The sequence below is a fragment of the Ambystoma mexicanum genome, chromosome 1p (assembly GCF_040938575.1).
Source record: "Ambystoma mexicanum isolate Mex_15411 chromosome 1p, UKY_AmexF1_1, whole genome shotgun sequence".
Taxonomy (NCBI): Eukaryota; Metazoa; Chordata; class Amphibia; order Caudata; family Ambystomatidae; genus Ambystoma; species Ambystoma mexicanum.
Genome location: NC_090921.1, coordinates 317,226,303 through 317,370,481, shown reverse-complemented (window position 1 = coordinate 317,370,481; position 144,179 = coordinate 317,226,303). Strand labels below are relative to the sequence as shown.

General features: G+C 45.3%; 1 protein-coding gene across 2 annotated transcripts; it reads right to left on the bottom strand.

Moving 5' to 3' along the window:
- Positions 1–29,568: 29,568 nt before the first annotated feature.
- On the bottom strand, positions 29,569–141,345 carry LOC138569651 (serine protease 57-like). 2 transcript variants are annotated; one of them, XM_069647812.1, is made up of 5 exons: positions 141,265–141,345; positions 136,690–136,846; positions 57,302–57,446; positions 55,774–56,034; positions 29,569–31,671 (listed from the first exon to the last, which is right to left on the bottom strand). In XM_069647812.1, exons 1-5 carry the CDS (start codon positions 141,332–141,334, stop codon positions 31,519–31,521), a joined length of 786 nt encoding a protein of 261 aa, XP_069503913.1. In that variant the 5' UTR covers positions 141,335–141,345; the 3' UTR covers positions 29,569–31,518. The 2 variants fall into 2 exon arrangements, with proteins under 2 accessions (XP_069503913.1, XP_069503923.1); XM_069647822.1 differs by lacking the exon at positions 141,265–141,345 and adding an exon at positions 140,232–140,625.
- Between the last annotated feature and the right edge of the window lie 2,834 nt (positions 141,346–144,179).

Below are 144,179 nucleotides of genomic sequence, written 5' to 3'. Positions count from 1 at the left end.
TCGGGATCACCGCCCCTTCCTCTTCCTGCTTTCAAGGTTTTTGTCCGATCCGCTGCCCGTGGGAATGAGAAGGGTTATGCTTGGAAAGGCGGGTTCCTTCAGACCCACTGCAGATTTTTTTGAAATTTATACTCTATCATTGTCCACGGGAAGCTTCTCAGTCTACTCAACCGGAATGGCGAAAGGACTCGTGATCTTACCGAAGGCCCAGAGTTACTTCATGCCTTGGTCTAAGGGTGTCTTATGACTATATCAATCAATAATTTAAAATCGATGGCCGTAACCATCCTCACGCTACCAAGTGTTCAGGAGGAGAGGAATTCGCTGACGGGCCCATTAGTCAGAACTCACCCTCTAGAACTTGTAAGACAAGATAGCTGCACCATGTGAGGACAGGGGGTGCAGGATTCACTTACTCTGACACGACTCAATAACGAGGACTCAGTAGTTTGGCAAAGGGAAGTCCGTTTAATGATACATACATCAAACAGGGAAACAAATGGGAATAAGCTGTAGTGCGATCACCGGTCGGGAAACAAATGGGAATCAGCTGTAGTGCGATCACCGGTCTCGCTCCGACTTCCATGAACTTCAGTTGAACAACAATTTTTATAGGCACAAATCGTCATCATTGACGTCTAATTTCTATAAAAAATCATCATGCAATATACTTGGTTAGGAAAGGTAACTTAAATATAGGTGTTATATCTGTATATTATAATGGAGCATGTGGATTGGATAACTCTTGTAGGGGGGGCGTCTACGCCCATCCCTCTATATCACACGTGATTGACGTCACTACAAGTACGACGTCTCATTGTTGACAGTGTCTATAGGACCCTAGATTACATGGTCCATTGTGATTGGGCAAGATACACCCCTAAACATAAATCTACACTTTAATTAGCAGCATGCAGAATAGACACCCCTGAGCCTGATGTCCCATTTTTCACCCTGCCTCCCTTCCATCAATCAGTGTTTTAGGGTGACGTGTCAATTAGTTGGCTAGGGATGGCCTTGAAACTGTAGTCTCTTATTGGGAAAAGTTATGGCATCCTCGGGTCCTGGATGACATCAGGCGATGGTACTTCTTCGCGCCTGGCTGGTCACGTGTTAGTTCACCATGAATCTGCTTCAGTTTTCAGCTTTTAGTGCATTTAATTCTGTGTCGTCCTAGCCACCTGCATGGGCCCCCCTTATCTTGACCTTCATGAGGCAGGCTGGTATGCTCTGAAGTTGGAATCTTGTGAGCTGACGCTCTCCTCCCCTTCTCCAGTTGACCTCGATTTCCTAGGCATGAGCCGCTCTTTGTTGAGTTTCGATTCCGCTCCTTCTCTTGCCTTTGGCTAGGTTTTGAAACTTGGCCTGGCAGGCCTCTGGCCGCCTGGGTACCTTTTCTGCTTTTACAAAATGGAGTCACACTTGTATAATGTGCCTTATTGAGGTAGACATACGGTTGGCGCTAGCCGCTCTATCTTCTACTAAGCATTGCAAGCAATATCGATTTCTTAGCATCTTGCCTTTCAAGCCTATTTACACACGTTTAACAGGACGGTTGCTTCCCTCTGGTCTCGTAACACTGTTTCCTGGCATTGTAACATTGTCTCCTCTCTGTGCCTATTCCATTCAATTTCGTAGTTACTCGCACTGGCGTGTTATCTTCGATAGCTGCTCTTGTTCATTCTCGAATCTGTTCAGGCCCTTGTGTCATTTCCACTGGCCTTCCGTTAAGGCTTTTGGGGTCTCTTTGTGGACTGTGTGTAGGTACTTCTAATTTCATATCAGCGGCTGGTATGGCTGTCTGGTAGGGTACCGTGCTTCCCAGGGTTGTCTGGTTATGGGTGCTTCAGCCAGTATGGATCTTCTGAGGTATACTGGGCAGAGTCCCACTGCAGCTCTTTGTAGGTTCATTTGCTCTTCATACGTCACATACCTTGGCGAGTGCGTTCCTGGTACCTTGAAATGAGGGGAAGGGGTGCAGGCCATGTCTGGGACCTCCTTTACATGTATATCACATTACAGCAATATAGTAACCATATTTATCATAGTGTACTTAGGAACAATTATATGTGAAGCCACTTGCTGTTTTGTCAAGGGGTGAAAGGTTGTGTTCCATTACTTCCTTTGATGTCACTTCGGGGTGAGGTCAAATGACATCACTTTCTGTGATGGTATCAGAGGTCAAGGGTCATGTGATGTCACTTCCGCTACCCCAGGCATTTTGGTAAAATGACGTCCCTTGAATTATCCCATTGATGTGAAAGGACCTAAACAGATGTGCAGGGTCTTTCACGTCAACCGGCTAAAACCCCATCATAGCCGGGATGACTTGGTCATGGCATTAGTGACAGACGGACAGACAGAGGAGGAGACCGATCGCCTCCCAGACCTCTCGCACACTGAAGCCACAGATGGGTCAGTTGAAGATGTCAGCCTCGCAACAGACCTGTCAGAAGAGCAACTGACAGACTGTTGCTGTTTACTGGGAAAGTTTGATGGTCTGTTTTCTCTGACTCCAGGTTGTGCAGACTGGTGCACACATGAAATGGACACTAGAGATAGTAAGCCAGTAAAGATTAGTATTCCCCGGATGCCCGATAAGTTCAGGGAAACCATCAAGGAGGAAGTTTCCAAAATGCTGTCCCTTGGAATGATAGAGCCATGCCACAGCACCTGGGATCGCCCAGTGGTGCTGGTCACTAAAAATACCAGTGGTAGGAAGACTGTAGTTTGCTTTTGTGTGGACTACAGGAGGCTCAATTCTGTGATGAAGACAGATGCTCACCCCATTCCTCGGGCAGAGGAGCTCATTGACAAGCTCGGCGCTGCCAAGTACATGAGTGCCTTCGACCTCATGGCAGGGTATTGGCAGGTCGGTTTGACAAATGGGGTGAGGGAGAGGTCAGCATTCTCAACCCCAGAAAGACATTATCGGTTCACTGTGGTGCCCTTCGGTTTGAAGAATGCCCCTGACACTTTTCAGCAGATGGTTAACCAAGTTTTATCTGGTCTGGAAAACGTCTGTGTCGCCTATTTAGACGACATTGCTGTGTTCAGCCACACCTGGAGGATCATTTATCCCACCTGAAACGAGTGCTTCAGGTGCTGTGGAATGCAGGTCTGACTATCAAGGCCATGAAGTGCCAGATAGTGCAGGGTTCCGTGACTTACCTATGCCACCTGCTCGGTGAAGGTAAGAAACCTCTTGAAGCAAAGGTATAGGCTGTGAAGGAATGGGACATCCCCACCACACAGAGGCAGATGAGAGCCTTTTTCAGTCTCACTGGGTACTACTGGTCATTCATCAGGGGGTATGGGACCATTGATATGCTGCTGAATGTTGAAACTTCCAAGAATATGCTGAAGAAGGTAACTTGGACCCTCGTTTGTCAAACCTCCTTGCAGGCTTTAAAGGATGGATTGTGCAGAACCACCATTCTGAAAGTGCCAGACTATGGTCAGGAGTTCACTATTCAGACAGACGCCTGTGATTATGGGATTGGAGCAGTGTGAACGCAGCTGAACTCTGAAGGGATAGAGAAACCTGTCACCTACATTAGCAAGCAGTTGACAAAAAGGGAAAGCAACTGGGCTGTCATAGAAAAAGAGGCATATGCAGTAGTGTGGGCCATAAAGAAGCTGACACCCGACATCTTTGGGTCTCACTTTACGAAATAGACAGACCACCGGCCTCTGCAATGGTTATTGGCCAAGCAAGGGGAGAACCCCAAGCTTCTGTGTTGGGCCATATCCCTACAGGGATTAGATATGGACATCCAGCACAAGCCAGGCTCCCAGCATGGAAATGCAGATGGCCTCAGCCGGTACTTTCACTTGATGATAAACCAGACCCTCAATAGGGTGGTGATTCACAATGTTGAGGCTGGGGGCATGTGTGGAATTCGACCATCTGCACGGCGGGTGTGCACTCGCCTGGGCTTTTGATATTTTTTAAAGAAATTGAATGGTTGGAGATCAACCTCTGAAAATGTGTGGGGCTAAACCGTTCACATTTTCCTATGCTCTCTGCACAACAAAAACATAGATCTGTGTACTCTGTGGGGACACAGCCAACATGCTCAGTCCCCCCTGTAACATTTCATTGGAATTTGACAGCCTGGTGTACATGAAAGCATCAAGAGGAGGAGGGCAACAACTTCCTCCTGCCATGACCAGCCTAAGTAAATATCAAAGGCAGCATGGATCCACCCAGCCCATTGTCAGTCTTCTGGTGGTGGCGCATACTGATGAGAGTTAATTGAAGCAGGCCTGCGGGAGGCCTGATCGCAGAACTGACAAAAGGGGACAGGAAACCATCACCTCTATGATATGCAATGTGTCAACTTGAAGCTGGCTCCCACGCCTCTGTTTGTAGGGCAGTAAATGGCATATCTGGGACAACTGTTTACAGTAGTCAATCCCTGCATGTGTTTTGCTATAGACAGAAAGTCTGTTCTGGCCACAAATTTCAAGGGAGACCTGCGCTGTGATCAGGAGCCACAGAGAGCTCAATTAACCAGAGAGACACTTTGATCCACAACAGACAGAAAGATGGGTGGGAGTTAGTAGTACATGTTGTCAACCCTTACCTTTCCTGTTGCAAAGCACTCTGGTTGTGACCTCACACATAACAGAAGATTGTTGGTGGGGACCCAGGATTGGTTTATTAAGGTAGGCTTAGCCTGCACCAATCACTGGGGCCCATTTGGCTTTAAAAGAATGTTGAGCTCTTCTTTTGGTAGATCATCCGATGACTTTGAAAGGTGTAAAAAGAAGGACTCATTTGGACCCTGACTGAAGGTACAGTCTGCCTTACAAATTTTGCCAGTGAAGGAAGGCCAGGATTTCCAAGTGGGAAGCACGATCCCTCCCCTAAACATTTCCTAGGGAAAGAGGTAGATACTGAACTCGTAGGAATTGTCCAGCAGCTCCAGAACCGGTACCCAGCCAGCACACAGTGTGCCCTGCTAGGTTCTGCCAGCAAGCTTACTAGGTGGGAAGTGCCAGAGAGTCTCTGAACAAAGGACAAGGCTGTCGCCTGCAAAAACTCTCCTCAGCTCTGGGTCATCCGCCGTAAAGGACGACACGTGCCCAGTGAAAAAGCTAGGAGGAGGGCCACAACAAGCATCAACCAGCATCCATCTTTTAAGGACATTTTTGTGGCAGTCAAGCCCTCGAACCGTGACCGGCTGCACAACTGACTGTTGTCATGCTACAGTCACTAAAGCCATCTGAGCTGCGTCTACCAGTGTTCCAGATCCTCTAAACCAGCACAGAAACAATGATTATTGACCCTGAACTGCTGTGTAGGCCAGCCTGCAGCCGTCCGTCCAGCCTCAGTTGCCGAACTGCCTGCCACCTGATACCCGCAGCTGTCTCCCGTTTTGAACTCTGTCGCAGGAGCTTCAAGGCATCCTGGAACTGACTTGACATTGTCGAGGCATCAAGATCATCTCAAGCACCAGGTACATTGTGGTTCTGTCCCCATGGTCCTTCTCCGAAGGCCCCTAGTGACATTTATGACCCCTTGCTGCTGAAACTAAATAACCTTGAACAGTTAAGACTGGTTGCTTTACCAGCTACCCTCCAGTCAGTATCCAGAGTGCATCCCTTTCCTTTGTGAAACTGTCTGTCTTCTGTGTCCCTTTACAGGGAGGGTTGTATTTTGTAGTGTGCTAGAACTGTCTGTTGTCCTAATAATAAAGTAAATATGTGTATGCAACCTTGTCTGGACAGTCCATTTTATCATTGGGTAATAATTGTATTTTCACAGTGTTGCGCTTAACCAATGATCCAGGACCTTGCCGAGATAAGCCTGCAGTTCCGTCCATGTTATCAATATTTGACAAGGAGGTTTATAATTTGCTTGTGTTTCCACTCTGTTCAGATCCCTTCTGGTCTACCAGAGGTGTGGGACTGATTGATGGTTTAGAAACCGATATTCATCCCGGGACCCCTGATGCCCCGAAAGTTGATTCGTCACATTGGTGGTAAGCAGTCGTATCAGTTGGAGCCTTGTGCACAGCTTAATCACCCAAGGATAAAAGTACTGTTGCAGGCAGCATTTGGGCACTGCTAGGTATTAGTAATAGTCATGGATCTTGACATGGAGACTGCAAAAGGCAAGACCAAGGATGTCCTCATCGCCCACCGTAGCCATATAAACTTCAGCAGCCTAACTCGCCTGCCTCCAGAGTCTTCCTCCCCTGTCTCTTTAAATCCTGCTCCCTTGTTGTACTGTCTCGTGGCTTCTGGCATGTCTGATCCCTCTGTAGCCAAATCTCCTCCCTCACCATCCTGACTCTCATCACCACAAACCCATTGTGAAACCCATTGTGAAACCCGTTACTGAAACATCCTCATGCAAATGCTACTCCCGCCGCCCTCCCTTTGCAACGTTCTCACACTCCCATCATCGGAACGAAAATGTGGTCTTTGTCTGTAAATCAGTAAAGACACTATGCCATCCCCTCTTTTATCCTCCGACATCACACCTCCCTCCTTTGAACAGATCTCGGATCAACTTCTTGCTCTCAACCTCTTACTACCGTGTGCATCGTCCGCTCGCCTGGCAACCTGAAACTCTTCTTTTGTGATCTTCACGTATGACTTGCAACAGTCCCCGCTGGCATCTCTGCTGTCATCATGAGGGAATTCATCCTGGCAACCTTGCCCGAGGCCCCTCACCTGCAGCTTGACTCAGCTCCCTCTATGCACTCTCTGCTCAACCTTCGCAACATCCCTACTCGCACTCCTGGAAAGCCAATTGAGCGCCTCTTCCTTTCCTCCTCTCTCAGTGGCGCTGCTCCCACTGTTTATCCTTCAGCATCTGATTCCTAATGCCTCCACTTCACCATCTCTATGCCCCCTCTGTTCCCCCTCTCCCTCCACTATCAGCAAACACACTTGGAAGCCTGACCTTGGGTTCCCCTATCTCAACCAAATCAGGACCTCGCTCCACGTTCCCATCCCCCCACCTGCTCAATGCATCACCCGCATGACCCGCCTTCAACACAGATCGTGACTCTGATCAATCATGCTATTACATCAAGTAGCAAGCTGCCAGTGCCCCCCGCCCCCCTCCAACTCTGCTCCATATCCTCCTCCCTCAGGCTCTCAGCCAATGACCTTGTCTCCTACATCTCCTCAAAGATCACCAAAACACATGATGCACTGTACCCCTCCTATGCATGCCTTCCTCCTAATCTACAGCACTCTTCACCCCCGCACTCTCCTCTCTATTCTCACGTTACCCCCACCTCCCTGCAAGACATGACCCCTATCCCCTGCTCTGCCAGCTCATCGTGCCCGCTCATTGATCCACTGCACCCCAAACGATTTAAGGCCCTGCCCCGGTGACTTATACTCACTCCCTCACTACAACCCCCCCTTTCTACTGACATCTTCCCCTCATGCTACAGTGGGACCCAGATCCTTCCCATGTTAAGCCCAAAAACTGTGGAGCCTGGTTATTGACCTATTCCACTATTTGCACCCTACCCCCAAATCATTGAGAGGGTAGCATTTAACCGCATTGTGCACTACATCAAGTAAAACCACTAGCTATTCCCTTCAATCTTGATTTCAACAAGCATTCCATTGAAACTGCTCTCCCCATGTCTACAACATTCATACATCTGCCCACTCCTCACATCTCTCCTCCGCCCTCATGCGTCACATTCTCTCTACAGTCAATGATACTGTGGCTATACCCTCCCTCCTCCAGACTATCTCCTCCCTGCCCTACGAGGACAACACACTCACTTGGTGGCCTCTCAGCTCTCGCTCTCCTGTCACTCCTTCACTGTGTCTTGGACCTCTAACATTCCATCTCCGACTCCTCCCAAGGGGACATCCCTCAAGGACCAGTCATGCCACCCTGCCCTCCATCACTGGATGGCTTTAACTTGCCTGATGCTTCACTCCTTCAAGATTGAAGCCAGCCCCACACTCCCTTTCCCTGTCTCCCTTCTCCCTGAGCTCCTCACTCCATCGCCCAAAGACTGCCACCTTGGGGTCTTCTTGGACAGGGAACTCAGACCCAATCACTTTATCACTGCTACTGAAAATGGGATCAATCTTCTAAATATCAGGAAAATTCACCCGCACCTCACCCGCCACATGACCGAAATTGTAATCGCCACTCTTGCTCTCAGAAGACTCAACTACTCATCTAGCCAACCGCTTGACCTTCCCTGCTACTGCTTTGCTCCACTCAACAAAGTACTCAATGCTGCCATTTGAATTAATTCACACACTTCCTGGAATGCCGCTCAACACATGCCCTTCATGCCCTGCCCAGATGCCAATCAATGCCAGATGCAGGGGCGTTGCTAGGGGGGGAGCTAAGAGGGCTATAGCCCCTGATCTTTTGGTTGTAGCCCCGGATACAATCTCAGGAGCTACAGCCAAAAGGTTAGCTAGCCCCCAGTCCCAACAGTTCCGATATCAGCTTAGCCCCGGGTCTTTTCCAGACCTAGCAACTCCCCTGGCCAGATGTAAACTACACATGTGTGGATACTGGCACAATGCCAATCATGTATCATATTCTAGTTAATAAAATCCACACTACACCACTGACCAATTAGGTTGACTCATCACTTGCTCGTGCTAGACACACTACCCTAACGGGTGACAGTTCCTGAAATCCAGCGCCAGTACAGATAGGGTTCCCAAACCCCCCTTTTGTTTGCAAGTCATCACTCGGGACTTTTTGAGCATTGTCCCTCGGGACCCCTGGACCAGGCAGCAGCACGAACCATTGAAGACGGAACATGATCAGCGCAGGGATCCATCGTTCCACTAATGCTCCTGCCACCATCTATCCTACACTTGTATCATATGCATGTATGTTTCCCTTTCTATGTATCCTTGCACTGCCACTGCACCAAACGTTTGCCCCCACCTCTGCATATCTGTACTGGAAAAGTGTCTGCCAAACCATCAAGTAATTGTGCGGAAAGATAGCCACGCAGCCCCTCGATACCTTGTGGATAGCTCGGTTTAGAGGTATCATTCTGCCTGCGGTCACACAAGTTCATGCCCCGGCAGGACAGATCCAATGGCTATCCTTCCCAGTGCAATACATTTACCATCATTGAGTCGGGTGATAAGAACATCCATGTTAACAGTGCTTAGAAGCTGGAGGAAGCAAGTATTAAACCCTACACATGTCATATTATCATGGGTGGAGATCTAGGGATGTGCAGATTTCTGTAAGCTACTCAAGGGAACATTTTTTGAATTCAGGCAGGGACAAGTCAACCTTTCATCCTTCGAGGTCAATATAACGATGACCAGCATGTCAGGTAATTGGAAGAGATGTCCTTTACAGTGCTGTGAAATGGCCAAACTGTAAGTTATTATTCTAGTTAAAGAGACTTGAGGGACGGAAACAGGCAAAGAGCAGATGGCAGAAGAATTGGGAGAGTTGGAGGCATGAATGGGGAAGCAGTAACAGGGGTGATGAGAGAGAGAGGCCGAGAGAGTGAAAGACAGCAAGGACGAGAAAGGAGAGAGCTCGATGGCGAGAGAATGGAGATAGAGAAAGAGAGAGAGGGAAAGAGGGAGAGAGAGAAAGATAGCAACACTGAGAAATGAGAGAGACAGATGGGGAGAGAATGGAGACGCAGAGAGAGACAGAGAGAGAGGAGAGAGAGAGCAATGCACTGAAAGGAGAGAGATGGATAGGCAGAGAGAATAGAGCGAGAGAGAGAGCAGGGCTTTAAGTGGGCCAGGGCTAGTTGGGGCCAAGCCACAGCAATCTCTGACATGGGCGTCCAAGCGAGGCCTCGCCACGGCACACTCCGACTAGCCACAGGCACTCTGGCCTCTCAGGCAGCCATTTAGCCAAGTGTTGCGCGGTTACACGGCTGCCTGCAGGTGGCAGTATTTCGGATGAGAGAAAAGAAAAGGCATTGCTTTTTCTTTTTTCTAATCCGAAATGCTGAAACCTGAAGTCTGCCGTGTAACCGAGCAGCGCTTCAGCTAAGCCTGCTCCGTGATATATCTTTATTCAGAAATGGGAGGAGGGCTAGGTTGGCCAGCCTCTCCTTTCGTTTCTGAGCAAAACACTAACATGCAGCAGAGAGCCCATTCTCTTTGCTTGGTTAAAGGGCTCCCACTGTGTGTTAGCTCAGGCAGCCCATTGCTTTCAAGGAGCCAAATGGTTAAAGGTCTGCATGGGAGGCATTTCTTTAACCACGGCTCCTTGAATGCAAGGGGAACGGAAGGGGGCTCTTGTTGGGGGGCTTTTGATGGCGGCATGACCTAAGCACTCATACTTAAACGATGCCCCATATGAGAACCCTCCCCTCAATTTACCCCCCATCCCTCACTTAAAGCACTGAGAGAGAGAGAGAGAGACAGAAAGAAAGAGAGACAGAGAAAAACAAAGCGAGAGAGGCAGAGAGAGTAATAGGCAGGGAGAGGAAGAAAGAGAGAGGCGGAGAATGGAGAGAGAGATAGCGAGAGAGACGAGGGCAGAGAGAAGGAGGGAGTGTGGGAGAGATCAAGATAGAGAGAGAGAATAGAGCAAGAGATAGGCACACAGAGAGTGAGAGACAGGAAGAGAGGGGAAGAGGGGGAGGCAGAAAGTGGGAATAAGAGAGGAAAGGTTGGAAAGGGGCCGATAGAGCATCTGCCCGGATATCTCAAATGCACATTAAATCACTGGGTAGCCGCCTTCTATGACGAGTTGGGCAGAGTCACCAGAACACAGCTGTTCCCGCCGGTCTTTCTAATTACTAATTCATGGTAGCATTTGCTTAAACCCAGTTTCTGCAATTGAGGACATCCCCGACAATATAAAAGTTGAGCAAATGAAATTCTCTGGCTCGAAAATGCCATGAAATCACCTAGTCCCCCAATTCTTGGCGCAGGCAGGCAGAGGCACCACCTCACACTAAGTGGTGATCAGCGGGAAAGGTGTTCTATCTGTGCACTATGGTACAGTTTTCTGTCAGGAGGAGAAGGAAGGCAGAAGAGGAGAGCCCAAGAGGAAGGAAGGCCAAGGAAGAGGAGGTCCACAAGGGAGTTTCCGTGATCCTTGGTGATGACGACCCTGTGTGTCACCTGCCTGTGTATTTCTTTGGTGACACATCTCATGCCAGCTGGCTGTGGGCATTAGGAGCTGAATGCTGCCCCACACTGTCTGCAGGCATCCCACACTCTGAGCCTTAATTGGGCACAGTGCAACCTTACCCCCCAAAGTGTCTGTTGGCTTCTGAGTTCTCATTGGCTACCTTGTTTTTCTTCTCCCCCTCGCTCCCGAAATTGTCTAGGTCAGAAGAAGGATCTCGTGCTGGGCTGCCAGCGGAAGCATCTAGAAAATGGCGGCCATGTTACAGAGGCCCTGCTGGCTGTTGCACACGGCTGTGAGTACTGCTGGGGCACAGATAAAGCTGTGTTCTGGTCAGATTGAAGGATTTTTGGCACTTTTTAATTTTGAAAGAAGACAAAACAATAGTTCAGTCAAGCCGATATATCCCAGCTGAATGTGGCAAGCAGGCCTTCAGGTTTTCGGAGTGCACTTTTGCGCATTTGGGTCAGTCTCGTATTGTCGTGCTGCTCGACATCCCTACTGCCCATCGTGTTCTATCTCGTGCTGTATGACACTCTACGCGCATGGCTAGCTCGACCGCCTGCTGCATGACACTCCTGGTGAAGGTATGTGTCCGTCTAATATTCCATCTCGCGCGGTCTGTCTTTCATATGCCGTCTTGTGGTGCTGTGTAGATGTCCCAATGAAAATTTTGATCAGTCTCGTATTTTATTCCGTGCTGTTTGAATGCCCTGGAGCACTTTTTTTGTCAGTCTCATATTTTATCTGATGTTTTATAGCTGTCCGCATGCTGTATGACTGTCCTTCCTGGTGCCCATCTGTGTTACTCTCATATGTTGTTGCATGCTGTAAGACTGTCTTGGCGCACATCTGGCTCAGTCTCTTATTCTCTCTCGTGCTATATGACTGTCCTGGTGCACATCTGGAATACTCTCATATTCGATCGTGTGCTGCATGACTTTCCTGATATACATGCGGGTTACTCCCATATTCCGTCTCCTCTGAATGACTTTCATGGTGCACATCTGGGCTACTCTCCTATTTCTTCTCGTGGTGTATGAATTTCCCAGTGTACATCTGGGTTACTCTCATATTTTGAACATGCTGAATGATTGTCCTAATGCACATCTGGGTTATTCATATATTTTGTCACATGCTGAATGATTGTCCTAATGCACATCTGTGTTATTCATATATTTTGTCACATGCTGAATGATTGTCCTAATGCACATCTGTGTTATTCATATATTTTGTCACGGGGGAAGGCAATTATGCAGGCAGAAGAGGACGAGCCCTCAATTATAATATAGGTAGAAGAGGCCCCAGAAGAGGAGGTGGCACAAGAAGGAACAGTAACAGAGGTAACATAAGCGGACAGCAACATTTTTTAGAACAGGACCAACAGGAATGGGACCCAGACCAACGAGTAATGACTCGCAGCATGAAAACACTGTGGTAAAATTATCCAACTATGTGCTGACTGTGGAAGAGACCAAGGCCCTGAATAAAGGCCTTGGGTTTGTAACCACTAATACACATAACTGCTTTAAGTTTCGAGAAGAATTCTCCGAATTTATGAGGAAGATCCACCTGAAGCAATTTTTTGATGATAAAATGGACAATAGTGAACCAGACAGAGGGCTTCATAAGAAATCAGAATTTTGCCCTCCAACACAAACCCAAACGGCGGAGGCCAGAGTGTTCGAAAGTAGGGTGCAACAAGAGGTTACAACATTGGAAGAGAAAACCAAAACATAGAAAACTTATCACAACCTGAACCAGACAGAAAAAGCTATCCTCAAGACATTGGGCCTCATTACACGGACGGCGGGGACCAAGGTGTTTTCAGCACCTTGGTCCGTGCCGGTAAAATACCGGCACCGCCTTGGTGGAAAGGGGAATTACCGCCCTATTCCAAGGTTGGTGGGGCGGTAATTCCCCCTTCCCCCATTGCCCTTCCCCATTCCCATTTTTGCCCCAAAGGGCATAATGGGAATGGGGAAGGTGCTAATTAAGGCACCGCAAGTTGTGGTGCCGTAATTAGCTCCCTGGTCCCTTTGCGGGTTGGTTTTTAACGCCCGCAAAAAGCAGGCGTTAAATTCTCCAACCCGCAAAGGGACCTCGTAGTAAGGCGGTAAGGGTTTACTGGTACCGGTAAAATACTGGTACCGCCTTGGTGGAAAGGGGAATTACCGCACTATTCCAAGGTTGGTGGGGCGGTAATTCCCCCTTCCCCGATTGCCCTTCCTCATTCCCATTTTTGCCCCAAAGGGCATAATGGGAATGGGGAAGGTGCTAATTAAGGCACCGCAAGTTGTGGTGCCGTAATTAGCTCCCTGGTCCCTTTGCGGGTTGGTTTTTAACGCCTGCAAAAAGCAGGCGTTAAATTCTCCAACCCGCAAAGGGACCTCGTAGTAAGGCGGTAAGGGTTTACCGGTACCGGTAAAATACTGGTACCGGTAAACCCTTACCGCCGTCCGTGTAATGAGGCCCATTGTTTGAGAATGATTTGATAATCATTCGAAAAGCAGACAAAGGTGGGGCTACGGTGGTACTTAACAGAACAAATTTCATAGGGGGATGTATGAACCAACTAGGAGATAAGAACAACTATCAACTTTTGGAGAATAATCCAACAGAGAAATTGGAAAGAAGAATCCATCTTAAAGTAACAAAAGCAGAGGAAAGAAAATGGATCACAAAGAAAGAAGCGGCTTTCCTAATGGTAGACAAACCAAGGATCCCACAATTCTATATACTCCCTAAAATACATAAATCCTTGACTAGACCACCAGGAAGACCTATAGTGTCAGGGTGTGATTCCATCTTAGAACCTCTATCTAAATTTGCAGACCACTTTATGTAACCTCTGGTCAGGGAAATGGCTTCCTATGCAAAAGACACCACACAGATCATAAGAGAAATTGAGGGTAGACCATTTGATAACACCACGGATATACTGATCAGCTTAGATGTTAAAGCCCTGTATTCGGATATACCTCAGAAAGAATCTCTGGAAGTGCCGGAAGAAAGATTACTCACTGAGACAATAAATACCAACACTCCAGTGTCCTTCATTATGTGGTGTGCTGATATGTCACTGATGGAAAGTTAATTCCATTTCAATGGCACTTTTTTTATAAACAAATAAAAGGCACAGCTATGGGGGCTACTTTGGCCCCAAGTATAGCTAATCTGTACATGGAGGCGTTTGAGAAACATTGCATCTACAATGACACTAATCCATTCAAAGATAATATACTACTATGGAGGAGGTATATAGATGATGTGCTCATCATCTGGAGAGGAGATGAAAGCACTGCCAGTAGGTTTTTTGAGTGGATTAACGGACAAAACCAGCATTTACAATTTACGGAAAATCTAAGCCAAGTGGAAATTAACTATCTGGATGTGACCATCAAAGTGGATACAGAGAAGAGAGAACTGTATGTGAAACCATATAAGAAGCCTACGGATCGCAATGCTCTATTACATTATACAAGTTTTCATCCGGCACATACTCGGGACAATCTGCCCTTTGGCCAGTTTCTACGGCTCAAGAAGAACAGCACAAAAAATGCAGACTACAAAGAAGGTGCCCGTAAACTGAGAAGTGATCTACACAAGAGAGGCTATCCCACTAGGCTGACAAAAAGAGCCATGAGGAGAGCTGAGAATAACAATAGAGAGGCATTACTAGAACAACATCCTAGAAGAGATAACAAAGAGAATATAGTATTTGTGAATACCTACAGTACCCTCTCTAACAGAATACAGAAGATCATCCACCGGAATTGGAAAATCTTGAAAAAAGGAAAAGTGCTGCTACAGAGACCGTTGATGGCATTCCAAAGAAGCAGATCGATAAAAGACCAGATCATGAGAAATGATATTACCAAGCAGACCAAAACACAACCGACCTTAACAGAAACATGGGGATTGCGAGCCCAAGAATGACATTACCCATGTGGGTCCTGCTTGAGCTGTGGACAAACCAAGAAAACAACAGAAATTGACCTAGGACTAAAAAATCCTTGGAAACAAAGAGTGCTGACGAATTGCAACTCTTGCTTTGTAGTATATGTGATCTGGTGTCCCTGTAAAAAGATCTAAATAGGGAAGACAGAAAGAAAAATCTAAATACGCATCACGGAACACAAAAGCTGCATAAGAAATAGAGTGCATTCTGCCCCCTTAGTAGATCATTTCATTGAGATGATACACAAAGTGGAAGACTTGAGATAGTCAGTAGTGTACTCAGTGAGACAAACAAATGACTCTAATCTTGATAGAAGAAAACTGGCCAGAAAAGAGAAAGAACTGATTTTCCTCATAAAAAGCATCGACGTAGGCTTAAATGAGAAAACAGAGTGACTGCTCATTAACCTCTTAAAGATAGGGCTATGACAGCCATCTGACCCGGTGTCCCTAATAGAGAAGATGGAGACAGTAGAATAAGTGATGACGATACAAAATAACATAACTAAAGTTAAGTTACAGATCTTGAACAAAGTATTACATGGGTAACAATTTGTCTCCATAGTTTCTCGGTTATGTCCAATCTGAAGAGATGCTGAGAACAGGGACTCTGAGAGAATTTGAATTGTTCAAAATAAAAGAATAGCGCATAACGAATAGCAAGCCCACAATGAGGGAAAAAATATACTGGTTGCCCCATAGTAGGATAACCGTGCCCAACAAATATAGAGCCGTACACAGACCTAATGGCAGCTACTTTTACATACTCTCGCCTCCTGGATGTGAACATGGGATGTTGTGGACCGCAGCGGGCAGAGCCGTGAAGCACAGAGATCGGTGCAGCGCGGAAGCCCATGTGGGGTCGGTGGACTTTGAGAGCGCCGCTGGTTAGCGGTTTGAGCGCGGTGTCGGGTCCGTGGCGTGTCGGTATGCCTTGCGGAGCCCCCGGAGTCGGAAGACTAGGGGGCCGAAGGCTACTGCAGAATGACATGCACATTTTAAAGAGGGCAAGTGGCGTACACAGCGTACACAGATCATGTGATGTACCAATCACATGATTAGTGCAAGAATTTAAAAGAGAGTGAAAACACAGAAATGCACGCAACCACAAACGGCGGGAGGTGGTGCGAGACGCGCCATGGCATTAAATGAGATACAGCCCGAGACAGATTGGGAAAGCGAAATCGAGGCACCTGGAAGGACTGGAGGCCAAAAAGAAAAGACAAAGGTAAGAATAGTCCATCCATATTTAAACAGCGAGCTAGTTTGGATAGAGACTGATATGAGATGCACATGTGCAATATAGTAAAATCCAGTGCTCTCTGTGTCCCCCCAACTGTAGGTAAATAGAAACTGAACAGAGGACCGAAATAGAAGTATCGGATGATACAGTACCGGCAGAGTACCAGACGACTCGAGATTAGAAGCTGCTATTAGATTACTTCGTTGTGAAGCAAACAAAGACCTTCTACACAATTTGGTCAGTATGAGCAGACCTAAGTAGACATGGTTTAGGAAGGGAATAGAATAAAAAATTACAAAAAATAAAATAAAACAGATGGGCGAACAATAAGAAATCTGCAAAATAATTTGTCATTGGTTTCCTTCTAATAGTGGAAGAGCACGGAGGTGCGCTCTAGACGGTACCCGGCAGTCAGCTATCAAGATAGACACAGCAGCACTACCAGATGTATCGACAATAAGAGATAAACCTAGAAGATAGAAAGACAATAAAACAAACAAAGGTAATCTTAGGTGTATGAATCCTAGATAATGAACAGTCTCGAATAATTCTATTATTGGGAGTGACCAAACTGAGACTGAGTAGAGTCAAATATTAGAAGTGTTCTTGCCAAGCAAAATGTGACTGATACCCTTGATAATGGATGTGAAGTAGGAGCTAATGAAATAATTTACTCCGAAATGCTGCTAGTAAAGACAGCTGGTATTATATAACAGAAATGAATACCCGGAGGTGATTCGAATACTAAAATTTGAATATCCCTTCTCTTGCTTCCTTTAGTTATCCGTTTGAAGGTTGGACCTCAGTAAAATACTAATGGAACCTCATCAATAGTGGATCCTTAGAATGAAAACAAGACAAACAGATTTGTACATCTTATTGGATTGTGGTGTAATGAAGTTTTAACCCCTGAAGAATTTCCTTGTTAATGGTATGAAAGTGTGTAAGGAATGAAACATGTTGGGTATGGTTTGAATGCAGTATGAGAGTAGGCATGGGTGATATGAACATAGAGTGAAATATTTTATGAACTGGGATGCACTTCTCTATGAGAGAGGAGAGCAAACTACAGATCTTGATGACATTTTTATCTTGAAGAAAATTGTGAAAGATTGTATGACTACAGACTATTTGATGCGCATAGCGAAATTGAAAATTATTGTTATGTTTGTTTTGTCAATGAATTGTATGGAGCTATCTGACAATTGCATATAAAAAAAGAAAAAAAGAAAAATTGTTAAAAAGTGTTTTTTACATAATGTGTTCAAAGAAGGAATAATAAATGACTATTTTTTATACAAACTGGTGTGATATATGATAATATAATGTTTAGAAAGCATATATAAGAGGTACAACCAAGAAGGGATAGTGGGGAAGCAAGTGACCCTTTAAACATAATGTTTTTTGCTTAAACTAAAGTCTAATGGAGGGGTGTTTATAAGTGGTCGGTAAATAAGTACCTCCAGTCTCTCTAAGTTGTAGTGGCTGTGGAGATGTCCCAATGAACATTTTGATCAGTCTCGTATTTTATTCCGTGCTGTTTGAATGCCCTGGATCACTTTTTTTGTCAGTATCATATTTTGTCTGATGTTTTATAGCTGTCCGCATGCTGTATGACTGTCCTTCCTGGTACCCATCTGTGTTACTCTCATATGTTGTTGCATGCTGTAAGACTGTCTTGGCGCACATCTGGCTCAGTCTCCTATTCTCTCTCGTGCTATATGACTGTCCTGGTGCACATCTGGTATACTATTATATTCGATCGCGTGCTGCATGACTTTCCTGATATACATGCGGGTTACTCCCATATTCCGTCTCCTCTGTATGACTTTCATGGTGCACATCTGGGCTACTCTCCTATTCCTTCTCGTGGTGTATGAATTTCCCAGTGTACATCTGGGTTACTCTCATATTTTGAACATGATGAATGATTGTCCTAATGCACATCTGGGTTATTCATATATTTTGTCACATGCTGAATGATTGTCCGGGTGCACATCTGGGTTACAAACATGGTTTGTTGCATGTTTTATGATTGTCCAGTTGCACATCTGCGTTACTCTCATATTTTGTTGCATGCTATATGGTTGTGCGGGTTCACATCGTGGTAACATTTACATTTTGTCCATGCTGTAGGATTGTCCAGATGCACATCTGCGGTACTCTCATATTTTGTCACATGCTGTATGATTGTCTGGCTGCACATCTGCATTACTCTCATATTTTGTTGCATGCTATGTGGTTGTGCGGGTTCACATTGGGTTACTCTCACATTTGTCCATGCTGCAGGATTGTCTGGGTGCACATCTGGACTACTCTCATATTGTGTCACATCCTGAATTATTGTCCTGGTGAGCATCTAGGTTACTCATATATTTTGTTGCATGTTGCATGATTGACTGGGTTGACATCTGGGTTACTTTCATATTTCATGGCATGCTGTATGATTGTCCAGGTGCACCTATGGATTACTCACATATTTTGTCGCATGTTGTATGATTGTCTGGGTGGACATTTGGGTTACTTTCAGAATTCGTGACATGCTGAATGATTGTCCGGGTGCACATCTGGGTGACTCTGATATTTTGTTGCATGCTGTACGATTGTCTGGGTGCACACTTGCGTTACTCTCATATTTTGTTGCATGGTGTATGATTGTCCGGGTGATCATCTGGATTACTCTAATATGTTTTTGCATGCTGTATGATTGTCTCGGTGCACACATGGGTTAATCTCGTATTTGGCTGCATGCTCGATGATTGTCCAGTTGCACATTTGGGTCGCTCTGATATTTTGTTGCATGCAACCCAAATGTGCTCTCACAGAGCACATTTGGGTTATTTTCATATTTTATTGCATGCCGTATGATTATCCAGGTGCACATCTGGGTTACTCTGATATTTTGCTGCATTCTGCATGATTGTCCGAGTGCACACATGGGTTACTCTCATATTTTGTTGCATGCTATATGATGGTTGTCTGGGTTCACATTGGGTTACTCTCACATTTTGTCCATGCTGTAGGATTGTCTGGGTGCACATCTGGACTACTCTCATATTTTGTCACATGCTCAATGATTGTCCTGGGGAGCATCTAGGTTACTCATATATTTTTTCGCATGTTGTATGATTGTCCTGGTGAGCATCTGGGTTACTCTTATATTTTGTTGCATGCTGCATGATTGTCCGGGTGCACCTATGGGTTACTCATATATTTTGAAGCATGTTGTGTGATTGCATGGTGGACATCTGGGTTACTTTCATATTTCACGACATTCTGTATGATTGTCCAGGTTCACATCTGTGTTACTCTCATATTTTGTTGCATGCTGTATAGCCCCCCAGAGCACATTTGGGTTATTTTCATATTTTGTTGCATGCCGTATGATTACCAAGTTGCACATCTGAGTTATTCTCATATTTTGAACATGCTGTATGATTGTCCGGATGGACATCTGTGTTACTCTCATATTTTGTTGCATGCTGCATAGTTATCTGGGTTCACATCTGGGTTACTTTCCTATTCCGTCTCGTGCTGTGTGACTTTCCTGGTGAACATCTGGGTTACTCTCATATTTTGCTGCATTCTGTATAATTGTCCGGGTGCACATCTGGGTTACGAACATAGTCTGTTGTATGATTGTCCGGGTGCACATCTGCGTTACTCTCATATTTTGTTGCATGCTATATGGTTGTGCGGGTTCACATCGGGGTTAATTTCACATTTTGTCCATGCTGTAGCATTGTCCAGGTGCACATCTGGGTTACTCTCTCATTATGTCCATGCTGTAGGATTGTCTGGGTGCACATCTGTGTTACTCTCATATTGTGTTGCATGCTGTATGATTGTCCGGGTGCAAATCTAGGCTACTCTCATATTTTGTTGCATGCTATATGGTTGTGCGGGTTCACATCTGGGTTACTCTCACATTTTGTCCATGCTGTAGGATTGTCCGGGTTCACATCTGGACTACTCTCATATTTTGTCACATGATCAATGATTGTCCTGGTGAGCATCTAGGTTACTCATATATTTTGCTGCATGATGTATGATTGTCCGAGTGGACATCTGGGCTACTTTCATATTTTGTTGCATGCTGTATGATTGTCTGGGTGATCATCTGGATTACTCTAATATGCTTTTGCATGCTGTATGATTGTTTGGGTGCACATATGGGTTAATCTCATATTTGGCTGCATGCTCAATGATTGTCCGGGAGCACATTTGGGTCGGTCTGATATTTTGTTGCATGCTGTATAGCTCCCCCAGAGCACATTTGGGTTATTTTCATATTTTGTTGCATGCTGTATGATTATCCCAGCACACATCTGGGTCACTATCATATTTTGTTGCATGATGTATGATTGTCTGGGTGCACATCTGGCTTATTCTCATATGTTGTCACATACTGTATGATTGCCCTGGTGCAGGTCTGGATTACCCATATTTTGTCGCATGCTGTATGATTTGCAGGTACATGCTCATGGACACCTTTTTGTATCCCCAGGCCCAGAATCTGCTAGCACTGGCTTTAAAGGCAGCACCAGCATCATCAGGCCCAGTGCAATGGTCGCTTCAGCAGGATGTTGTTTTACGGCTCGATGCATGTATTACATGTACCAAAGACTTTTACTTGCATTTTTCTATTTACTGCATGGCTGTCTGCACCTATTGTAGTCACTAGCTTTACACTCTCTGGTGTTAAACTTTACCAAAACAGAGGTGCTCTTCTTCCCTGCCAAAAGCTCTCTCTCATCTCTTCCTCTGCCTATCCAGTTCCCACCTGACACTCTCCCCTACTGTTCATCACCAAGAAACCTTGGTGTCATCTATGGCCCATCTCACACCTTCTCTACTTTCAACTCCAGAACTGGAACAGGAGCCAGCCTCAACCTCCTAAGTATTAGGAACATCAGGCACCTCCTTCCTTTCAACACCACCAAGCATCTTAACCACTCCTGTCTTCTCTAAACTGGACTACTGTACCAGCATCCTCTTTGGTCTCCCCAACTATGCTTTCTGTCCGCAAAACAAGATCCTTAACTTCGCTAGCAGGGCTCTCTTTGAATTCCCTCACTTCCCATCTACGTCCTGGTACCATCATCAGGCTGGATAGCTGACAATGCAAAATAGGGCCAGATTCAAATATCTTCTTCTGGTTCACAAATCTATCCTTGGTAAAGCAACACTGTATCTATCATCCTCCATCAAACTCTACAAGCCTTCTCGTAATCTTCTCTCTGCCTCAACTACCCTTGTGGATCCTCCCTCTCCCTGTGCTTCCTCTCGCTTCCGCTCTTTCTCTCTGATTGCTCCACTTGCATGGAATTCTCTTCCTTGGACATCCGAGAAACAGTCCACACGGATTTGTTCAAAAGCAAACTAAAAGCATACCTGCTCGTCTCTGATTTACCCTCAACCTACCTTGTAGAGGAGCAGATGCATGCCTCTGCAGGAAACTCCTCCCCCCTACCTCCTTTATGTTGGAAGTCTGAGATTGTGCCGTGTTTGACACCAGCAGTTGTGCCAATACCGCAGCGTTTATTCGAAAGAAGATAGGCATTGAGACATCCCTGTCGAATATATCCCCACAGAGACGACAATCAGAAAGAGGAACTCCCTGAGGGAACATGCAAAAGAGCAAAGAAAGAAGCCTGTGACTTCATAAAATAGTATGAATGACGTCTCAGGGTACTGACCAAAGAGGATGTATGGATCTTACAGAAACTAATGACGAAGTAAAGAATCGAATGAACCATGAAATATGAAAAAGAAGATTACACGCGCATGAAGTGTTACAGAGAATCAACAATTCAATAACTGTACAGACGCTGAAACGCAAGATAGACTAAGTCATCATAGAAGCTACCTATATGTAGTGAATAGAATGCAGGTGAAGTCGCCATTGTATAGAAGCTGGACATCGGTATCATGAATTTTAATAAGCCAGGACCCATGAAGAAGAAAGGTAAAATTGTGTCGCAGCAAGAATAAGCTAAAATCATGGAGCTGCATGGTGAGGTTGTCTGGCCTGAAGTCCAGATTGAAGCAGCCAAGGTCGTCTATCTATTCTGGAAAGGAGTGAACGTACAAAGGATGAATCATTTCTTGTTACGGTGGAAATAAAGAACACCAAGAGTGCCAAGTTACATTCATTTAAGATATTTAAAAGCTGTATAGGGCGAAAATAGAGTCGAACTTGGAGTCCCAGAATAGCAATAGTGAGTGCCCGTACTCCCATGTATTCCCAGAGACACGGATACTTTTCAAGGCCAAGTTCAAAGACAATCTTCATGGCAGAAGGCATGGGCGATGAGAGATATTGGGCTAATTGTGTGGGGAGGTAGAGTCAGGCCCACCTCCTTGCACCTGGGTCTGGATTTACGTGCTGCTAAGTGAACTGAATGTTCCAGACATGGCACAAGCGTGCCAACCAATTGTAGAGGTCCATAAAATGAAGGACCTTATAGTTTGAGAAGCAAATCAGAATGTGTATAATTCATGTTTTTGAAGATGACATGTTTTAGAGGTAGGCATATATACCTCACTTGACAGTAGGCAGCCAATCAAAATCCTAGTTCCTATACAATGTATACTTAGATGTTCCCCTTAAGCCTATCCCGATCCCCAGTAGGCGTTTCATTATTTGCCACATAGTATGACATCACTTCTGACGTATATTGAGTATAATAATCTTGTTTTTATGACAAGATTGTTGAGAGAAATCGAGCGTACGTCTGTTGATGTTCATTGTAACTCCCTGTTTTAGATAATTGTTAATAAAACAGTACTTTACCATCTTCCTGAGTTGGTTCAGTTATTTGGACTCTGATTTATTCTGTGAACCCATCCATTGCATGCACGTTCCTAAAGCGCCCTAAGCTCAACCTCGCATCTGCCTGCTAGCTAACATTTGTCCCTCGCCTCTAAAATGCCTCTCTCCCTCAATTCCTCGGCCTCCACTCTAGCACTTCACCCATCATGGTCACATCCAGAGCACAACTGGCCGTACCACCTACTTGTACTTAAAATGTCCAATGCTAGTTATCCTTTATCTATGTATGTCAACTTATTTTGACCCGTGTGACTGTTCCATTAACTCCCCTCCACAACCTGGTCAGAATGTCCCTTTAACTCAACCCATTGTAAGAAGCTCACTACTTCCCGTCAAACCTGATTTCATATCTAGTGTACATTCTTTTGTCATCAAAAGAGAATTGTTCCTCCTAGAAATAAATAAACAAATAAGTAAAACTTGCAAAAAATACATATGTACATATGAATAATTGTTGCTCTGAACAATAAACAGAACACTTATTTATGTGCATAATGCTTCAAACAGGGGGACGCCATTGTGCATGTGGTGGGGAGACCATGCTTTTCATGGCAGCACAGCCCAACATTTGGCTGTTGTGGTGGAGGGGAGTCTACATGGGCATTTCTGAATATAAAAGTGTACTATGCATATAATAACCAAACCTGATTGAAATGCATTACCTAGTGTAAAATGCCATTACTTGGGCATTTGAGGCTAAACTTGCTTTATGATTGTAACACCTGGCCATGTGAGGCTGTCTCTAGCATATAATGACTGCATCTGGATTATGAGACTTTAACAGGCATAGCTATTGGGATAAGCACTTTCCTCTAGCATAAGGCATGCCCTCATCTTGCAGGCTTTATTTCTTATCTTTCTGTGGTTGATACATGGAGTTTTATTAAGTGGTAGAATAGTGCTTAGAAATGGACAGAATCCGACATGAAGTGCTATATGACACACTGATATTATTTGGGCTTTGAAGCTGCACTTGGCATATAGTAGAGGCCTTTATGCCACGCAGAACGCCGCTAGCCCATCAGGGAACTGGGACCAACTATCACAGCATATGTCATTTGCTATCTACATACTGGCAGCAGAGGGTAGCTATCTAATACTGTAGTGAGGTGTATTTTTCAAGTCTGGATAAGCATTTTGAGCCAGCATTTGAGAGAGAGCGTGACTTTGGAACACCATAGTGAAGGTGTTCGATTTGCTAAATCAATAGAAGAATAGGACTTGCACTGAGGAAGACCGTGAAAGGGTCGAAAGGGTCGAAAAACATGATGGCTTTTTATGAAGGGAGAGAGTGGCTTTGGAACACTATTGTCAAGGTGTTTGATTTGCTAAATGAGTATAAGAATAGGACTTTCCCTGAGGAAGACCATGAAAAGGTCAACACACGTGTTGGCTTTTTATGAACATTAAACATGAAATGAACATTTCATGAACTAATTGGATATCTGATTTATAGCACTTAACCTTGCTTTGTGAAGTTGGGAGGGAGTTTGGGAGCATGTGATACATACAGTAGAGGTGTACGTGGCATGCAAGGCTATAGTGGGTTTAGCGTACCTTGGCATAAGTGCCTGCACTTAACATATGATGGTAGTACTTGCAAGTGAGTCTGCATCTTAAATAGGATGATTTTAGCTGGAATAGGTTGACAGTAGTTTGGCGTTTGAAGCAGCACTTGTCACATGATAAAAGCACTTGAGCATATTAATCTGTACCTTGCCTATGATGATTGTCTGGTCTGTAACACTACAGCTGGAATGGAATGGCAGTATGTGGCTATATGGGTCTCGAATGAAGGGCATCTGGGAAATAATTGCTATACCCCTGGCACATTACACCAGCACTCGAAATAATAAAGTTGGTAAATAAAAGAACCAGTTGCCTGATTACGTACGTTTTTGTGTTAGTTTCAATCATATACACATTGTAAATTTTGCCTACATCAGTGATGTCACTTCCTTGGATGTCATTGAGGTCAAAAGGTCATGGTATGTCTCCTCCTGTAATGCCACCTGGCGTGTGATGTCACTTCCACTACCGCTGGCATGTTTGTGATATGACGTCCATGTGCATGCTCAGGTTGCTCTTGTGCTGTGCAACTGTCCTGGTGCACATGTAGGTTGGTCTTTGATGCCACCTCGGCCTGCTACACAATTTGGGACGTCTTGTAGTGCGTGACTGGCACACTTGGCTTCGTCTGGTATTCTGCCACATACCGAATGGCTTTACTTAGGTCTGTCTTGTGTTGTAAGACTGTACTGTTGCACACCTGGATCAGTCTCTTGCTGTATGATGGTCAGATGCGCAATAAGGCAAAAATGTCAGGAGCAGGCCACCCCTTCAAATGCTGGGACAGCGGCTAATTACAGACACTGTGGGGGAGGGACAAACTTACTTGTGTGAGGCCTTTAACTTCATTACACATTCCAATGAGACTATTGTGGTGCAGTTTCAATTCTAGAAGCAGTTAATTCTCCCCTTTACCCCTGACACAACACACTTAAGAACCTCTGTGAGAATGGGCTGTCTCCTGTCCCCCTAACCCCTCCAATCACTTCCCTGACATGACATGCAAGTACTAATCCTATCACAATTTCACTTGCCTAAAAATAAATGCATAAGAATGCAGTTGCTAACAATGAAACGTTTTACTTTAGTAATTGCTAGGCCTTTGTAAACCGTGTAGCCCCATGCACAATTTTCTGTGTCCTGTACTGTCCTGGCACAGTACTGCAGGTCATCCAGGTCAAGACACCATAACCCAACATTTCGGGAAGGGGCCTAAGATGAACTGCCCAATGGTCTTTGGCCAATGAGGATGGACATGGTTCACAGTTGGATCAATCTCGTATTTAGTTTTGTGCTGTGTGACCGTGTTGAGGCATGCTTTCGTCTGCCAGCTGGCCTGCCTCTTGATCTATGAGTGCCATTGTCAACACTTGGGGTTCACACTTGGATCCATCCCAATGGCCTTTCCAGTTCTGTGGGACTGTGACACTGCACCCTTGTGTCAGTCCCTCCATATATTCAAACTCTATGACTGCTCTAGTGCCCAGTTGGGCCAGTCTCGAGTTCCTACCTAGTGACATATTACTGTTCTTTGAGCAATTGGTTGGTTCCGTCTTGGCTTATCAGCCGTATGCAATTTGGCAGTAGACTGCATCTTCCCCTGGCCTGTCTATAATTTTACACCAATGTAGAGGAGCAGGAAGACATGGCATCCCTAGCTCCCGCCCCTCACCTCCGTCCTACTGGAATAGTAGGAGAGCCCTATGTGGGACACCAGGTACCATCCCATTGAGTGTTTGAGAGACGATATGCACTCAGACAACTGTACCAAATGTACCGTCGCACTGAGAGGTTGGAAGTGTCGGGGGGAAAATTCTGTCGGGGTCGGCCGGGCCGTCCGCAGACCTCCGGGCAGGGAGGCCCCAACTCCTCCCGTATATCCCAGAAGAGATAGAGTATGAGACACACACAAGAAGCAAGGTGACTCTGCTGTTTATTATACAAAAACGGCAGGGATGGGTCAAGGATCGTACGCGTCCGTCCTGACACACACACAATCGTGGGGCTCGCAGGCCCTTTATACCTTAGTATGACGCGCTACTTGCGTCACCTTAGAAAGTTAGCAAAAAACCTATCGCCACTCTTAATTGGTTGCTCGAGTGGTAGGGTTAGTATAGCATACGTATAGAGAACAATATTAGTGGACAAGGGTTAGTCAGGTGATATATCTGGGTTGTCCCTACAATTAGATACATGAGAATTGTTACATGGAGACTCCTGATGATTGGTTAATGTTAATGGCGTCAGTGATAAGAGCCCCATGTTCTGATTGGTGCGTCCGAGAGCTTCCCATCCTGGGACCATCGCTGTTCCCAGCTCTCGGTGTACCTGTCATTTGCAACAATGTTTCACTATGTGTACGTGCAGACAATGTGAGGACTTATTGATGAGCTGGAAAGCCGACTACTCCCACTGTCGCAGATGTCCATTGAGCCTTTTAAGTGTATCTGCCTGTGTCTTGTAACGGGGGATCCAGACGCCTTCTTTCTCCTGGGCTTGGCATCCTGTCAGGTTCGGCTTGGTCACGTGAGGTGGGACCGTGTTTGAGGCAGAATTCTGCACAATTAATATTGTTTTCCCACTGTGTGCCTGGTTTAATTTGCAGGTGCGACTTTAACGTTGGTGCGCGGCGTGCGAGGTTGCAACATCGTGCCCTTGATGGTCTGCTCTTGGAATGTGGGTTTGCAACATTACGACCTTGGCTGTCTGCTTTCGCCAGGTTCATTCTGCAGGATCAGCAACCTGACTCTTGTTCTTTTAACGTCCATGGGAGCTCTTACTTGTGGCCTACTCAGGCCTGGTGTATAGGTGGAACCGTTTGGTGCACAGGCGCTTTAGGTTATAGTATCATATTGTCTTATGACCAGTATCGTGTCTTCGTTATATTTCTCATTATGGCACCTGGGTTTAGGAGAAGCGTAAGCAAGCTCGTTAGATGAATTCATGATGCGTCTTGCGTTTCTGCATTTTGAGAGCCTATGTGGAAAATAATAAAGATGCACGTCCGTGAGTATGTTTGTCGCCTACGTCATAGCACTGAGTGTATTCTTCGTGTAGATTGGTGCGGGAGTGTCCGGTGTGTATATTTGCACAGGTGTGCTGACCGTTGGCTAGGTCGTCATGGCATCTCTAACGACGTGTAGGTTTTAGTCTAGTTGATCCGTGCCGCAGGTATCGGCATGGGCAGAGCGGGCTGCTGGGCAGGCAGATGGACACATCCGTATGTTCCTGTACCAGGGTATTTGGTCGTCTGGTAGATGGGCAAACTCTTCTTGTGGCGGGTGTCTGGGCCGTGATCCTTTAGGCCAGGCGCGAGAGGGGAAGGACGGGAGCCTGTTTTTCCATTCTCCCACTTCAGAAGGATGTCGGCACACACCATTGGACATCATGGAGTTATAAGTGAGATCTAACCAAGGCAGTGTGACGTCATGAAGGAGACATACGAAGACACACTGAAACAATATGAAAATACTCAAATAATAAAGATTTAACTGAAGTAACAAGAGAAACATGTAATCGAATGGGAAGAAATTGTAATTGCAAAGATGATAAAGTAACCTGCTGACTAATAAATGTATATATGCAGAAACGCAAGGTAGATGTGACATATAGAAGCTTGCAGCAGAGGAAAACATAACATGGCTAGAGCCGCCATGATGGGAAGATGGATGTCGGACTCATATTAAAACCAATCAAGCTACCTCAGAGACATACCAGGGCTGCAGAGTCAGGAGAAGCTGTAAAAACAGTTTAGTGTAAGGAATAAAGAAGAGTCTATTGGCCTGCGATCAAGGATGCTACTTCATGGAATAAATGCAAGGCACAAGGGGAGTTAAACTGATAAGCCATGTACGTAAGACATCTTTCTCTTAGATTAATCGAAGGAGAAACCATCTGCAAGAGCCAAGTATTGAACAATTAAAGATGTGAAAAACCCATGTAAGACAGAGTGAGCAAGTCTCCAGAGGCCAAGAAGGATAATGACACCCAATTCAATTGAATCAAATAGCAGTAAATAGAAGGTTGAAATTGACACATTTGTGGTCTCCTTAAACGTGATTCAGAAGTTGGAAACAAGGGCTATTCATTAAGCCCAATCAAAGATAATAGTGTGCCTACACTCCCTTGAATGTCCCAGAACAGAGAACAGGCTTCGAGGTCAACTAAAAAGGAAGATCCTTGGCGTAGGGCTTGACCGATGAGAGAAGATGGACTAATTGAGAAAGTGGGGAGCATTCTGATGTTGCTTGCGGCTCCTGAGTTTGGTTTTGCTTACGTGCTGCTAAATGAGCCGAAAGTCCAAGGTTGGGAAAGCATGCCAACCAATCAGAGAGTCTATGTAACAACATGCTATACAAAGTTTCAAAAATCAACCCGCTGCCATTTATCCCCCTATAATCATAATTATACGTTTTAGGAGGTGGTTAAAGGCATGCCCATTAGATGAGGGAAAGCCAATTAAGTTATTAACACATTTATTATTATATACTATAGGGACATATGTTCCCTTAATCTATCCGTCCCTTCAATAGGTTTTTAGTTTGCCACGTACGATGACATCATAGATGACGCACATCGAGGTATTAAAACCTTTGCATAATCACACTTGGGTGTGAGTGCGTGAATTACTGCCTGTTATTCACCCAATTGTCCTACTGTATTACTATGCTGATAATAAAGTAGTATTTTGCCATATTCCTTGAGTCTGTCCGGCTATTTGGGTCAGATGTTATTATTGGTAATTCCATCTGGCACAAGGTTCCAGAGCACATCAATGCCTAATGTTTCCTGCGTTGCTGTCTTTAAATAGCTAAACTAGAGCTCTGTTCAATAAAGCTGGATACATACAGGACAAACCAATCAGACAATATAGACGACATGTCTAAAGAAACATTTAATACAAAACAGGTACGAGTCCATCTGATTGGAGGAATTAGCACAACAGAGAATGCATATCTGAAAAAGGTCAATTGGTAAATGCTGTGGCTTAAAAATGCATATGTGCTTCTCTTCCTAGTACAATGTTTAATTCAAGATATGGAAAATACTGAACAACTATTTAAGAAGCAGACACATTTAAGATTAAGTGTGACTGTCCTGTCCCTCCTTGTGCACACGTGCACCAGTCTCTTCACGCTTTCTGATGCTGCATGATTGCATGCAGCGTTGCTTTCTGCGCCCTGGATTGTGCTGTATGACTGTCCTTTGCACACGTGTGTGGGTGTCTGTTTCCTTTTCAGTGCTCTATGACTGTCTCAATGCACCCCTGGGTCTAATGCTTTAAGTGAGCATAGAATGATAAATAGGTGGGGGGTCCCCAAAGTGTCGCAACCTACGAAGTGAGGGGGTGTACAGTGGTCACAGTTTCATCCACTCCTAGTTTTTCCAGACAGAGTGAAGCACAGGCAGATAAGGTGATTTGCCAAGGATCACACCATGTTTAATCCTGTGGGGAAGCCAGGATTTGAACCCATGTCTTTTATTTCCAAATGCTAAATCCCTTTCCATAGCAGTGGCTGAATACCAACACTCCTCCCTAAATATATTGTTCTTTGAGTAGAGACGATATCCATGCTTTCTTTGTTTGTTTGCATGTATGCATTTATGTAGGTTTCTTATCTAGAGCTTTTTTTTTAGCTGACTACAAGAGCACATATTTTGTTGGTCAGCAGTTGCAATTTGGCAATACACTATATATCTTCCCCTGTCCCTGTTTTAATGCTGCACCATCAATAAAGCTGATTTGTCAGAGGTCGAATCACTCTGGCAGCATCCAAGGCATACTTAAATAAACATGATGTACACACCACGCATGGTTCCATCTGATAGGAGGATTCAGCACAACAGAGAATGCATGTCTGCAAAAGCCAATTTTGAAAACTAGGGACTGATTCAGAGACCCTTTTCCAATGGGATTGCACCATTATAAAATGCTTCTGTGAATCAGGCCCATGTGTGCTTAAAACTCCTCTGTGCTGCTCTCAACAGTACAATGTCAATTTCAAGCTATGAAAGATCCTAAATGTTCTAGAAGTTGACAAACACGATGAAAGACACCTCACTTCCACTTATTGAAAGGTATTAAATGATGGCAATAGGAAATCAATGATACTGTGTATGCACAAAGCCTGCACTCCGGTTACCTTTACATATCAATGCAGGGCGCCTAGAGTCAGAGGGGAGAGGCGTTAGATAGTCTCTGCGGGTGGCTGCCGTAAGCTCCTTAATAATCAACAAAACAATACAAATTTCGCCATTGGCTGGCAATGGCAGTACATTAGGGAACTGTAGAGAAGTTAATGAGATGTCACTACCACGGCTGATCATGAATGGAAGTAGGGACCCGGCAGTGGCCCGTACTGGAGGCTTTTATTTGGTTTTCCTGTTCTGGGAACCCAGGGGACCTGGGCCACTTAAACCCCTGCATATGTGCCTTTTCGTTAGTTGTGCAACGCTGTATTGGCCTTCGTGTCCTTTCTAGTGCTGTAATGCTGTCATGGAGCACATTTGTGTCATTCCATATGTACTTTCTCAAGCTCTGCGGCTGTATTGGTGCACACGTATGTCAATCTATGTGTCCTTTCTAGTGTGGCATAACTGTCCTGGCTGACAATCGTGTTAGTCAATGCTCTTTCTCCTAGTGGACGACCGTGCTGGTGCATGGTTGTGTCGTTGCCTGAGTCCTGTCCTGTGTACATTTGCACACGTGTGTCGATCTCTCTGTCCTTTCTGATGTGGCATGACTGTCCTGGTGAAAACATGTGTCTGAGTAGCTTAGTCCACAATCGTGTGGGTTGCTGGACTGTGAAATGATTGTAGACAGTCCCACGGTCACATGCTCTTGATGACTTTATGAATCCAGTCCCTGAATTTTGAGACACGAGTGTAAACATCAGGGAAGCGGGGAACGCCGCATCGCAGTCCTGAAAACGACACAACACCAACTGCTTTCGCCCCACAAACCAGGGGTCCTCCGGAATCCCCCTGCAAAACACAAGACAGCATTGGTCACTTGTAATGCTGATATATGGTGCAAACTAAAGAAAAAGAATCTCTTCAAACTATAGGAGTACCAATGCATAAGCAACATGAAGATGCCACAGTTAGGAAGGCTGGATTCCATGCCCCACTCAGCACACCACTATTTTACCATGTTCTATTTTTTGTTTAGTTTTGGCTAAAAGGGCTGAAAGCCACCAGTACTAGAAAATTAATGACTGCCATCGAAAGCATATGTAGATGTGCCATTTTGTTCTGCCATTTGTGCAGGGTTGCATATATGCCAGGAGCATGCACAGTGCCAGTTTCTGTGTATAATCTAGATTCTTGTCACATTACAATGATTTAAAACATCATTGACTGCCTTTAGTAATAGTTGCCTGTAATGCAACGTCGCGTTAAGTTGTTCGCTATCTAAATCATCTCACGTTGTCAATTGAGAGAATAGATTTCTTCCTGAAAAACAACTGTATCTATTGCAGTGGGTTATTTTAAGCTGTGGGGCCACGCATGGTGTAATACAAACCTTTTAACTGAGTATGCCTGCAGCCTCCTGATTCCTAAGCAAAACAACATCCCAAACAGCAGCCAGAATAAAAGCACTTAACGTGTCTGATTGTCATGTTTTAAATAGAAAATATAGAGCATGCAAAAGTTAGTAGGAACATGTTCTTTTTTAGTTTTGTAAAGTCAATGTAAAGACTGGTATCAACAAGTTATCCATTATATTGGGATAATTTGGAAAACATTGTTCTATGTAAAAGTTCCAATTTCAAAATAGCTGAATGGAGGACCATGCCATGAAAAACACAAATGGTTGGCTTTGACAATGCTTGCTACGTTGAGGCTTGTTCCCAGATGTTAACACCCAACATGCTGTCCCTCCCTCACTTTTCCTATCGAATGTTATAAATAAATGTACTCTAGTGGAGTCATGACAGGCACAATACCTGGTCAAGATCACACTAGTTGCCAAGTGTTTCACTATGAGTTGGTGTTATGCTATTTTCTTCCCGATGATTTCATAGGCAGAGCAATAGTGTGCCTGGACTTTTGATGTATTTCCGAAAGGCTGATTCACAGCCCAAGATCACACCAATAGTCAAGGATGAGATCGGAGATAATGAGAGTATGTTCCTTAGTGCCTCGTCAATGATAGATATGGTATGCTATGTTACAGAGCGACTTGCGCCCGCCTACCACAGATCTGTGGGCTGACTGGGAAGTGCATTGCTCTGGGAAGTCCTTCAGACCAAGGACTGGTTACAGAAGGTTGTTGGGTCCTAGCGTTGTATGAAGAAATCATGGCGCTATAGCTGGGATGAAATATTGAATGTCTGGTCTAAAGCATAGTGGCTTAGGCAAAACTAAAGGGGAATGCTTTCAAATGCTTCCAGAAAGTCAATGTGTCACTCTGCGTAATGATGCTGGGAGGGTGTCCCACTGTCATGCTGCCTGGACTGTGAATGATCACCCACCTTCGAGCGAACACTTCTAAACCATTGCGCTTCCGATCTTAACTGGCGATTGGGGATGTGGGGCCTAAGTTTGGTTGAGAAAGAAGAAAGGTTTAGCAATGGTAAGATTTTGAAAACCTGGCAGATGCTCTTAAAGATATCCTGTTCCTTTATTAGAAGCCATTGTAAGCAACGTAGGCTGGAGTAAAGTGATTTTGTTTCCTTAATATAAACCGGGTTCTGTCTCTGCATTCGGAAGCTTGAAGATGCAGATATTGAAGACTAAGCGTGAGGTAATGAATGAGTTCATGACCATTACTTGATGAGTGGAGGACAGGAAAAGGAGTAGGTAGATGTTTCACTTCTGTAATAAGAAAGAAGCTTGTCTTGGTAACTACCACAACTTGGTCTTTTAAATAAAGTTTATCATCAACGATAATGCCCAGGTTTTCAACTACCCTTTTTCTTCTTTTTTTCCAGGGACAGCCTTGTCTAGTGCCTTTGCTTAACCTCCACTGCTCCGATATAATGGTTCTAGTCTTGACTCTCGCCACTGGATTGCTGAATAGTAGCTTTACACATTTAATATATATGAGGCCGATTCCAAATCCCTTCAACACCGCTAGCAGCCAAGGTCACCTGACCGAATCAAATGCCTTGACTGCATCCAGCGAGGTTACTGCCATAAACTGGGTGCTGTCTTGGGTATGGTCAATGATATGGTGTAACTGTCTTAGATAACATTTGATGACCCTATTTGGGACAGAACCTGACTGATCTGAATGTACATGTTTGTGAACTACTGGCTTCAACCTATTAGCCATCAGAGCCGTCAGTACCTTTCCATCTTGGTTGAGAAGCGAGAGGGGTCTGGATGATCCGCAGTTGGTATCAGGTTTGTTAGGCCTCAGTAATGGAACTATAATTGACTCTCTTAATGACAGTGGTAAAATGCCTTTATCTAGTTATTCATTCAGCATTGCCAATACTGAGGGTTTGATCTCTGCCATGAATTCTTTATAGAACTCACTTGGTAGTCCGTCCGTGCCTGGATCCTTGCCTGACGGCAACCCTCTTATGGTGTGTTCCAACTCCTCTTTAGTTATGGGGGCTTCGAGCTTGTCTGCCTCTTCTGCATTTAGCGTTGGAAGATCTATCCGTGCTAAATCTTCTTCTATCTCTGACTCATGAGTTTCAGATGTTTCCTCATACAGCATCTTATAAAAATCATAAAACAGGTGTTTATGTTTTGTTGTGTCTCACAGTCCTCTCCATCTCTCGCTGTGACTGCCCAAATCATGCTCTGCTCCGTTTCACTTTTGTATTACCAGGCTCGCAAATGACCTGGTTTGTCCCCCTTAGTGTGCTGTTTTTCCACATACTTCCTATAACTTAGGTTATCTAATCTGTCCCAGTGTACTAGGCACTCCTGTTGCAGAGCCACAGCCTCTTGTGCACTTCCACTGGGTAAATCTCTCTGACCGTTCATAGCTTCTAATTTTGTTTCTGCCTTACGTAAGTTGGTCTCCATTTAGGCTTGAACCCCGTACACTTTGGCGATAGCTGTCCCTCTGATCACCACTTTGAAGGCCTCCCATAACGTGCCCTCTGATCCCACACTTCCTGTATTATGCGTGAAATAATCCTGCACCACTTCTCTTAAATGTTCCCGGAATGCTTCGTTTTTCAGAGCCTCACTCCTGGGACTCCATGTCAGGATACCTGCTATCGGGGGGGGGGAAACTCGCCATGTAACCATCAGTGAGGCGTGATCTGACAACATTAGTGCCTTATACTCCACCTCTACGAATTCACCCAGAGTGTCTTCTCCCGTAAAATGGAATCCAACCTAGTGTATAGGCATTGGGGCGCAGTGTAATGTGAGTATCCTGGGGCCATTGGTGTATATCCCGCCATATGACTGTGATTTTAAATGCTTGAAACAATGTGAATAGGGCTTTGGCCAGGGAAGCAGGGGGTGTAAACTTGTCATCTGGTCTGTCCAGCGTAGGGTTGAGTATGCAATTAAAGTCTCCACCCCATATCAGTGTGCCATCTCTAAGCGGACTTATTAGTGGGTATAACGTACAGTAGTAAGCCGCCATATCTTGGTTCAGTGCGTACGTGTTGATAATACAAAATTCTCTGTGTTCAACCCAACCTCGCAATACAAACATCCTGCCCTCTTTATCTCGGAAGGTCTCTAGCACTCTCACAGGTACCGACGTTGTTACCCATATTATTACACCCCTAGCATAAGAAGAATATGCTGAGCCTAGCGTCGTACCTTGTCATTTATTAGAAAGTAAGCTCTGTTTTTCTTTTGTAAGGTGAGTTTCTTGCAGGAGCGCAATGTCTATTTTCCAACGTAAGGCATAATTCTATTACGTTTAATATAACTGTTGAGGCCATAATTCTATTACGTTTAATATAACTGTTGAGGCCCCTGACATTCCAGAACACTATTTTAAGTTCCCCCATCGCACTTAAAACTTCTAACACGCATCAACAGTCCAATGTTCAAATAAAGCATATACAGTGTGGATACATAGGCTAACTCCCAATTTACTACCCCAACTCCCCTACCCTCCCCCTTCCCAACAATTGCCCAGCTCAATTCCTTGTGCTCAGGCATCCCCACTTCTCGCCTCCGCTCCAGGATCTCATCCTGGTGCATGGGGCGCAGTAGGCGGATACGTAACGGCTAATATCCGAGTAACCAAATCCCCAGGTTTTTAACTACCCGTTTAGGCTCTGGCCACTGGCCAAAGGCATCTGGCCAGAACGATGGGTTCCAATGGTTTGGATTCGCCATTTACAATCAGTATCTCAGTTTTTTCTCGGTTAATATTCTAGGCGTTGGTACCCGTCAAGTCCTTAACTGTGATCAGACCATCTCTAACTTTAGCGGACCCATGCATGGTCAGAACTCAGCAAGCTACCGAGCAGAAGAGCAACACCTGGGTTTTCCGTCTGGCAACACAGAGCCCATGTGCCCGAGACCAACTCAATTCAAGTCTCACTAGGGCATACAATGAACAGGTGCTTCCAATCTGCCTGCATCAAAACAGCAGATATCTCATTTTGCCGCTCACTCTTCCCCCCACTATTTCCAACCCTTCCCTCATTCTTACTGGACTGCCTGTGAAGCAGCAGCCCAAATGGTAGAAATCATGCTATAGTCCAATTATACTACACTGCATCCTTCTGCCCCTATGAACTACTCCAATGGTATGCCAGTCCAAGCCAGGGTCTTATGGAGCCAATCTAGCTCCTATGTTCTCTAGTCTACCTATTGCAGTACCTTCTGTTGAGTTAACGGGTTGCCCTTATTCAGGTGGGAGACCGGCTTATTGGGTTGTCCATGAAATAACCAAAAATAAAAAAATGAAAGGAGAAATGACCGAATTTGTTTAATCGAAAAACAAAAATGACTTTTTTGCACTTTTTATTTTTTGATAATGCGAGGATGGTGGGGAGACCCGCCGCACACACCCCTCACCTCTTACCTTAACAAATACACTTACTCCACCCCTCACCTATTATTTATCTAAAATATATACAAATCCCTACCAAATTCGATCTAAAAAACGTAGACTTTTTTTTTGCATTTGGTCATTTCTACGGATACCGGCCTATTGCTGCGTTTTTTACCTGATTGTTGGGGAAGTGGTGATGGGAAGGAACTGAGGCTTAGCACTTTCCTAAAGACGTGTTAAGAGATGCTGTGTGGAGGGATCCATGATGTTGGGGGTAAATGCTTTACAAGAGATGTTGACATACCATGAAGGCAGTTTCCATTGTTGCCAATGTGTACTATGAATGCGCCTCCTCAGGTGGGTTTTGTGGCTGTGCGGGATAGCGTTGACGCGGGCTGCTTGGTTTGTTAGAATGGTTACTGCAACAGTGTGGATTTCCCATTCAAGAGTGGACCCTCCAGGTCGACCCAAATGCAGGCATGGGGATATGAGGGCCTGCCAGGAGTGCATGATGGATCACCCCAAGTGCATATTGAGTCCTACACAGCATCTTCTCCTGTCTCACAAGCACCAGTTTCAGGGGTGTACTCAAGCAGTTCCTACGGTACAAGCAGCGCCCTAATGTTGAAGGGCCCCCATACAGACCCAATAACAATGCATGTTCATATGTGGCAGGAATCTTAAGGGCCCATCAGTACATTTTGCACGGTGCCCCCTTCCTATGTGCTATGCTGCTGACAGTTATCACCCTCCAACCATTTTGGTGAGTATTGCAGAGTTTGTCCATGAGGTAGAAATGTAAACCTCACAATCCAAGGGTCTATGCCCTTCTATAATGTCAATGACATGTTTGGAAGTACAGCTGATGTCAGTGAGGAGCAGACAACACTAATCTGACAAAGTGGAACCATGCTGGATTAGGAAACTGAAGGAAGTTCAACAATCAAGTCTAACCAACAGCCTGTCCCCATGCCTGTATTACGCCCAGCAGCATTGTTATGTTTCAGGAGAAATTGTTTGGTGCCGCAGTGGAGTGTAGGATTGCTCTTGCTCCAAATCCACTCTGTGCTAAAGCAATCGTCTGATAGGGAAAGCCTACAGGGGGGCACCCAAGACTCAAGGACCACTGATGATTAATCTAGATAGCTTTGAACACGTTGTTAAAACTGATATAATATTGTTTCATCCACAATGTATATGTTGGCCTATGCCCAGTCGCTTTGCGAGGAAATCCGTGTTGCAAGGTCACGACCTTAAGTGAATCAAGCTTCCGTTTTAGGTTAAAGCCGCCATTTTAGTTTATCTTGCAAAGTCACCCTGTGGCCTAAAATGGCAGACCTCTGTTCTCTTGTTCTTGCTTTAACTTCTTCAACCTCTGTAGGAGAGTTAATGTCCAACCTGCCTGCAGGCTACATGTTAGGGTCATGTAGACCTTGTCCTTTGTTGACCTCGGGATCAGGGGATTACTTGAATCGGCGATGTTAACCTAAAGGTATATAAGAACAATAACGCTGTCATGCGAAACGTCTGTTTGACCTGCATTAAAGCAATGTGTAAAGAGTGTGAGGGTAAACCCAGAGAATATTAGTGTTTGTTAGCAAATGTATTAAAAAGTATACCGCATGCACGAGATATGTAAATTAGGAACGACCCTGGCGTGACCCTAGCCCAGTACATGATTAACTTGTAGGAGGCTGGACATCGTTATAAAGAAATTGTATAAATACGCTGATGTCCAGCTAGCAATTCCTGTTCACTGCTCACATTGAACCCTGCTGGTGGTCTCTGTGATGTACTGACGGCCAAATAGCTATTTGTGCACTTTGTTTTGTAAACTGTACAGTATTGCAATAAAGATTCTGGGAATCTTCACAAGCCCGTGTTGGTGTATTACTCTTTGCATGGTGTAATAGCCTTAATATTGTATTTTCTGATTCCACAGATGGCGCCCGAATAGGGACCCTCAAGATTGACTTCGTCTCATTGACGGTTGGCTCGGCTATCGGACCGGGATCGGACGGTGCGAACAAAACAGCCCCTCTGGACGAGAAGTGAATTTCTTGGCGGAACAGCACGATCCGATCCCTGAATGATGAGCTGTAGCCCGAGACGACGTCTTGACGAGGGTCCATATATCGAGGTGGGTAAATTTGCCGAAATCACCAGACACGTGGGTCCTTAGAACTGTTCTTAGTAACACGATCGGGCCTCCCAGTCCTTTGGTCAGGTGAATCGTGACCTGATTCTTAATTTAACCCTGACAATTTGAATTTGGCGCTTTGTACTCGCGAGCACAATTATTTGACCAGGTGACACCAGAACTTTGATATGCCTGGGAAATTGTCTGCCTGCTTCAGGGCATTATTCCGCAGCGACAGACAATCTTTGGAAGATAGCCGTCCTGCACCACAGGAGGGGTCGCCGGCTGTCATGATGCCCTCTCCCGGGGAGCCGGTTCAAGCCCTGCGAACCCGAAAGCGGACATCCAGTCCCCAAGGAAGGACCCAGCAACCCCATATAGGGGCCCTTTGGACAGTGTCCTGGCGCCTATGGCGCCAGGCTCATAAAAGACATCAGTCCTGCACCAGGCTCATTATGGGAGTGCTTGGGTGCACTTACATGATGCAGACCATGCTGCAGGATCCCGGCCTCCTTGAGGCCTGAAAGGAACTACTTTACCTGTGGGACTAATTTACCATCCGGGCGTGGTCGGGGAAGGATACATACCTGATTGGAGGAAGGATACATACCTGGAACTTCTTCCAAGGCTATTTAAACCCCACCCGAACAGCCACACGTGCTTCGCGTTGTTCTGCATCTAGCAGCTGGACGCTCACCGTGTCTGCTCCTGAATCCTGACTTCTGCCACGCCTGCCAGCATCCTGGATCACCTGCAAAGGAAGAGAAGAAGAGAACAGAAGAAGGAAAAGTCCTTACCTGCTAAATCCGCATCCCGGAGACATCTCGCCGACAACCCCGAAAAGGAAAACTTTTATTTAAAAGCTCATTGCGTCGATCGCTGCAGCGCCGCATTCCACTCACCTTTACAGGGCGTCTCCATGTTCAGCAGCGATCATCCGGATTCGCAGTCACGCCCCAGCGCCTAGGGAGAAAAAGACCAGAACAAAAGGCGAGAGAGAGAAGGGAATAAGGAAAGCTAAATCTCCATGTTAAGACTTACCTGTTTATTCATTCCCTCTTCATTTCGGGTCCGCGCAGCATCCTGGCATTTCCGGGCCCCGGTCCCTAAGGGGAAAAAAAGACATCAGCGTTAATGAGCGAATGAAAAGCCATTACCAAAAAACGCTCATTAAAGACTTACCTGATTTCTACAAGGATTTCACCTCTCATCTCGGGTCGGTGCCTGTTCCCCGGCATTCCGTACACCGGCCCCTATGGGGAAAAAGATACTAGCATTAGTACATTAATGCATGGACACAAGGGGAACCTCTTATCAAAAAACTTACCTGGAAGCCAAGCAAGTTTGGTTCTCACCAATCCGAAAATCCAGTGAAGTAACTGGATACCAACGCGCCCCTGCATCAGAAGCAGAAGGGAGAGCTCATCCTTCCAGACCCTAAGATGAGACGCTACGAGGAAGCACAGAAGGGTTTCGAGGAGGGTGAGAGGGGAAAGTGGGAGGCCGATTGCATTACCCCGCAGACAGTTAATCCCCTATTTTCACCTACAGAAGGATACTTCTGCGAGCCAGACAAGCCAGATTTGGGGGACCGCTCCAGTCCGTCTTCCGAACCCTGCGCATCACCTTAGAAGAGGTCAGCAGCATGAACCAGGCCAGCGCCTCCGTGGGAGTCAGGTGAGCGTAACAGAACGCGAAGCCTTCCTACAAATTCCCACCCAGGCGCTATGGAAAGTTCTGAGACTGATCAGTTGGCCCAATTACTGGGGGAATTACGGGCCGAAGTACATGCCTCTCGTCAAGAGACTAATGCCCTCAGGAGGGAATTCATAATATCAAAGGAAAGAACTGATGACCTGGCCAGACAGCTTTTGCAAGGTCAAGCTGGGCAAACTCCTCTACCCGGTTCCAGAGAGAATCCTGCTCCTGTGGTTTCCAGTAACCCTGTGCAGATTAATCTACCTGGAAACATGCCGCTGGCCCCACCCGAACGCTTTGCTGGGGACCCCAAACGATTCGCCATATTCATGAATCAGTGTCGTTTGCACTTCCTATGCAAACCTGGGGCCTTCCCTAATGATCAGACCAAGGTAGCCTTTGTATTGTCATATCTCAGCGGCTGCGCTGCCGATTGGTCAGTTCCACTGGTTACTCAAGATGACCCGATTCTCCGTGATTTTCAAAGGTTTCAAGCAAGCATGGAAAGGTTATTTGCTCGACACTCTCAGGGGCAGGCTCTGGATGACAAACTTCTATCCCTGCGACAGGGCAATCAGGACCTCCTATCTTATATTGCAACCTTTAATAGACTAATTGTGGAAACGGGATGGCCAGAGGATAAAAGAGTCACGTTGTTTTATCGAGGCCTACGCGGAGAACTTAAAGATGTCTTGGCCCAAGTTGTAAATCTGCCCCAAGAATGCAAAGAGTATATAGACTTAGTGGTCCAATTGGATCACAGACTTCAAAACAGAAAAGCAGATCGGTCCAGGTTTGAGACCCGGGTGTTGGTCAAGACCCATGCTAATCCCAAGGGATTTGATGTCTCTGAGCCTATGCAAATTGGAGGGGTTAAAGGACCCTTAACTCAAAAGGAACGTGAAAGGAGGCGGCAGTTAAAACTATGTCTTTATTGTGGGAATTCTGGACACTTTCCACGAGATTGCCCGGAAAAACCGCCTCGAAAGGCGGTAGGAGCCGCTGATAAAAACCATGAAGACTCTGTTTCGGGAAACGACTCCGCCCGACAAGTGTAGGGGTCCGCTTGCCGAGCTTCAAAACTAACTCTCAGACCTCGCATTTCATTGTGCCAATGGTTCTCGTAGATCCAGAACAGCCTAAGCGGTTCCATGCAATAAAGGCATACATCGATAGTGGGGCTATTGGAAACTATGTGGATCGTGAATTGGTCTCTAGGATTAACCTCCCTCTCTGTCCTAAAACCTGCAAAGATGTCATCACCACAGTCGATGGAACTGAAATTGCCTCTGGACCGGTAACACATTCCACTACTGAGGTGACTCTTATTGGTCCCGACGGCCATCGGGAGGGTGTTGTGTTTGATGTAATCAAGGCTCCACAGTTTCAGGTTATTCTTGGAATCCCTTGGTTAGAGACACATAATCCTCGAATTGATTGGCGAGCTAAGAGAATAACCTTCCCGGATTGTACACAAACCTGCTACCCAGAAAACCTGAAGATTAATCTAGCATCTATAACCTCTGCCTCCATGCAACTACCTCCGGAATACCAAGACTTTCAGGACGTCTTCCAAAAGGAACAGGCCAACACGTTACCTCCTCACAGATCGTACGATTGCCAAATCGATCTGGTGCCCGGTGCACAACCCCCTTGTAGCAGGATTTATGCCCTTACCGAACCTGAGAATCTGCATTTGAGACAATATTTGGATCAATACCTAGCTAATGGTTTTATTCGCCCGTCAAAGTCCCCGGCATCCTCGGCTTTGTTCTTCGTGCCCATAAAAGAAGGCGACCTTAGAACTTGTATCGATTACCGCGCATTGAACCAGATAACGGTTAAAATCCGTTATCCTCTGCCTCTGATCTCTGAACTCCTTGACCAGGTGGAGGACGCTTGCATATACACCAAGTTAGATCTCCGGGGAGCTTATCATCTGGTACGAGTTAAAGAAGGCGACGAATGGAAAACTGCCTTCCATACTAAATACGGATTATTCGAGTACCAGGTGATGCCTTTCGGATTGTGTAACGCGCCGGCTGCCTTCCAATACTTCATGAATGATGTCCTTCGGGAACTCATCGATGTTTGTGTTGTCGTATATATCGATGACATTCTGGTGTACTCCTCTTCGGAATCTGATCACAGAAAACACGTCAGGGCAGTACTTGAAAAACTGCGCCAACACAAACTATTTGCTAAATTGGAGAAATGTGTTTTCCATACCACAGAAGTCGAGTTTCTAGGTTTCATCCTGACACCCAAAGGAGTCCAAATGGACTCAAGAAAAGTGGATGCCATCCTCAAATGGCCATCACCTAGCTCTGTAAAAGGGGTTTAAAGCATGCTCGGCTTTGCCAATTTCTATCGCAGGTTTATCCCGGAATTTTCACGCGTGGTACAACCCATTACTGCACTCTTGAGGAAAAATAAACGTTTTGAATGGTCTGAAGAAGGCGAACAGGCCTTTCAGGATTTAAAAGCTAAGTTTACCTCTGCACCTATATTGAAACACCCGCGTCCAGATCTCCCTTATGTCGTCGAGACTGACGCATCCAGCCTAGCCATGGGAGCTGTCCTATCCCAAAGAGATCCCGAAACCAACCAACTGCATCCCGTAGCATTTTGGTCCAGAAAATTCTCGGCACCCGTGGTTAATTATGCAATCACGGACAGAGAACTGTTAGCCATTAAGTCCGCTTTTAAAGCCTGGCGGCATTATCTGCTTGGCGCTCGACATACCATCACAGTGATCACTGATCACTGGAATTTACAGTATTTGAAAAAAGCCAAGGCTCAGTCATCACGGCAGCTCCGATGGGCTTTGTTTTTCGCTGAATTTGATTTCGTGATTACCTATCGACCTGGCTGCAAGAATGGCAAAGCAGACGCCTTATTCCGAATTGGAATGGGAGAATCTGATACAAACTCAGAACCAGTACCAATAATTCCTGAACAGAGGATTCTAGGCATGACTTCGTTACAGACGCTTGAAGACATTCAAGCCAGAGTGAAACAACTCCTGGACCCTACAACCTTACAGGAATGGATACATAAGGGATCAGACTTTACCATAGATAATGGTTTACCTTATTTCCAAGGACGCTTATTCCTGCAACATAAGGAATTACACAAACTAGTTATTTCCGGTTATCATGATACATTAATAGAGGGACACCCCGGTATTGCCAAGACAGAGGAAAAGGTGAAACAACAATTTTGGTGGCCCTCTTGGCGAAAAGATGTTAAATCTTTTGTGATGTCCTGTGGTGTTTGCGCCCAAAATAAAAGTCAAAAGAAAAGACCAGCCGGTCTCCTTCAACCTCTAGACATACCGCCAGCACCCTGGCACACCCTATCAATGGATTTTATTACGGACCTGCCTCCTTGTTCGGGGTACAATACTATTCTGGTAATTGTGGATTTGTTTTCCAAAATGGCCCACTTTATTCCTTTGAAAGGTTTACCTTCAGCTTCTGTCCTAGCCAAATAATTACTCGAAAATATTGTTCGGCTACATGGATTCCCATCTATACTAATCTCTGACCGGGGAAGCCAATTCATTTCCCACTTCTGGCGCAAATGTTGTCAAATGGCGCAGATCGACGTAAGATTATCGACCAGTCACCACCCTCAGACCGATGGTGAGACCGAGAGGACAAATCAGACCCTTGAGCAGTACTTACGCTGTATGTTACAGCAATCTGAAAGCAACTGGAAAGACATTCTTTGGATAGCCGAATACGCATATAATAATTCGGTACACTCTGGAACTGGCCACAGTCCTTTTTATACTTTGTTTGGGCATCACCCTCGAACCTCAAACCTTGACTCACCTCAGAACCTCGGAATGCCTGCAGTAGAACATCTGCATTCCACAATTACCCAAGCCTTCAAAGAGGCAACTACGCATTTACGACAAGCCAAGAGAAAATACAAGGAGAATGCTGATCTACATCGGAGTGAAGCACCTCCGTATCAGATTGGGCATCAAGTGTGGTTAGCTACCAGACATTTACCACTCAAAGGGCCTCGAACTTTTAACCCAAAATATCTGGGACCTTATTCTATTACGGCAATAATTAACCCAGTGGCTGTTAAACTTGATTTACCAGCTAGTATGCAAATTCACCCTGTTTTTCATGTGTCACTTCTGAAACCAGTGGTACCTGGAACCCGACTACTCAAACCTCCAGAACCTATTCTAATAGATGGGGAGCCCGAATTCGAAGTGAAGAACATTTTAGACTCAAAAATGTTTAGGTCAAAACTGTTCTACCTAATTGATTGGAAGGGGTACAGACCTCAGGAGAGGTCGTGGGAACTCAGCGACCATGTGCATGCACCTTGATTAGTCAGGAAATTCCACCGACTCTTCCCAGACAAACCAAAACCCCCAGAGGGAACAACCTTGGGAGGGGCCTTGGGGGGGAGTGCTGTCATGATGCCCGCTCCCGGGGAGCCGGTTCAAGCCCTGCGTCCCTGAAAGCGGACATCCAGTCCCCAAGGAAGGACCCAGCAACCCCATATAGGGGCCCTTTGGACAGTGTCCTGGCGCCTATGGCCCCAGGCTCATAAAAGACATCAGTCCTGGCGCCATAGGCGCCAGGCTCATTATGGGAGTGCTTGGGTGCATTTACCTGTTGCAGACCATGCTGCAGGATCCCGGCCTCCTTGAGGCCTGAAAGGAACTACTTTACCTGTGGGACTAATTTACCATCCGGGCGTGGTCGGGGAAGGATACATACCTGATTGGAGGAAGGATACATACCTGGAACTTCTTCCAAGGCTATTTAAACCCCACCCGAACAGCCACACGTGCTTCGCGTTGTTCTGCATCTAGCAGCTGGACGCTCACCGTGTCTGCTCCTGCATCCTGACTTCTGCCACGCCTGCCAGCATCCTGGATCACCTGCAAAGGAAGAGAAGAAGAGAACAGAAGAAGGAAAAGTCCTTACCTGCTAAATCCGCATCCCGGAGACATCTCGCCGACAACCCTGAAAAGGAAAACTTTTATTTAAAAGCTCATTGCGTCGATCGCTGCAGCGCCGCATTCCACTCACCTTTACAGGGCGCCTCCATGTTCAGCAGCGATCATCCGGATTCGCAGTCACGCCCCAGCGCCTAGGGAGAAAAAGACCAGAACAAAAGGTGAGAGAGAGAAGGGAATAAGGAAAGCTAAATCTCCATGTTAAGACTTACCTGTTGATTCATTCCCTCTTCATTTCGGGTCCGCGCAGCATCCTGGCATTTCCAGACCCCGGCCCCAAGGGGAAAAAAAAGACATCAGCGTTAATGAGCGAATGAAAAGACATTACCAAAAAACGCTCATTAAAGACTTACCTGATTTCTACAAGGATTTCACCTCTCATCTCGGGTCGGTGCCTGTTCCCCGGCATTCCGTACCCCGGCCCCTATGGGGAAAAAGACACTAGCATTAGTACATTAATGGATGGACACAAGGGGAACCTCTTATCAAAAAACTTACCTGGAAGCCAAGCAAGTTTGGTTCTCACCAATCCGAAAATCCAGTGAAATAACTGGATACCAACGCGCCCCTGAAGCAGGATGGAGAGCTCGTCCTTCCAGACCCTAAGGTGAGACGCTACGAGGAAGCACAGAAGGGTTTCGAGGAGGGTGAGAGGGGAAAGTGGGAGGCCGATTGCATTACCCTGCAGACAGTTAATCCCCTATTTTCACCTACAGAAGGATACTTCTGCGAGCCAGACAAGCCAGATTTGGGGGCCCGGTCCAGTCCGTCTTCCGAACCCTGCGCATCACCTTAGAAGAGGTCAGCAGCGCGAACCAGGCCAGCGCCTCCGTGGGAGTCAGGTGAGCGTAACACCGGCATGTACTATGTACTGTAAGAAAGGCTTTGGTAGTATAGCATTTAATGACATTTAATGACATTTGGCACAGACAGACCAGACATAATTCTAATCTTCGGTGGCCAACCAATGGTAGCTTTGAAATCCCTCGTATAGAATATTTAGAGTCTGTATTGGTAAAGAAAAGGGCTAGACCTGCAGCATTTGACGCATAGCACAGTTGGAAAACAGAAGCTTTGCAGCAACAAAAGAGTAGAGAGAAACATATGCGTCGACTTATGATGAGTGTCGAAAAGGCACAGTTATATGATCAAAATAAACAATTGGAATCAGTTAGGAACGCGGACAGAGCGTTTCAATTAGGCATTCAGAAAATCTACCCTTTGAAAGATTTTCATACGTCCGATGAATTGATTAACAACTTCTGCATGAACGAAGGCCCGATGCCTCTGCACCACCCCCGTACGCCCCTCCTCCCGGTGCTTTGCCCCTTCTTGTTGTTATTCCTCCTCCTATAGTTCCTCCGGTCCTCCCTGTTGTTCTTCCTGTTGTTCCTCCAGCCGCCGCTCCTTTGCCTGTCCCCTTGCCTACACCTGTTGACATTCAGAATGTGCCTACTCTTCCTCTTCCAAGTGATTCCGTATCGCTTGCAGTAGACCAGGGAGCGGGATCAAGGGTTGTGACTCGTAATACTGTGTCCTAAGATAAAAAGAATGAATTGATTGCTTGGGCTAAACATTGTATGGAGAAGGGTGAACAAGCGGATGTTTTTTCCACACTCGAAAATTTAAAAAGTATTCCTGAGAAAAATGTTTTTATTGAAGGGTTAGGAATTCAATTGAGTATAATGTGGAATAGATTAAACGATGTAGATCTCCCACAAGGGTTACGGGATTTGAACGCCTTAGCGTTGTCTAGAGATACTGCATACTGCGGAGAAAGTATATGAGCATGTCAAGAGGATTTTTGGGTATAAGAAGGAGTTGGAAGAGTTACAGAATGAAGAAGTAAATGATGATAGTTTAGGTACTATGTTCTTGCAGAAACGGTTTTCTCCTCGCTGTGGATTGATAGGTGAGGAAGCACAAATTTGTACAAAGGATGCGATAAGATGGATTTCGGATATGTCGATAACTCCAGATGAAGTATATGACACGTATGGTCAGTATACGTTAGAAATGCAAAAGAAAGTGATTCCGGTTATGGTAGAATTCCTGCAGAATGAGTGTGTAAAAAGAAAGATTTGTTGTCCCGCAGAATTGTTGAGTGTTTATAAGAGAGCCTTTTCGATTGATACTTCTTCGACTGCCTTAGCGCTTCATTTGGCTCTGTTGCTTAGTAAGCGTTCGGAGCTGCCTACTTCTCAGTTGCCTATGAGAGAGGTCCCTCCGACATTTGTCCCAAAAGTTGAGATTGCGGCCAATGCTGCACAAGGAATACTCGCGGTGGACATTCCTGCACATTACGTATCGCAGTTTGTTCACGTCCCATCCTCAAGACAGGAAGTGAACACTATAAAGCAATCTATTCCTGATATAAGAAAGAATCCGATGGGGTTCTATAAAGAAATAGAGTCGGTCTTACAATCATCGGTATTCACCTTAAGTGATATTGATTTATTATTTCCTGTGATCCTGCCAGTCGATTTGTGGAAACAGATTAGGACTGTAGATGATGTACCTGGGTTAGGAGATACATGGGATAACATGGTTAGGCTCGACAGAGGAAGACCAGCTGGCGAGCGACCACCTCAAGTGATATTAACTTTGCCTGATAGGATTATTGTAAAATTAAAAACTATAGTTCCTGAAAAAAGAATCATTTGGGACAAGCTTACGGCCTGTGTCCAAGGAAAGTCTGAGGGTGCTACCGATTTCTTTAATCGGTTTGAACAGGTATTTTCAGATTTCAGTGGAAAGACTTAGGCACAGAGTCAGGGAAAAGGCTGTTTGTCGACAAATTTGTACGTGGATTGCTGCCTGACATCCAGTTACAGATTATGTCCTCCGAAAGCGCTTGGCAGGCGAAGTCTCAATCAGAAGTACTGCACATGGCTCAGTACTATGAAAATCGTGTAAATAATGAAAAGGAAAAACTTGAGAAAAAAAAGGGTGACCTAAAACCAAAAGTCCTATTACAACAGATTGTTAGAAACCCTAGAGGGGGTAATCAATTTAGAGGTCAATACATTCCACAGGGAAGTACGCTCCTGGCGCCGGTAACCATTAACCAGTGCGCCTATCGTCGACAGGAAGGTCACTGGCGCGCACAATGTCCGACCTTGCAGCAAAGATCATTTGGGAACATGGGTAGATGATCCAGAGGTCGCCCAGGTGCAGGGGGCCCTGGCAGAGGTCAGAATCACAGCAACCTCCTTCACAGGATAGACAAGTATCGAGTGTGGATAATAGAAACATTTTTGATCACCCTTCTGCCGCGCACCTCTCTGAAGAGCTTCCTTTTGATGACATTCTGTTCCGTTAGGATTGCCCAAAACAGGATTTGCAACCAACGCCTATTCCCGTTCATTAGAAAGGCCTCTATGTTGAGATGGCGGTGGGAAATAGGAAGCATCTATGTCTAGTAGATACGGGAGCACAAAAGTGTTACATTGACCATTCACGGGTTCCAAACAGTCCCCTGTCAGGGCAGTCCAACGTTTCTGTAGGGTTTTCAGGCACATCTGTAGTTTGTCCGGTCTCTTTGCTGGTACCGATAACACTGGGTCCCTTCACGGAGCAGTGTCCATTTCTACTTACCACAAACTGCGGGGAGAATTTGCTGGGGTTAAATTTGTTGAAGGAATTGCATGCAGTAATACATTGTTCCCCGGACGGAGTTCGGTTAACAATTTCACCTCAGCAATCACCCGCCTCTCAGTTTTTGACTCGACCTTTACCGCCTGAATTCAGTAATATTCCGGAATGCTTATGGGCAATTGATGATAATGATGTGGGCATTCTTCAAATTGAACCTGTTAAAATTATTCTGAAACATGGAGTAAAATTGCCTCGCATCCCGCAATATAAGATCTCAGTTGAAGGCGAACAGGCTTTGAACTGTATAATCTCTGATTTTGTACATCGTGGAGTAATTGAGGAAATTACCGATAGTTTGTGTAACAGGCCGATTTTGCCAGTTTACAAAAAAGGTGATAATGCGATTCCCTTTTGGTTTATAATTGATTTACGTGCTATTAACAAAATTGTGGCTCCTCAATTTCCCATTGTACCTGATGTTACAACGATACTAACTATGATTCCGGCTTCTGCCACTCACTTTAGCGTTGTTGACCTTAAAAACACGTTTTTCAGCATTCCCATACACAAGGATAGCAGGTATTTGTTCGCGTTTACCTTAGGTGGACGCTCATTCACATTCACTCGTGCACCACCAGGGTACATTGAGACTCTAAGTATTTATAGTAGGGCATTAAAAGAGCCGCTCGACACCCTCGAGTTGCCTACTACTTGCACGTTACTACAGTATGTAGATGATCTCCTCTTGGCTGCTGATTCTGAGAGTGCCTGTAAAGAAGGCACTGTGTTGTTGCTTTGTCATCTAGCAAAACATGGCCACAAAGCTTCGCTCAAGAAATTCCAATATTGTTGTCAGGAGGTCGCCTATCTAGGCTATCTCCTGTCAAAGGAGGGAAGACGGTTCACACTTGAACGAATAAAAACTATTTCTGGCATGTCTGTCCCAAATACGCAGAAGAAAGTTAGAGCCCTGATAGGTATGGCTTCTTACTGTAGATTGTGGATCCCTAACTTTTCGTTAACAATTAAACCAATGCTGGCTTTGACAAAGAAGGGCATTTCTTTGCCATTGCCATGGCCTTTGGAACACCAGACAGCATTTGACTTGCTCAAAACCATGCTGTGTTCGCGCCGGTTTTAGGAACTCCAAATTATGAAAAGGCCTTCGTGTTGTATGTGCATGAACGTGATGGATGTGCTTTGGCTGTGTTAACGCAGGAACATGGAGGGAAGAATAGGCTGTGCGGCTATTCCTCATCCATCCTTGATCCTGTTGCATGAGCTTTGCAGAGATGTTTGAAAGCTGTCGCTGCTGCTGCGTGTGTAAAACAGAGCGAGGGAATGGTCCTGGGTCATGCGTTAATCCTAATGGTACCTCACTCTGTAGATATTTTATTGAATAGGACTCAAACGCAACACCTCACTTCCGCACGATTGACAAGATACGAATTGATCTTGTTTGCTCCCCACATTCAAATTCAGAGGTGTTGTGTATTAAATCCGGCTGAACTTTTATCTGTCCCGGATGATAATGTTGATGGTGACGAAACGTCACACAATTGCCTTTACACTACAGAACAAGAGACTAAAGGTAGAATTGATTTGAAAGACATGCCTTTGAATAGCCCACAAGGAGACCTATTTTGTGATGGCTCTTGTTTCAAACTTCCGAATGGTACATCCACGTCTGCTTATGCCGTCACTACTTTAAGCACGATTGTGGAAACCAAAAGAATTATGCATAATCCGCGCAGGCCGCAGAAATTATAGCGTTAACTCGAGCTTGTGAACTTTCTGAAGGGCTTACAGTAAATATATATACCGACAGTCAGTATGCCTTTGGGGTAGTTCACAACTTCGGTAGACTGTGGAAAGAACGAGGTTTCTTGACCTCACATGGCACAAAAATACAGCACTTTAATAGTGCAATTACTTTCAGCGCTCGCACTCCCTGTTCAGTTAGCCATTATAAAATGTACAGCACATCAAAAGGTTACAGATGATATAGGAAAAGGGAATGCTTTCGCTGATCAGATAGCTAAGCAAACTGCCACTGATTTTAGTTCAGAAATGTATGCTTTAAGAGAAACTGTAAATGTTTGCACTTTTGGTGAAAGTATCGATTCTGTAAAAGACATTCAAGCAGATGCGACTATAGAGGAGACCAAGAAATGGGTCGAAGGTGCAGGGAGATTGGATGGTGATGGGTGTTGGGTGGACAATGTTGAAGGAAAATGGTTACTCCCTGACGCCTATATTACAATGATGGTCATTATGGCTCATAGTCCGACCCATGTCTGCGCGCGTAAATTGACTAAAATGTTACATAGTGTATGGGCCAATGATAACATTTTCAAAATTGCGGAGCGCTTTGTCCAAGGGTGCATGGTCTGCTTGCAGCACAATGTAGGAAAAGGTACCTCGACTCCTAGAGGAAGTTTCGCTCCACCCTCCGTTCCGTTTGAAGTTATCCACTTTGATTTTATTGAGATGGAAAGTTGCAACAATCTTAAATATGTGTTGGTTGTCATTTGTGCATTTAGTAAGTGGGTTGAGGCCTTCCCTGTTAGAGATGCAACAGCCGTAACCACGGCAAAAACTCTGTTAAAGGAGTTCTTTCCTAGGTTCGGGCTGCCGAGAGTCATCTGGTTGGATAATGGGCCACACTTTATCGCTGCCGTAATCCTACAAATATGCAAAGGATTGCAGATTGATACACGGTTCCATTCGGTCAGACATGCCCAAAGTGCCAGATTAGTAGAAAGGCACAACGGCATTATAAAGAACAAGCTCGCTAAGACGTGTGCCGGCACCAAGTTAAAGTGGCCGGACGCCTTACCGATCATGTTGCTATCGATGAGAACAACCCCTCAAACTAAGACTGCGCTCTCTCCCTTTGAGGTGGAAATGGGAAGACCTGCTAAAATTTGGGGTATGCCAAAGAGTCGCTCGTTGCGGGATATAGAGAATGTGTTTCTTTCAGATTACTGTTACCAGTTGACTAAAAATCTATTTTCAATTTATCACCAGGTGCGAGAGGCATTACCTGTACGATACGATGGTCCCGGTCACAGTCTACGACCAGGGGACTGGATCCTCATGAAAGTTTTTGAAAGAGCGTCTTGCCTTGCACCTCGGTGGAGGGGTCCCAACCATGTCCTGCTAGTCACCCAGACTGCTGTGTGGGTAGCAGGGCGTAAGAACTGGATCCATGCGACACACAGCAAACAGATCCCGCAGCCCGTGCCATACGATACAGAAGACACAGAATCCCTTTCCAATGCTGTAACCAATGTGCCTGAAACAGCAACAACTGACAAGAGAGTATCGGAGACCGTTCCAGAATTCGTAAGGCCAGACAAAACGGCCATCTTGTCTCCGCACTTTCCAACAGTGGTACTTCCGGATCAATCATTTTCTGACCCCATTTCCGTTCACTCGCCACCTCCAGTGGGAAGTGACGACATACTGTTCTCCGATCCTTTGGCACCGAAAATTGTGAAATATAATTTACATCCAAGAAAATAGACGTACGGCACAGTTTGACTGTGCGATCGAGGAAATCACTTGAGGGCTTGCCTTTTGGCCCGACTGTATGAAAGGATTCTTTTGGCTAAGGGTTGTGGGAAAGACATTAAGAAGACGCGCAACTGGAGTCGCCAGCAAACGAACAATTGGTGTTTTTTCGATTAAAGACGACGATGCCTGCATCCGCTACTGCTTGCACTGAACTTTTAGATAAATATGTGGCTAGCAGAGACAATAAACAAGCGTGTAAGGGGACCCCGAAAAATGTATTGTTGCCTTTTAGTAATAATAACTGGGTTTGTAGTAACTGTTGGTTTTGGGTTATGGTATCTGGAGGAAGCATATCCGCTAGAGGACTTTTTACCTGTTGAAAATGTATCTGTTTTCCCCACTCCTTCTGTGCAATTGCATACCTTGTCGCCTAGAGATTCTTCGCATAGACGGAATTATCAGAATAATACTCTTTTGTTAATAATGAATGCCACTCATGCAATTTTGAATAGGACCAACAGCTGGATCTGTTCACATCTACCGCAACATGGGGATAAGGGGCTAGGTTGGTATATTCATCCTTTACCTTTGACAACTGCTTGTTATGCTTCTCTTAGAGTGCTATTCTTTGGCCGATGGAATGACAGCATCTCAGGGAACTTTGATGGTACAAATTTGAATAGTTTTGAAAAACGTGTTTTGATGCCCCTGGGATGCTCTCGTTTTGCAAATAGGAGTAAGCCAAACGTTGCTTCTGTTAGGCCCTCTGATAGATTGTCTCGTCCTTTTCAGTCTTTGATCTCTTTCAAAATGGCTGTTATAGGCAATAAGGATGCCACGCCTCCATCTTATTCTGTTAACCATAGCCCCGATTCAGTATCCTTCTGCATACAGAGGAATGGAACACGGTCAATGGGTAATTTTAGAAAATGCACCAACGTTGCGAATTTGACTAGTGAGAACAGACCTCTGTGCATAGGTGAACCTGTCTATTTTGTTTGCGATAATGTGGCATTTCCATGGTTGCCCAGGGATTGGCAAGGAACCTGTTATTTAGGGATTCTATTACCTGGGGTGTTTATTGCCAGTACTGCAGAAACTTCGAAGACTCGTCCACGACGAGGTGTGAAGGGGGATACTCCAGCACAAACTCTAGGAGACATCATGAAATCCTTTGTGCCATTTTTTGGGCAAATTACGAATTCAGAAGATATCAGGGGACTAGCGAGAGTACTGGAGAGAACATCAACCGGACCACTGACATACTCTATAATATGACGTTAAAACAGAAAGTGATAAGATTAGTAGCTCTTCAGAAACCGGATGGCATTAGATGTCATTCTGGCAGAGCGTGGAGGAGTATTTAAATTGGTGGGGTCCGCTTGCTGCGTTTACATTCCAGACTTCTCTCCAACAATCTTTAGGGTGATCCAAAATCTACATGTTCTTAGTTCGGAAGTACATGTTCCTGAGGGAACCTGGGATCTTAGTACATGGTTTTGGGACCTCATACGATCATGGGGATGTAAGTTGTTTTCGGCCCTGCTGATTATCTTGGGTAGTTTTCTGTGCCTTTGTTGTTGTATACAGTGTCTCCCTGGTATATGTTCAGTATTAGAGGGGTGTTGCGCGCAAGCAACAAGTGTATTAGCGCACAAAATATACGCCCCAGATAAGATTTCCAAGGAGTATGTGTTGAAAGAAACTCTAGTGTCTGATCTAATGGCAATAGATATGTCTGACAATGATTTGGGGTGTATAGACGTTGAAATGTGGAGTTAGTCGCAAAGTGATTGAAGGTAGTTTAGCGCTTGGCGTAGGCCAAAAGGAGGGTTTGTTAAAACTGATATAATATTGTTTCGTCCTCATTGTATATGTTGGCCTATGCCCAGTCGCTTTGCGAGGAAATCCGTATTGCAAGGTTGCGACCTTAAGTGAATCAAGCTTCCATTTTAGGTTAAACCCGCCATTTTAGTTTATCGTGCAAAGTCACCCTGTGGCCTAAAATGGCAGACCTGTGTTCTCTTGTTCTTGCTTTAACCTCTTCAACCTCTGTAGGAGAGTTAATGTCCAACCTGCCTGGAGGCTACATGTTAGGGTCATGTAGACCTTGTCCTTTGTTGACCTCGGGATCAGGGGATTACTTGAATCGGCGATGTTAACCTACAAGTATATAAGAACAATAACGTTGTTTAAACATGTCATGTGAAACATCTGTTTGACCTGCATTAAAGCAATGTGTAAAGAGTGTAAAGTTAAACCCAGAGAATAATAGTGTTTGTTAGCAAATGTATTAAAAAGTATACCGCATGCACGAGATATGCAAATTAGGAACGAACCTGACGTGACCCTAGCCCAGTACATGATTAACTTGTAGGAGGCTGGACATCGTTATGAAGAAATTGTATAAATACGCTGATGTCCAGCTAGCAATTCCTGTTCACTGCTCACATTGAACCCTGCTGGTGGTCTCTGTGATGTACTGACGGCCAAATAGCTATTTGTGCACTTTGTTTTGTAAACTGTACAGTATTGCAATAAAGGTTCTGGGAATCTTTACAAGCCTGTGTTGGTGTATTTCTCTTTGCATGGTGTAAAAGCCTTAATATTGTATTTTCTGATTCCACAACGTGATTTAGGGATAACATGTGTGTCGCACACAATTCAGTTTAAAAGAGATAACAAAGCACGTGCCACGATTTAGTGAAACCGGGTTGAAGATCATTGTGTCTTGCATAAAATCTGAAAATGAGTTGACAGAGACCTCCTTTGCCCAGATCGCAAAGCCTACCAGACTGTTCTGATGTATTAACACTAGCTATACCAATGCACTAGGGCCGCCTGGATAGCCATGTACAGTTCCTGATCTTGCTGTGGAGCGGGATCCATGGATTTATTAATGCTCTAGGACCCTTTCTCCCTAAACCCTGGATTATTGGATCTGCTATGCTGATGCCACCATTCCTGTACCAATGGAGATAGACTCCTAGAAGAGTGATCCTAATTTCCTGTTACAGTGTAGGAATCTCAACTATGCCATAGGTCTCAGAACCCTTTGATGTTCTCTGTTCCACATGCACATTTATATGAAGAATATAACCAAAACCATACAGTGATAAACTCCATCTCACTTAGGAGGCTCTTCCAAGAGTTGACTGCACCATGGCTCAGAAAGCTTCAGCTAGCTGTCCAACAAGCACTTACCGAGCAGAAACCACGCACAGACCCGTCCGAGCTGGTGGCGCACAGCACGTTCTCGGACAACGCCCCTCTCCACGATGCATTGCAAGCCTTCCTGTCCATCACGCTGACTGGTGTCTCCATCAGTGCCATCGGTGCGGTTTCAAAGTCTGTGATGTCGCCCCAGCCAGCGACCATGCACATCATCCCAGGGTTGATGTCCGAATCTTGCGGCGGGAGCGATATTTTCCCAACAAAGGGGTTCATAGAGGCCTTCCTGTCCAGCTGAAAAATAAGAGGGAGCTTGATGGTTAGTGATTAAAGGGAAAGAAGGAGGGCAACAACGGTGGACTTGAGTGAAATGGTGAATGTGGACATGGCGTTTCAGGAGGGCTTAGTTTAGAGGGTCAAAGAGGTCCCGCTTAACCTTTCAAGTTTGATTGCACATACTCTTTCTGGAAGAAACATGTTCATATCCCAGTTGGGCAACCCTGTGGCCTTAAATGGAGAGGCCAATAGGAACAATGAAAGCTTCATAAGCCCCTCCCTTATCATATAACTTCCTGTTCGTCGGGGCAAAACCCGGTCTCTACAACGGAACACTATGCAATTAGTAAACAGCACCACCAATCCCTTCTCTCCAGTAGAGTCACATGTCCATAAAGAAGAATGGCTTAAACTGAAAGAGAAACCCCATTGCAAGAGAAAACAGCTCAACCCCCTTCCTCGTAATCAACACCTAATATCCATAGCGAGCAGCAGCTGTAGCTCCTGCCCCGGAGGGAGTGTCCATGCCTATAGCAGACAGAACGCATGTCACTAAGAGAGCAAGTGGTGTTGGGATCCTTCGGAGAACCTCATATCAACAGGAAATGGCTGCACAAAGCACTTCCGGAAACAGAAGCATGAGTACATAATCGACAGTGATTCCTGGCCCTTCCTTACCAGTAAACCCTATGTCCATAAGGGACACCAGTGCAAGCCCCTTCCTGTAGGACATCGGCAAGTACATAGTGGACGTCTCAAGCCTCTTTGCTGGGGGCAAGCTCCATGTTGAGATGACAGCTACGCTTAAAGGAGAACACCATTTTCCGGGAGTAAAGGTTCCCAAGGCTCTGTCCCATGGATAGGCGCCCTGCGTCTCATCATCATGTGAATCGATGTGTAACCCGGTCCTTCCCTGTCAGGAATGACGCAACACTCACTGGATATGTAAGAGGGACATGCCATCACTCTCAGACTGGGGGAAGGGGTTCCAGCAGTGCCTGCCTGATGCCCCAGGATCTGCTGGAGCTGCCAGTCAAGGCTACACCTGCCAGTGGCATCTGCCTTTCAGAAGCTGAAGGGCATCAGATGGAAAAGTCAGGGGTGAGCATGAACTAAAGGGGGGAAATACAACATTTGGGAGTAAATTCATGACAGATGGATAGGTGTGAGGCAGGTGGTGATGACGGTGAATGGCAGAAAGTGAGAGGAACAGAGGTGCCTGGAGATGGTACCACAGGGCATGCGATTGCCACCCAGTCTCTACCTCTCCTCCCCCAGGAGTTACCTTCAGCAGGTGCAGGTCGTTCTCGCCCGAATTGGGGTCGTACTCTGGATGGCTTACGGAGGCTTGAACTTTGAAGGTCTGCCGAGAAGATTCCTGCGTTGTGAGGGTGTGAGCCCCCAGCACGACACTCACCATGTCTGGAGGGCTAAAGGGACAAAACATAGAGAGGTGATTTAGTGGGCGGCCCTCGCCGGACATGGATGCTCCACCCGCTTGGATGTGCCCAGCGACCAGTTAGAAGTCCTGTCAGAGCAGCAATAGTAATTCTGATGTTTAACATAGCACTGCTATGACCGGGAATCCTGTTACACTGCGTCTGATAACTTAATATAGTCATAATCACCCACAAGGTCGTACTAAATACATTGACCCGGGGTGAAGGACGGACTCATCCAGACCAGGGCATTAAACCAGTGACGCATGGCATCATCATGTGCCCAAGGAGAGTGTGGGCATCTTAAGCAATCCTCCCTTCGTCAGCTGTGGAGTGGAGAGACACCTGGTCACATGACATAGCAAGGTGAAGGGAGGTGGGGGGATGGGAGACTGCAGATCACAGGCTACAGTGAAGTGAAAAGTAAGAAAAAGAAACAGGCCACAGATGTTTTCCCGAGACAGGACATCCGTGTAGAATAGAATGACTGTAGGAAATGTATCCCTAAAAACAGGGCTTTAAGTGGACCAGGGTTAGCCGGAGCCGAATATAGGCAGTTTCTGAAAGGTGCTTCTTTGACGGGACTTCCTGAAATCCTCCAGTAGCCCAGGCCGATGAGGCTGCTACAAGCTACAAACCAAGGCATTCTGTTTACTGCCTGATGCCTCTCGCCAATTGTTGGATAAATCATATTTGCCCAATCTGATTTCTCCCATATGCGCGAGAGCTTCAGGCTTTGGAAAACATTCCCTTTGATTGTGTCAGTTTCTGAGTAGGGCGAGAGGGTGATGACTGCTGCATATCTTTAGGTAAAATAATGCGGGAAAAGCATCTACATGGATTTTTATGGTGGAGGGGCATAGAGCAGAATTACTCCTCCCACCACCCCAATTCGCTCTTCCATACAAATACGTCTCCATTACAATCACTATCTTAATTTGATGCTGGCGGTAATGCATTGTATTCCAACGGAATCGGCCTGCTCTCAGCAGGTGCTAAAAGCAGGCGGATTCCAAAGGAATCCATTTTAAACACTGCCTGGCAGCATTTACACTATTTCCACTACCAAGTGCAAAAAGAAGCTGCAAAAGTGATTTTGCCTGTTTTAACACCGTATGTAAACTTTGGGGTGCACATTTTGGAATTGCACCGAGGGGACCTTTTTGCAGATCAGTGCAAATGGAACCCTTATGGAAGTTGAACTCCTATGAGTTACATTAGAATACTTTAAGTTCCTCGACCTTCACCTAGCTTCCACAACATTCTCTGTGTTTCACTGGCATTTTCTAGTTGCATAAACAATTCCACCAACATTTTGGCGACTTACGCCAACATTATATGTAGAAATACCAAGCGAATCTCTCAAGGTCATTTAAAAAAAATGTAAATTGCATGCGTCTCCTGCATGAAATGTTCAACTTTTGCAAGGCAGAGTGCAGCAGTAAATAGTAAAACATGGCAACATCTCCTTTACTCGTCACATTTACTCCCCGTTTTGCAAAAAAGAAAAGGCTGCCTGCAAATTCTACTTTACAGACAACGTTTGCTGATGAATTCCTATGGAATCTGCCTGTGTTAATGCGAGGCAGATTCCACAGGAATCCATTTGACTTATGCATGCTTCAAAATCTCGTGTCCGCTTGAAACTAAGTGCCAACACAAGATGGAGGAGGACAGCACGGCGGAGATGTTCATTCCGCTGCGTGCCAGTACTCTGCCTTGTGTCAGCATGGAAATGGGACTGAGCAGAAAAACAAGCGTTAAAGCAATATGCCTTGCTTTCACGCCTCCATTTCCCTCACCACCCACTGCAAAATGGCCACCTCTGTATTTTACTAACGTTTCTAAAATTCGCGTTGGCACAGCAACATTTGCGAAGTTAAGCTAGCGATCTCCGATGTATTCACAAAGCTATGGGGATTTTCACCAATATACGTAGCATATGGGCTACCACCATAATATCTTCCTGAACTTGGAGCAAACACCCTTGCATAGTTTATCTGCTGCATCACATGTTAGCAGCGACATAGAGTAATAATATGCAGAAATTGAACATACTGTTTTCAGTGCATGTTTAACCAATAATACTGACAGTGTCACTCCCTTTAAACAAATATTGGCAGAGTATGGTAATCAGAGAGCTAGATGGTTTGCCCTCTAGACATGGGAGGGCAAGAAACAGAAGGAGTCCTGGCAGGGCCATCTTAAGCTATTTTGGGGCCCCGGGCACGGACCTCTTTGGGGCCCCCCTCCAACCTGAATAAAGGGATCAAGATCACAACCCATCGTTTTTGATATGCTGCCTCACAGCGATCAAAATAAGAACTGATATTAGTATTCAGCCCCCTTACCCTCTTCATGAGGAAGGTACAGAGACATAGTATAAATGCAGGACACAGATTGTATGAAAAAGGTCCACATAATCCAGAATAGACTGATGGCTCAGATTGGCTGCCTCACAGAATGCAAAATTGCCCAGGCTTGGATACAGGAGACCAACTGGATGAAAAGAGAACATTACACATGCAATAGCATATATAGTGGGTGAAGATTAGAAGTTAGCCGGAAGGTGTCCATATCAAGATGGACTGAGATTAGTGTTGCCATTAGAGAGCAAAGGAACAAGTGTCTGTGGTGTGTAATATATCAATGCACACTATCATTATAGAGGAGGCAAGACTGCAGCCAGTGAAAACATGAGTGTGGCTTTTTGAAGATCATACACTGAGAACAAAATCACTCTAAAGGGCAACAATTGTGAAAGGTCTAGGGCTGGCAATTTTGACAAATTAGGCAATATGAAATTAAATGAAATGCCCACTACCACACATTTGTTAAGGTGCTGTTGGGATTTGGATCATATCAAAATGAAGGAGGTAATCATTTGAAAGGCCAAAATACCGAATTTCGAGAGCCCCATTTTCTGTGTGTGTGTGTGTGTATATATTATATATTTATATTGTGGAGGGTCTCCCCTGCATATATATATGCAGCAAGACAAAAAATTAATTTGGTATTTTGAACTTCGAAATTCGATTTTTGAAGTAATCACATAGATGCATTGGGATTTAAACCCACTCTGCAATTTCTGTACTTTACCACTTTATTTTCCAGTTCTTACCATGACATAAAAACAAAGAACAGAACACAACATTATCATTTTAAAAAAGCTATAGAAGTTGAATATGCAGAGGGTTAACGGCGCTGGTAAAGCTCCCGGGGCCGGTAACCTTCTACCGCCTCATTATGAGGTCTGCTCGCGGGTCCCGCTAAGGACGTCTGGTAAAACCAGACGTCCTTAGCGGGACCCGCTAGCAGACCAGGATGCTAACAACGGGCCTGTTATTAACGGGCCCGTCTTAAGCATCCTCCCCATTCCCATTGAGCCCTATGTGGGAGGTCCGGGTCCCAGGAAAGGGAATTACTGGGCCCTCCAAAGTCGGAATGGCCCGGTAATTCCAGATTCCAAGAACCCGGCTAGCTCCATACTCGTAATGAGGCCCATTGTCTCCATCATCTAGAGAAGTATTTAAGTATCACCATGCTAATTAAGGTGATCTTAAAAGATGTTGACCCTCACAAGTTTGTCGGTAAGCTGCCGGCAGTGGTCGAAGTGGGAGGGAGCGGTCAGGAGCGGTGCTCCTCTACTTCTTTTAATTAGGTTTTACCGTTCCTATACTTTTATTTTAAAAAGAAACCATTCTGGAACGGTTTCTTTTTAAAATAAAGGTGTAGGAAGAAGTTGAAACTTGCACTTTCAGTGCACTGCACTGGATGTTCCCTTAAACATCAGGCGCATGTGTTTATTGGGTTTGTATTGTGCATGGGAGGGGGTGCGTCAATGGGGTTTGTGGGGAGCAGTGCAGGCCAGTAGGGAACATAGTTCCACTACTTCTTTTCATATACGTCGACCACTGGCTGCCGGTAGTACAGCCAGGGGCTCACTGGCAAATTCGCCTTACCGTTTCCGCCGCCCGATATTCCAGTGATTGAGGGATATTACGGGTTGCGGCGGAGCGGTACGTTCCCATTCCCACGGAGTCCGGTAGGACTGCATGGGAATTGGATCACTGAAGCACCGTCACCATTACTAACAGTGCTGGTGCTTCAGTGAAAAGTCTTCTGATTGGGGCTTGAACTACCGGCAGGCCTGACTTGCCGGTAGTACACTGCCCCTACCGGCAGACTCAGAGTAAGCCGGTCTGCGAACAATGCCGTAGCCGGTTGTACCAGCATTTTCCCAGACTGGCTTACTTGTAATGAGGGCCTTTATCTGAATTTCCCTTTTGCATTTTAATGCTTTAAATATTCCCAAAACACAGGCTTGTGAAATTGTTACTTGTAAATGTGCAGAAAAGAATCTGAATTGTACAAAAAAAAGAATGAGTTTTTGTGTCAAATGGGCAGACCTAAAATATGCTTGCCAGAGGCCTGCAATATCAGGCCCACTTTCTTCCGTCTTGAACACGTTTCACTTAAATAGCCTACACAAAAAGAAAGAAATATAAGGTAATGGGCTAAACAATGCCACCAAGATGTGAGAAGGCACACCGTAGGAAAGTCTGAGTCGGCCTTGCTATAATCTGGTATTGTAACCTTGCATATGATCATAGATCTCTGCAATGAGTACTTAACACAATGAGCTATATTAGGAACCAGCACTGAAATGTATCAATATACATTTCAACCTTGACTATTGCACATTATCAATATAAATCACTACAGAAAGGTGAGAATGCTACAGAAGTTGTACGGTAGTGAACGCACAAACTATGTATTCCATAGTGCACAGAGAAAGCTTTACTGGATTAATTGATGAGAGCAGAATGTACTTGCAAACAACAGACAGGCAATAGGTTAAGAGCCTCAGCTGTATGCCATTAAAAAAAAAAACTGACGTGTGCTATTTAAATTTGTAAGTTTGGTGAACAATGGGAACTGACCTCTTTAGCTCCGGCAGACTTGTGGGGCCCCATTCCAAGGTGGGTGCCCGGGGCAAGTGCCCCTTTTGCCCTCCCATAAAGACGTCTCTGAGTCCTGGGACACAGGTGGGGGGAAGTTGCTTCTAACTGGGACTATGTTACACTATGAGGCTTTTGCACTGCACCCAATCCAATGCTGCCATTGAAATCATCGAAGGTCTAATACTTATACACAAGCCACAACTGTTTGCTTTGCCAATGCGTGTTTTTAACGAGATCTCAGTGAAGGACACGCACAGTGGTTATAAACAGTTAAGAGCTCCAATTAAGTCATTAACTCTCAGAAGACTGCTTTGAAAAAAACACTAGCAGTCACTGTGAATGCAACATTTGATGGTAAGTCTTGAAAAAGCTACATCAAATGGATCTCAAGAAGATGTGCTTTGGGCGGCAGGGACAGAAAGTCGGTGGGAACGGCCTTAGGGATTAGCATGGTAATGGGCAGTCAATGTTTGGGTAAATAACCAAACAACACCTACAAGCTTTGTGTCCCATCTCATGTGCCATTTCTCCTAGCTGTACTCTAATCAATAGTGTTGGCTTATAGGTGGCGCAAGCACCACTTAATAGCCCAAATATTCACAGTCCATAAAGCGAAAAAAGAAAATATGTAGTATGTCAAATAAACAATAATTTAAAGCCATTAAGATCATTACATAAAATAATGAATAGTATCGTATTTGCTTTACAAACCTCAGTAGGGATTATGACCTGACGTACCACCCCGAGACTTATGTTAATCAACCTAGTCATTAAGTAGATTATGAATTTGACCAGATTAGAGGAGACAAATTTAAAGGAACCACCTTTCAAAGATGGAAGAGCTTCCCCAGCCAATCAAACACTTCCATCCTTAGAAAGTGGTTGAATTAAACACGATCAAGGCCCATTTAAATTAAGGTATGCAAGTAAAATATGGCCAACATATTCCAGCCTTTCTCCACATGATCTGTAAAATCTAAAAGTTCTTGGCAGTCCATGCCCTGCCCCTATGCATTAAGACAGGCATCATTCCCCAGCAACACGCCATAAAGCTTCTATAGGCATCCCCTGCCATCGGGTATCTGATGGATCGATGAGCAAGCTGCATCCCATCCCCTGGTGGGGGGGGGTCAAGTCAGAATGGGCGGATAAGGATGCAATGTATTTAATGTCTGTGTTATGTTCATGCTCCCCTACAAAGCATATTGCAGCGACAGGAGCTGAAGCGATTACTGGAGGCGGATGGCGGCCATCAAGGCACTAAGGATTGGTGATGAGGGATGAAGGGAAAATGGGACCAGATCCACCTCGGACCCCACCCGTAGTGACAGATGATTTCAGTCAATGTAGCATCTGTCCCTCAAAAGCTGGAGGTGTTTTAACAAAGTAAGCAGCTGTCCAGTGGTCGAAGTGAGCGGGAGCGGTTGGGAGCGGTGCTCATCTACTTTATTTAAATTAAGTTTTACTGTTCCTATACTTTTATTTTCAAAAGAAATGCTCCGGAAGGCTTTCGTTTTAAAATAAAAGTCTAGGCAGAAGTTGAACCTTGCACCACACTGAACGTTCCCTTAAACAGCAGGTGTGTTTGTTTGGGGGTTTGTATTGTGCGTTTGAAAGGGTGTGGCGATGGGGTTTGTGGTGAGTGGGGACAGGCCAGCAGGGAACATAGTTCCACTACTTCTTTTGGCATTCTGGCCTGGTGATGGTTAGGGGGTTACTTGATTGAGTTTGAATGTTGACCACTCATGCATGTACCACTGCATGGTAAGGCTCAATGGCCAAAAGGTTGCTTAGAGAACAGTGGATGTAAGGATGGTTTCTCAAACAAGGGGCTCCATATAGCACGCTTCAATAGTTGGGGAATCTCAGATCACAGCGTGCAATTTCTCATTCCTTGTGAAACCATATTTCTAAGACTTTATTGAGTACCTATGACTTTCCACACCACTCAGCACATTTGTTGGTGGTCAAGGGCAGTAGAACCCCTTTCATATTGCTATGATATGATATGGCATTCATAACGCACCTATACACAAGTGCTTCAAGGCGCAATGAGGCAAGTGAGGGGGAACAGAGGGAGGACAGAGACAGTGATCTTGCTAGGCCAAGTGACATTGGGATTGCGCAAATTCAGGGGAGGGGAAAGTGCCAGGAGAAAGGGGAGAGGGCTGTGCTGTACATGGGATCAAAACAATAACAAGAAGTGCGGTCAGCAGGTGGCAGGTGCAAGGGTAAGTGCAGACAGCAGGTGTTCAAAAGTGCAGGAAGGGGAATTGTAGGGTTAAAGATACAGACCCAAGTGCAGGGGTTGCCCAAGGCAGTACGGGTGTGCAACTGGGTGGGCAGGGACCTGGGCCTGAAATCAGAGGGTAGCCAGGTGACCAGTGCAGTATCAGACAGGAAATCAGCAGGGGAGAGGAAGAGAGAAGCCAGAAGCAAGGAGGAAGGCCTTAAGGGGCTTCCGGAACCGAGATGGTTCTCCTCAAGTTTCAGAGAGGCAGGGAGGATGTTCCAGAGGGAGGCCCCAGTCGAAGAAAGAGATCTACCACCAACTTGTTGCTTGGAGAAGTGACTGGGCTGGGCAGGAGCGAGGGTGTCAAAGTGGTCCTTGATGGTTTTGGAAGAACAGGGAAGAACCTGTTTTGACGAGACTTTCATAGATCGGACTTGTCTAGAAACCTCGTCAAGGGAGAACAGAGGAAGGAAAGACGAAGAGGGAGGAGGAGGGCACAGGGGGGCCAGAGGTGGAGGAGAGAATAGAGGGAAGAGGAGGAGAGAACAAGAGGGTGGAGAATATCCTTACAATAACTGTCAGAGTCTGCCAAATCACAGGACTAACAAACATTTGCACTAAGTATGAAATTTGTGTAGCTGACGTCAATACAGTGATGCACGCACTGTCCAGTTTTGGCTCCAGTCTGCCCCTCTTAACATTGCGTCATCGAAGTCGGACATGACAGCGCGACCCTTTCAACGCCGGCTGTTTCGGAGCAAAGCCTTGGGTGCAGGTCGCTTTTAGGTGCCCCCTGCTGGCCACGGCCCTGGGACCTGCGTACCGATATATATTTATGTTTGCTTAAATATATTTTCAACCGAAGCACGGAACAATGCAGTGCTTTTGTTGACAGTATATTTAAGCAAACACTAGCCGCTCAGTACATGGAGATGTCCTGTGAGTGAACGTACCTGCATTCTGCTGTGCGTGCCCAATTGGGTGTACCTAAAATCACCTGCACCCAATACGCTGCGCCGAAATGCTTGGTGAAAAACGTGCTGTGCCAAATCACAGTGCACTGCTGCGTCAGATGTGGCATTAATGAGGGATCAGTGCAATGGTTCATGAGCTGTATCCTAGCAATAGGAGGGTGATAAGAGGTCCAAAATCTTGCTAATTATAGTTATGCTGGACAAGTGCAAGGCAATAAAGAAGAGAAATTAACTTTTGATTATCATTTGTATGCGATTGTGTAAAGGACTCTGGTTATCTAAAACGTATCAGAATAACTAACTTTTAATATTTCACTTTTCTATATTCTTCTGATTCTGTGTAGAAGGATTATTTGTGTTACATTTTGACCTAAATTAACACCGATTACATTAGTTTACTTATGTTTTCCTGTTCCCCCTTTGTGAATGTTCTCTTTTTTATTTTTTTTGTGACAGAATAAAACGTTGTCCAATGACAAACTCATACATGCCTGCAAAAATCTAGAGCAGACTTGGTACTTCATCCAGATGAAGATCTCTGTGGGCAACCTAGACACTCTGCCCATCTCCACAGTTCCTCCATTCACATATGCACTACAAAAACCCATTGAACAGATACAGTGAGATTATGGAGGACAGAGAGCCGAAAAGGTGTTACCTCAGTGTTGAGCTGCAGAGAAATGAAAGAGCCAAATCTAAACTGCATCTGGAATGGTACAGATGTTTCCTGTCATGGAGGAGGCGATGTGACCATTAAAAGAGCACAGGAATGCAGCCATTATAAAACATGGTTAGGGAGAGGGCAGAATAGGGAAGGATGTTTTCTGAAAAACTGAAACCAGGTCCACTTCATGGGGAAAGGAAAAGAGAACATTCTAGGCCACATGCTAAAATGTGGAGAGTCACCTAGGGCTTTGAGAATCCTTTCCACTGGATACACATATTACATTTTTGTACTATTCACCTTATCATTCCTTTTATGATTACACTGAAAGGTCACCTTAAGCGACAACCACCCAGAGGGATTCTTACTATGGCTGGTGCATGGTTTGTTTGTTACCTTGTTTTAAAGACCAAAAATAAAGTTTTAAGAAAAATGAAAATACATTTTTTTAAAAAGACTGCATTCCTTTCCATTGCTCAATGGTCACCCCTTCACCAATCACATCCTTAGGTGAATCTCCAAACCACCCATGGCATCCACTTAGACTAGGGCATGCCCTTTGACCATGCCCCAATGCCCACTTTTGCCAGGGTATGGCTTATAGCTATGCCTAAAACACTTCCTACAATCATGTGAAGGGGCTCATGCATAGGCTTGCAGGTGGTTAACGTGCTGCAAATGGATATTGTGTGTTGCAATTTTTTTATTTGTATAAAAAGTATCTACATGCTTAAAACAATTTTGTATTCATTTTCTCACAATAAAAAACGCATAAATTGGGGGTTAAAATTTGATGGGACTGATATAGAACGACTCATTAGTAAGTTGCCTAATGCCAGGGCTGCCGGGCCAAACTCTGGTCCTGCATTCTTTCTTTTCTCTTCATGGATATACTTAATACTAGGCAAACACCCTCCTCTTGGAAGCTCTCCATTATTGTTCCCATTTACAAGAAGTGTGATCACGCCAGTCAGTTTAACTATCGGCCGATCGCCCTTCTTGACACTGATAGTAAGATCTTTGCGTAATTGAGCTGGAAACGTGGGCATTGAGAACAGGAGTGCTACAGAAACATCAAGCTGGTTTTGGAAACGGGATGTGTACAAATCTTAATGGCCTCGTGTTAGGTAGCACGCTTGCTGGTACTTGGTCTAAAGGCAATTCTCCCTGAAATGCTGCCCCGATTAACTTTTCACAGGCTTTCAACACCATCAATTGTGACCTGTTATGGCAGAAATTGAAATGACGAGGACTGCCATTGTACCTGTTAGCCATTATCACTCACATCCATGAAAATACAATGGTCGAGATTAGACTGAATGGACAGGGGAGCCTGACGAGCCTGATTTACACATGCCGTGGGCTGAGACGGGATTCCATCTTGGAGCCCTGCCTATTTGATCTGTAACTGGCAGACCTAAGGGATATATTGAAACAAGTAGCATTCGTTAGTTCAGAGGCTGACGGACATAAGGTTTGCTGGATGGCCTACGCCGATGATGTTAGTTTATTTGATTTAACACCATTAGGGCTCCAGTGACTCCTGAATGCCTTGTCAACACATGCTGCTGCCAATGACCTTGTATTAAATGCCCAAAAATTGCATGTTATTTGCTTTAGAAAAAGGTGGGAAGCTATTATAGTTTTAGATGGTACATACATTCGGCAGAAATAATTCCTGTGAGAAAGGTCACTTATTTAGGCGTTGAGATTACTGCACAGCCGAACCAGCTTCTGGTTTTACCTAACCTACAAGGCAAGATTAATCAATTTGCCTATCAAATGCGCAGAATACTGTTTAGAATCTATAGATTCTTCATCAAAACGTTAATTTACTTCTATAAAGCCAAGGTGTGAGGAATCAACTTCCAGGGCTCCAGAGGTGCAGGAATGAATATCGGTTTCTAACCCACCAATCAGCCCCACACCTCGAGCACACTAGAAGGGATCCAAACAGATTGGAACAAAAAGCAAATTATAAACCTCCTTGTCAAATTTGATAACATTCACAGAACGGCAGGCTTATCTCCGAGAGGCTGTGGACCGTCGGCTAGTTGTAACACAGCGAAAATACAATTATTACCCAATGATAAAAGGGACTGTCCAGTCAAGGTTGTATACAAATATCTACTTTATTATTATCTTCACAACAGACAGTTCTAACCACACTGCGAGATACAACCCATCCTGTAACGAAATGCAGAGGCCAGACAGTTTCAAAGAAGGAAAAGGGAAGCGCTCTGGAGAGGTGGGTAGTCGTTATAGTTAATAATTGGAACAGTTCAAGGTAACTTGGTTTCAGCACCAATGGAGCAATGGTTCTGAAAATGTCACTAGGAGCTTCTGAGAAGGACCAGTGGGACAGAACCACAATGTAACTTGCGCTTTCAGGTGTTCTTGGTGTTCGTCAGGGTTGAGTCGGTTTCAGGCGTTTTGAAGCTTCAGTGACTGAGTATAAGATAGGAGACACCTGAGGGTATCAGGCGGCAACCAGTTCGGTGAGTGAAGCTGGACAGACAGCTGCAGGCTGGCCTACACGGCAGCTCAGAGTCAGGAATCGTCTCAGTGCTGGTTGGTGGTTCTGAAGCACTGGTCGAGGTGAATCAGAAGTCTTCAAGCGACTGTGGCGTAACAAGGGTCAGTGGTGCAGTTGGTCCCAACTCAAGGGGCTCGACTGGCTCGAAAATGTCCTTTAAGGCGGACGGCAGTAGATGATTGTCAATGCACGTCTCCTAAATTCTTCACTGGGCTTGTGTCGTCCCTTAAGGCGGACGGCCAAACCTGAGGAATGTGTTGCATGCAGCTGCTTTGTTCTTGGTTTGGTTCAGAGATTCTCCGACACTTCCCACCTAGGAAGCTTGCTGCAGAGCCTAGAAGGGCATGCTGTGTGCTGGCTGGGTACTGGTTCTGGAGCTGCTGGAGGGTCCTCTGGATTTGATGTATCCCTCTGTTCCCTGGGAGATATATAGGGGAGGGATCTTGCTTCTCTCTTGGAGGTCCTGGCCTTTCTTCACTGGCGGAAGATGTAAGGCAGACTATACCTTCAGCCATAGTCCAGTGATGAGTTCTTCCTTCTGCTTGGTGAAGCCTTCAGATGATCTGCCAACAGAGAGGCTCAGCCCTCTTTTAAAGCCAAATGGCCCACAGGGATTGGTGCAGGCTAATCCTACCTTAATGAACCAATACTGGGTCCCCACTAACAATCTCCTGTGTGTGAGGTCATAACTAGAGTGCCCCACATATTTTCCAAAGGTTGATCTACCATCAATCAAATTCATTTAAAAACATTTTTAAAGCCCAGTTGAGCGCACACCCACCGTACGGGTGGTTGAATTCCTCACATGAGGTGATACCGGCAATGCTGTATGGCATGGAGGTTGTAGATCAGGCTTATGAGTTGGACTGGGTTCGAAACGAAAGGCGCTTCTGGAAGAAGGTCTTTAATCTTCCCCTTGGTCTTCCAATGGCTTCTTTATGTTTGTGCTTGGCCTGACCTCACTTAGATAAAAGTGGTTTGCTAAAAAATAAATAATTCTGTTTAAGAATTAATTCTGTTTACTTGATGTATGGCAGAAATGTCAGATAGTTTCGTACTTCTTTTAGTAGTTTGCTGTGAATATGTTTAATTATGAAAGTATGCATTGTAATTCATGTGTATGAAAATGTAATTGTATGGTTTTATTGGATGTATATGTGAAAGGTCGATTTATTTGACCATAACACATTAATAAAAAATAAATGAATACAAACTTTTTTTTGACTATCATTCATCCCATGGTCTAATGGATCAAGTTTGAATCTAGTTCCACCATGAGACTGATGCAGAATAGACAGAGACCTTCATGAAATATAATTTTTGTTATATTATAGGACCTAATTTAGGAGTGTACAGGCATACTTTAAACGACCTAGATTTTGGACTAAGAACCTCCTAGCCATCTATTGTGACCATGGTCAGTGGGTACTGTGCCGATGGCGTAATCCGAGTTACTCTAAGATCTCCAATTGCCCATTGCCCAGTGGCTAGTTTGCCTGTGAATGCCTTATAGCAATGTACCAAGTACCTTGTAGCTATGCATTGTGCCCAGTAGGAATGGCTTGTGGCTATGCCTAGTGGACACAAGGCCCCAGCCAAGGCACTCCTCCCAGATCCACAATGAGGCCACTAAGCATGCTCAATTGTCACTTTGCCTAGGCACCCCCCCGGCAACTAATGTGGCTACTGAGAATGGCCTCTGGCCACTTCTAGTGGTCTCTTTCTCTGGGTGTGTGGCCATTTTGCATCCACAGGCCACAAGTGGCCCTTAAGACTCAGTACACAGTTCACAGGCTAAGGTCATTCCTGAGACCGTGGTCAAACCGTGGATCCTGCTCACACCCGCAGACTTTCTCTCAACCCCACAGTCGGGAATTGTATGTTCATCAGCCAAAATGGCTGGTATTCTTTTCTTTTGGGGGCATCTTGGATCATTCTTCACCCCCTGACCATGCCTAGATTTGGGTGTAGCTCTGGTGAGCTTCAATATTACCCTTTTTAAAAATGATGCCATTCTGAATGGCTTCTTAGGTGTGATGGGAGTGTTCGGGAGGATGCAATATTACCCTTTTTAAAATGACGATATTCCAAATAGCTTTCTTCAGACTATCAAATCTGGTTACCCATTATGTTGTTTGTAAATACTGGAGGGGGTATCTGTACTTCTGCACTCTATATGGTAGGGTAAGGGCACAGAACACCCCAGCAAGGATCTCAATTTGGTAGTGTGGACGAGCAACCAGGCTTAAGTTTTCAGGAGGTGAAGCAGGGTGGTTCTTAAGTGTGGCGTTTCCCCAAAGCCCCCACAACGTAATGTCATCACAGTATGTTAGGCGATAACACATCTTATTTATATAAAATAAGGTTGCTACTGCTACCATATATATATACATATAAATAATAATACTTTGTACTTGGAAAACTTATTCAAAGAATGCAAATATATACATTCTATGTGGTACACCACAATACTTAAATTCAGTAAGAAATGCACTGCCTGCAGGCAGTTTGAAATAGGCATGTGAATTCTTAAGTGAGCTGTATCAGCATAGAATAAGGAAGAAAGGCAGGTTAGTTGTGAACAGTGGCAGAATGCTTTCTTTAGACTAGATACACAATTCTGTGTGAGGACCCCCCACCTGGACCGCTTGTAAGGGAAAAGGTAGGGAGTAACTTATCTTGTCTTTTACAGCCCAGTCCAATATTGTTCAATAACCTTCTGCTTTCTTTTAAAAGGTTCTACCACCCAAATGTACGTGAGATGCCTTAGGAGAACAGGAACCCAGACAAATCTGGACCCTAAGATGACTCCTGAGGCTAGAAGATGCTCTTCTTCTTCGTCAATGTACCTTTGGTGCCTTGGCAGGTGAAGTGTCAGTTTCTCGGTTTCACTTGACGATTCCCTCCAGAGATGGACCCCCCTTGAAATAAGGATTAAAAGGGATGCTGAGTCCACGAGAAAAATGAAACCAAAGTCTTTCTGAAGTGCTGCAGTTTTACACATTGTGATGCTCTCCTTTGGTTGACGATTCCTCCGACTGTAGAAGTCCTGTGAAGATGAAACCTGCCGTGGGCTCCTTAAGGTGGCGGCAAACCCACCGACGGACCTTCCTCTGCACTCACTGACTCTGGACTCTCTCCAGTGGGAAAAAATGGACAGTGATGATGGTGAGGAAGTCCTACGAAATGTTCTTAGGCAGTTCAGAACTTTTGCAGCTCCTGGTGTCCAGCAGCACTATTCCAGGAAATGCCCTCTTCTGGGCAATGGATAGCAACGGCTTCCAGCGGTCATGAAATGCATCTCCGACTTTGCAGACCTCTTCTCCAGATGGCAGGCACACAGGACTGGATTCAAGGGTACTTCGATGAAGAGCAGCAGGTTGCACAATGGTCCCTCGTAGCTCGGGGAGAGGCATCCTTTGCCGGTCCTCTCTGGATCAGTCCTTGGGAGACACAACATCTTTCGGATTTCATTGAAGAAATGCAGCAGCAGACTTCTCCAGCTGGGCTTCAAGTACAGCTACTTCTTGCTAAGCTTCAACTTCAGCTTCTGAACAAATTGGTAAGTGAGAGGTCCCAAGATATATACATCTGTTCCCCATTCACTCGTGCAGAGCCAGACTCAGTCAGCCAATCACACAGAAGGACATTCAGGCAGGCAGGCAGCCAATCAGGCTCACAGGCATTTAGGCCTTTCACTCCACACAGAAACCATAACAAGGAATGTGTATTGGGGTAAGCACCCAGCCTTTCAGCACACTATACTGCAACAATGTCAGTTTCAGTCAGGGCTGTCTCATTTATTTTGTCACACACACAGAAACCAGACACCCATAACAGGGTGTGTGAGTTGACTCCCAACTCCATTCACACAGGGTGCACCCACAACACACAGCCCCTGCGAAGGCTCCAGTCAGTCTGACAGGAGGCAACCCCAGAGCCGTACATGGTATTTCCACCCAACAGCCAGTCAGGGGAAAGGGTACATATATGGTGTTTCGACCCAACAGCCATTCAGGAGGAAGGGAACAGAGACAGGGCTTCCCAGAACTTTGCGAAACAAGGTAAAAGGCAATAGAAACCAAGATACCACTTTGGCCATCTTGCCTTTGTGTAGGAATCCATGGCAGGTCCTGGGTATCTCAAAAACGGAGGGTACTCAGAGCCACTGCCAAGTCAGCATGTAGCTGCCACCAGCCCATAACCTGCTCTGTGGGCAACTCACAGGTGCCCAAAAACACACATACAGGGTAAAAGGTTGTACCCCCACCCATGGGTGCCATAAGGGCTTCCCATGAGTGTTGTTCACCAAAAGTTAAAATGATGAGCTGCACTGCCAGAGGTCCAGGCTGGATCTCAGTGGCAGAAAATATAAGGAACACACAGGGAATTGGCAGGACTAGGAGGCCCTGTCCCTCCATAAGGCATTTTCAGGATCACACTGGTCCACAAACCGAAATGGACCAATAATGGCCTAAAAAACCACCACTCTTGCCCAGTGGCGGTCACTATGATCCCTTGTTATGAATCACGTCATCAGCTGATACATTTGGGAATAGATTATTTTCACTGTAATTCGCGGAAGGAGAATATATACTGATATTTATATATATACATATATTCACTCAAAAAACGTTGTTTAAGGGAAATTATGGTTACGTTGCACTTATAAAAACCTATGAAATTCACTGGAAACCTTTGAATTCAATGAAAGAAAGTTGTTAAAGGGACATTATGGTTACAAGTAAAACGAAACCCCCCATAAATTCACCAGTTATTGTCAGCTAAGTAACCATAACTCGCGCCACCTCTGTGCACTGCCAAGACTAAAACACAGGACAACAAATATGACATCACAAATGTCATTGATGACATCACATATACAAATTGTTTTGATGAAAAGTCTCTACAAGGGGTTGTGTTTATAATGTTGGCAACAAGATGTCATGAGTGATCAGGAGACATATTCTGAACTACTTAATGTATTAAAGAATGTATGCACTAAAAAAAACATTATATTGGAGTGTTGTTGTTAATACAGGAACCTAATCATATACACACACAGGCAATGGCTGCAGCATGCGCCATAGAAGTACAATATTTCTAATCTGGTAATTTTGGATAGTAAAATAATGAATGGTACCTTATCAGAGGGTTCAGTAATGTTAAACATGGAATAAATAGCTAATAATTCAATTCAAAACATTTGTGTCCAATTTTTAAAGTTTCACCTTAAAACTCTGCCATTTGCCACCTTCTGGCATCATTTTTAACACTTCTATACACTTTTTGCAAATTTTCCCACTGTTTTTGTGTCCGTCAATGTTCGCGAATGCCTGATGTCATCACAGACCTTTCGGACAGTGTCACGTGAACGCACACGCGTGGGTGACATGATGATGTGTTCGCGAACGCGTTCATACTTTGCAAACGGGTCCATGCTTCGCGAACAGTTCAGAACTGCATTTTCTGCTGATCTAGGAACTTTCAAGCTCAAAATGTACCCTTGCACAGCTCCTACACCTATTCTTACTCATTATCCATTAATAATCTAGCACAGAGCACATACTTGGAAGAATATTAGCAAAACTGCTATTTATCTTAAAAATGGCATCAGCTATTACCATCCCTCCTCCCCCAGCTGGAGGACTGACACAACTAAAAAAGCACAGTAATTCCAAAGACAATGAAGAGGACCAAGAAGGTGAGGTACAGGAAGTGCCTATCTCAAGCACCCAGAGAATGTGCCAGTTCTTTACCACCGTTGGGAATGTACCAAAGGCTAAAGCTACCAAAGTGAAATGCACTGAGTGCAACACTCTACTCAGTCGCAGACTACCTGGACAGTCTACTATGGGACCAGCTCCATGCGCTGCCACACCAAATCCAGCCACTGCAATGCTCTCAGAAAGGTTGTTCCTTTCTTAGCAAATGGTAGGCTGTCTTTCTCCACCTCATCTTCCTCAACCAATACTGTAACCACACAGCCTACTTCTGTGGGACACAAAATCCCACCAGCTACCTTGCAAGCAATGAAAGAGGCTGTTGATCGATATCTTTCAAAAATAACAGTACTCTGTATATACTGCAACACACCACTTTGCAGGGGGGGGTCAATTTTGAAGTGCTTTTGAAGATGTAATCAAGGAGCATAAGAAACACTGCCCCCTACCTTAGATGCAACACACACATAACATCTTCCCCTGTCCACCTGCCCCTGCATATCAGTAGTTGGTGCCTTTCCTCATTTCCCTTCCCACTTTACTTTCTGACATCTCCTGCAATAAAACCTTTAGGAACCACTTTTCACAGTTAAAAAATAGAACACAAAAAAATCATATTGACTTCATCTACTTTACATTTGTCAATAAAGTAGATAGACTCAATAAGATTCTCCAACATTTCCATTAGCATTTTGTGTTATGCTAATGGGAATAATGTGACGTTCATCCCTCGTTCCAGGGGCTGGAACAGGAGATAACTGCCCAGCAGCCCAAGTTATCGGCCCAAGAAAAGCCCAAGAAAAGTGAGGGCGGATAACAAGGGCTCTGGGCCATTATCCCCTGTGCCCGCCCCTTCAACAAGGGGTGAAGGCGATTATCACCTTGGGTTGCTAAAACGGTAACCCAGGATGCTTAAAAAAAAGGATTTTCCTTCCTACAAGGAGCAGCACACCGCATCCCACTATAGGAAGGAAAATCCTTTTCCAAGATGGCCACCATGGAAAGGGAAGGCAGGGATCCATGGGAGAGCCAGCCATCAGCTTGGAAGGCAGGCTTGTACCGTCAGTTCAAGCATGCGTTCCTAGCCACCTGATTGGCAGGCTCCTTCGCCCAGGGTGCTAATAATTGTATTCTAGAACAATTTTATGTCCCAAATACTTTTCTCTAGCATAGAATAAGGGCCATAATCAATGGACCTTTATAACCATCCACGGTTTCCACAGTCTCCTTTCCATGCCATGGATCATTAAAAGACCCGGGTGGCACATGCACACCATCGCACAGAGCATCCCTTCTACCCTTTTAAATGTTATATTCGTATCACACACTCAATTCCTCCTTTAAAACAGTCATACATCATCCACCAATCACTTCCAAAAACTGTACATATAACCCAATGACCATATTTAGCTTCCATACACCAACTACCACTTAACAATCTCTACAAATCTTTTGCATCTGCATTTCCCTTACTTATACAAACACATTGTACACAATGCTCCTATAAATGATAGGTTATTTTTAACGTGCTCAATACCCAGAGGTTTCTAAGAACGGACCTGGGGATCCAACCTGTGTTGCTCCGTGTCGTCTTGCTTCCAAGGCTAGCACGTTGCCCCTGAGCTATCCTCCCAAGAAATGCGCATATTCATTCTGCAGTGAGAGGCGTGCATTAATAGAATGGGCAGTATTGATGGGCGAATACTCAGGAGAACCCCCAAGGTATGCCAAGGTGGGATGCCACTGGATAACTACTGGAGCAGAGGAGTCCCAAGGGTGGGATGCATCTCATCCATGACATCTCTTTAACAACGTGTTTTCTGTCAATTTAATAGGTCTTTACAAGTTCAAATGTTTCATGTGTGACATCACTTTATATAAGTTAATAATAATTCCTCTTTTCATATATATGAAAGAACTATAAACCTCCTTTGAGAAACATATTTTTGCAACACATAATTATGTCTGTCATTATCAGAAGTGCATGCTGGGGTAGGAAATCGTCATTCAATTGCTTGTGGAATAAGGCTCCACCATGACCCCAGCCAAGCAAAACCACCCCTATTATTCACAGCACCTATCCTGCATCCTAGCTCAATGTCCACAATAGCCTAATAATGTAACCAATGGGCAGTGCTCATGGCTTTCAAACATGGCCAGTCTCCAAATCCATGGGGCATAGGGTTCGGTCATGCTGCATTCCCAATGAGCAAATCAGAGTACACATTTGCGTTTGCAGAGGACTAGACCCAGTACCCAGACACCAAATGTATATCACTAGTTTTTCTACTTACATTCTTACACTTTCAAAAAATAAAACACAAGACGTATTTCCAAAACAGGCTTTTAGGTTCTTGCTAATGCTCATTGCACATGTTTGTTGTAGTCTATTCCACCACTTCAGGCTGTAACCGCAAGCAGAATCTTTTTTCCCATTAAAACCTACTGCTTTGGTCATGCCGCATGCCCCAGTCAACCAATTACAGTACACATTTCTCCTTGCTGATGGCCAGGCCCATTGCTCAGACACCATTGTTATATCATTGTGTTGTGTACTTACATTTTACACTTAAAAAAAGATAAAAAATCACAGGACATATTTTCAAAACCATGCTTTCCAGTTCTTGCTGACCCTCCTCGTGCATATTTGCTGTAATCCCATCCAGCGTTTCAACCTGTACCTACAAGCGCATTTTCTTTCCCTTTCAAACCTATCCCAATTTTAAACAACTTTCCCACATAGCCAATCCCTTGTGGCCAAGCCCACTTTAAGCCCATTGCCGGTCCCTCGTAGCCATAGCCATTAGCCAGATTGTCCATGGCCACAGGCTATACCTCAGTCACCAAAGGCATATCACTATTTTCTCTGTACCTACATCATGACACTTTTCAAAAAATAAAATACCGACACATTAGCAAAACCATGCTTCCATGTCCTTGCCAATGCTCCTTACATGATTTTGCTGCAAATCCACCCATGTTTTGTTTCAAAAGTGTCAAAATGTACTTACATACAATAGTCATATAACTTAGCCCCCACTTTGCAAAATCCATTTAGACTTTGCATAAACATCCACGGTTGGATCTATAATCTTTCTGAAACATTTTGTACACATCCGTCAAATGGCAACAAAGTTATAAGCCATCTAAAAATGTTGAGTCCCCCCGCTAGTTTTGCCCCCTCTTTACACAATCCCACCAAACATTGCAAAAACATTCAAATCTAGATCTAAAATCATTTTGCGATCTTTGTGCAGATTCATCAAATGGCACCACATTTATTAGCCTTTACAATATGTTGGGACCCTCCCTCTAATTTTGTTCCCTCTTGACAAAACAGCATCACACTTTGCAGAAGCATTAAGAATGAGGTATAGAATAGATTCCAAGATTCCATGCAGTTTAATTGAGTGGCGCCAAAGTTATAAGCCAGCCAAAAACTGCTTTTCACCAACCGTGTAATGCAGAAATAGGCATAGATGTCCCCGAACATCTCAGATGTTCCGGAACATCACCGGACTGCCCCTGACATCCATAGAAAAGCCCCCCATTTTGTGGCCTTTTTAAGGCCATATTCCATCCCATCCTCATAACCCCTCACCTCCCGAGAGATTGTTTAATTAGTTTGACAAGTGCAATGTTGTGTTTCTTTATGTTTCCACCGCGATATTCACGGAAAACGGCTGCTGTCAGCGAATCCTACATGGCGGGTGTTTCCTAAAAATATGATGCACCTCACACTTTTCACCATCAAAATCAGATGTCTGCGGACCTCGCGCTGCCCTTTGGGCCAATCGGACGCCCATCCACAAACTGAACAGGGAAGTGGGCTCCGTGGACCAAACCAAAATATCAAACATTTTGTTTGACCTAACTTTTGGTCGTTTTAAAAAAAGCTACTCGACGGATTTACAAAAGAACGCATTTCGGGACCAAGCCCCTGCTTCTGCCGCAAACTTTTTGAAAATCTGTCCAGCGGTTTGAGCTGTAGGAGAGAGCAAAATATTTTTTCCATTGCGTCTATGGGAAAAACCACAAATTTTGGGACCACCTGTATAATTTTGCCCCCTTACCAAAACATCACCAAATTTAGCAGAGTTAATCTGACAGAGTCATATACTAGGTGATACAATGGACCACATGACCTCCTACTGCATGGGAAACGTTAATATCGATAAAGCGGGAACCAAATATGTTTAACTTAGTCTATTGTTTATGTTATATTTAACACACCTTTTAAATAGATTTTGCTCCCTTTCTTGCGAGGTGGGATAACTTTACCTCATCTATTAGGTCACTCAAATTGCATAGGCCAAACATCTTTTGAAGTTCCGTACATATTAGCGATTCGTAGGCCATATTAGAATCCTGCTAGGTATGCCATCAACTCGTAATGACCCTCCTCGATTTCCTAGCCCACTGAAAGCACTGAAGGACAGTTTAGCATGGGGAGCAGCGATGATGGAGTTAACGATATGAGTGAGGCCTGTTTACGTGGATATTTTTAATGCAGAATCCTGACTAGCAGGGATCACGTACATTGTTCATTGCAAGGAAGGGTGTGTTAACCAGTTAAATACCACATGTTCAAGAACTTTTGAGTAGATGGGTATTAGGGAAACCAGCCGATAGTTGGCTAGGATGTGGTGTCATAAGATGTTTTTTACATGGGTAGACGGTTGATACTTTGAAGAAGGCAGGGAAGGTTCTTAAGGACCAAGAGGTTAAAGAATGAAGCCAGCAAAAAGCAGGGGAGGGGCATGAGGGTATTCATTTTCTGAGGTGTCAAGGGGTTAGTGAAAGCACAGTAGAGTAACGGCTTGCAGCAGTGGTATCAGTTCCTTAGTGGTAGTAGGTAGAAATAAGCCAAGGGAAGAGATGGTCGGAGGTGGATAGAAGTAGGTGGGAGTGAAATAGGAGAGCAGTGAGTGTGTCTCTGATCCTTTTGTTTTTTAAAGAGAAACAAAGGGCAGCGTCATCAGCCGAGGACTATGAGATGTAGCGGGTGGGTAGCATTGCTTGAAAGCTAAAGGATAGTTTTCAGGGATCAGAGAGGGCAATGTGATGGGGGTAGTGTACTCTATGCATTTTGCATAATCAAGAGCAGAGGAGAGATTGAGGAGAGATTCCTTGTACCTGCCAATGATACTGGGATGTTGTATCATCAACAAAGGTGAACGTTCATGTAATTTCTCGGTTTTCGACTCAGAGGGGAGATGCAGGGACAAGATGAAGTGAAGGATCGGGAGGGTAGTGTTGCTCAACTGGGGTGGCTATTGCTATGTAAAAATCAGCGAAGGGCAAATGGGATGGCTTGAGAAGCTGCAAGGAAATTATGAGGGCCCCTCACTTCCTCAAAATTGGGCAGAAAGGAGTCAGGTTAGAAACTGCATTGGTGATGGTAGACGCAGGAGGAGGTGATGGTGTGTGGGCATGGATATTGTATGGGAGCGAGGGGTCCTCAGGCCCCCTCGCGCATTACGCTCCTCAGTACAAGGCTTGGACCGCGTGCCTCTGGTAGTGGTATTGCCCCTTGCCCTTATGTAATGTTAACCACGGTTGACCGCTGCATAGATGGGACTACTGAGCTGGACACGGGGCATCCATCTTTTGTGCCCCCTTTCGACTCCATCTTGGGTAAACAGGCCTCACTGCGATAGTACAGCAATGCTCAGTTCCCCTTTCCACCGCAGCAGCCAAGGACAGACACACACACAAGGCGCGCAGGCAGCTGGCTGGCCCCCACCCTTGCACTCCCCCTGCGAAGGAAAGCTCTGCGCTTCCATTCTCACGCTGAAGCTGGAGAAAGTTGCATCAATCGATATGCTACAGTTTTCTTCCTCTGAGATCAGAGTCTGATCATGTCTGAAAACCGACATGTGAACCAGGATGAGCTAAGCACTTTCTGCTCGATTCATCCTCATAAACGTGCAAGCCACCCACCCCCATTAGAACAATTTATGGCCATCCTGACCCTGCACCTCCTGTAAGGTATTTCTTTCAAGTGCCAGACCCTCGCCTGTGCTGCGAAACCCACCCAACACACCCACTACTAACCTTAAGCATTTTTTTTTATTATATATGCTTTTACTTGCACTAATGACTTTGAAACCTAGAAAGAGATGCGAAACATAGCCTGATTCTTTTACATGCACAATAAAGGTCAAGGCCTTCAATTAAAGCCACGAATGACCCAATTGTACTGACAATAATCATTGTGTGTAACTTATGTAGAAATGTGACAAGTAGCATAAAATGTTTTAAATAATTTGTCATTTAATATGCAACAATACTAGCTTAGTTAGTGACCACAGTGACCGGACCCTGACCTGCATGGAGCGCAAGATGTTTGACGTCCGTCAGCTACTTAGCCAACCAGGAGGAAGAGATGCTACCCACACCTACAGCACCACACCGACTGGCCAATCGGGTCCCTTTAGTATTTTTTGTTAGAGTTACTTTAACTAATATAAATGTTGGCACTGATGTAAATGGAGGAGAGTTTTTTTTGGGTTATTTCCTAGCTGGAGAAATAAACCATCGTTTGAACTCTTGCAGCCGGGTCTCAGTGCCTCTTTCCCCGACAAGGGGTTTTGCCTGTTATTTCATTTCTTTTTTCTCTCACACGTAGTAAGACGGGGAAAGGCACCTACATTTTTGGTGACCCCTGCGGCGTATTTAGAGAGGTGCCTTGAGGCCTGCGCCACCCGGCAGCGAGATCCAGGGCGCCCCCCAGCAGAACCATCGCCTCCGCGGTTGACCAGACTGTGCACACCAAGAAGGAAGGGTCAAGGTTTCCCGGTTGAAGAATACCCGATCGAAAAAAGCTGCTCGCCAAGGCAGGCCACGGTTTGGTTGGGGGACGGACCTGAGCGAGGTCCGGCTGTGAGCGGCGACCCTCGGAGTACCTGACTGAACACGTGGAGTCCCGGTTGCAAAGACCCCAGAGGAAGGTAAGGGGAAAAATACGGGAAGAAGGGAATTAGCTACAAAGGGAAGGTAGCCAAGAATAGGGTCTGCGTGAGTGATGGTGAGGCTTTTCTGATCCATCCTTTATATGGCCATTAGTTGTTGTAAGAAGTGAGAAGAAGAAGAGAAGTGGTATCCTAGCCCGTAGGGGGTAGAAGGCGGCGCCGCGTAGCATTTGTCCCGACCAAGTGCAGAATAGAGATAAAGAGAAAAATAGTAGGGGTCTTGTGTAGGCTCGGAGTACTTTTTAGAATATTCTTTTTCCGTGGAAGTAAGAAATCTTGAGACATAATAAAGGTGAAAGAGGTGGGGAGTGAATGCGAAATAGTGGGTAGTATAGGGAAGAAGAAAAACAGGGACAGTAACGGAATAGGGAAAGAACAAACGCGCGCAGGCAGTGCATGTGTATGTTGCATGATTATATGTTTGTTGGTCTGCTTTTATGTATATGTCTTGTTGAACACGCTAAAGTATTTTAACACAAGTATTTTGTGATTGATATAAGGTAAAGCAGAAGAAATAAACTGTGAGGGGTGATCAGGTAACACCTCTCAGAAAGCTAATGTGACATATGGTAATTGTGAGCATTGATAAAGAATGTATTATTTCTACATATTGTAACTGATATATCAAGTAAGAGGCGGGAAGAGATTCAAAGGTACTAGAATACACAAGAAGGGAAAAGAAACATTGCCATGGGGGGAGTAACACCACTGGCACATATTTGCCAGCACCTTCCACTTTATAGCGACAGGACCTAGTATCAACACATTTACTAGCGCGATACAAAGGGAAAACAGTTACAGAACCGGAGAGAAGTGTTAGATTTATGGCGAATGTTTGAGGAAGTTTCCCCCACAGCAGAGGTAGGTACAAGCCGAATGACAGAAAAGCAGAAAAACCCTGAAGAAGTAGGTGGGACACCAAAAGGGGAATGCTCAACAACTACAACCGAAAACGAAGTAACACAAATCTATCCCTTAATGACTAGGCCAGCGGTAGGGTTTAGTGAACCCCTGTATATACCACCCACCGCCACTGCCCAGAGCGGGGCAACAGCCCCTGAACCTCCACCATATGACAAAGGAGGCCTGTATGGCCCCACGAGTGCGCCTCCTGTGGATATAGCATGTTTAACAGGTGATTTGAACCGTCAGCTAGCACACGCACAAATGGAAATAACACGGTTAAGAGCTTTATGTGACAAAGGGCAAATGCTGCCAGGAGGAGGGGAGGTACCCCCGCTGTCACTGGCAGATCTCACACCTCCGATCGGGGCAGCAAGCGATGCAACCCCAGCAGCCTCGGTATCAGGGCAGTCTATAGTATCACAAGGGACGTCATCGCAGCAGAGGCAAGAACAAGAGTGGCAGTCAGGACAGTTCCTGTTCCAATTGAATAACAAGCCAGTGAGAATTATACGCCCAGATACACCAGAGAGTCAACAAAGTGGAGACCAGAGTGGAAGACAAGGAAGTTAACCCAAGGAAAATTGGGAAGATAATAACGAGCTAGAGTCAGAAATAGAAGAAATATGGGACGATTTAGATGAATACGAAGAGGCAGCTGCCGCGGAGGGTTCCCCACTGCCAAACCACCGTTACCCAGACACACTATCGCCACCATTATGGAAAGGTAGATTAAGACAACGATCAGGGAGGATAGGAAACATATTGGTAAGTAAAGCGAAAAAAGGTAAGACCAGCAGAACGGGAAAGAAACAAAAACTACAAATGCCACTGATACATAAAGGAGCAGGTAGGCCAAATTACATTCCGCGGGCCCAAATGGACAAAACCAACTTGTTAAAACTCCTCCCCCCCGCTGACGGGAGGGGCAGGTAAGTGGATACATGTATTTGAGAAGGAGACGGCAGGTGTGCCGTTAGTATAGGTGATGTAAAAAGTCTATTAGTTTCAGCAATCGCGGACCAAGCAGACACAATCTGGGAAAGGGCAGGGTTCCCGGGAGTAACGATGAGCTGTGACCGACACGATGGATCACCATTTAACAATGTTCGAGCATAAGTGTGGGATGTATTACGGCGTGCATTTCCAGACGTTCCAGATTTACATGCAGTGATGTAGTGTACGATGGAGGAGAACAAGGACCCTGCGCAATTCATTTTGCGAGTGCAAGATTTATGGAGAAGCGAAACTGGTACGGCATGGAATCAATCAACAGCTTTATTCTATTTTATCATTAAAAAGGGGTTGCCGAAAGAGGTGCAGAAGGCCTTGGACAAAATAGCTGGGATCGAAGCCAAAGGGTGGCCTGAAATTCAGAACATAATTGTACACCACTGGAGGAGGATCAAAGAGAAGGAAAAGGAGGTCACGCAAAAGAGGCTGGCTGACGAAGCAAAATTAGTACAGACGAAATTAGTGAAGGTCGCCGCCATTACTGCCAGTACAACAGCAGACAGAGGAAACGAAGGAGAGGAAAACGCGGGAGGAAGGCCCGTTGGAATAGCAGCGCAGTGGGTTGGGGATGACCAAGGACAGTGGAACGGAGAAGAACAGCCATGCCAAGGATCGCAGTGGCAGAATAGGCCGGCCCAAGGAAGAGGTGGGTACCGCAGGCAAAGGGGAGGATACAGAGGAATGGGAAACAGAGGGTATGGTGGGCAAGGACCAAGGGGAGGACAACAGGGGTCGTGTTGGAATTGTGGAAGATGGGGACATTATTCACGAGATTGTAGAATGCGACCATCAGGGTATTTTCAACAGCAACAACAGCCCATGAACAATGAACAGGGGTGGGGCTGCCCACACCCAGGTAGCCCTTGTGGAGCTCCAATGGGGAGGGGGGACAACAGGATCAATACTGCTATGACCCCCAAATGCAACAGAGACAGCCAGCCCCACCACAGCAGCAGCAACAGCAGCAGCAGCAGCCACAACAGCAAAACGCACTACAGCCCATGGCGAGACAAAACCCAGTAGGGAACATAAACAATAACCTTTTTGCAGCGGCCGCAAACGGTGCCCCTGCACCATACCGCGGCGTAACGGTCGTGGGTGACAATGTTTTTTCAATGCCAGGTCAGCAAAGATACCAAGACTAGGACAGCCCACAGGGAGCACTTGCGTGTCCAGTCCTATCCACCAAACAAAGTGCAAATGAGGAACCACTAGTGGCGGCAGAGACAGGAAACAAGCAGTTTATCTTTATGGTAGACTCTGGAGCAGAAAAATCATGCCTCACAGAAGGACGGTTTCAGCAATTCAGAAATCTCGAGACGCAGGGGTTGTCTGGGGCTATTTTAAAAGTTCTTTATACAAAAGATCTTGATGTAACAGTGGGGGGAAAAAAGTGCGTGCACCCTTATTGTATTACGAAGACGCGCCAATCAATTTGATGGGACGAGACCTACTCAGTAAGTTAAACATGACCGTAGCCTTTACTGAAAGAGGAATAGTGTGCTCAACGCCAGGGGTATGCCCCGTACGGGCACTCTTGCTAATAAGTACGATTACAAAGGGAGTTGCAGTAAGAGGGATTCCCATTAACATGGACATGTTCGTCTATGGAATACAGGTATTAGCCCGAGTAGTGCCTGAAATAGCACAAAAAGAGTGGAGAATACCATCCGATTTCATATTCCGCCCAATCACACCAACAGATGTAGTGCCAGGCACAATTATGTCTATAGACATTGAGGCAGTTCAAGTTTCCAACAAACGCATTGTGGCCATAGGCCTGGACACGCAATGACGCGAGTGGAGAAGTGTACTATGCATAGAGCCAAACATAATGCTAAAAGATATTACTGATAAAGAATTGTTTACTGACTACGAAGGGGATGGAGAAATAATAATGCAAATAAGCATACCATGTGACATTATGATTCAATACAGAGAAATACACAACCCACTAATGGCTAACATAAAGGCACCACTGACAATATTTGAAGAAGACGTGGCCAGGGTAGCACCTGCAATTTGGACTACAGGACAACATGATGTAGGATTGTTGCATGAGGTAACTGCCATAAAAATAAAACTGAAACCAGGTGCCCTCCCACCCAGAGTGAAACAATACCCAATATCCAAAGTAGCAGAGGAAAGTATTAGTGAAACAGTGAATGCGCTCCTAAGCCAAGGTATCTTAGTGCCATCAACTTCCCCATGCAACACAGCGATTTTTCCGATTAAGAAAGCAAAAGGGGGGGCGTGGAGAATGGTCCAGGACCTCCGCCCACTCAATGACGTCATCCAAAAAGAGTTCCCTTTAGTGCCTAACCTGTCATCAATATTGTGCAGTATACCAAAAGAGGCAACTTGCTTCACTGTCATTGATCTGAAAAATGCCTTTTTCTCTGTGCCACTTGCACCAGAGTCGCAGTACCTTACAGCTTTTACATTAGGAAACAACAGATATGAACATCGCAGACTCCCACAGGAGTATTGCGAGAGCCCAAGCATTTTTAACAGAGTACTACGAGAAGACATTGGCAACATAGATGTAGGGAGCACCATAATACAGTACATAGACGATTTACTCGTCTGCAGTAAAACAGAAGAAGAGTGTAGAGAAGACTCGATAACACTGCTTAACGTATTGGCTGCCAAAGGATACAAGGTGGACAAAGGAAAGTTACAATACTGCCTTGCTGACATTTTGTATCTTGGCCAGCAAATATCTAAAAACGGAAAAAGAATATTACCAGACAGAGCAGCAGCCATTCGACACATTATCATACCAAAAACAGTGAAGGACATGCAGAAATTTCTTGGCATATGTAACTATTGCCGAGCATGGATCCTCGATTACGGCCAATGCTACAAGCACTAAAAGAAGCACAAAAGAACAGATCCCCAATAAAATGGACACTGGAGACAATTGCTCAATTCTCTTGATTAAAATTTTTTATTTCAGACACTCCAGTCCTTGCAAATCCAGGTTATGAAAGGGAATTTTTCCTGTTTTCAAACAGCAATGGAACATTAATGACAGCAGTATTGACACAAAAGACATCACTAGGCCACAAACCATTAGCGTACTACAGTGGAATATTAGACCCAGTAATGCAGGGACATTTCGCTTGCGAACAGGCCCACGCTGCAGCGGCCTTCGCCATTGAGAAAAATGCCACGATCGTAATGGGATGTTCATTGACGCTATATGCGGAACATTCGTTATTTGCTATCTTGGAAAGATCAAAATCTATCCTCACAACTCAGAGAGCTTCTGCTTATGAAATAATAATATCAAGTCCAAATGTACATGTGGTCAGATGCAAACCATGAACCCAGCTACCTTTATTACAGAGCCATGCACAATTGAGGATTTACAGGAACACGATTGTAGCACATACGAGGGAGAGGGCGATGACATTCCCAAAGCAAGTGAAAACGCCCTTACAGAAGGAGAAATGTATTTCATAGACAGGTCAGCATCCATAAATTCAGAGACAGGAGAGAAACATGTGGGGATGGCAGTAGTGCGCATGGAAGAAGACACATATGAAGTGATTGTGAAAAAATGCCTCCCCTCACATTACTCTGCACAAGCAGCCGAACTGACTGCGCTAATCAGTGCGTTACACACAGCCAAAGATTGTGCCGTGACCATATATTCAGATTCAGCTTATGTTACCACCACAGTTCACTCAGGGCTATCACGTTGGTGAAGGAGAGGGTTTAGAAGAGTGCACGGGTCTCCTGTACAACATGCCACGTTGCTAAATGAACTAATAGAAGCTTTAGCAGAACCATCGGTAGTAGCGGTGGTTAAATGCCAAGCCCATACCCATAACACAGACGCCGTCTCATTGGGGAACGCAGCAGCCGACACGGCTGCAACAGAAGCCTCGTACTTCAATGAGACACCAACATCAGAGTACATTGTAAAAACAACCACAGTAGAACAACCAGCAGATGCATACAATAACACGCCCATAGCACAATTGAGCGTGTTATTGTATCAGAGAAGAGCCCCACCAGAAGAGCAGGAGTTGTGGAGCAAACGAGGGTGTAAGCAATCAGCCACAGATCTCATTTGGAGACAGGAAACGACAGGCAAGGTAGTGATTCCCGTAGAATTATTAGAAGTAGCATTGCAACAACTGCATTTTCCAGCTCATGTTGCAAAACACCACATTGCCTCAGATATTGAAGAGGATTGGTTTGTTCCTAATCTACATGAATACTTAACTAAATTTGTGATTGAATGTACTACATGCCAAACTTACAATTCAGGAATGACATTGCAAACTCTGCTTGGCACTTTGCCACGCCCTAAAGGTCCATTTAGAGAACTACATATCGACCACGCCGATATGGGAGAAAGATGTAATGGAGCACGATACTTGATTGTGGTGGTATGCCCTTTTTCACGGTGGGTGGAAGCGGGCCCCTATCCCCATCCTGATGCAAAATGTGCTGCCAAGTTCCTTGTGCGAGAAGTATTCTCACGGTGGGGAATCTGTGACGTGATCCGTTCAGACAACGGCACGCACTTTGTAAATTACCTCTTCAAAGAAGTGACCTCCCTTCTGGGGGTGAAACACAAATTATGTTCGATTTATCATCCAATGGCCAATGGAGTTGTGGAGAGGATCAACCGGCTGCTCACAAGCAATTTATCGAAATCATGCAGCACGTTGAAAAGAAATTGGGTATATTGTCTGCCCCTAGCACTGTTCCAACTCAGAAACCAACCATGCAAGGATCACCATTTAAGCCCACACAAAATCGTGACGGGAAGGAGAATGCACACACCGCTCTCCCCTGTTAGGAAGGCGTCTGATGCGCACAGGGCTGCCACAGTGCTGGGAGAAGAGTTTAAGGAATACCTAACACAGCTAACGCACGCAGTACGCAGCATAGCAAAACAAATTGTTTCACCATTTACTGAAGATGTAGCAACAGACACCTCCATCCCAACAGCAAACAGCCCGGAGGGGCCTTTCATGCCAGGGGAGCAAATTCTTGTCAGAAACTTTGTAAGAAGGTGGAATTCACCAAGATTTTATGGTCCATACACAGTGGTGTACAGCACCCCAACTGCAGTTAAGGTCACAGGGTTAAAGTACTGGGTGCACCTCTCAGACGTAAGAAGGGCACACAGTGTTACACCTCCCCAAAATGAAACTGACTGTGTGGATGCCATCACTGGCACAGGTTGACATAATGACAATTGCAACTTAAGACAGTGAAAGTATAGGGGAAAAGCAAAGGTTTTATATATTTTTGTCTTTCTCTCTCTCTTTTTCTTTCTTTTCATATAAATCGTGTTGTTTTTTCTATTTTTTCCTAATTTATTCCATGATGAAATGAAAAGGAATTGTTACATGCCTAACTGAGTAAAGAAATGAAAAAGAAATGATTATTTTTCTTCCATGTGACTTAACGAATTTGTCTCGCCCACATAGGTTCAACATGAGCCAATGCGACGAAATGGCTGAGCAAGCTGAAATGTTAGATAGAAATAGGGATGCCACTAGGGCCAGTAGATTAAATAATTTGAAATGTGTTATAAAATATGCTTCCATATTATTTGTAATAATGATGTTTTATCTTATTTGGTATAATGTTGTTTTATATGTGGCAAATGAAATGAACAAAGGGGGAAGCGGAACTAATATGACAAAACCAGGGTCTAAACTAATATGGACTGAAGCAACGGCTATTTTGAAGGACACTTAATAACATTGAATTGAATGATAAAAATATAACATTACCCCTTGTACAATTGCACGTAAACGAAACTGCTATTCCATTGTTGAATAATACTGTAGCCAAGAAAATAGAGCTTGGATGTAATGTAAATGATGATTACTATTGGTTAGCTGATTCCCGAAATACAAGCATGCGTACACACACTGCACCAGGAACCACCACTGAATACACACATGTCACAATGAACAACATAGATGAAGCATGGTCTAGAATATTCCCACTGCAATATTCACTAGTTGGTACCCAATTAAAAAACAGAAGGAGGAGAAAAAGGGGGGTGGGAAAAAACAGATACGATATTTATCATAACTTGGGGTTAGATGAAATAGAGGACCCCCGACACCCTGATCAATCAAACAAATGGTATTCAGACATGAGCACCGCAGCAAAGCAAGCAAGTAACGAAAGCTGTTACGTGTGCTCACTTATTCCTCACGCAACTGGAACCCCAAAAATGTTAATCCCACAGGAAGTACCCTTGTCTGAGGCCCAATGTTTGATTCATCTGATGCTGTGTAGAATAAAAAAGACATTTCAAGCACACACAGTCACTATGGAAAAATTGGAAAATGAACAAACTAGCACCAGCAGACGACAAGGAGTAATGCCACCAGGAGCCATTTTTTGTTATAAAAGGCACAAGATATGCAGATGACAAGTGGCATGATGAAACGGTTGAATGCAAAGCTGCCAGATGAAACATACGAATGGGCAAAAGAAACGTGCATCCCCATCTGGACACAGCATATCACCAAGCTGACATGGGTCACACCCCTGGAGAGACCCATAAAGATTCAAAAGGAAATACTGCACAAACTTTGCTTCCATGGAGAAGGGAAGGTGAACATGGGAACAGTGCAATAAGACTTTAATAATGCCTGTCATGAAAAAAGGCACTGCTGCATTAATGGACATATACTGGATCTGTGGCAAACAAGTTTACCTGCATCTCCCAGCATCCTGGAGGGGCACTTGTGCCCTAGCCACACTTCACTCAGCACTAATGGTGATACCAGAGAGCCACGTCCAGTTTACAGCAAGGCCTTCGGCTGACACATCGACAGCAGGCCAATCGACTGACACATCGGCAGCAGGGCAATCGGCTGAACCATCGACAGCGCCCGATGAGACAATCACAGAGCCCCCAGCATACGAACTATTGTCAGAAGAAACTTTGAAAACCAAGTTGTCACGCAGCAAAAGATCCAATTATATTTTGTCCAAATCGTCAGAACTCCTTGCTAAAATCCCACAACAGTATAAGCTTTTCTCATCTGCAGAAACATTCTTTGCATCGTTCCTAGCACCAGGCGTTCAAGCAAGGGCAAACACGAAATGGCTGCAGATAACACACTGGGAGCTCATCCAGCTGGCCAACGACACTGAAGAAGGATTCAACATCATAAAAATAGAGCTCCGTGCACTGCGCCTGATGACGATGCAAAACAGATATGTCTTAGATCTTATCACAGCGATGGACGGTGGTGTTTGCAAAAAAATTGGGGGGCGTGTTGCACGTTCATACCAACTTCCGATGCTGATAACGGGACACTGTCACATGTGATAACAGCAGTGCATAATTTAGGAGAAAGAATGAGAGCAGAAGGCGGAGTAGACAACAACACGTGGTTCGAAGACCTGTTCAGCTGGATACCTTTGTGGGTGAACATCGCAGCAAAGATACTCATTCCCATTATAGTATTTCTTCTTTTAATATTCTGTGTGTGCCAACTGGGACTAAGATGCTGTGAAAATAATATGCCTAATTCAGCAATGATGATGGTAACAGTGGGCCGACAGACAACGGTGGCTACCATGATAGATGCCCAAGTACAAACCGGAGAATACACCACACCACAGTATAGGATGACTGCCATCTATAGACAGTATGGAGACGTGGTCGATAATCTACATTACACTACCATTAGAGAACCAAAAAACTTGCTGTGGTATAACGAGGTATGGATAGATTTAGATGGGGATGGTGGGATATACTTAATGGTCACCCCCGAAGAATATGCAAGAAGGGGTAACAGCTTAAGAAGTGTGTGTAAAGCATGGATGCCAATAAAGGGTACACCTGCTTGGGATGAGGCTGTGGCTGAAGCTGAGCGCTACAGAAGGGAGAACGGAAAGAACGAGATAAAGTAGTTTGTTACTTTAGATGTAACGAAAGGGGGGAATGTATGGGAGCGAGGGGTCCTCAGGCCCCCTCGCGCCGTACGCTCCTCAGTACAAGGCTTGGACCGCGTGCCTCCGGTAGTGGTATTGCCCCTTGACCTTATGTAAAGTTAACCACGGTTGACCGCTGCATAGATTGGACTACTGAGCAGGACACGGGGCATCCATCTTTTGTGCCCCCTTTCGACTCCATCTTGGGTAAACAGGCCTCACTGCGATAGTACAGCAATGCTCAGTTCCCCTTTCCACCGCAGCAGCCAAGGACAGACACACACACACACAAGGCGTGCAGGCAGCTGGATGGCCCCCACCCTTGCACTCCCCTGCGAAGGAAAGCTCTGCGCTTCCATTCTCACGCTGAAGCTGGAGAAAGTTGCAACAATCAATATGCTACAGTTTTCTTCCTCTGAGATCACTGTTTGCCTGAAAACCGACATGTGAACCAGGATGAGCTAAGCACTTTCTGCTTGATTCATCCTCATAAACGTGCAAGCCACCCACCCCCATTAGAACAATTTATGGCCATCCTGACCCTGCACCCCCTGTAAGGTATTTCTTTCAAGTGCCAGACCCTCGCCTGTGCTGCGAAACCCACCTAACACACCCACTACTAACCGTAAGCATTTTCTTTTTTATTATATATGCTTTTACTTGCACTAATGACTTTGAAACCTAGAAAGAGATGCGAAACATATCCTGATTCTTTTACATGCACAAGAAAGGTCAAGTCCTTCAATTAAAGCCACGAATGACCCAATTGTACTGACAATAATCATTGTGTGTAACTGCAGCTGCCCTAGCCAATAGAAAAGAGGGGACAGGGCAGGGAGGCAGAACAGTATGGCAGAAAGGGACTATATATGTGTGGCAACTTTTCATGGAAAAATAATGTCAGTCCAGATTTAGAAAAAAGCCAAGAAATAAACAGCATTTAAAAAAAAACAACTGTAAAACATTCATGGGGAACCCCTTTAAAAGGTAACGGAGGGATATGAACAAAAATAGCATCAGAGTAAGAGTATAATATATATATAAGGGAAAAAATATTGACTTGAGGTACCCGAGCAATAAATAGAGGATACCGGGGAGGACACCCGAGCAGAGAGATACCGGGGAGGACACTCGAGAAGAGAGATACCGGGGAGGACACCCGAGCAAAGAGGATACGCCCAGATACCTATGCTTTAATATAGCATTTAAAAGAAGCCTGCATTCAAATTCCTAAAAAGACACAGCACAGTAGGAGACCAGAATCGATGAAAGAGGCGATCTGAAAGGGATGGGCTTACATTCCATGTCAGAATAACAATAGGGGTTGGAGATTCATATAGCCGGCGGGAGTCTGTCTGATTTTGTCATATGTCATGTTGTTTGTTTGATTTTCTTATATGTTATGTTGTTTGTTTGATTTCGTTTTATGTTTCATATTTTTTGTGTGCACTGTATGATATTGTTTATGACAAAAAATTTAGTTTCAAGATGGTATAAAAACTTTGCTTTCAGCCAACATTTTAAAGTGCTCAAAATGTAAAAAAGATCAGATGGCTAGATACAATAGCTCAAGGTGAATAAAATCGTGGTGGTCCCACTTCAAAAGAGTCAAACATGTCTGAAATAAAATAAAAATAATTGTTCCCCTTTTAAGCCATTATAAATAAATTAAAACCAGCCACTACAGAGTTAAATTGTTGACTTCCCAACACTAGACAAGATAATTAATTAATCGCACCAAGAACGATAGAGGTTTGCATTGAAATAACTGAGTTACACTGATTTAGAAGAGTGCTGTTGTACGTGAGCGCTGCAACTGTGCAGAGTTGAAAGACAGAATGAGAGGTCGGGACCTTTAGAAACTTTGTGCGAACAGAGAATTGCATTGGATTTATAGTGATTAATGCACAAGGAACTGTGGAAATGTGAAGGAATGATTTCATAATGTTCAGATCAGGAGCGCGGTATTGTGAAATTCCAGTCTGTTTGTGTGTTTGAAACTAAGTGTATCTTTAGCAAATGAATTTTAAGTGTAGACGCGATTGTCTTGTAGACTGAAAAAACAGTGTTTTGGGAACACTAGGCAGAGAGAGAAAAAGTATGTCATGTTGTAGGCTGTGTTTTTGTTAAAGAGAAATGCAGTGTTATAAAACTCAGTTGGCATTTTGTTCATAAAATGAAAAAGCATATGAATATAAAGTCAGAGAAAACTGCTTAAAAGCACACAGTTGAGAGATTTAAACAGTGTTGCTTTGTGTAGAATGAAGTGGGCAAACTGGCACATGAATAGCAATCGTGTTTTCGTTTTGCTCAAAAACAAGGATTGAGATAAAAAACACGAGGGCTCAGGTAAAAGGGCATTCAACAGGAATGCACAGTGTAGGCCTTCAAGATAACATTGCCAAGTTCAGGAAATTGGCCTATGTTGAAGGAGTGCAAAATGCGCATCGCAAGCCACATTTTAATACAGGCAGGCTTCATGGGCCAAATACAGATTACAGATGCGAAGGGTCTTTCTGAGCATTGTTGCGCATTATGGAATAAATGCAAACACTTGGAAGTTTGGAAGCATTTATAAGTGCGTTTACAGCTGACCCACTGAGTAACCCAGCGGTAAGGGGATACTTCCCTTGTGATTAAAGTAGACAGCAGCTGAATATTTTAGTAGGAGGGCTGATAACGCAAAGCTAAGATTTTGTTATTTTAGGTCATTTTGCATTCTCTTTAAATAAAAGCGCTGCATGAGTTGAGCTCTAGGAGCTGAACAATTTTATGATAAAACATATTAGATATATAAGGATTGTTTCTTAGTAAGAAAGGATGGGGGTAAGATGACATCTCCAAAGGCTGCTGCCTATGAGAGATTTGCGGTAAACTGACAAGCAAATGGGAAGACCTAAAAATGAGAATTCTGCCAGGGACGCAGGAAAAAATTCACGTTTTGTCATTTTGAGAACTTGTTTGATGAATTCCAGAAGGGACCGGGCAGCAAGAACGATTTTCCCTTCTGATGGTTTCTTTTGAGATAGGTATGTGTGCAGCTGGTGTAAATGGTGGATGGGAGCTGATTTTTAACGATAAGAGTGGTGCTGGAGTAGTCAGCTGGATGTGTGCAGTCAGGTGGTTGGACACTCAGACTGGGTTCTGGCTACGTTAGAAGTGAAGAAACACCTATGTGAGCATTTAGGCTGAAAGTAATGCTCAGCTAGGTGTGTTTTTATATGTTGTATTTTTGTGAGAATAAAGTGCATTACATGCAAAATGAATTCGTTTCAGAGGACAAGTAAGTAAGCTTACATATAGGCTCAGAAATATGTACACACAGGATACACAGAGACACATGGGAATAAAAGGTGTCAACCTAAAAATAAGGAATACTTTTGCAAAAACAGAAGAATGTACAGTAGGACAGCCTCATAAGGAGATCCTGATGTGTTTAGAAGTGTTAAGTGGCATTAGGGTTTTAGAATGCAAGGAGAAATATGGCAAGAAAACATGATTTCTTGTTTTAATGATAGACATTGGGACTGTGTTTCCATGGAGCAAAGACGGGTTTTAAGATTACAAATGTGGCATTGTTTTAGCAGTCTTTGAGGAGAATGTGTTAACTGTGGTGTAATTGCAATAGGCACTTTCCAGTGGTGGTTATGTAAATTTGTAAGGCACACATCAGCCCAGGGACATTGTGGCTCTGGTCACATGAATGGCATTATTGAAACGCTAAATAGGTTAGGAAGTAGCATTTAGCCAGCTTAGCTATTCATCATGGTGAAATCACAAAGAGGCTTGGTTGAGCAAGAAGTTTTTTCCCATTTTTTGAGGAAGGCGATGTAGGATTTTTTCTTTCCTTGTGCTGTGGGCAGTGCATTGTAGCTTTTAGGAGCCAGGTGTTAAAAGCTTGACCCCCCAGCTTTGGTTCTTTTAAAGAAAGGCATATATATTGGACTAACCAGGTAGACCTGATGGGTCTAGTGGAACAATGAGAATGATTCACTCTGATAAGTATAAAGGAGTGTCGACAAAAAGGTATCTTTGTGTGATGAACATGGGTCTGAAAAGGATGCGTTCATTTACTGATATAGCCAGTGTGCTTCTTTTCTAGCCTACGAGAGGCTTCCTTATGGGGATATTCAGTATCGCCCTAGAGGCATTATTCTGTGTGACTTATAATTTATTGAGGTTTTGGGCATGAATGCCCAGGAAAGGGGCATTGCAGTAATTCAGTATTGGTGCCTATGGTATTTTTGGCAATAAATGAGCAATTCCTAGTAGAGAGGAAAGGCTTAAACGCATGGATAACCTTTTATTCATTATTTTTTAGAATGTATAGAGCGCACAGCAGTCCTTAGGCATCATGGTGCTGTTACAAAGAAGAGACTTGCAGGTTACAAGGAAAGTGTTATTGCATGCCACAGCTTTGCTTGTGGTTATAGGACATAAAATGTACAATGTAGTTACAGTGGATTAGTTACATGTTTAGCTTACATTGGATACAGTAGAAATTGAGTAAACACATGGCATAGTGGTGGGTAGTTTTGAGGGTTTTGCGAGAAATGAGGAGGGATGGTTCTGCTCTAAGTTCGCTAGGCAGAGCTTTCCATAATTTGGTACCTATGTGGGGGAAGCCTAGACCTCCAGCATTAGCTCTTTTAATTAGTGGGACTTGCAGTTGGTTGGCATGGTGACATCTTTGGGTCAGGCTGAACTGACTATGTTGATAGTATCAGTTAGATATGCTGGTGTTGTGTGATTCATGCATTCATGCGTGATGGTTAGGATTTTGAAATTAACCGTTCCTTCACGGGTAGCCAGTGAGCAGCTCACCTGGCGTGAGTAATGTGTACTCTGTTGAGAATGCTGAGAGCTGCGCACAGCATCGCTCTGCACTATTTAGAGCCTGTGGAGATATTTTGTTAAAAATGCCTGCAAGGATGGCAGTGTAGTAGTCCAACGTAACTTGATAATGACACGGGCGATGAATAACCAGTTTTGTGGGGAAAGGAAAGGTTTAATAGCATTAATAAGCTTGATAGTGAGGCTGAGGCAATGGCACTTAATGATAAGTGCAGCGGAAGAGGTTATAACATTTAACCTGGCGTGACATGGACAGGGGTGAGTCAAGGAACACTTCTAGGGCTTGTTTAACAGCTACAGAGACAGTGAGGCATTGGTGAACATCATGAGATGCGGCGTAGGGATTCTACACTGTTTTTTAAACTAGTGTGCAGGCAGGGGCAGGCATCACCTTTGCAGCTGGGTGGTCAGATTTTTATTCATGATCTCTATTATTTTGATTTAGAGAGCTCTCTGAAGTTGAAAGGTGTTATTGGGTCCTCTGTGACCTGTATTTGAGGGAGTTTTGACGGTAGCATAACATACTGAATGAGGGTTTTGGGGTGTTCTTAAAATTCCTATTTTAGGAGCTCCTCCTTGTGTAGCAGGACAGACTGTATGGTGTTGCACCAGGGTTAGTCTTTTATGATTTTTTGAGGCACTGGTGGCTGGCATGGAAAACATTCTTTGGAAAATAGTGAAAAAACTTTTTTTTGATTCAGAACTAACAGTTGAGATTCTGTTATTATAGGATTCAGATGGTTGAGGAAAGAATTGAATGACACAGCCTGAAAGCATAATGATGTTGTTTAGGTTAGCAAGGAAAGCATTTTTTGTTTATTTTGGGACATGCACCACTTAGATATGGGCATAATTCTGAAGGTACGAAAAAGTCAGAAGGCCGATGAGTGTTTGGATAAAAACTAAAGGATTCTATTATTATGGCAAAAGCGCAGTAATATAACCAGCTTTGTGACCTAGTGGAAAAATGATGAAAATATTTAATAAATTCAGTCGCAGGCCATGAACATCTATCAACAAGAGGAAGAGACCGATGACCTCCATGCAATTAGAGGTAGCCATAAAGTAGGGAAGCATGGTGAATGATTAAGGAGCAAACAAAATAAAATAAGAATCATGAAAGACAGTAATAGTTCAGATAAAAAGATTTAGGTTAAACAATGTCACAGATGACTGTGTAGCCATACAGGGCTTAATAGAGTATAAAGAGGTACTTTCCTTAAAGCATCACACAGTGAAAAGGAAGGAAGTATGTTTTAGTATACATGACAAAAATGAAATGAGTACGATTAGAAAAAGGATTAAATACATTAGATAGACTTTGGGCCTTTTGACACAAGACCAGAAAAAATTAATTGGGAAAAGATGAAAATGATTGATTATCTTAAATAAAAAATGAATAAAAGAAAATTGAGGAAGGGAACGATTGGACATATGAATAAAAGGCTAGGGAATAAACCCATTAGCATTAAACGGGTAAAAAAATCAAAAGATTTGAAAACAAATAGCACTAATGAGGTTTCCTGGCCAACAGTAAAAAAGTGTTTAGGGCAATACAAAGCATCAGTGACCATGAAGACCGAGAAAAGGAGTATGGTTGACAAAAAATTGGGTTAACCAAACAAGGAAAATTGTACACAAAAGCATTTTAAGAAAATATATTGAGGTAAGTAAAAAAACAATGCTTTTGAGTGCCTGTAGCAGTTTTGATTTATGTTACAGATAACAGTCATGGATCTTGTGCGGAAGCACGAGAAATGACCACATGGCCTTAATTAGGGAGAAAAAGAAAAAGTTAAGTACTAGTTCACGCTAAAAGGGTGTGGACACACAACTAATCAGCACTAAAAGTAAAAGGATCCAGGTGAGCAACAGGAAAAGAGGTAGTAAGAGGTAGCAAGAGACACATTGCTATCTGCCGTACTATGTAAGAACATCATCCTCTCCTCGTCATATCCTATGCAGTGTCTTACCTCGGTCTAACAAGCCTAACATTTGCATTATTGCCACTACGTTGTAAAGTGCATCTACTAGCAAGGTCGCCTTGCCTTGTAATGCCCCCTCTGCACTCACACACATGGCACATTGACATTTGCCTATGAGGCCCCTACTGTTTAGTCTGTGTGGAGCCCTGCGGTCACGGCTCACCTAGCACAACTGTCTTGCCTTTACTGTGATTGACATGTATATCTATCTCTCATTGAGGTTTGTTGTACCGACATGGTGTCTAGTATAGACTTGCAATTAGTCCAAGCTACACATCCTCCAGGCCTTCCATGGTCGTTTGTCACACATAGTGTATACCCAGTTATATCAACTAGTGTCTCATGCCTGCCTAAATCTCTACTCTAATGCCGCCACTGCTCTAACTTTGACCTTTGCTAGCTGTTGTAACATACTATTGCCAATCTCCACACCTGTTTTGCTAATTTATGATGACTTTGATATTGCCAATCTCCATATCGCATGTCATTGCCCTGACTTCAGCCTGCTTCATGCTATGCCTTAATTAATGTTGTTGACCGATTTATGCCAGTCATTCTCTAGTTGCATTTACCAATCTATGTCTTTTAACTGTAATTGCGTCACTTATGTGCCACACCTCCTTTTGTTATTGGTATTGGAAGGATGTTAAACCTAGTAATACTGCTCTGCACTATGGCTGCTGCCATGTATGTGAACCTTAGAAGCCAAGAACTCATTGCCCAGTCGCCACTACCTTTCCTAGACCCTAGCTTGCCAATTCCTACAAATACTGTGCCCATAAACCCATCCATACATGACAGAGTCCTAGAGACAGTATCCTACATCTCTCTACCATGTGCCACGTCCAATAGAAATGACAGACTTCAAGCCAGATTAACCAAATTATACGAACCTTTGAGAAGATCATTACCGGCCACTAACCTTTAAACCAACTGTAAGCCTAGCCTGAGACCTAGCCACTCAAAGTTGTCTCCTCCAACGGCCATATTGAATTTGGATACCCATCAGCTTAATAACTATAAACTTAAGTCCTGTAAGAATCATTCTGACAAACTCATCCTAGTCAACAAAGCATCTGAGAACGCCCACCCCTCAAAGGAGCGCTTCTCAATGCAAGATCGCTTGTTGCCCATGCTACCGACATTGCTGACCTAATCTCTGAAGGCAACTTGGAATTCCTCGCAATTACGGAAACATGGCTCCATGATGCAGCAGGACCAGCACTTATGCTAGCTATCGCTGATGGGTATACTATAGTTAGACAAGACCGAGACAACGCCTGAGGTGGCGGTATTGCCATTATTTCTAAAACTGCTCTGGGACTTAGACTAACACCCACACATCTGTCTCAATCATGTGAAGTTCTTACTGCAAATAAATAACACACAATCACTTACGATCCACCTAATATATAGACCGCCAAGCCCTCTAGGTTCCTTTAAGGAAGATCTGCATAACATAATCTCTAACAACCTCAAACCTACCTCGCCACTAATCCTATTAGGAGACTTTAATTTAGGCTTTAACGACCTAACGGATAAAAACGCAACAGACATAGGGCCTCATCACGACTTCGGCGGTAACCCTTAAATCCGGCGGTAGCGCTATTACCGCCGGATTTAAGGGTCCGCCGAATCAGGGCTTCGGCGGATTTCGCCCCAGCTCTGAGCTGGGGGGAAATCCGCCGAAAATTCACGCTATTACCGCCGGCGGGAAATCCGCCAGCGGTATTAGCGCGAAGATTCCCCATTGAGCCCAATGGGGAATGGGGCATTCCCGAATGGGCTCAGTGGGGAATGGGGACTTACATTACCGCCAAACTCGTGATCCGGCGCTATTAGCACCGGGGAGTTCGGCGGTAGGGCTAATACCGCCCGCGCTAATAGCGTTACCGTTACCGCCCAAGTCGTGATGAGGCCCATAGTCAACACAATTAACGCACTAGGCCTTTCCCAAAAAGTCAACGAACCTACCCACCTAAAAGGGAGAATACTGGACTGGATAGTGGACCTTAACTGTTCAGCTACTATCTCTTCCATCCTGCCGTTATCGTGGACAGAACACTTTCTAGTATCATTCCACCTATCTACTATAAGACCTACTCCAATGGCTCAGCCTTTAGCGCCACCATGTTCAACTAGAAGCAAAAAAAAGCATCACTGTAGAGAAAGTTATCCCTGCCATCCTGCCCACCCTCAATGCATTGCCAGAAAATCTTGATCCAAGTATCCTAGTTCAGGAATGTAATAATATTATGCTCACCACACTGGACAAAATAGCCCCTGTCAAACTCAGACCTAGCAAACCATCAAACCATTATCCCACTTAAACAAATGGTTCACACCTCAACTCAATGACCTCCGCATCTTAAAAAATAAAAGTGAAACTAGTTGGAGACTATGCCCCTCCAGCGAGAACAAAGCTAAATTAACCTCACTTTACTCACAGTATAAGAAGGAAATTTGCCAGGCTAAACGTAATTCCTATGATGAGCGTATTGCCAACCCTAATTCTAGCATGAAAGAACTTTTTTCCATACTCAAGGTACTAGAGTCCCCAATTGCTGTACCTGATGTCTGCACTAAGGACAAATCCTGGTGTACAGACATCCAACATGCCCTAGCCAATAAAATTAACACACTCCAAAATAAAATTGAACAAAAGAAAGTGGTACTGAACTTACAGCATTCACCTAATACCCTTTTGCCTAATGCTTCACCACCGGCGCACAATACTACTTTCCATTTTTCAAAAATGTCCACCTTTGAGGTAGAAAAAATCATCCTGTCATTGGAGCCTTCAAACTGCAAAGTTGACATCTGCCCAGCACAATTATTAAAAGATGCTACCAGAGAACTATCCCCATTCATTACAAAACTGATAAATGCCTCATTTGCCACAGGTACCATCCCTGCTAACCTTAAACAATCATGGGTGCTCCCCCTCCTCAAGAAACAGTCATTAGATCCTCTTATTCCTACTAATTACCGGCCCATTACTACGGTCCCATTTCTACTCAAAATATTGGATAAAGCTGCATATATCCAAATTCAAAAACACCTTAAACTGCACACACTACTAGGTAACTGACAATCTGGTTTCCGGCCCTCACACGGAACAGCGACAGCCTTAATCGACCTAAAGTCATAAATAGACGAGCAGAGAGACAAAGGGAGGACAATACTCTTGCTCCTACTTGATCTCTCTGCCGCATTTGAACTGGTCAATCACAAGGTCCTATGTCGACACCTTGACTCGGCAGCCCATTTCTCCTCTGGAGCCATCAAATGGATTGAGTCCTTCCTGAGCGAGAGAACTATGAGGGTCTTCTCCCCTTCGGCAGCCGCTGGCCCAACACCCATTCTATGTGGTGTTCCTCAAGGTTCCTGCGTCCCGCCAACCCTTCACAATATCTTCACTAAGCCACTGTTTGACGATCTGGACCATCTGGGTATCACCTATACTAATTACGCAGATGATACTCAGATTCTTCTCCCGCTTTCTGGGGATTACATTACAGACACTGGATTAGTGAACAAAGTTTACCTTATCATCCAAGCATGGATGGCTACTCATGGCCTGTGCTTGAACGATGAAAAGACTGAGCTAATAATTCTGGGCTCATGGGGCAATATCAAAAAACTAGGCCAAGAATATTCCTCTTTTAATATTGTTGGGAACACCATTAAAGTCTCAAAGGAGGTAAAACCCTTGGATTCTACTTGGATTCCACATTATCCTTTGATAAACAGATTAAATCCCTTACCTCCTCTACTGCTTACATTTGCAAGCTACTCAGAGCTGGCAAGCCGTTCCTCTCTGACAACAGCTGTTTGATCCTGGCCAGAGCCCTAATACTCTCTAGAATTGACTACTGTAATGCCCTATACAGTGGTGCTAATAAATCTACCATCCAAAGCTCCAAACACTACAGAACAATGCCCTAAGAGCAGCCCTAGGCATACATAAAAAAATACACATCTCCTCTGTGAGACGCCAGCATAAATGGCTATCTACATCCAATAAAATAGATCTAAAAACCCTCTCCTTGACCTACAAAGCCCTCAATAACGCAGCCCCCAGTTACCTTATAGATAAACTCCAGAGAAGAACCTCGTTCAGACCTACCAGAACTGGGAATGCTAATTATCTGACCATACCTAAATACAAGCTCACTACTTTCGGTGGCAACAGTTTTACTGTAAAGGCCGCTAAATTCTGGAACTCACTGCCCCAAGATCTGAGAGCTGACCAACCCTACCTACATTTCAGAAAAAATGGAATAAAATACATCATTGCCTCTGACCCCTAGTTCCCTGTCCCTGTTGTATACCTGCTCTCTAGAGACCTCTCACTGTGCATTAATAGCGTAGTATGGCACCACTTTTCGAAGTCAATGTGCTATTTAGTCTTCCTGTGCACTGACCAGTCTACCTGCGAGCCTAAGTGATACACGAAAGGCCTTACATTGTAATATATATTTTTGTACAGTGCTTATTGTTTTTATCTGTAATTATATAGGCCATTTTTATACGCTGACATTATTGTACTTTGTGTATATCTTGTAAGTATGTAAATATTGTATCTTGTGCTCATGTCGTAACTTTGTAAGCTTTGCATCTCCATACTGCTGCGCCCTTTTACTTACGAGTCTGGTGCGCATAACAAATGAATAAAAAAACAAACAAACAAACAAACAGGGCCTCATTACGACTTTAGCAGTAGCCATGCCCTTAGTAAGGTCATGGCTGTCACCAAAACCGGGTCCGGGTTCCCTGAATGGGAACCGGGCCCTCCAAACTCGCAATGGGGAATTACCGGGCCATTCTGAGTTTGGAGGGCCCGGTAAGTCCTCCTTCAGGGAACCCGGGCCCAAACCTTCCCCATTCCCATTTGAGCCCCTATAGGGCTCAATGGGAATGGGTGCAGGGAGCTAACAACGGGCCGATTACGACCAGCCCGTTGTTAGCTCCTAGGTCGCCTCGCAGGACCCGGTAAGGACGCCTGGTTTCACCAGGCGTCCTTACCGGGTCCTACTAAGGACGCCTGGTTTCACCAGGCGTCCTTACCGGGTCCAGCGAGGGAACCTCGTAATCTTGCAGAATGGGTTTAAAGGGTCCGCCTCCATTAGCGGCACCCGTTAACCCATTCTGCAAAGGTTGTAATGAGGCCCACAATGTCTTCAAGTGTTCAGCTGTTTTTCCCAAGTTAGGTGCAATCAGATGTGGTAAAATTAGAAGATGGAGGACAGCACCGCCATTTCAGACAACCGCAGAAAACAGAAGTCAAATTGAAGGTGGGTAATTATTTTTGTGTTCATAATGCCAAAGAAGGTTGATGTGACAGGGGTATACAATTATTTAGAAGAGGCAAACATTGTTGTGTGCGAATGAAAATGGAGGCACATAGTAAGAATTGGTGCCATAGTCTCGGAAAACAGGGATAGACTAGATTAAGTTAGGCAGGGACGGTGTACAGTGAAACGCCTCTGTTTGTCTCAACAGGATGAAAGTAAAGCACAGAAGCAGAGACCATGGTCCAACAAAATCAAGAGAAAAAATGAAGCATTTATGTTAACCTGCAAGAATGTGCTGCTGAGCTGTTGAAGAACGTGCAGCTAAGCTGAACAAAGATCAAAGTCTAAACAGTAAGTATTGAAAAGTAATTGTTTATGTGCACCAACAGATAAGGGAGGGCCTGTACATACAAAGGGCTGAATGAAAATAGACCAAGTTCCTGAAAAAAAAATGTGTTAGCAGAATAAAGAGGAAGGGATTTAAGTTAGGAGGAAAACTTGATCCCCTTGCCAGTCCCCAAATTACCTTTGCCTCTATTTCGATTTGCTATAGACAACGGGGATCCCCAAGGACATTTTCATCTACTGCAGATGTGCCTAGAAGACAAGAAAAGAAGAAGAAGTCTTTCTTTAATTGTTATTTATATTTTCTTAGGGTTGCATGTGTCACCCTCAAGAGAAAAATGTGTCCCGCGAAGGACAAATAGTATAATGCATGATATTCAAAACAAATCCAGGTTCCAGCCGGCAGACACACAGTATTGAAAGTTGGGTGTAGTTTGTATGGGAAGCAGGAATGACCAATAAAAAAAATGTTTACATGAAAAATGAAAAACTAGTTTTCTCTAGGAAGCAGGGGTGTTCAAGAGAGATAATAACCTATAGTTTTTCTAGGAGGTAGGGTATGAGAGCTAGAATATGCAACCAAGGGGTTTTTTAAGGAGATGGATTGGCCGGAAATGGGTTAAATAAAAGAGACATGCTTATTTTACAAAAGAAACTCATTCAGTTTTATATTACAGGTATACATCGAGGGACCTGTATGCCTCAGGATATTAACGTCGAAGCGTGTGAGGAAAGAGGGAGGTAGTAGAGAAACCCAGTTGAAAGCCTTGCAAAGATGATGGTTGGAATTGTGTCTGCAAATGACTCCTCCATCCTTGAGTCCCCATGCTGAATCACCCCCTCTTTTGGACTTATTTGAACAATGAATATGAGTACTTTGTTGAAAGAGAGACACTAGAGAAAACATAAAAGACTTGCTGCAAAGCAGCCCAAAAAAAAGGACAAAGGCGACAGGACACAAACGGTCCACGAATGCCAAACTAAGATGAGACGAGTGGAAGATATGGAAGAAGAAAATGTTTGGAACAAGAGGGAACAAATACAGTTTGAAAACTGTATATATGCATAGGCAGAAGAAGAAGATCAAGGAGAGATTGTATTTAGATTGTATTTCGTTGGGGTGGGAGTTGTTGACAGGATATGACATATGAAAAGACAATGGGCTAATGGGTTATCTCAAAGCTTGACCAAACTCTCGAGTCTCACAATGGCTGTGAAATTATCTAAGGCATATAGTTAGTTTAAAGTAAATTGAGACAGGAAGGTGGGGCTCAGATGAAAGAAGATAAAAAGAAGTTCAGAGAAACACATGTTTTGTTTTAAGAAGAAGAATTTGTTAGTATTTGACAAATTGTAGGATTGTGATAGAATATTTTTTAGATAAGTATCAAAGAGAGTGGACATGGATATGGTTGAAAGTAATTGTTTAGCAACCAAGAACTTTCAAGACGGGGAAATGTAGAGGAGGTACCGACAACTGAATTCAGTAGGGGGCAGCTCCCCCACTTAAAGCTAGGCATAGAAATTTGTTTGGGGTGATTTAGTACTTTAAATGTGTGAAAATAGAACTCATAGGGTTAAAAGACATTAGTACTTTAAATGGTGTTTTGTTTATAAAGTCAAAAATGTTTTTTATCACGATTTAGTAAGTAGGCAGGATACATGATCTGTATTATAAAAATTGAGTAGAAAATAACCAAATGTTTAAACGTAACCATACAGAAAAGAAATCCACCATTTTGTATAGACTGGCCAATGCCTTTAATTCAAACAATGCCTTTAATGACTAATAGAATGTATTTAATGAAGCTCATCTTTGCAGACAGTGTTGAAACGAGTCAGCCCTGTACGAAAAGTTTCAAGGCCACAGAGCCCTAATCGTGCCAATGTTCCCTGCGGGGCCAGATAACAGTCTGAGACCAGACAGCTAACGAGGCCGTGTCTGAGTTTTTAGCCAAAGGGCCATAAAAGGGTTTAAGACCATATGAGACCATATAAAACCATATAAGGGTTACTGAACCAGGAAAATCCAGTGGCGGGTGCCAAAATGTATCTCAATTTGAAGGTTAAAGCAGAGAATGACTACTTGCCATGTTTGAGACTAAAGTCATTGGAGAGCTTTGCATGGGCATGTATTAGGAAAGGGTCAGGGTTGGACTTTTTTCTCAAAATGCTATTTAAACAAGCTCAGTCTTCAGCACGGGGCAAGAGTTCCTGTACTTGATAAAGATGCATTGGGTGTGTCAGTCTGGCGTGAATAAACAGAACATCCCTGAAAAGCTGTCTCCGCCTCATGCTATGCTGCCTGAGTATTTTATCCTCAGTGTCGGGAGCCCAAGAGAGTCCAGGAGAGCCCAGCAGAGCCTATCAGAGCCAGAAGAGGTGCAGAAGAGCAAGATGGGGGTACGAGGACCTCGAGAACACCTCTTTCCTATCTGCACAAGGATTCCAAGTACTTTAGGAATTGATGAAGTGTATGTGACAAACTCACATTTGGGAAACAAACTGGGTATGACTTGGGCCTTTGGGGGCTAGAGACCCCAACGATCTTGGTGACAAGCTACCAAGTGGCGGCATAGGAAGGATCTTGCAGGGTCTCTTCCTTCTGCTAACCAACCAGCCGGAGTGAGCTGTTCAAGCCATTGGTGCACACTGGCATGAACAATCAGGAGAATGAGGAGTAGGAATAGGCACAAAGCCTAGACCAATAACATGAAACACATTGGCAGATAGTAGGAAACGTGAGTGCTTACCAATCATGCAACCAAAGGGGGATAGGGAAATTGCTCAGCTAATTCTACACATTTGCCAATCTAGGGAAGGCACAGCCCTAAACAAGAGAGAACAGGATTTGCCATTCTAGGGTCTGTGACCCAAGAAAAAGGAGCTGCATCTGCAGAGCTAGAGAGGAGGAGACCCCATTGTTCGTGGCAACTATTCAGCTTCCTGTGCACAAGCCATACCCCTGGAAAGAGAAAGAGGAAGTGCAATAGCCTGCTGGGGGGGGGGGTGTACCGGAGTGCCTGACCCCGGCCAGGTAAACAGTAGGAGACATTTCGACAAACTAGATGGGAATTCTTTTGTCAGATCCTGGCATAATCCTGGAACCAGGAATGAGAAGCTATAGGCTCAAGTCCAAGTGGGTGACTGGTGGCTAGTGAGTGATAATAACTTCAGTCTGACAGCAACAAGGGGTAAGAAGACATTCTAGCTCGTGATATGGTAACAGTAATGGTAGCACACTGGCAGGGGAGGAGAACCTTCCTGCTAGTAAGGTATTCCCTTTGGCAAGGGGCAGTATGATGTTTGTGATACCAAGGAGCCTAAGACGGCAACTCTAGCCAACCGTTGCAGAGAAGGTGGAAGACAAAGTAGAAATTGCACAGGAACCAAGGGGAGAGCCATGTGCTATATCCTTGGGAATGTAATTGTGTGCTAATGTGTTGAGGAAGTGAGTTGTGCAATATATTCCTGGGACTGTGAATGCACCAAAGAAGCCAGATAGGCCCCATATACCTGGGGTGTTGTGGGGGAAGCCAGGTGTTCTGAGTAGGAATGTGTTGTGATTAGTTCTCTCTGACACATTCAATATAGTTTTCTGTTGTAGCTGCACCCCTATGCCTTTGGTTGCTCCTTCTGGCATTCTCGAGCAGCTTTAGGAAGGAGGGAAGGCACATGGGACTGAGAGGTCGTTTTTTAAAGTTGGTGAAACCAGGGAGGACCAAGGAGCCTATTTATATAGGCCTTTTTATAAACAACACTGTATAAATGGTCCATATTAAATATATTCAACTGCATTACATGTGTCTCAAGTGTTCTGTTGGTTTCTCTTTGTTACAGTTCACACCCTAGCATACATATTAGTGTTTTGTTACTTTATAATACCTATCAAACCTGAGGACCTAAGATTAGCTATCACCACACACATACCATTATTTTACCATAATTAAAAGAGAGCTCATTATCACTGCAATATCTCTCCAATGCATGTAGAGCCAAAATATTGAACATAGAAGGAGAACATTTGAACTGTATTGAATATTGAAGGAGACTGATTGGACAGAATGAGAAAGCAGAAGCAGGGGATTTGAATACACTCAGATACCGTAGGAGTCATTTTGCAAATAGCTTCTATGATGGATTGCCGTCTGGCAAGGGTGTGAGAGCCCTATTTTTTACATTTGTATTCATAATAAAATGATGTGGGGAAATCTGTTTCTGAAAGGGAAGTCTGCTAATCTGGCACCTCTTTCATAGAAATCAATGCCAAAAGTCCTGCGCATACATATGTTCTTGCTGGACCCATCTCCTGACAAATGCAGCACCTTATCTCCAGTAGCACAGGGCAGGTTCAACAGTCATATCCACATTCCTCACAGCTGTTTTGGCTCTGCTTTGACCCAAAGTCACTGCAGACAGAGGCTGCATTAAACATTTGCACCCCTGATGCAAAATACAATAATTGTTTTTCTTTATGTTCATCTGGTGGCAGGGTAAACGCTATGAATAAGCTATACTTGGTTATAGTATAATGACTAATAGGGCACACAACTATTAAAGCCACCCCAATTTGATATCAATGAAGTGTCAACCCTGGGTGCCTAGACCAGCTCTGTGAGGGCAATGCGGATTCATGGCAGCCCGGCTGTCTGTACTGCTCCCCATAAGACAAAAGGCCAAGATGCTACCCTCCTTTGATCCCTCGGGAAAGAGATAATCTCACCTCAGGCAAAGGAGCTCTCACGAGGATATCTCATAGGAACGTTGGTTTGAAAGAGGCACTCACATAACAAAGGCCAGCCTCACACCAGAGACTTGGACACAAAAGGGTCTTTGAAGCTGCAGGCATGGGAAGGTGGAAGAGTTAGAGTAGCCAGAGGGAGAGCGGGACTTGAAAGAAGCTGGTCTGCTACCTTTGTGTTCCCTTTCCTTCCTATCACCTGAATTTCCTGCAGAACAAGGCACTCCGGATATGAAGCAAGAGGACCAAGGTCACTGTTATGTTGAGCACAAAGAAACACAATGGCCAGCTGTTGTCCAGGTACGTCCTTTATTGATCCAATGCTGTAGTACAAGGACTTGCTTAGTTGGCAGTCGAAATGTGGGACTGCTGGTGCCACCACCCAGGCAAACACATTACACTTCTGTTCTGCTACACCTACTGACTCTTGACAGAACTCTCAAACTTAACCACGCATAAACATTCCAGGTATGACACCCTGCTGACATCACTGCCTTAGCAGATGCCCAAAACACGCCACCCCTTAATATTCATTAATAACAGGGGTGTAGGCACAACAAGAAGAAGTGAGGAAGTGTCATACTCTATCAACCTTTTCCATTTACAACACTGTCATCACGCAACCTACTGTATTTCCCCAAGCAACACACTGAAATGTACAGAGTGTATTTCACACTAGGCATAGTACAATACTGGCACACATACAATAACACTCATAACCCTCTACTAGAGGCACTCAATTGATAACTTGTTGAACTGACACGTAATATCAGTTAAATCCACATTAGACATTAGTTGCATCCTATTGCATCAACACGTGCACTACACAAATATCCACACATTACAATTAGGCAAATGTTTGTACTTATCATAAATTAATTGAAATATTGAATCGGACTACTAAATGTTCTTTAAACTCACACCATGCTAACTGAACTTACGCCTTGTTTTCCACTTTCGCAGCCACGCCATATAAAATGAACGTATTCTATATGCATACTCACTATTCCTGCAATCACACCAGAACCACTACAATCACTCAATAATGAGCTGTGTTACACAACTAGTGAAATGGGTCCCTAAAGGGTGCCTCACTCACTCCAAAAAGAGAAAAACTAAGTAATTACAAAAATGAACATACTATTATTCAATAGACACTCCCATCAGTCCATATAACACATTGACCGTACTTAGCACCAACCAGATGTCAACATAAATGCTAGCAGACTATAATCCCAGCTAATATACAAGCGACACTAATAGGTTCAATCACTCTCGACTTGGTTACTTGCTTTCAAGCCCTGCCAAAGGGCATGAAGATTGTGATGTGCATGACATGCACTCCCATACATCGTTACCTCTAACGCCCCGAGAGTACTGGTCCCATCTATTCCAGATAACTTGACCGAACCCGAAGGTCACCATCCTGTCAACACACGTACAATGACCAGACAAGAAAACTGAAACGCAGAACACCTACTACAAGTCCTGAGCCATAGAAACAATATAGAACTGTCCCTTCCATCGGCCGCTAGATTGGCGCACAACCAGCCTTTTCCATTCCCAAAAACACTTATGGCCCGAGGCACCATTGAACAGGGTATTAATACCCCTATAAACATAATGCCTCGCAGGCATGGCTTTACACCAAACAACATATCTCCTCGCAGGCATGGCTTTACACCAAACAACATATCTCCTCGCTGGCATGGCTTTACACCAAACAACATATCTCCTCGCAGGCATGGCTTTACACCAAACAACATAACGCTTCACAGGCATGGCTTTACACCAAACAACTTATCTCCTCGCAGGCATGGCTTTACACCACACAACATATCTCCTCACAGGCATGGCTTTACACCAAACAACATAACGCTTCACAGGCATGGCTTTACACGAAACAACATATCTCCTCGCAGGCATGGCTTTACACCAAACAACATATCTCCTCGCAGGCATGGCTTTACACCAAACAACATAACGCTTCACAGGCATGGCTTTACACCAAACAACTTATCTCCTCGCAGGCATGGCTTTACACCACACAACATATCTCCTCACAGGCATGGCTTTACACCAAACAACATAACGCTTCACAGGCATGGCTTTACACGAAATAACATATCTCCTCGCAGGCATGGCTTTACACCAAACAACATATCTCCTCGCAGGCATGGCTTTACACCAAACAACATATCTCCTCGCAGGCATGGCTTTACACCAAACAACATATCTCCTCGCAGGCATGGCTTTACACCAAACAACATATCTCCTCGCAGGCATGGCTTTACACCAAACAACATAAGAAAAGAAAAGCCTTTAATAAGAAAGGATACAATTAGTATTAATACCACCAGAGCAGTGGGCGTGCAATTCACCCTGCTGGTTCAGGCATTGGCACAGAGTATCCATACATTAAGAACATGTCGGAATATGAATGGAGAGAGGAAGAGCAAGCGCAAGACCTAGCGCTCATAGGTGCTGATAAGCTCCTTGGTAGATTCTGTGGCTCAAGCGGTGAGACCCTTACAAGACAGACTGGCTACTTTAGAGTCCCTACTAGGCCAGAAATACAAAAGCACAGAGAAGAAGGAAGAGAGCACCCCCACTAGGGCCGAAGAAAGCCCTCAGGGGATTTACAAGACCTGCAAGAGGAAAACCTCTATTACTCCCCCAGGTCACAATTACAGGGCGGATCAGAAAGCCCCAGAGGCATCTGATGCTTTCGGGAAAGTTGAGAAATGCTTTCCGGCATAGATCATCAGTGCCATGCCTCGTGACCCTCTCCCCAGGGGAAGACAATATGGGCGAGGAAGACATGGACTCAGGAGAAGAGTCAGCCGAGGCCACAACCTCTTTCTGGGAAGAGGATAGCAAGCCTGAAAAACAGTGGCCAGGACCCACTAGTGGTAAAAGGGCCCGAAAAGAGAATCACCTGGAGGAGGAGGACAGGGAATTAGCAGACATGTTCAATACAGACAATATCAGAAACCCCAAGTCTTTGGACTGCAGCCATCACCTAGGTTGTTGAAATATATGACGCAGAGAATTAGGAAGTCGCTGGATAAAGAAACGAGACAGAGCAGAGGGTGGAGTGTCCATGCCCTGAACTGCCAGGAAAAGTGTTGGAGGCAGCCGCACTAGATCCTAACATGCTAGCTTTTAACCAAATGTAACTAAAACAGGCAAAGACCCATACAAAGGTATAGATAGATCTTGGAGGAGTTGCCAAGAAAAGGTAGTAGACTTTAACGGACTGCTAGCAAAAAATCCATCCAGCGAGCTAGGGACAGTGGCAAAGAGGTAGACGTGGACACATTAGCGAATTAGGCACAGAGAGTGGTTGGCTTTCTAGGGAACGCTAATTGCGTGATCTCATCAGAGAGAAGAAGAGGCCTCTACTTAAAAATGTACAATAAATTAGATGACCTAGTTACATATGAAGCCGGCAAAGCAGCGCAAGGCCTACTCTTCAGAGTGACCTTTGGTAAGGAAATGGGGAGGTTTATAGGGACTTAAACCTCTCTAGAGAAGGCACAAGCCTCCATTAGGAACATTTTCCCCAGCAGAGTTTTGCTGGGACCGGCCGATACAGGGGTCGTGCGGTCGGTCACTTCCAGTCATCAAGAAGACCCCAGAACAACAGAGTCGATTACTGGCAGAATGGAGAAGACTCATTTTTCCCCACCAGAGGAAGATTTCCAAGAGGACACAGGAGCAGGGAGCCAGATGAGTACGGAGCTCGAATTCAGATGAGACAATTTATTTATCCACCAGTAGGGGAAGGACACTACAGTTCTGACAGAACTGCAACACGTTTTCCAGCGATGCTTCGGTGCTGGAAATGGCCCGAGGGCTACAGCTAGAGTTTGTACAGGATCCCAGGCTAGAGCAGGGCCTGCACCCTATATTCATGGCCGGAGAAGATTAAAAGAACCTTCACATCGAGTTGAAACAGCTCCAGATGAAAGGGGCTATTGAGACAAGCGTGCAGGCACTAAGGTTTGTAAGCACTATGTTCCTAGTCCACAGGAAAGAGAAGGTCAGACCAGTCGTATACTTGAAGGAACTGAACGACTCGGTGAGGTACAGACATTTCAAGATGGAAGGAGACTGGTTAGAAAGGATAGACTTAAAAGACGCCTACCTCACGGTACCCGTGCAAGCAGAATATTGCCCATTTCTAGCATTCAGCTTGGCAGGGCGATCCTGGCATTTCAAGACGATGCCTTTCGGGTTAGAATCAGCACCATGAGCATTCACCAAACTCATGAAACCAGTAGCAGCAGCGATAAGAGAGAAAGGGATCCACATTATTATATACTTAGACAATATACTGCTATTAGCAGGCAACAGAGAGACGCTAGAATATCAGATGACATGGTGAAAGAGCTCCTAACATCTCTAAGGTTTTTGAACAAACAAGAGAAATCGGATATGACACTGATGGGGAGACTGGATTTTCTAGGTTTCATAGTAGATACCAGGAAAGTGACACCAGAGTTGCCAGCGAGAAAGATCTGGATATCAAGAGAGAGATTAAGGCATCTCTGGACAGGCAAGTTATTACTATGAGAGAGCTAGCGAGGATAATGGGGCTTTTGGCATCCTCCATTCAGGCCATATTGCCAGGTCTCCTGCATTACAGGGCCCTCCAGAGGTTGAAGATCAGGCACCTGCAGCAGGGTGTGAAGTACCATCAGACGGTATCCCTAGATAACGAATACAACACAGAGCTGGAATGGTGGTTACAGAGTATGGATGCATGGAATGGGCGAGCCATCATCTTTGGAGACCGACCAGAGCTAGTGACAGAATCACATGCCAGCAGATTAGGTTGGGGAGCATGCAGCAGCGTGCTAGATACAGGGGGAAAATGGAGCTCGGAGGAGTTAAAGCTTCATATAAATTGTCTAGAACTAATAGCTGGGTCATTTGCGATCAAGGCGTTCACAACGGGCAAAGTGAACTACTGTATCGGGCTGAATATGGACAACATTTCAGCAGTCAAGTGCATAAACCACTAAGGCGGGACGAAATCCAAGCTCCTAGCAGAGCTGGCGAAGGACTGCAGTGGCAGACTGGAACTCTCATCACCTGACGTACTCCAGCGACTGGAAACTTAACAAGGAAGTGCTCCAGCAGCTGCAGCAGTTATGGGGGCCACAGACTTGTTCGCTTCCAGGCTGAACGCGCAGAAGCGTCAGCTGGAGATTGGATCCGACCGCCCTGGGGTCGAATGGTTTTCTTCAAGACTGGAGCGGGAAGCAGCACTTTGCGTTTCCCCCCTTCATGATGATCGATAGGGTATTAGCGAAAATCTGCAGTAAGAAAGTGATGAAAATCCTGGTGGCTCCCATTTGGAGGTCGCAAGTGTGGATTCTGACTCTGATGGAACTTTCTTCGGATTTCCCACGGATTCTCCTGTAAGGAGAGTACCTGTTCACGGACCAAATTGGTTTGTTTGACCCTCTAAGAGTGAACGGTACGCTTCCCCTAATGCCGTGCAAGGTATAAGGGAACGTTGCTTAATGCCAGGCATTTTGGAGCAGGCTGCTGAGCTCATCACAGATTTGTGAACCCCCTTTAAGTGAAGCAACTTCAACGTAGCGTGGAGCAGATGGTCGGACTGGTGTAGAAGGAGAGGTATTCCTCCCCTTTCAGCCCCTGTAGTAGCGCTACTAAATTTCTTGGCCTCCCTCTTACAAGAAGGCAAGGCCTTCAGGACCATAGAAGTATATAGGTCAGCGATCTCAGCAGGACATATGCAGGTGGACGGAGCACTGATGGCAGAGCACCCATCAGTGGTCAGGCTCATGAGAGGAGCCCAAAAATACACAACTATCAGGCGTGACCTTAGTGTTGTGCTTTCTAACGGAATGGTAGTCGAACAGGCACCTGTCTCTGTTGCAATTGTCAGGAATTCTGGCCATGTTGCTTTGCTTAGTGTCTTGCAAAAGAGTCTCAGCAGTGAAAGCGCTAGACGTGGATAGGAAAACGTTCCGTCTGGATACTCTCTAGGAGGATGAAGACTAATTCCTCATCGATATCTTCCCCTTATCTGATCGGACAACCAAAGCTGTGCACAGCAGCGTGCATAAGGGAGTACGAGTTCAGGACAGCAGAATTGCGGCCAGCAGGGGAGTCTCAACTCCTAATTGCACGTAGGAAGCCCTACAAAGCAGTAGCTGCAGCTACAGCCACCATTGCAAGATGGGATCACAAGATCATGCAGTTTTCAGAGATTGACTTTGGTATTTTTGGAGCGCATTCTGTGAGGGGCGCTTTGGCCGCCACTGCATTTGCGACAGGCATAGCATTGCAGCATATTTTGCAGGCGGCAGAATGGGCAAATGATAGCTCATTTAAAACATTTTACCATAAACCAATTCAGTTGATGGTGTGGGCAGTGATTGAGAGCTTTGAACAAGCATAATGCTTGCCTGCGGTCCTGACAGAGAATTAAGATTACCCCTGCATACTGCGCAGGGAGTCTTGATTCTATTAAAGACACGGAGGCAAGCATTACTTTCCCACCCAGTGCATGCACTGTATCACAGATTGGGGAAATTGTGTTGTTATTGTGAGACCAGTGCATTTCTCAACCCTAATGATTTCTTTTCTGGTTCCCAGGAGACAAGCAGATGATCGGCTGAGTGAGGAGTAAGGAACAGCTACAGCACGATAGGACTGGCGCGAGTGACCAGCTCAGTTTAAAGTCATACCATGTTGGACTGGAAAGCTTCCTGGAACTGTTGGGATGTTTTCGTTTTGGTTGGAGTTACAGTTGAGGATTAATACAGAGCATCCAAAGAAGAGGTGGAGCAAGGGGCAGGACATGACCTTTAGACAAGGGCAGGAAGAAACATGGACTAAAAGAAGGAGCAAGATGAAAGGGAAATGTAGTTTAATGAACGAAAAGAGGAGAAATGAAAAGGAAAATGAGTAGAGGAAGTAATTTTCAGTTTATTTGTTGAAACTGCTGAAGAGTTGTGATTAAAGAAGATGAAGCATAATTCAAGACTCCCTGCGCAGTATGCAGGGCTAATCTTCATTGTTACGTATAGTCACTCTTCATCAGTTACAGTAACAGAGTTGTCTGCCTGGACACTGCAATCGCACACGCAAAAAATGTACAGGATCACATATGGCGTTAACAAAGCACAGTAAAATAACTGCCACATATAAACACAAATCCTCAATGAATCTATTACACACTCTTGTTACACAGATGACAATTATTACAGCATACACTACTTTTCATTGGGTATGCACAAAATTCTTCTGAAAAATTAAACAAAATCAGGATCTAACTCCTCCAGCACTAAAATATGTTTGTTTCTGGGAACTTGTAATACAGCGCTGCGGATCAAACAATGACAGAGTTAAATCGCTGGCTTTTCCCCAACTTCTGATGCTCAGTGCAGCATTTGATATTCGCTGCATAGCCCTCTGGGCTCATCACAGTACTTCATAAAGTCCTGCTCTTCAGGACAGCACTCTTCCATGTACAGCTCTTCAAGACTAAAACTCTGCTCGTACTTAATGGAATTAAATCTCCTCTGTTTGCACATCAGCTGATCTGCATCAATGGAATCACTCTCTGCTACCCATAGTATTTCCTCAACTGATCTTTCAACTTTGATACAGGGTATGACAGGAATGGCAACTGCCTCTGCTGGCAACAGTTCACATCTTATCTTGCCAAAATGTGCCACATGACGTTTCACACGGTTACTCACATGACCAGCAGTTGCATCCTGGCACAGCAGTCTGAAGTGGGAGAATGGAACAAAAGACTCCCACCAATCCCCTCACGCCCCTGGCCTAGAGGATCGCGGCCCAGACACCCGCCACGAGAGGAGTTTGCCTATCTACCAGACGACCAAATACCCTGGTACAGGAACATACGGATGTGCCCACCAGCCTGCCCACCAGCCTGCCCTGCCCAAGCCGACTCCTGCGGCATGGATGAACTCGACTGAACCATTCAACAGTAAATGAACATATCATTAGAGATGCCATGACGACCTAGCCAACGGTCAGCACACCCGTGCAAACATACACACTGGTCACTCCCACACCAATCCACACGAAGAACATATTCAGTGCTATGACGTAGGTGACGGACACACCCACTGACGCGCATCGTTATTATTTTTCACATAGGTTTTTCAAAATGCAGAAACGCAAGACGCACAACGAACTCATCTAAAATGCTTGCTGACGCTTCTCCTAACCCATGCATTGAAATGAGAAATATAACGAAGACATGATACTGGGGAAAAAGCAATATGATACCGTAACTCAAAGTGCCGTGCATCAAACATCCCCACCTATGCACCAGGCCCAAGTAGGCCGCAAGCAAGAGTCTCCATGAACATTGAACGAGCAAGAGTACAATTGCTGACCCTGCAGAATGAGCCCGGCGAGAACAGACAGCCAAGGGAGCAATGTTGCAAACTCGCATACCACAAGCCGAAGCCAAGGTCACACCTGCAAACTAAGCCAGACACACAGTGGAAAATACAACATTAAATGTGCAGAATTCTGCCTCAACCACGGTCTCTCCTCATGTGACCAAGCTGAACCTGACAGGGTGCCAGGCCCAAGAGGAAGGAGGCGCCTGGGTCCCACGTTTTGAGACACAGGCAGCAACAATGAAGCGACTCAATGGACATCTGCGGCGGTGGGAGTAGTCTGCTCTCAAGCTTATGAACAAATCCACGCATTGTCTGCACAAACACATAGTTATACATTGTTGCAACTGGCAGGTGCACCGGGAGCTGGGAACAACGATGGTCCCAAGCTGGGGGGCTCGCGAGTGGACCAATTAGAACATGGGGCACTTATCACTGACGCCATTAACATTAGCCAATCATCAGGGGTCTTCATGTAACAATTTTCATGTATCTAATAGAAGGGACAACACAAGTATACTACCTGACTGACCCTTAACCACTAACAGCGTTCTCTATACGTATGCTATACTAACCCTACCACTCGAGGAACCAATCCAGAGTGACGATAGGTTTTTTGCTAACTTTCCCAGGTGACGCAAGTAGCGCGTCATACTGAGGTAAAAAGGGCCTGCGAGCCCCACAAATTTTGAGAGAGAGTCAGGACGGACGCGTACGATCCTTGACCCATCCCTGCCGTTGGTTAATAAACAGCAGAACCACCTTGCTTCTTGCGTGTGCCTCATACTCATTTTTGGGATACGCTGGAGGAGTTGGGGCCTCCCTGCCCGGGGGTCCGCAGACGGCCCAGCTGACCCCGGCAGAAATTTCCCCCCGACAAGTTGGAGGCACTGCTGAGATCTGTTTAAGATCTGCTTTTATTTTATTTTTCCGAGTACTCTCGTTGCAAGGAGGCCCGGCGGCGCGGCCCCCTCTGCCGCTGCCCCCTTTTTGAGGACTACAGGACCATCGCGGAACTGCGAGAAGACCGGACAGCGCAATCCGGATATTGGCCTTCGGGAGCCGGTTGAGAAGTATCCCGCCCGCGGTTGGCGAGTGTCCAGACGTGGTCCAGATGAGGGGAGGTGGCGAGCCGCTTGGAGGGGTGCACGCAGTCGAGCGGCCCCGCATCAGGAGAACTTGGTGAGTATGCCACGCCCAAAAAGCAATGTGAAATTGTAAGGGAGGGGGAGGGAATAGAATACGGGAGGCGGGAGGTGTTACACAGGTGCGCGGCGAAGGTTTGATAAATTAGTGTTGAGGGTGAAGTAAATGGTAGCTGGACAAGAGCAAGAGCAGTGTGCAACGTTACGGAAGAGGAGGGGGCGGAGCACGAAAACATCATGTGCGGCCGCTCGTAGACACTGATTGGCCTACGTCGCGACCACCTGTAAGGGTGTGTGTGTGTGATTTCCTACGATTTGGTGATTATTGATCAATGAGTAGATGAGGATCCCTATTGATCGAGCAGAAAACTCGATAGATAGATGACGTTTCCCTGTAGGCGGTAGCTACCTGGTTGCCTAATACGGAAGATAATTGGCTGGTTAAGCCCTCCTGTCGAGGGGCGTATCACACGGACAGCGCAATCCGGATATTGGCCTTCGGGAGCCGGTTGAGAAGTATCCCGCCCGCGGTTGGCGAGTGTCCAGACGTGGTCCAGATGAGGGGAGGTGGCGAGCCGCTTGGAGGGGTGCACGCAGTCGAGCGGCCCCGCATCAGGAGAACTTGGTGAGTATGTCACGCCCAAAAAGCAATGTGAAATTGTAAGGGAGGGGGAGGGAATAGAATACGGGAGGCGGGAGGTGTTACACAGGTGCGCGGCGAAGGTTTGATAAATTAGTGTTGAGGGTGAAGTAAATGGTAGCTGGACAAGAGCAAGAGCAGTGTGCAACGTTACGGAAGAGGAGGGGGCGGAGCACGAAAACATCATGTGCGGCCGCTCGTAGACACTGATTGGCCTACGTCGCGACCACCTGTAAGGGTGTGTGTGTGTGATTTCCTACGATTTGGTGATTATTGATCAATGAGTAGATGAGGATCCCTATTGATCGAGCAGAAAACTCGATAGATAGATGACGTTTCCCTGTAGGCGGTAGCTACCTGGTTGCCTAATACGGAAGATAATTGGCTGGTTAAGCCCTCCTGTCGAGGGGCGTATCACACGCGAGGCGACGCAGCATGCGCAGTCTGATTATATTGTTGATTACCTTGTTCCAGGCGTGACAAGAAGACAGCTGTGGGGTTAACGGGGGTAGATTGCAAGCGTATTTTGAACTTTTAAAAACATGTAAAGAACTTACCAGTAGTTGTGGAAGAGATTGGTGACGTCACCAGTAGGGCTTTCATAGGATATCTCGAACGCGAGGCATTTTTCGGAGAGTGGTGGGGAACAGAATAATGGTAAGGGAATGGAGTCGGAGATAAACGGTAATGAGCAGATCGGGGCAAGGTGAAAAGGGGGCGTGGCCGCGCACGGAGAACGCCGGCCACGACAAGTGAAGAAAGAGGAGGAGGGGTAAAACAAAGTGGGACGGCTGTATAAGAACGTCATACAGGGCACGCAGCCGCAGGGGGCTACGTACGCCTCGGCCGTAGGGGGCCGTAAAGGTGTTTGGTAAAGGAAGAAAAGAAAGAAAAGAATATACAAATGCAAATGCTATATTTTACTATTTTGTTTTAGCGGACAATCGCAAGTCCCCAAAATTACGGGGCCAGGTAAAGATCTGAAATTGTATAGAGTACACTATTAGCAAGATAACCGCTACTATATAGAGGGAGGATAACAATTGAACTGCTATTATGTCACACGGGACAGGATTGGGAGGGTGGGGAAACACCCTCACTACCCCGCTGCAGCATATATGTAAAACACTGTCACCCCATAGGGAGAAACTGATCAAATACAGCATAGAATGGACACAGGGGACGGACAACAAAATGACGACACCATGGCCGCCTAATGGCAGTTTCGATCCATATACCCAACATTCACTATAAATCCATCTGCATAACACATACAAGGGGAAGAAGTTGACACACCAAGGTGTTTAACTTATGGAGGATGTTCCAAGGGTCCCAAGCAGGACCAAACGGAATGTTCACTATGGGGGAAACAACGGAAGTGAAGAAGATTAAGGAGGAAGGAGAGAATGGGGAAAAAGAGAGTGAAGGCACACAGAACACGGGGAACGGACAAGAGGGAGGAGAAAAGAGCAACAACTCAAACAAAAAGGAAATAAAAAAGGAACAGAGCGACGATATGCCCCTAGCGAAGGTAGTGAAAATGGAGGGAGGGGGGTTATATCCTTTGAGAGAACTAGGAGAAATAGTAAGAGAACAATTAAGGGCGGCTGAGGGGTACTCGAACCCGGCATACAGCCCGCCACCATATACAGCTACAGGTGGCCACACGGGAAGGTAGCGGACTAGTACGACGGGATCAGCTCATAGGAAGACGCCCACAGGGGAGGGGAGGACTGGCGAAGAGCAGATCACGGAAATAGGACATGATGAGTGGGTAGTTGCGCAGGTACTATTAAAATTACGAGGTTCATTAACAGGAGAAGAGAAGGAGGTAGTAAGGAAAATGGACAATGATAATACCAGAAAGAGTGAAATGAAAGGGGAAGAGGGGAAAAGAAAGGAGGAAGAGCTGTTACGACAAAAGGAAGAGATTTTGGAGGAACGATTAGCAGAACTAAGGGATGAGCAGAATGCACTGATCAAACAGCTCAAGAGAGAGGAAAGAGAGAGAGCACGGGAAAGAAAAGAAAGTAAGAATGAGTTGGAAAAAATGAGGGAACGAACTGAGGAGCAAAAGAGAGAAGCAGAAAGGGTAAAGGCAGTAGCAGAAAGGGTATCCAGAGCAGCACTGCGTGACAGGAAAAGAGAGGAAGAAGAGAAAGAAAAAGAAATGGAAATATGGAAGAGGAGATTACTAACAGAAACGACAAGGAAATACAAAGAAGGGAGGATGATAGAGAGTATATTAGAATGGGAAAGAGCGAGACGGGAAAGGAAGAGAGAAGAAGAAAGGATATTGGAAAAGATGAGTAGTGAAGTAATGGAGGAATTGAAAAAGAAAAGAGAGGAAATTGGTAGAGAAATAGCAGAGAAAAATGAAGGGGAAAGAGAAGATAGGAGAGGGGAGAGTGAAGTAAGTAGGTATGTACACAGAGACACAGAAGTAGCAACAACATCAGCACAAAGGGGAGCAATTGGTAAAGAAGAAACGGGAGGAATGGATCTAATAGACTTAAAAACAGTAACGATTAGGGGGAAAAGGACAGATTGGGGGTTGCCATTCCTGGATGGCTTTTGTAGTGAGGAAGAAGAAGGAATGGAGAAGGAAGGAACAGGGACGTCATTTCACCAAAATGCCAGGGGTAGCGGAAGTGACATGACACGACCCTTGACCCCTGATGACATCACAGGAACTGATATCATTTGACCCCACCCCGAAGTGATATCGCGGGAAGCGATGGAACACGAACCTTTCACCCGTTGCCAAAACAGGAAGTGACATCACAGCATTGTACAGTACGAAAAATATGGTTACGATATCACTATAATGTGATGTACATTTCATGCAAGAATGGATTGCCATATGTAGCGTTAAGGTCAGTGTGTATAGGCCCATATTACCAAATTACTATGAATGCAAGCAGACGTCCATGACCAAATGATAATGATGTGTTACTATATAGCACTTACACTTAAGCGCTTTATATAGAAAAAATATACACCCAATATCACCCAACCTGTCTTGGTACTCATTTATCGACCTCAGAAGGATTAAAGGCTGAGTTGAGGCGTTTAAGAACAGACTAAATCAGTGACTCACCCCCTGAAGTGTGCCTGAAATAAACCTTTAATGAGTTTAGCAATTATTGTACAGAATTCCAGAAAGACACATTATTTGGTTTCCTATTCTTTCTTATTTAGGGTCAGTGCTGAAAGTGTTAGACTTGTGGCACTCCTGTTCTTGTTTGTCTTATTATTTTTTTTTTTTTAAAGGGCCTTAACATGAAAGCCAGCCACTCCAGGACCTTGCATTACAAAAAACGAAAAAAAAATAAAAAAAAAAAAAGTTTTTTTTTATTTCTTTTTTTTTTAACAGAGGTCGCAAGGGAGACCACAGAGGTCGCAAGGGAGACCTCAGAGGTCGCAGTTGAGACCTCTGGCGACCCCCAAATGACGTCCCTGGGAAGGAAGAAATAGTGAAAGGGAAAGCCTAGATAAATTATACATCACCCGGACAAATAGAGAATCACCATGGGCCTGCAGGAGAAAGGAAGACCTGGAGGGAAGTGAGGGGGAAGAGCAAGGAATGGCGGGAAGGAAGTCACGTGCAGCTACACCCCCATCATCCCGTCCAACATGCTCCACCACCCCACACTCATTACGTGCAACATGCCCACCTACACCCGTCCCCCACGAACTGACACCCTACGCAGGCAGGCTTAGAGACCTCCCTGGACGCAGGCAGGGAGAACGAATACACACGCCCACATTAAATAAAGGAAATGATAAAAGAAGGGGAAGAGATGGAGGGGAAACAGTTACGAGCAGGGGAAATATGGACGCAATTGACGATGTAGAAGACACGGAAGAAGAGGAGGGGTACACGGACTCGATTTTGTGGAACCCAGGGGGTGAAACAGGATACAACTTAATGCCACTTCTGGAGAGGGGAGGGGTTAGACCACAATACGTCCCTTGGAAGCATGCAGACAAGGAAAATATAAAGTGCAGGCTCCCATCATTAAGTGGAGGTGTGGGAAAATGGATATATGAAATGGAAAAACACACCGCAGGACAGAAACTGGCAGTAGGGGATGTAAAGGGCCTTCTAATATCAATATTGGGGGATGCAGCAGATGACATCTGGAAGAGAGCAGGCTTCCCCGGGGTCACAATAACAAACACATCACACGATGGGGCACCATTCGCAAACTGCAGACATGCATTATGGCAAGCGCTGAGGGTACATTACCCGGACACATCAGACATAGGAGCAATTACATCACGCAAGATGCGTGAGAACGAAGATCCTGTTGATTATATCCAGGAAATTCAAGAGAAGTGGCGTATGGAAACTAGAGAACAATGGGACAATACACCAGCAATATTCTATCATATACTAATACAAGGGCTCCCGGAAGCAGTTCAGGAACAACTGAAGAAGGTAGTAGGGATGGAAGCAAAAGCATGGCCAGAAATACAGCTGACGATAGTACATCATTGTAGGACATGGCAAGAAAAGATGAAACAAAAGGAAGAGGATAGAAAAGCGGAAGAGGCTAAATTGGTACAGAAAAAACTTACTAAATACACGATGGAAGGTGCACTAATAACTACACCTGCAACAATGGCTCAAAACCCCACACAAGTAGTGGCTGCACAAGATCCCTCCCAAATACAACCATCACAGATTGTAGCACAACAGCTGCCACCACCCCAACCATACACGACTAACATGGGAGGAGGATACTCAACGCCAGGAGCTGGATATTATAATTATAACAGGGGAAGGGGAGGAATGATGAGGGGGAGGGGATACGGCTATAACACACAACAGCAAGGGGGAGGATTCAGAAATTTCTGCCCCACCGGGCAACCAGTATACCAGGACAATTCAGGGAGCTTTCCATGGCAGAACAGGGAACCACCGGTATGTTGGATTTGTGGATTGCTAGGGCACATGTCACGCACATGTAGAATGAGACCAGGCACACCATCATGGGGAGAACAGGGACAACAAGGGCCTACAGGAGAACAGCAGGACACCCAACAACAGCAGGCACTGCAACCGGGAAATGTGCAGCAACAACTAGTAACACAACAACAGCCACAGACATATTCACTACCACAACAACAGGTAGCGATAACACAACAACATCAAGTGCAGCAAGTACAGCAACCTGCCCAAATTCAAGACCATAAAATAACCTCTACCAATACACAACTACAGCAAACACAACTGGGAAGGGTGACGGTCCTGGGACACAACCCTTACACAGGAAGTGGTCAATCATTATACCCTCAATAGGACAGCCCACAGACGGCCTTGGTGTGTCCCATCCTGTCGGTAACACCGAATAGTGCGGAGGAACCACGCATAGAGGTAACGATAGGTGACAACAAATTATCATTCCTTGTTGACACCGGGGCGACCCGGTCTTGCATAAGGGAAGGTAAATTTAAGATGTCAGGTGAGGCCATGAACACCCAAGGATTCTCTGGGGCTAGGGGGTTGGTTCCCTTTACTGATAGCATTCCCTTATCGATAGGGGATTATGACATGTCCGTCCCACTTCTATATTCTAGGGACTCACCAGTAAACATACTCGGGAGAGACATATGAGAAAGTTGAATATGACGATCTCCTTTACGGAGGACGGCATAATTTGCTCCACTCCTGGAATAAACATGCTCACTGCACGACAAATCATGCAAGCATATTGTGGACAGACAGTGATTAGGGCTGAGCCAGTAGATGGCGAACTGTTCCAGTACAGAACAGACATGGCATTCGCATGGATGCCAGGAATAGAAGGAAAGATCTGGAGGAGGCCAACAGCCTATTTGTTTAGACCAGAAACACCAGCCAATGAACAAGAAGGAAAGGTGATTTCAGTGAGCATGGAGAGCATTATAGCAACTGCTGATTATATCGCAGTACATGCCCAAAACAGGGAAGGAAGAGCATGGAGGGCAGTGATAGCCCTAGCTGAGGGATGCAGGCTCACCCAGGTATCAGACGAGGAGCTCTTTTCAGAAGAAAGGGAAGAAGGTGAAATGGTATTTATGATGAGTGTAGAAATATGGCTAAGAGTTACATACACACAAGTCGCACAGAAAATTGCAATGGCACTTGAAGCACCCACATCCACCCCAGTTCCCTTTTTTGAGGAAGATATGGCAAAAGTCCCAACATCATTATGGACTACTAGTCCCTATGACGTGGGGGAGTAAGAATAAAATTGAAAAAAGGTGCAATACTCCCTAGAGTGAAGCAATACCCACTATCAAAAGAGGCAGATGAGGGCATATATGAAACAATAACGGCCCTTATAAATAATGGCATATTGGTACCATCAGAATCACCATGTAACACAGCCGTATATCCAGTGCGCAAAGCTAAAGGAGGGTCTTGGCGTTTCATCCAGGATCTCAGGCCCTTGAACAACATAGTGGAAGCAGAATACCCCATAGCAGCAAACCCGGCCACAATATTGTGTGGCATTCCAGCAGAGGCATCACGATTTACAGTGATTGACCTCAAAAATGCCTTTTTCTCAATACCACTGCACCCAGACTCACAAGATCTAACAAGCTTCAAGTACAGAAACACAAAATGGAAACACACCAGATTGCCACAATGGTACTGCGAGTCACCCTCAATTTTCAACAGATTAATACAGATGGACTTGGGAAACATTGAATTGGAAAGCACAGTGTTGCAGTATGTTGACGATATAATAATTTGCAGCACAAGCGAAAAAAATGCAGAGAGGACTCATTGAAGATGCTGACAATATTGGCTGAAAAGGGTTACAAGGTAGACAAAGAAAAATTACAGTACTGTCAGGAACAGGTACTATTCATTGGTCAGCTCATATCCCAAAACGGAAGAAAGATTGCACCACAAAGAGCACAGGCCATATCAAAAACGCTGTTGCCACAAACGGTGAGGGAACTGCAGCAGTTCCTGGGACTGTGCAACTACTGTAGAGCATGGGTATTTGATTGCAGCTCGTACATAGGACCCCTACTTGAGGCATTAAGAGAAGCTAACAAAGGGGAGAAAAAATTGGGGTGGACAATGGAAATGAAAGAGGCCTTTGATGAACTGAAAGATGCAATATCAACTGCTCCAGTACTGGCCACCCCAGATTATGAACGACAATTCTTTATATTTTCACATTGCGACTCAGCAGTAATGAAAGCAGTGTTGGCTCAAAAAATAAGCATGGGTTACAAACCAGTAGCATTTTACAGCGGTCACTTGGATCCTGTAATGTTAGGACATTTCCCTTGCGAACAAGGTCTCGCCGCAGCTGCCTTCGCGGTAGAGAAGCATCCTCAATTACAATGGGGTGCCCAACCACACTATTTGTGGAACATGCACTCTTTGCAATATTGAACAAGCCTAAGTCCACACTAACCACGCAGAGGGCGTCAGGTTAAGAGATCATCTTATCTAGACCAGAATTATCAATTGTTAGATGCAGCACAGTTAATCCTGCAAGGTTTATAGCGGAAGTGATTGAGGAAGGCGACTATGCACATGATTGTACGCAGAATACCGAAATGTACTCATGTACTAGAAAAGTTGAAGAGGACGCGATAAATGGAGGACAGCTCTTGTTCATTGATGGGTCATCGATAATAGACCAAAGTGATGGTATAAGGAGAACTGGGGCAGCAGTGGTAAAAATGACAGAGGAATTGGTGTATGTGGCGGTGAAATGCGTACAATTACCACAACATTACTCTGCTCAAGCAGCAGAATTGGTTGCACTGATCTTGGCGTTGAAAGAAAGCTTTGACAAAAGAGTAACTATATATTCTGACAGTGCATATGTCACGTCTACTGTCCACTCAGGATTGTCCAAATGGAGGAGAAGAGGGTTTAGGAGAGCTGACGGCACCCCAGTGCAACATGCTCTCTTATAAGCTGAATTAATTGAAGTAATATATGACCCCCAAGAATTAGCTTTGGTCAAATGTACTGCACACACTAATGGAGAAGATCATATCTCAAAAGGAAATGCAGCAGCAGACGCACATGCGAAGTATGCCGCATATTTTGGTGAGATATGGAACCCCCCAGAGTCAGAGAGAGGGAGAGGGAGGGGGATAGCTAAAGAGATGTTGATAAGAGAAGGGTACACCCATCTCCCAGCCACACATATAATGGATTTACAAGCGGCTGCACCAATGGCAGAAAAAGAAATATGGGTAAAAAGAGGATGTACAAGTCACCAACTGACGCACTATGGCGCCAGGGTAACACTGGAAAGATGGTAATGCCATTGGCACTATTGAACACCGCCCTGAGCCAACTCCACCACCCAGCCCACACAGGCAAGGAAGTTATTGCAGCACGAATTAGGGAAGATTGGTTCTGTCCCGAGTTAAATTCCCATGTGACAAATTTTATCAGCAATTGTCTCACATGTCAACAGTTTACGGCCGGTCACACGCTGAAAGTGATAAAAGGTACTATACCCCGGCCAGAGGGACCCTTCCTGCACATCCATATTGACTATGTTGATATGATCAACGTATGTCAAGGAAATAGGTATATGATTGTAGTAGTATGCCCATTCTCCAGGTGGATTGAGGCAGGACCCTGCTCACATCCAGATGCATTTAGAGCAGCTAAATTTCTAGTGAGGGAGGTTTTCCCCAGGTGGGGAGTGTGCGAGGTACTGCGGTCGGATAACGGCCCGCATTTCGCTAATGAAATGTTCCAGCACATCACATCCTTACTGAACATCAAGCGTAAATTTGCATGTGCATATCACCCGCAGGCCAACGGTAAATGCGAAAGTCTGAATGGCCTACTGAAGGAGGCAATTGTAAAGATACAGCAAACAACAAAGAAGAGTTGGTTGTATTGCCTTCCGCTAGCTCTATTTGAGCTGAGGAATAGACCAGGCTCCGACCACCACCTCATTCCTCATGAGGTGGTGACCGGACGACAAATGCGCCTTCCTCTAATGCCAACATCAAGGGCATTCACAGACTATGAAAACACTGCAACTGTTCTTGGTGATGAAATGTACCAATATGTGTCTTCTTTGGTTACTAGTGTAGTGTTTGTGTCTCAACAGCTCGAGCGCACGCGGGGCGGGTCTAAGAGTTACCAACAAGAAGACGAGGACCAAGGGACCGGAAAAGGAAAAACTGTGCAAAATTGCTAAAGGTGACCACGTGCTACTCCGCAATTTCAATAGAAAGTGGAACAGCCCACGCTTCACTGGTCCCCACCTTGTAGAGGAGGCATCTACGAGAGCAGTAAAGTTGCAGGATAAGCGTGCTTGGAATCACCTACACGACGTAAAGATTTGCAAACTCCAGACCTTCCCTAGCGTCACCGAAAGGGCCATTGGAAGAACAGCGACAGCGTCACCCACGGAGGAAGAGACTTCTACCACGGCTGACGACCTAAGTGTCTCCATACCCTTCCACCCCCCAGATTCCCCAGAGACAACTACTGAAATAGAAACTGGTAATTCCTATACCGCCCACCCCATGGTCACACGATCAAAGAGTAAAGAGACTTCTGCCAGTTGAGCCCAAACCCTCTGCCCATCGACCCCCTACCCACTACAGTAACCACCCAATTGAAGGACATTGTCTTGCACATATAAACATGTAAACACTTGAATGTTCTCTTCTTTCTTTCTCGCACATGCAGGTATCGCGTATTATTGTATTGCTAAGAAAACAGATAACTAACAAAGTTCATTGCCCAGGAGTAGATGCTACCCTCAGACGATAACTACCCTGAAGCCCTATCACACCAATTTGTCTATCACATAAAAAGGCCAAAGTACCTAAAAAGAAGGAGGGTACGTGTCTACTACACAGCATTTATCTTGGCATAGAACAATCAATGCCCCATCTTCACCAACACTTGCCTGCCCTAAGAGACAGATCGCTTAGATTGGCGTGGGAACAGCTCTTCGCCTGGGCACTGAACGACTACTTGATAGGGAGAGCTTGAAAACAACAACTAACACTAATAACAAGCCTATTGAGAATTTTCAGGCGGGCAACTTTAACGTCGCAAGAATAAGCTGCCGGACTGCAGCAAGGTAAGAGCAAAATGCCGGTGCGACTAGCTTCTGTAATAAAAATGATAGGGATTTTGATGATCACTGGGTTTTTGGCTGCCTCTGTATGGCAGAAAAGTTATGCTATCAATATTTTGGCTGTACCCAAACCTAATGTACCCCTACCCACGGCTGCAACAGGTGTTACGTCAGGTGGTACTAGCAAGCCTCCACATAAGGGAAATAGAGTAAAACGTAGCACATACTCAGATAATAAAGGTATTGATAATTACATAACAGATTCAGCACACGTCTCGAACAACATGTGGTACCAACACATGACCCAAATAGGTAAGCAGACAACAGAAGACAGCTGCTACGTCTGCTCATTGATCCCATACGCCATGAGCGCTTCTCGAACATTTGTTGCCACGGAAATAGATGAAAAGACAGCATGATGTATAATATTCCTGGCACTGTTCCAAACGAAAGGGAGATTCCAAGGGACGGTGGTGAAACTGGTGTGGAAAACATGAGACACATATCCATACGAAAACAACTTCCTCAAGACTTATTTGAGTTACCACAAGAGCAGTCTGGATGCTGAAGCATTCAGATACATGACAAGTGGTCCTGAAAAGGGAGAAACAAAGAAAGTAACACTACAATACATACCATGTGACAGATACGCCACTGAAGTTCCGGGTAAACAAGGATGTTGGGAAAGACCACTGGTAACAATAACAGGGAAGGTGTACATGGACAACAAATGGGACATTGGAGTGATTGGCAGCAACATGGTAACAAGAGAAAATATCACAACTATTGATGAACACAACAACAGATGTTGGACGATTTGGGGCAAGTACGTACCCATGCTGACGTGGATGGAGAAGGATGAAGACCCAATAAGCATACTGCCGCTGTCTGCACCTAAGATATGCTACCAACACAGAGGAGAAGTGGACGTGGGATACAACACCAACTGTGCAAGCGTGATAGAGTTACCTGAGGGGGGAGCAGGAACAGCAGTATTAATGGACCATTACTGGGCCTGCGGAAACAAGGCATACCACACACTGCCCCCTCTGTGGAATGGTATATCCACAATGGTACACGTCAATGTACCATCACTAGTGGTGCCCCAGAAACATGTAAATGTGGCGAACTTCCCTAAAATGGATGAAGGAAACAAGAGGAAGAAGAGATCTGTAAAACCTCAGAAGGGGTCAGAGAATGAAAAGAACAACAACAACAATGTCCTGAATAGAAAGAAGAGACAAGGAGAACCTCTGACAGGAAATTACCTATGGGGAAGGTCGGAAACAGCACTCACTTCAATCCCACCAGAACACAGACTATTCAGCAGAGCAGCAATGTTCTTCTAGTCAATAATACATCCGGGACTACAAGCTTACGCAAACGCAAAATGGCTCCAGATAACTCGATGGGAGCTAATGATGACAATTAATTCTACAGTAAATGGATTCAACGCAATAAAAGAGGAACTGCGAGCAGTGAGGATGGTAGCACTACAGAACAGATATGTATTAGATCTCCTTACAGCAATGGAAGGGGGAGTTTGCGCAAAGATAGGACAAGCATGCTGCACATTCATTCCTGCTAACGATGCTGACAATGGTACACTGACAGAAGCAGTATCACAACTGGCCCAGATGCACTCCAAAATGATGGAAGAAAGTAAAGGAGTGAAGAAGGATGACAGCTGGTTTTCAATGTTATGGTCATGGATGCCATCTTGGCTGTCAGACGGACTAAGGATTATAGTTGGATGAATAATACTGGCTGGAGCTGCACTGAACATAATAAGATTTTGGAAGGCCCGGAAGGCACGCACTACAGACGAAATGATCGAAATGATTGGTATGCACCCCTTGATGCCGACAGATGATGGCCAGCACACAGGCACAATAATAAAAGAAAGAGAAAAACTGCGCAAACAGATCATCACCAACCACCTGGACCCACCATCTGTGAAGCTCGAAAACCCAAGAAACCCAAGGAGCTACATAGGGAAATGGGTATACTGCACACCTGGAGGGACCTGTGTATATATGTATTGGTCATTTGAAGACCATGTCAACCATTATGGACACTTGGGAGGAGTAACTAAAATATGGATAGTAAGAGGAGATAATGAGAATGATATGTTTGTGGTCGACAAGTCGACCAGAGGGGGGACTGAAGTGGGAGAATGGAACAAAAGACTCCCACCAATCCTCTCACGCCCCTGGCCTAGAGGATCGCAGCCCAGACACCTGCCACGAGAGGAGTTTGCCTATCTACGAGACGACCAAATACCCTGGTACAGGAACATACGGATGTGCCCACCAGCCTGCCCACCAGCCTGCCCTGCCCAAGCCGACTCCTGCGGCATGGATGAACTCGACTGAACCATTCAACAGTAAATGAACACATAGTTAGAGATGCCATGACAACCTAGCCAACTGTCAGCACACCCGTGCAAACATGCACACTGGTCACTCCCACACCAATCCACACGAAGAACATATTCAGTGCTATGACGTAGGTGACGGACAAACCCACTGACGCACATCGTTATTATTTTTCACATAGGTTTTTCAAAATGCAGAAACGCAAGACGCACAACAAACTCATCTAAAATGCTTGCTGACGCTTCTCCTAACCCATGCATTGCAATGAGAAATATAACGAAGACATGATACTGGGGAAAAAGCAATATGATACTGTAACTCAAAGTGCCGTGCATCAAACATCCCCACCTATGCACCAGGCCCAAGTAGGCCGCAAGCAAGAGTCTCCATGAACATTGAACGAGCAAGAGTACAATTGCTGACCCTGCAGAATGAGCCCGGCGAGAACAGACAGCCAAGGGAGCAATGATGCAAACTCGCATACCACAAGCCGAAGCCAAGGTCACACCTGCAAACTAAGCCAGACACACAGTGGAAAATACAACATTAAATGTGCAGAATTCTGCCTCAACCACGGTCTCTCCTCACGTGACCAAGCCGAACCTGACAGGGTGCCAGGCCCAGGAGGGAGGAGGCGCCTGGGTCCCACGTTTTGAGACACAGGCACCAACAATGAAGCGACTCAATGGACATCTGCGGCGGTGGGAGTAGTCTGCTCTCATGCTTATGAACAAATCCACGCATTGTCTGCACAAACACATAGTTATACATTGTTGCAACTGGCAGGTGCACCGCGAGCTGGGAACAACGATGGTCCCAAGCTGGGGGGCTCGCGAGTGGACCAATTAGAACATGGGGCACTTATCACTGACGCCATTAACATTAGCCAATCATCAGGGGTCTTCATGTAACTATTTTCATGTATCTAATAAAAGGGACAACCCAAGTATACCACCTGACTGACCCTTAACCACTAACAGCGTTCTATATACGTATGCTATACTAACCCTACCACTCGAGGAACCAATCCAGAGTGACTATAGGTTTTTTGCTAACTTTCCCAGGTGAAGCAAGTAGCGCGTCATACTGAGGTAAAAAGGGCCTGCGAGCCCCACGAATTTTGAGAGAGAGTCAGGACGGACGCGTACGATCCTTGACCCATCCTTGCCGTTGGTTAATAAACAGCAGAACCACCTAGCTTCTTGCGTGTGCCTCATACTCATTTTTGGGATACGCGGGAGGAGTTGGGGCCTCCCTGCCCGGGGGTCCGCAGACGGCCCAGCTGACCCCGGCTGAAATTTCCCCCCAACAAGTCAATTCTGGAACTTGGTGACGGCAATGCTCCAGCTTGCGCCAGCATTCACTGACACTCTGGTGACATCATCATTTGCGTCGGAGCACAGCGAAGGAAGGAGCTCTTGACCTCCCTTAGCTGTTAACAGGCCTCATCCCTGCTGTGCCACTACTTCCTCTCCTATGACACAGAGAAACAGAAGACACTGCGGTATTGCCGATACACTGGTGCTCACCTCTGTCAGTCCCTTAGTTTCTCAGCCGGGACTTCTCTGACCGTGCTTGCCAGCCTGCCGCTCACCAATAAGGATAGAAGGGTTTTTTTTTATGTTTTCTGTGAGAGGGAAGTTAAGGTGTTGTAGGGAAAGGCCACCAACCACAGAGATGGAGGGGCCGCTGGACACAGGAAGATGTTGGGCAGACCTCAAATCTAGGGTGGGGGCAGTGTTTCTTGCTCTCCTTGACCGCAGCATTGACGCGGCATTGAAACCACTACAAAATTGATCCATGATGCAGAGGCCGACAGCCTGTTTCTCCCTGAAAAAGGTAAAACCTTTTTCAGAACACCAGAGTGGTTCAGATCTGGTGCGGCTGTACATGGTGGTGGTCCTGTAGGAGTACAGCCCCGGTTTTCCTCAACTCAGTACGATCCTGCACTGGGTGTATCGAACCATGGCTGCCCAAGCCTTTGGGACATCTCCAATGGTGGTGAAAATGTATTGTTTTTAGGTTTTAGGCAAATCACTGATGTGATGTACTCAACTAAGTTCGTGAGTCTCCATATATTGCAAGTTAACAATTTAATCAAATATTTTATTTAGGATGATTTAAGTAGTAGGTCAATTACAGTTGCAAGCAGCAGCATTATCAGTGCGCTAGAATGTTGTTAAACATCCTGCTAAGTGAACTAAAACAATTTATGTGAACCCCAAGTCTTGCTTTCAAATACATATAAAAACTTAATAAGCAAACAAATTATACAGAATAGCATTGAAAAAAATAATATACATTTCATAAGTTTGAACATGGGAATGTTAAGGGAAGGGTGCGTGGCTATTTGATATGCAGGCAGGGCTTCAAGTCCAGTTTTTACATGTACCAAAAGTGGTAACACTAGGACCAAGTGTGGACAGGGGGAACATAGTCAAAGTAATGCAGATGTGTTTCTATTCATGAATACCATCCTACTGTCGCAACACTCTATCCTTAGATTTGGGCTAAGAGTGGGTGTACAAAATCGCCACATGAGCCAAAGCTAATGACTTCCAGCTCCTCCTTAGGCTGTGGAAAAAATACATAGGGATTGAACCCCATTAACAGATTTGGGAGTGGTGTTATCCAATCAGGTGCCCAGAAATGTGGGTGCACTATATAAAAATGGCCACTGGCGCCTCTACCACAGCTGACATGTTTTGCCTGTTCTGCCCCATACTGCCTCCTGCTCAGCTCCCCACTCCTTCCAAACCCCCCTTAGGCCTCTGGCACGCACCCAGCTACTCCCCGCCCCCCATTCTGCACTCACTCTTCTGGCCATTTTAGATTTTTAAGGGAATTTGGCGTGTGCGCGATGCACACTGCTAAACCCCCTTACAAAAATTAATTAGCATCTCAGACAGGAGTGCTAATAGACATACATAGCAGGGAGGCTTCACTGATCTGTAACGGACCAGGCTCTATTTCATACCTCTCAACCTTTTATTTGCCCAGGGTGAATGAAAAAAGAGAATTTTGTTTTCGGTGGGTGAGAGCCCATTGAAATGAAGGGACGACTAGGAGGCTTGGCAGGTGAATGCATTCATTCCAAGGCAGGTGACAACCGCCTAAAGTGTGTGAGTTGAGAGATGTGCAATTTGGGCCTAAGCAGCATTGAAACCAAGTCTCGCGCACAAGCAGCCTGCACGACAGAAGAAATGTCAAATCCCCTGTTCGCAAGCTGTCCAAATTGGCATATATTGCTAAATAATGAAATAGTGTGTCTTACACAGATTCCTAATCTGTTTAATGCCTCACAGAGGTCCCCAAATTAAGATTGATGGCTCATTACAGTGATTCAGAAGGGATACAGTGATCCTAGAGTGCAATGTGTTTTAATCTTCTTATACCACTACTAATAGTAATAATAATATCATGTTTTTATATAGTGCTTTATGCTGAAATTCTCTTGCTACTAAGAGATGTATTAATAGTTATGATCTGCCATTTTAATGTCATTCAGTTTATGGACTCCGGCAGGATAAAGGAATAAGCCGGTCCTGCTGGGATGGAAGTGCAGGTTTGCTCATGTCAGAGGCGAGCACGTGTCAGAGGCGAGTGCTTAACCCCTGAGCTGTTCCTGCTAGTGAATAAGGGAGTACTAAATAGTAGATTTAAGTATACAGCTGAATACCGAATAGTTTGACAAGCATTTGGCCACAGTCAAACACTAAGCCAATAGTTGCCTTTTTAATAAAGTTTTGTAGACAAGAAAAACACTTTATACATTAAAAGCCCACTTTAAAATATGTATATCTATTCTTTATTGCATTTCTTTTTTGTTGTCAACGGAAGATGTTTGTGTAAACCAAAAAAGGAATACATTATTAGAAAATAAACTGTTCAATAACAGCACCGTTTGAATGTTTGTGTGCATTCATATGTCTTGCTTGTTGAGCAGGGCCTAAGTAAATAAGACGTGCACAAATTTATACTATGCATGTATGCAAGCCCTGCTGGGAGACTGAGATGTGTGTGCTTATAACTTCTAATGTTCTTGCTCAACTTTAGCCTTCTGGCTCCATCAAGGCACTGAAACACAAAAGGAGTGATTACATCATTTATTACATTGCTGAAGTGGGGCTGAACACAAACGTCTGGGATGCTAAAGCCATGCTTTCTAGTTTTGGTACTGATAGGGGATGAGGCATTTGAAAAATGTCTTTTCATTAATGGATAATATTTTTGTTTCTTTTTTCGGTGGGGTATGTTTGTGGTCTTTTGGGGCCTTTGTAAAAGACACCAGAAATAAATGCATAGGGAAAGCTGAGTCCTCCATGGCTCTCGCCGGACTCTATAGGGAAGGGATAGTGCTGAGTTTCCGATCTTTAATTGACACCTGCATGTTTATTTTATTTGTTTCACTTGTACATCCATTTAGCCCAAGGTTTATAAATTGTAAACTTGTATCTCCCCGTCTTTATTACACAAATGTCCCTCTTTTTTAATACTCTAATGTTGGGAGGAATATTTCTGCTGGCACAGACTGGGGCATTTTGGTTAAACAAACATATGTCCACGCTCTTTAGTAAAATCTGTCACTTTTACCCAATTCAAAGATGGAAGGCAGGAAATGTAACATATGTTTTGATATTACAATGACCTCTCTGCTGCAGGCACACTATCTCCTGAGATATTTTACTCAGGATTTGGAACTTACTGGCATATCTGCAACAGCTATATTAATCCACTTAGATATATTATTTGGATTTGGAATTGGTGAGATTGGGACCCGTAACTTTCATATTTCTCACACAGGTCATCAGCAGATCAATAAGCGCCTAAAGAAAATACCATTTCCCAATAGCGACTTCAAACACTATCGCTCCAGCTCAATATTCCTCAACTGCAAAATACAGGGGAGGCCAGAGATACATACACATTATTGACAGTTTTGCTTCCGCTCACCCCTCCCAAGCACACCGCCAGATGAAAGTCTGTCTGTCCAGCACATGAACGTCTGAGACTGTGTGCACTTTCACACCTCTGCTCTGCCTGTACTCAATCAAAGACATTTACAGCAGTATTTGTTTATTAATCCGTTTAAAGGATAAACATGATATGCCTGAATGATTCCAGGCCCACAGTCAAAGCTGTTTTTTGCAGGGGAAACTATAGTGATAATTAATTAAGTATTCAGCAAAAGCCAAATACCTAATTTTCAGCAGGAATTTGTCTGAATATTTACTCAAAGCCGAATTTCAATACACCCCTACTAGTAAATTTCAATAATTTCACCGATTCATTGGTCTACCCACAATGAATGCTTTATTTGACTAATAACGAGGAAATGTTATACACTTGTACACTCATTGAACCTCAATGAAAATAAATCTAGAAAGAAAAGAAAGGGCGTGGTGACGAGAGATTACTTACATGTTATCGAAGCAGTGGGCCGCCGTCATCACCCACTGGCGTCGTATCAGGGCCCCACCACACTGGTTCTCTCCGCGCAGCTGCATGGAGACCATGTAGGGCCTGGAATGGGGTGCAGCCTCTCTTCCTCCCACTATCCAGCCTCGAGGCAGGTGTCCTGTGCAGAGGGAACAGAAACTTCAATGCAGCATCCAACACGGCCCCCACAAGGTGCACCCAGAGCCCGACCTAACCCAATAAAACCACCCCAAACCACAGTCCAGAACACCATCAAACTGTGACGTGCAGCGCTCCATCACAAAGCACAGCTGTGTCTATCGCCCATAAAAATGTATTTGTATTGACACTCAAAAAACGCAGCAGTTGCCATTGCCTTTGATACGGTCAATCATGCCACTCTTATAAATCAGCTCTGTGATACCCTTGGCATCACAGACCTGGCTCTGGACTGGTTGACCTCCTTCCTTTCTGACTGACCTTCCCAGATACAACTGGGCCATTTTCTCTCGTCCATTTCACTCTCCACCTGTGCTGTCCCTCAGGGCTCCATCCTCACGTCTTGGTTTTTCAACATCTACCTTGCCCCTCTAGCCCATTTGATCTCCGCCTTCTCACCAAACTTCCAGTGTTATGCAGACGACACGCAGCTCTCCTTCAAGCTTCTCTCCTCTGCCTACTCCTCTTCCTCTTTCATTCCTTACTGTCTGTCTGCTATTCAGGCATGGTGCTCTGCTAGCAATCTCTGCCTTAATGCCAGTAAAACAGAGATCCTTCTTATTGGGACCCAAGCTCCCTCCTTCCACCTACACTCTGGGCGCCATCCATGGGCCCACTCCCCTCACCCTCCTGTGAGGCAAAAATCCTTGGTGTCATCTTCATCTCCTCTCTCTCCTTCTCTCCTCACATCACAGAACTTGCCAAGAAGGCCCACTTTCAGCTGCACCTCTTCAGAGGCATTCTCCCTTTCCTCACCTTCCTTCAGAAACTCAATGTCTCCAGAGCTCTGGTCCTCTCCAGGCTGGACTACTTCAACATCCTCTTCCTCAATCTGCCAAACTCCTCCCTTCACCCACTTCAACTAATCCAGAATAGGACTGCAAGACTTATCCTTGGCCTCAAGCCCAGGGCCCACATCCCTCCAGCCTTAAAATCTCTCCACTGGCCCGTGGTTGCTGCGAAGATCAAGGTCAAGACCCTCTGCATCATCCACATGTCTTTCTGCGGCCTGGGACCCCACTACATTCAACTCTCTCTCCCTAAATACCTCCCTGCTTCAGCCCTTCGGTCTTCTAGCTCCAACTCTCTGCAGATCAGATGCTTTTCCAAGCAGAGAGTGGGGGGTAGCTCTCTGTCCTCTGCAAGTGCCTGCTTCTGGAAAAGACTCCCTGCCTGAGTTCCAGAAGCTTCTCAAGACCCTCCTTTTCTCTTCCTCCTTTCCTCTCTCCTTCACTTGCTAATATCCCCCTCTGCCTCTTTTTGACTGGCTGCCTGGTTCCTTCAGATTCTTACAGGGCACCAGGGATTCCTCGACCAGTCTACCCCTGTACTTGGTCTCCTCTTACCGACCCCCAACCTGCTGTCCTCTGTGTTCTCTCCCCCTGCACTAGCCTGGCTGGGCCTGCACCCCTTGAGCCGTTCCAGCCCGACCCTCGCACTTAGTGTGTGGACCTTTTCTCCCGGGCAGTATTTGCTTTCCCCGGGCACTGTCCACCTGGACTCCCCTGGCATTCGCTTAACCCATGGGCCCAGCCACCCTGACCAGCACTTCCCCCCTCCCCTCTCCCCTGCACTTCTTGTTACTGCTATTTGCACGATCTGAATGTCACAAGGCCTAGTAGGACGGTTTTTGTCATCCCCCCCGTCGTGTTGCGCCTTGAAACACCTTGTGTATAGGCGCATTATAAATACCAATAAATAAAATAAACAAATAAATTGTGCCCACAAAGAGGTTACAGCTATGTCCACTGAAACCTCTCAGCTATACCCAGTGGCTTAACGGCTTAACCAAGTGGGGGTGGAGGGCCGCTTGCCCCCTAAGTGGCTCTTTTAATAGCCAGATCGGGCCATTTAGGAGCGGGAAACCTCTCTCAATGGGCACCCTCATTGACAATGAGGGTGTCCAACAGGAAAGGTGCCCCGCTGGCAGGACAATGTAGGTGCCAGCAGGAGAAAAGTGTTCCTGCTCAGCACGCTCATTGTCCTGGCAGCAGGACACCTTTCCCATTTGGTAGCACAGAGGCTCTCCCAAGGAGCTGATATGTTGCTCTGTGTCAAAATAGCATTACAATGGAAGCCATTAGGCACTGATGGGAGGGAGAGAGTGGGACTATTGGGGGGGGGGTATTAGCAGGGACTTTTGTAATGTGAATGGGGCGTGATCAGAAGTGAGAAGAGTGCATAATGAAAAAATTACTATGGCTTTAAAACCTAAGGGGGGTTTGTTAGGCTCACATTAATGTGCATGATGCTATTGTGACTTTGCATGCAGGATGGGGAGAATACAACTAAAGCCGTACTCAGCGTGTATATATAGTGTACAGTTAGTTTATTGTGGAAGGCTAGTTTATTGTGTAATGTGGTTTGCTGCCAGGACATTGCAATAAAGTATTATTTAAGCACATGAAACGTAAAGGAACAGCTTAATGAATATCCATATCAACTAAACCTGGGAAGATGTGCTCAGTTGCTTAATTTGTCCAGATCCTAGTTTCACCATTTAACAAAAGTGTATGATCCTGGGGAACTCATTTAATCACACTGTGTCTTACCTGCAGCTCCGTAAGTGATTCACTTTGTAGCCTATGTTAATATATCATGATATCATTAACAAAGCCCAGTGACTACAGAGTTGCAGCATATATAATAATAGTGCAATTTAGGTATTTTGCATCATAATTGTTTGTCACTTGACTTATTTATGGCAACTTATTCTAAAGTCACTTCGATGGTGCCTCCAAGTATCAAAGACGTTTAATGCTCCTTGCAATGAATGTCCTTTTATGTGAAGTCACTTCTGTTCAGGGGTGCCGAGTACGACGGTCCGCGCCCCCTCCTTCACCTACCCATAGGACTTTTTTTTTTTTGGAGTGCTGACAGCCGAGAAGACCCGAAGTCGGTGCCCCTGCTTCTGTTGATGCAATAGATATGCAAATTAGTGGGTGTGCCTATATTCTGCCACACAAAGGTCTAACAGATGCATTTCCTGCCTCTGTAATGGTCCGTTTTTTGTTTGTTATGTGTATGTGTTAAAATGCCACCTGACACTAATGTTACCAAAAAAGTTGATTTGGCGTATGGACTCGAGCGCACTGCATTTTGGGGGAAAGTAGTAGGGCTTTTTTCGTGCCCACCCCGCTCACTCTTGCCCCCCTGGCTATACCCGGTGCTTCCCGAAACGCCTCTTGTGTGCCCAGCGCTCCACTGTAAAAAATTATCTGTCCTAGCACCAGGCGCTGCTGTGCTGTGTGACATCTGAGCTCGGGCGCTGCCTGTGCTTCAGGCGATCACAGTGCTACCTTTGGCGCCAGAAGCTGCTTTCTTACCGTGTGATGCCAGGGAGCAGCTGGTAACCAGAGTATGCACCAGGTGTTGCCGTGCTGTGTGACATCTGTGCTCGGGCGCTGTCTATGCTTCAGGCGATTGCAGCGCTGCCTTTGGCGCCAGAAGCTGCTTTCTTGCCGTGTGATGCCAGGGAGTTGCCGGTGAGCCAGAGTATGCACCAGGTGTTGCCGTGCTGTGTGACATCTGAGCTCGGGCGCTGTCTGTGCTTCAGGCGATTGCAGCGCTGCCTTTGGCGCCAGAAGCTGCTTTCTTGCCGTGTGGTGCCAGTGAGCTGCCTATGAGCCAGAGTATGCCGCCCAATCAGCATCAGGTGTTGCTGTGCTGCGTGACATCAGGGAGCGCCACTATACTTGAATGCTGTTATGCCTTGTGCCGTTTGGGAACTGCAGCGGCACCGGGCGCTGCTTTGCTGTGATAGCAGGCAGCTGCCGTTGCCCGGCGGCGCAGAGGCGCGCGTGGCCTTCTAATGCCGCTCTGCTGGCCTGTCTAAGAGAACCCCGCTCTGCCACCAGAGAGCTGCCCCAGCAGCAGAGTCTGCCCTGTTGTCTGATATTGGTGAGCTGCCCTTGTGGCAAGTGCCAAGCCATATCAAGGGTATCGTATCCCCTTGTATCAAACGCTGCGCCATCCCAATGTCTTATCCACTTGCATCAAGTGCGGTGTCTGGCTGATGTAAGAATTTTTGCAGCCATTGACACAATTATATTTTGCTGGGGCAATATGGTCCCCACTACTGCTACTGGCAGAATAGGAGGCTGCCTAGTAGTGTCTTGCTTTGGCATAGTTCCAACCCCAGAGAGCAGTCGTTTTGCCAGCCTGACGCAGCACCACAGAGTGCAGAGTTCTCCCAATTATCCTGGAAGGGAGTCCTGGGCACCTACTGGCAGAAACATCAGATGATTGCGACGTTGCCACCCTGCCCCCTCCCCACACTGCAGGAGCCGGAGGGGCTTAATCTGTCAACCTCCAGATGTTTTGCCTACACCGTTCCTCCTGGGCTCCTTGGTCCCTTACCTGCTCTAGACGCAGCCACCAGAAAAGAGAGGGCTGTGAGCAGCAGGCTGGGGGCTCGCCTGGATCTCATGCTGCCTGCAGAAACAGTCGCCTGGCTGGACTCGTCTGACTGTGTCCCCTCCCTTCCTTCCTGGTGTTAAGTAGCCAGAGAGGGCGTAGGAGGGTCCTGCGGTTTCGAGGGACGTGAGGTTTGGCAGTTATGGAGAAATCCTCCACTGCAACCGTACCCAAGGACCATTGCCGACCGAGTCTGAAGTCCATGGGCCCTCATGCCCACGCCCCTCCTTCCCACAAACGCTCTATGTGTGAGAACGTTGCTTACGGAAATCATATCTTACCCAAAACCAGACTTCACTCAGTGTCACCGGTTGTACCTGCCTTTAAAATCCCTTCTAGTGTGTGGAAGGGATGTAAAAAGCGCAGTCATGCCAGGGAAGCAACGGAGCACTGTCCAAAGGGGATGCATGCTTGAAGGTGTGGCCAGTGCAGCTCCTTGAGGAAGGGGTAGCGAGTGCAGCTCCTTAAGGACATGCTTTGCAGGTGATGCAGGCAGTCTTGAGCATTCTTGAAGAGGTAGCCTGTGCAGCGTGTTGAGAAAGGGGTAGCCAGTGCAGCTACTTGAGGAAAGGGTAGCAAGGGCAGCTCCTTGAAGAAGGGGTAGCCAGTGCAGCTCCTTGAGGACATGCTTTGCAGGTGATGCAGGCAGTGTTGAGCCTTCTTGAAGGGGTAGCCATGCAGCATCTTGAGGAAGGTGTGGCCAGTGCAGCTCCTTGAGGACATGCTTTGCAGGTGATGCAGGCAGTCTTGAGCATTCTTGAAGAGGTAGCCAGTGCAGCGTGTTGAGAAAGGGGTAGCCAGTGCAGCTACTTGAGGAAAGGGTAGCAAGGGCAGCTCCTTGAAGAAGGGGTAGCCAGTGCAGCTCCTTGAGGACATGCTTTGCAGGTGATGCAGGCAGTCTTGAGCATTCTTGAAGGGGTAGCCAGTGCAGCTACTTAAGGAAGAGGTAGTGAGTGCAGCTCCTTGAAGACATGCTTTGAATATGATGCAGACAGTCTTGAGTATGCTTGAAGGGGTAGCCAGTGCTGCTCCTTAAGGAAGGGGTAGCAAATGCAGCTCCTTAAGGAAGGGGCAGCGAGTGCAGCTCCTTGAGGAAGGGGTAGACAGTGCAGCTCCTTGAGGAAGGAGTAGCAAGTGCAGCTCCTTAAGGAGGGGGTAGACAGTGCAGCTCCTTGAGGAGGGGTTAGCAAGTGCAGCTCCTTGAGGAAGGGATAGTGAGTGCAGCTCCTTGAACACATACTTTGCATATGATGCAGGCAGTCTTGAGCATTCTTGAAGGGGTAACCAGTGCAGCTTCTTGTGGAAGGGGTAAGCAGTGCAGCTCCTTGTGGAAGGGGTAGCGAGTTCAGCTCCTTGAGGGACATGCTTTGCATGTGATGTAGGCGATCTTGAGCATTTTTGAAGGGGTAGCCAGTGCAGCTTCTTGACGAAGGGGTAAGCAGTGCAGCCGCTTAAGGAAGGGGTAGCCAGTGCAGCTCCTTGAGGGTATGCTTTGCAGGTGATACAAGTAGTCCTGAGTATGCTTGAAGGGGTAGCCAGGGCCACTCCTGAGGAAGTGGTAGCGAGTGCAGTACCTTGAGGACATGCTTTGCAGGCGATGCAGGCAGTCTTGAGCATGCTTGAACAGGAAGTCTGTGCAGCTCCTCGAGGAAGGGATAGCCAGTGCAGCTCCTTGAGGGTATGCTTTGCAGGTGATACAAGTAGTCTTCAGTATGCTTCAGGGGTAGCCAGGGCCACTCCTGAGGAAGTGGTAGCGAGTGCAGTACCTTGAGGACATGCTTTGCATATGATGCAAACAGTCTTGAGTACGTTTCAACAGGAAGTCAGTGCAGCTCATTGAGGACATGCTTTGCATATGATGCAGGCAGTCTTGACTATGCTTGAACGGGAAGCCAGTACAGCTCCTTGAGGAAGGGGAAGCCAGTGCAGCTCCTTGAGGAAGGGGAAGCTAGAGCTCCTTGAGGAAGGGGTAGCCAGTGCAGTTCCTTGAGGACGTGCTTTGCATATGATGCAGGCAGCCTTGAGCATGCTTGAACGGGAAGCCAGTGCAGCTCCTTGAGGAAGGGGAAGCCAGTGCAGCTCCTTGAGGACGTGCTTTGCATATGATGCAGGCAGTCTTGAGCATGCTTGAACGGGAAGCCAGTGCAGCTCCTTGAGGAAGGGGAAGCCAGTGCAGCTCCTTGAGGAAGGGGAAGCCAGTGCAGCTCCTTGAGGACGTGCTTTGCATATGATGCAGGCAGTCTTGAGCATGCTTGAACGGGAAGCCAGTGCAGCTCCTTGAGGAAGGGAAAGCCAGTCCAGCTCCTTGAGGAAGGGGAAGCCAGTGCATCTCCTTGAGGAAGGGGAAGCCAGTGCAGCTCCTTGAGGAAGGGGAAGCCAGTGCAGCTCCTTGAGGAAGGGGAAGCCAGTGCAGCTCCTTGAGGACGTGCTTTACATATGATGCAGGCACTCTTGAGCATGCTTGAACGGGAAGCCAGTGCAGCTCCTTGAGGAAGGGGAAGCCAGTGCAGCTCCTTGAGGAAGGGAAAGCCAGTGCAGCTCCTTGAGGACGTGCTTTGCATATGATGCGGGCAGTCTTGAGCATGCTTGAAGGGGAAGCCAGTGCAGCTCCTTGAGGAAGGGGAAGCCAGTGCAGCTCCTTGAGGACGTGCTTTGCATATGACGCAGGCAGTCTTGAGCATGCTTGAAGGGGAAGCCAGTGCAGCTCCTTGAGGAAGGGGAAGTCAGTGTAGCTCCTTGAGGACGTGCTTTGCATATGATGCAGGCAGTCTTGAGCATGCTTGAACGGGAAGCCAGTGCAGCTCCTTGAGGAAGGGGAAGCCAGTGCAGCTCCTTGAAGAAGGGGAAGCCAGTGCAGC

What these genes read in the sequence shown, in the direction of transcription:
- LOC138569651 (XM_069647812.1), bottom strand. Translation starts at nt 141,334, where the DNA reads ATGAGATCCAGGCGAGCCCCCAGCCTGCTGCTCACAGCCCTCTCTTTT. An exon ending in GCCCACTGCTTCGATAACAT is followed by an intron (nt 57,447 to 136,689) that starts GTAAGTAATCTC and finishes TTGTCCCTTTAG; the next exon opens with CCCTCCAGACATGGTGAGTG. An exon ending in ACGACCTGCACCTGCTGAAG is followed by an intron (nt 56,035 to 57,301) that starts GTAACTCCTGGG and finishes CTTATTTTTCAG; the next exon opens with CTGGACAGGAAGGCCTCTAT.